Source organism: Odontesthes bonariensis, chromosome 1, assembly GCF_027942865.1.
Source record: "Odontesthes bonariensis isolate fOdoBon6 chromosome 1, fOdoBon6.hap1, whole genome shotgun sequence".
In the NCBI taxonomy this organism is placed as follows: domain Eukaryota; kingdom Metazoa; phylum Chordata; class Actinopteri; order Atheriniformes; family Atherinopsidae; genus Odontesthes; species Odontesthes bonariensis.
Window position 1 is genome coordinate 4519959 of NC_134506.1, and position 144179 is coordinate 4664137.

Consider the following 144179-nt stretch of genomic DNA (forward strand, 5'->3'; position numbering starts at 1 on the left):
ATGGAACAGAGCAGTGTGTTCTATTGCTCTTAAGCAATGTTTATTGAACGGTTTTACATTAAACTGCAACCAAACTTTTCCGTTCGTGGACTTATTGTAACTGAATTAAATAAGGGTGGGTTATTATTTTTAAAAATATTTCATAAGAACAATGTGGGCGTGAATGTGAGTATATATACAGACATCTTTGATGCAGTTCATTCTAAAAAATCTGCAGGAATAAAGGAAGAATTCAATTTGGGGAGACAGCCTCTGTCTCTCTCACTCTCATACACCAAAGTCTTCATTATTCTTTAATTTGGTTCAGAAGGATGCTTATACGCGTGCTGCTAACTCAGAACCTCTGGAGATTTAACCATGGTGATAAAACTCAACTTCATTAAACAGAAAATCCAGAATGTAACCTGAAGTTACCTTGCTACGCCATAAATTCTGCTTTGAAGTACAGCCCCCCGACTGATCCAATCCAGCTCAATGAGTAGAACTATCAATCAGTTTGAGCGGGTGGTGTAAACCTGTCATTAATCTGACCAAAAGAAAAATGGAACCATGTCAACGCTTAATATGATTGGACTGAACTCCTCTCTGTGTAAGTGGGTCCAAAGCTTCATAACCGGCAGACAACAGGTGGTACGCATGGGTTCCCATAATTCATCCCCCCTCACACTCAACACTGGATCCCGGCAAGGCTGCGTGCTGAGTTCTCTGTACTCCCTGTACACACATGACTGTGTGTCCACATCAGACAGCCATGTCATCATCACGTTTGCTGACCACACAGCCATTGTAGGGGTTGATCTCCCATATTAAGGAGGAGGCCTACAGGATGGAGGTCATCCATCTGGAGAGCTGGTGCCGGGAGAATAACCTCCTGCTGAACGCCAGCAGAACTAAGGAGCTGACTGTGGACTACAGAAGGAAGCAGCAGAGTGACATCCCTCCACTCTGCATCGGCAGGTCTGTGGTGGAGAGGGTGGACAGCTTCAAATACCTCGGTGTGACCATCACACAGGAGCTGTCCCGGTCACTGCACGTTAACAGGACTGTTAAAAAGGCCAGGCAGCATCTGTTCCACCTCAGAGACTTCGGGCTCCCCCTCAAGGTGCTCAGGAACTTTTACACCTGCACCATTGAGAGCATCTTGAGTGGGAGCATCACCACATGGATGGGCAGCTGCAAAAAACAGGACCTCTTGGCCCTTAGGAAAGAAGTCCGCTCAGAACATCCGTACCCGACCTGCAACACATTTATGTAAAACGATGCAGGTCGTGAGCTGATAAGATCCTCAGGCAGCCCCACCACCCCGGATACCCACTCCTCTCCCTGCTGCCTTCAGGCCGTCGGTTCCGCAGCCTGAGAACCAGCACTGAGAGGATGAGGAAAAGCTTCTTTCCCCAGGCCATCCGTCTGCCCAACAGTGAGCGTTAAACTGGACTCCACTTCCACTTCTGTCTGTTAATAATGTTAATTCTGTACATTTCAGATACCTTAGACATTTTTTTACATTTTACACTTTTACATTCTTTTATATTTTTTTATTCATATTTGATATTTAATTTTAAGTCTCTTTTTATTGGTAGCATGACACTGCACATTGTACTGTGTACGATTGTGTATGTGACAAATAAAACTATCTTGATCTTGAATCTTCATGCTACAACCGCCCCTTTTGATGGGATAAGTTTCCAGGTAGAAACGTGACCACAACAAAACAAAACCAGTCTGCAACTGACAAAAAGACTAAACCTCATCTGGTCCTTACTACAGAGCTGGCATTCATAAAATGTATGTTATACAAATGCTGAAGAAAAAGGCTTTAGAAAACCCTTTTCATTAGCATTTTAGAGCCTGTATGAAAGAAAATAAACTGTCAGTTTGAATAGTTTCCTATTTGGTCTTTATTAGGTACAAATAGCTTTACAAACAGTCATCTGAATACGGCAGAAACTTTCTCATATAGTTTGAAATAAATCTGCATAAATTATTGGATATTTTGACCAACGACCATCTCATTAATTTCATTCAGACCTGAGGAAATTATCGACTTGTTAAAAGGGACATGTGTCTCTTTTAAAGTCCCACCAAGGCTTTTCATGGGATTGAGGTCTGCACGTTAACTGGACCATTATACTACCTCGATTCTTTTTTTTTTTTTTAACCACAAAGTTGTAGATTTCTTGCTGTGTTTAGAATTATTGCCTTTGTCTGCGGGACAGATGGCCTCACATTTGTCTGTAGAATACATTTCTATCCAGATAAGTTTGTGTTCAATGCAATGATTGCAAGGTGTCCAGGGGTCCGTTTCACAAAGCAGGTTTAGTGAAAACTCTGAGTTTATTAACCCTGAAATGAGGGAAACTCTGAGTTTTCCGTTTCACAAAGGGAGGTAACTCAAACCAGAGAAAGAGGGGTAACTCCAGCCTGTTTCACGAAGAGAGGTAACTTGAGCTCTCGGTCAGTTACCAGTTTACTCAAGAAACCTCGAGTTTCTCTCTGTCTCTGCCCTCTTTCAGCCACACACACCATTTGATTTCCTCATTCATTCAGTCAGCAGTTCGAGTTTTGGTGTAGGCAAGGCAAGGCATCTTTATTTATACAGCATATTTCATACCACAGGCAATTCAATGTGCTTAACATAAAGACAAGGCATTTAAAAGAACAGCATAAAGCAGCAATTTAAAGAGAATAAAAATTAAAAACACAGTTAAAAGCAATCAAAGAGGGGAAAAAGAAAGATATAAACTCAACCATAAGCACACCGAAAGAGAAAAGTTTTTAATCTGTTATTTAAAAGTGCTTACAGTTGGGTCTGATTTCAGTTCTGCTGGTGGTTTGTTCCAGTTGTGTGCAGCATAACAGCTAAAAGCTGCTTCACCATGTCTAGTTTGAACTCTGGGCTCCACTATCTGACCTGAGTCAGCAGATCTCAGAGCTCTACTGGGTTTATACTCTGCTAGCATGTCATTCATGTATTCTGGACCTGAACCATTTTGTGATTTGTAGACGAGTAGCAGAACTTTAAAATCTATTCTGTATCTGACCAGGAGCCAATGTAAAGACTTGAGAACTGGGGTGATGTGATCTCTTTGTTCTGGTTAAAACTCGAGCTGCAGTGTTCTGAATGAGCTGCAGCTGTTTGAGACTCTTTTGGGGGAGCCCAGTCAGAAGGCCGTTACAGTAGTCAAGTCTGTTGGAGATGAAAGCATGAATCAGCTTCTCCTGATCTGTTTGAGACAGAAACCCTTAATTCTGGATATGTTCTTAAGTTGATAAAAGGCTGATTTGGTGACTGATTTGATATGATTGTTGAAGGTCAGGTCTGAGTCAATCAGCACGCCGAGGTTCCGGACTTGGTCTTTAGTTTCTAGAGACAGTGACTCAAGATGTTTACTGACAGCAAACCTCTTCTCTTTGTTGCCAAAACACTGTTAAAGTTGGCTTTGTTCTTAGACATTATGAATGAAATAGTCTCAGTACTTTTCCATTATGACCTAAAGTGATCCAGGAGTAGAAAGACAAAACAATTGGGAAAGCCTGGGAAAGCAAGGGCAGATTCACACACACACATTGTTTTGGGCTGATCCAGAGAATATGACGAAGCATGTTGAACCTACTCATGTCCAATCATACTCGGTCGAATGTGAGTCCAACCTATGAGGCTATAAATACACATGATACCCGGAAATCGGCGTGCAGTCTGACAGACTTCCTGCGGGAACTCTTTCCCACTGAGCCCAGCGCTGATATGCTTTGACGTGTGACTACAAATAAAGACTTCATTTTCACTTGAATTACTCCGGTCCGTTCTTGAGCTTCCAACTATAAGAACCGAATGTAACACACAATGACCTCAGTTTTTTCTTGATTTAACTGAAGGAAATTTTGGTTCATCCACTTTTTGACTTGCTCTAAGCAGTCGCACAATGACTCTATAGGACTGCAGTCATCTGGAGACAGTGCAAGATATATCTGTGTGTCATCTGCATAGCTGTGGTACACACGAACGTTCGCTGGAAAACAAAATGGACTACCTCAGACTGGATTTATCAACACAAAGAAAGGTGAGAGACTGCAACACATCATCCTCACAGAGACGTGGCTCAATAACACCGTTCCGGACAACGCCATTCAGGTGGACGGACTAACAACATTTCGGGCGGACAGGAATCATGCTCTCAGCGGTAAATCGCGGGGAGGAGGCGTATGTATCTATATCAATAACAATTGGTGTACAAACCCCAAAATTGCCTCAAGCCACTGTTCTGAGAACATTGAATTTCTTACACTTAAATGTCGACCATTCTACATGCCAAGAGAATTCACAGCCATCAACATCACAACTGTGTACATTCCACCCAGTGCAAACACTAAGGAAGCACTATCTATATTATATCAGTCGGTCAGCTCAATGCAGAACACTAACCTGGACACTGTCTACATAATCGCTGACGATTTCAATCAGGCCAAACTGAAGACAGTACTTCCACATTATCACAAACATGTGAACTTTGTGACCAGGGGAGAGAACACTCTTGACCAGGTCTACACCAACATCAAACAGGCATTCAGAGCAGTTCCCCACCCCCACCTGGGGAACTCGGACCATCTCTCTGTTATGCTAATCCCAGTTTACAAACCACTATTGACCAGGAACAAGCCGTCTGTGAAGCAGATCAGAGCATGGCCAGAGGGAGCCACCTCAGCTCTCCAAGACTGTTTTGACTGCACAGACTGGACTGTCTTTAGGGAAGCTGCCACTTCCAACAATCATGTCAACTTGACGGAGTACACAGAGTCTGTGACTGGATACATATCCAAATGCATGGAAGATGTGACCGTCATCAAAAACATCACCACGAGAGCCAACTACAAACCCTGGTTCACCAGGGCGGTACATGAGTTCCTGAGAGCACGGAATGCTCCCTTCAACTCTGGAGACAAAGACGCCCTTAGATCTGCCAGGGCTGACTTAAACAAAGGCGTGACAACAGCCAAACGTGCCTAAGGACAGAAATTCCAGGCACACTTCCCAGACAAAAAGGACCACAGGCGCATTCCTGTGGCAAGGCATTCAGTCAGTCTCTGACTACAGGCCAACACCCCCAACCTGTGAGGACAACACTGACTTCCTCAACACACTCAACACATTCTTCAGCCAGTTTGAGGAAAACAACACCTCCACACCAACAAAAATCCCTCCCTGCATGTTCAATGAAACACTACACCTGGACCCAGCAGACGTACAAAGGACCCTACTCAAGGTGAACCCCAGGAAAGCTGCAGGTCCTGACAACATACCGGGGCGGCTGCTCAGAGACTGTGCTTACCAACTCACAGATGTTCTCACGGACATCTACAACATTTCTCTGAGCCAAACCATCATACCAGCATGCTTCAAAGCAACCACCATCATACCGCTACGCAAGAAATCCCCAGTCTCATCACTGAATGACTACCAGCCCATAGCACTCACTTCCATCATGATGAAGTGCTTTCAAAGGTTGGTCAAGGCCCATATAACATCCAGTCTCCCCACTACGCTTGACCCATTCCAGTTTCCATACCGTCCCAAGCGTTCCACTGATGATGCCATAGCAACAGCACTTCACCTCAGCCTGACAGATCTGGAAAACAAAAACAGTTATGTGCGGATGCTGTTTATCGACTTCAGCTCCGCCTTCAACACTGTCATCCCTCAACACCTGGTGAATAAACTCAGCGCAATAGGCATCAGCACCCCATTATGCAATTGGTTACTGGACTTCCTTACAAACAGACCACAGACAGTAAGAGTTGGCAAAAACTCCTCAAAGACCACCTTCATGAACACCGGGGTCCCCCAAGGATGTGTTCTCAGCCCGTTATTTTTCATGCTGATGACTCATGACTGTTGTGCCAGATACAACTCGAACCACTTCATCAAGTTCGCAGATGACACAACAGTGGTGGGTCTCATCAGCGACAATGACGACTCAGCCTACAGAGAGGAGGTAAATCTACTCATCAACTGGTGCAACATCAATAATTTACAACTCAATGTAAATAAAACCAAAGAAATGACTGTGGACTTCAGGAAGACACACATGCCACACACCCCACTCATCATAAACGGCAGTGTTGTGGAATCTGTGAAAAAGCACCAAGTTCCTGGGGGTGCATATCACAGATGACCTGACCTGGTCTACCAACACCACCTCCCTGGTCAAAAAGGCCCAGGAACGCCTCCACTTCCTTCGCCGGATGAGGAGAGCGAACCTCCCCCCTTCTGCCCTCACCACCTTTTACAGGGGTGCTATTGAGAGCATTCTCACTAGCAGCCTCTCAGTCTGGTACGGCAGCTGCTCTGTTGCCGACCAAAAGGCCCTACAAAGAGTGGTAAGGACAGCAGAAAAGATCACCAGATCGGCCCAACCATCTATCCAGGAACTGTATCCGTCCCGCTGCCTCAAGAGAGCAAACAACATCACCAAAGACCCCACTCACCCTGCACACAAACTGTTCACCATCCTACCATCTGGTAAGCGCTACCGCAGCATGCGGTGCAGGACCTCCAGACTCTGCAATAGTTTTTTCCCACAGGCCATCAGACTACTCAACTCACTTAAGGAAAGTCTATGAACATGAAAATACACACCCACTGTATGCTGCTTTTGTCACTCTGCACTTTACTTACTGTACCTTTGCACATCACTATCTATCTCTGATTATTCACCCGTCCATTTGTCTGTACATGTGTCTTTATTTTGTCTTACCTGTGTGCATTATTGTATGTTGCATATTTTGTGTGTGTTATAATGTTGCTGCACATTGGAGTATGGGGGAACGCAATTTCGATCCTCTATGTAATTACTTGCACTGATTGCATGGTTGGATTGACAATAAAGTTCACTTTGACTTTGACTTTGACTTTCTACTTCTAGAAGTCCATTAGGCACAGTAGGAGACGACTTTTTTCATGAACATGGCATGTCCTTTTGACAACGATCCCGTGGATGAAGGTAGATAATTAAATTATTCATTGTGAGATGGTTATCAGACATAGATATACATAGATGTTTTAGCATTTCCAGACAATTATCTTTTTGAGCGGTACCATCAGAATCTGTTGGGACAAAAGAAATAAAAGACACATAAATATTTGTATGAATAGTCTTAAAAAAGATAGGCCTATTACATTTTATAAAGGCACTTGTGTCTTGGGGGTGGACTCCCTCCAGGCATTCCCTCAGCCACTGGCCTTCCAATATTCTGGCTAAGGGCCAACTCCTCTGCCTCCGTCAGAGGTGGTGGTGCTGGGCACCACCCGTTTTATGGGCATCTGCCTTCTTTCTGTTGGCTGAGTAGAAGTCTGTTTTAGTCTGTTAGTCTGTTTTAAAAGTCAGAGCTCACAATCACTTGGCACTATTTCTCTCTCCCTTCATATCACTGCGTTCAGCCACCTGCCGATAGCTGCACCTGTTACTGTTTTTACTGCTTTTACGGTCTGCACTTCGGTCTGCACGCTTTACATAGCCCGTAGTGATACGAAGGTAAGAGAGAAATAGCGCCAAGCGATTGTGAGGTCTGACTTTTTTGGGTGAACGATTTTGACGCAAATGTATTACTCTTTTGAACGCATATTGTTTTGAGAAGCAAGAGGCTTTATTTTTTAAGCCCCAGCCAACTAGCCGGACTACCTTAGTCAACACCAAAACGAGGCTAGAACTCGGCTCACAGGACGCAGCAGGGGGTAAGAAAATGTTCATAAATGATATTGCTAATATGGGATGTCATACAGCTTCATGTCAAAAGAAGTGAACTATCCCTTTAACTGATTACAGGTTTATCACTATATCTGTCAAAGTAGTGCCAATTAAAACAGTCATGCTAATGAAATTGCATTGTAAACAAGTTCCAGAAATGCTGCAGTTGTCTCTGAATACAAGCTCATTTAAAAAGGACTGAGATGAAGTGGAAACTGCCCTAAGAAATCAAAATGGATGATGGATGGTTTCAGTCAAAGAAGCGAGATGATCTGACTATTAGCACAGAGTTTAAAAGCCGGCATTTATTATTAAGCAACTTAAATCCTGTACAACCATAACGCACTTTTAAATGGTGTAAGTGGTCTCCTAAGTTCCTACACAGCTAAATGATTTGCATTTGTATAGAACATTTCATGTCTGGTTGACCACTCAAAGAGCTTTTACGCATCAAGTCACATTTAGCCATTCACACATGCAGACACATACTCACAAAGCACATCTTAGTCTTTACAGTCTTACAGTCGAAGCAGTACCGTTTTTTCCTCCATGATACACACAGTCATTGTGGGGTTCAGTTCAACCCCACAAGGACATTTCAGCTGGGGAAGCCGGTGATCGAACAACCAACCTTCCAATTGGCAGATGACTGCTCTTCCTTCTGAGGTACAGCCACCCCCCAGAAAAAGAGTTTTAAAAGAGCAGCAGAATGATAAACATTTTTTCCAAAACTACTACAATGCATCATTTTTAACCTCTGTGTGGTGTTCATAATCCACTGTATTACTAGGTCGTTAAATCAAAACACCAAAAAATTGATGTAAAAACAGCAATATTATCCCAATAATAGTACAAGTAATAAAGATTTTTAAGAATTTTAATGACACAATGTTAAGAAATGTTCACTTTCATGTCAGCATAAAAGCACCATCTTCATCAAACAGCTTATCTGCCCATATCGGTTTTAACAACACATCAGCCCTTTTGAACACATTGTAATTGTGTCACTTAAAACATCTGCGGGGGCAGACTTTCACTGATTGAGAGTTGAATGCACAACTCTCTGTAAATTACAATACTTGGGTCCACACATCTTGTAGCGCTTTGCTGTGTTGCTGCTAGCTTTCCTAAAAAAAAGTTCAACATTTAGAAAATAAATGAATGAAAAAATGGGAGGGAAAAGGAAAATCTTTACCACAACAACATATAAATGTTGTTTTTGTGTGTTAACTTTTTAAAAAAGATACAATAACTTGATGGCTGGATGATCAGCAGCACTAACCATAGCTATGATAAATTGTAATTAGAGCAATGAGGCAATTTGTGTTTCAGAATTAGATTTCTGTCTGACTGAACAATGTGTTCACCAAAATTGGTAAAGCTGTCTGTGCCTGTGAAGGTGAAGCCGTGACCGTAGCATATCCTCTAGGCATGTGTGCGTGTATGAGATCAGTACTCAACACTATGGCTCTATAGAATCTGCAGAGCACCACCCTCAGCCTCGGAAAGGTGAGGTCAAAACAGCCAGAACATTCTATATCCACTTTTTTGCAGGAGCCAGCCTCAGCCAATCCTGACAGCTTGCTGAGTGGGGTTGTACTAGTTAGGCTGGGCTCTGGTAAGTTATAAGAGAGGTTAGCACAGGCGAGATGGAGAAGCAAGTCGGTGTATTTTCATCTGATTGTTAAAAAAGCAGACGTGACACATTGTGTTTATGTCTGTGACAGTATCAAATCAGATTCGAAATGCCTTGGTGCTTTAGCCAACGATGTTGAACTACAGCTAAAGTGTCTTTTGCAACTGCATAATGTGTTCCAACCATTTATTCAAGAGACGTTCCAAGTAACAGGTATATCTGATAAGTCCATTTCTTTTCATGTGTTTTCCCAAGATCCTTGGACAGATAGCACCTATGGCGACCGAGGAATGCTGCTGCGACCACCAGTTCTGGCAGAAGCGACATGCAAGGTAGAGCTCTTACACAGGGCAGTGACCCCTCTCCCCTGCTCTCCAATTTGACTTAAAAAAGAGCTGGGTTTGCCACTAAATAAAAAATCCGAAGTTATCAACTCAATTGATCTGGGAGACACCATGAGTGTATGAGAGGGCATGGAGGCAAGTTTATTTTTTCTATTTTGCTTCTCAGCCACAAACTTGCTGTTTCTAGGCTCTGTTCTCAGTTTCCTCTGGAAAACACTGCATCAGTGGCATCCAGTTCAACAAGTGGAAGCAGGCTTTTCCCGGGGAGAGACGGCTGCACACAGTTGCAGACTTCTCACAGAGCCACCACATAAGTAATAAGGTCGGCACACACCTGTTCTCTTCCATGGGCAGACAAGCCCACATAGCTTTACCAGTGTATCCTGAAAAAAAAGTTCACTTGTTCAAAATGCACATATGCTGGTCTCTGTCTCACATTTGACGAAGGCCCATCACTTAGCTGATCCATCCAACCAAAACTCATTCCTCATTGATGTCAACTCCGACGTGGAAACATTTATATGTGATGCGTGTCCCTCATGTTGCTTGCAGAGGGTGGTACTTTACAGAATGGAATTATGAGTCATATTTAGGCTAAGAACAAGGAACATATGGCTGTTTCAGTTGGAGGACCTGTTGCCCATGACTCTTACGCTCAATGAGTGAGCCCTAATCATTATTTTATTGCTGTTTGTTCTTCACAATATGAGCCAAGCAGAGGTTTTTATTGCAGAGTTTGTGCTGAGAGGCACAGACGTAGGTGGAGCTCATTACCATATTCATAGATCCCCACTCACTGGATGAGGAAGAAGTTGTATCCATGCAGTATTAAGGCCATAAGAGCTTTTTTGTGGCAAAAACTTTAAATTATACAATTTCCAGGAAATTGGTTCCAGAAAGAGATGTTAGGGGATCTGGAACAACTGGAACAGGACTTTGAATGTTATCAAAAAATCATTACAAATCAAATATAAGACTTGTTTTCTATTTAATAAAAATAAAGCAAACATGGTGGTGAGGTCACATTGTTGAATTAGATCATTAACAAAACAACACATTGAATTTCAGTGATAGATTCTGTCACTCCAGATCTTCCACGTGAGTCTCGGTTTGGGTGTGGACAGTGTAAAACAACACCCAGGGCTATGAAAGTCTCCGTATTAGTGAGAAACACAATAGGTGGACACAGCTCATGCAAATGCACAAGTCCCTTCTATCAGACCAAACCTTGCTGCTCTGATTACCTGCAGAACCGGAAAAGCTTGAATTTCTTTTCCTATTTTTTATATCCATGCTGACACCCACCTGAGAAATATTTAGCAAAAGCTGCTTTTGAAAAGTGTGTGAAGCAGTAAACAGAGCAAACAGGCCAGCAGACTAGACTAAAATGGCACGTAGAGAGCACAGACATTTCCACTGATAGTGGGGATGGGGTTTAGTTGCTCTCTGAACTGCAGACTGACCCACACTACGTTTGTGAGTGTTTGCTCAGAATGCAGACAGTTAGGTAACAGAACACACCTATTCACACATGTTCACCCTCCCTTACAGAATCCCTTAGTTCCTTACATCTGACACTAAAATTCCACAGTCTACTGACACCCTCACACCAAGCAGCAACTGCCTCTGCTACAGGGAAATGAAAACAGTCAAAGCCCACACTTAGGGACACACAAACACGCACTTATAAGCAGAGCATGTTGTAAGATACAACATGCAACGTGTAGCTGCTGCTACAGTTTTTTCTTTGAGTTAACATTCAATCATTTAATATTAAACACACATTATCTTCTCATTGTGTGGTCAGTGGCCTGTTAACAGAAACATTGCGTAGTTATGATCCGGGATAGCAGTCATTTTAAAGTAAGGCCCATTTACTCCCTCCTTTTCCGTTATGAGGCCTATCTGAAAATTTGAAATTCGAAGATTTTCCACCGTTGCGAGGCTTTCAGTAAGCCTAGTTTGCTGTGAATTATTGTATTTTTGTCCCTTTGGATGAACTCACATTTGGTTTTGGATGAGGTGGGGGGTTCAGAGATGGAAAACTCTCTGGCTGTGTGCAAGCCCACACATGCCTGTTTAGGAATACTTGCATACTCTCGGTTTGTTTACCTGAAATCATGTTCGAGAGTTACATTTCACAAAGAAATCCAACAACGGCTAACTAACCAGTCAGCCTCAGTAAAGAACAAGTAACACCAATTTTGGAACTTACATGTTGTTTGAATGTTTTAGAGATGTTCTCTCCGGACTTCTGGGGCCCGTTGCACAAAAGTAGGATTTAGACATCCAGGATGAATTACTTAGCCAGGTTCAAGGAATCCAAAACATGGGCTCCCCCAGTGCCAGCTCTCATAGACTGGGACATTCCTGCCATCTTCCCGGATGACGACTGTGGTCGGCTGGTCAGAGACCAATATGTGTTAAATTATTTTAATTAATATTGCATGTTTATTTAAGTTGGGCCTGCAATGGCAGAGGAATTTTTGTTAGGTTTTTGTGCTGTATAGGCAAGGCAATTGTATTTGTATAGGCCATTTTTACAAACAGTTTGTCTCAAACTGCATGCTTTGATTCTGTGCTTTGTCTTGTAGAGCACTGTGTGACTTCAGTTTTGAAAGGAGCTGATGGTTTACTTGCTTTGATTCATCCTTGTTCAATAAAGGAACATCATGGTACTCTCTAATGTGTATTTATATTTATATGGTGATGTACTTTATGTGTAGTCTGTGGGAAACTAAATTATCTAGTGGTTCATCTAAAATCATCAGTTATCTATAATGATTGTAATTTATGGTCACAAATGTTTCAATAATGATAGCGGGTATAGTTAAATGTTTTAACAATATGTTCTAGGCAGTGGAATAAATATTGGTTTCCATTTGTGGCGACCGCTGACTGAGATAAGGAATGAGATTAAATAGATCCTGGAATTTAGCCTGGTCTGGAGCAGGCTAGCTTCACAGAATAAATCTCCATGGTAACTTAGGTCTGAACATATCCCACTTTTGTGCAACGGTCTTATAGCAGTCACATCTCTACACATTGTCACGTTGCACAACCCACCAATGACTTCACGTGCAGCTGCGGAATGGGAGGAGGGTCTTCACCTGGGGATACCTGAAGCACTTCCTTCTCCACCCTGGCAGAGAATAGGTTAATGGTGTTTACTGACCTGCAATCATTTTCAACCAAACGGCTGAACCTGAGAAGAAAAGGTAAATATCCGTCTGGCCCCATCCACACGTAGCCGGGTATCTGCTAAAACGAATATATTTTTCTACGTTTGGACCTGTCATCCACATGAAAACGCATCATAAACGAATATTTTTAAAAACTCCGGGCAAAGTGAAGATTTATGAAAACTCTGTTTATGCGTGTAGACAGAGATAACCGGAGTTTTGCATTTTCGAACGTCACAATACGCGCCAAAACAACAACAAATCTGCTTTAAAGTATAAAGTGCGACCTTTGTTTACTGAATAAGCATGGATGCCTTGAGAACTGTGGTGGTTATTATTGTGCAGGCGCTATTTACTGCCTTGATTTTACACGCCCAAGTCGTACTCCCAGAGGAATGGCGTGACAATTTCCGCATGTCCCGGTCCTCACTCCTGTCGCTGTCGGAATTATTACGTCCTCATATCAGTCCACTGTCATGCGATCACATGTAAGTCTGCTCAAAAAAGTTGCGTGCACACTTTATTATTTAACTGACGAGGGCAGATTACGCAAAACAGCAAATGCATTTGGGTTGTCAAGACAGGTGCAAACGCAGATGTTCGGTTATGTGTGGAAGGTGTTTTTTCGAAAACGAGGTAATGTGGATACAAATTATTTTAGAAACGGAGGGGGGGAAATATTCGGTTTTAAAAATACCCGGCTACGTGTGTACATAGCCCCTCCTCTTTTTAATTATCCTGCAAGCTACACATTTAAGTATCTCGTTCATTCTCGATTTAGTATTTGCTGCACTTTAGATAAAGCGCCTGTGATGGAGATTTCGATGAATAGGTCATTGTTAAAAACAACATTTTAACTCACTTAAACGCGACAGTGCGTCTCGACAGAGAGGGGTTATCCCCGTATAAGAGTGAAGTGTCCATGAGTTGCTCCACGATCTAGCCATGTGAACTGCTGTAGATAGGCAACCTCTCAGTAAACCGAGTTTAAAGGGGCACTAGGTAGCATTTTCACCTAAAATTATAGCCTTCAGGAGTTTAACAAAGGCTAAACAAGTCAATAGTAAGCGAATGAAGCCTGTCTCGCTCCCAACAGGGGTCTGTATGCTGAAAATCCCATATGTAACTTCGGCAGGAGCGACCCGCTTCTGAAGTGTCGTGATGCGCGAGAAGAGTCGTTTGTGTTTTCGGCACTTAGCTAGGTACTGAATGCTAGCTGTAGCTGTAGCTATGTGTTCGCTTGCGTTGAAGAGCCAACACCAAGCGTTTCATATTCTGCCTTTCACAGACTGAATATGAAACGTTCGATGTTGGCACTTCCCATCTTTGTGAAATTTCTCCAAGCGTGATCTTGTTCATCTACCATAGTGATCTGCGTTTTAGATCGTGAAGAGACAGGTGATGACGGTGCTCTAATTCCTCCTGAGTTCGAGACGTAGCCTAGCTTCAGAAATACACGGACTGACCTGATTAGAATAAGAATAGCGTTTTGATCCGAACAAGAATTGTTATCTACAAATGAAAATTGATTCATTTGTGATTGTAATCGGAATAGTGTAGAGCTAGTCTGCGTTTATTGCGGCGTGTGTTGGTAGTGCCTGGGCCATTTCAGAATTGCGGGTACATTTCGAGTTTTGACAAAAGTGAAAAAAAAGAAGGTTTTTTTCTGTATTTTTTTTTCAATTCTCAGAGAAAATACTTTATATTTTACACTTCCAGTATTTGCCAAGCTTAATCGTGTAAGATTTTTAATATTTTAACAGAGAATCACGGAACTAATCGTAAAATCGGTCAACTCTGTTATGGACAAAGTGGGTTGAATATTAATTATACTGAAATGCAATACATGTTAAAATGATCACTTCCCTGAGAGAACATTTGTCCCTATATCCATTAATTAAACCTTTAGCTTTCTAGGATAGATATTATTTTTTCAGAAGTCAAAACATTGAGACATTTCATTGAAAAGTTGCCAAGGGCGCTTACATTTTCTCATATTATAGCTTTAAAAATTAATCAAATGCTTAGAAATTTCATGTAATGAGAAAGTTAGGCATGACAAAGCTTCTGTTTTTTGTTGACAATAAAATGCATTTAATTGTCTTTTTTTTTTTTTTTTAAACCATTGGAGAAACAGAGTTGATGTGACTCGAACAGAGTTGACATAACAGAATTGACACATCTTGAACTTAGGTCCAAACACAGTAACATTGTAAATTTTAAAACTTGTCTTTCAAAAATGTGAAAACATCTTACATTAACTGGTCGACTGTATAAGAAAATCTATAAAGTTGTCAATTTCAAGTTGTTAATTTGTTTACTTTTTAAGTTGTCACTATCACAAAATCACAATATCATCCCCCTTCCCCCCCATTCCAAATAATCCTTAAAGTAATCCTTAAACCTAAAATGTACTGTATATTTTTTTCAGTGTAAAATCACTTGTAGGCCACCATCCTGTACATCTACAAATTCATTGTTTTGATCAATAATAACGCAAAAAAAGAACAAATGCACCCTCCCCTCAGTCCCTGGAAAAATTACTCAGCAATTTCAGACCATATTTCTTTGCCTATTTCAACATGGCGCGCTGTCACTTGGGTTGGTTGTGGGATGATTCTGAGGACATCATCAAAGGGATACCATAAAGTGTCCTCACGAATTGGCCAGTAGAACCTATTTTTCCCAGCCTTGTGCATGCATGTGACTTTTGCATGCGTCTCATTGACCTCAACAATGTTTCCAGGATAAACGTCATCGTCATATTTCATGACGCACCATTGTCCAATCATCATGTCTTTGCTCTCCCACTTGATTTCTGCTGTTTGCTGTTCTTCAGTGCAATCAGAGAGGACGGGCACGGGCCGTTCTTCAATGCTATCTGAGAGGACTGGCTGAACATGAAATTCAAATTTCTGCGAGTTGTAACATGTACACTCAAAAATCCCTCTAGTGGAGCAGGGACAGCTGACATCTCTGTAGATGACCTTTCCTGGTGATTCAGTGATCACTTGATGGAGGCGCATTGTGGATGGAACCACAGGGAGTTGTTTTGGCATCTTCTGCACTGCTTTGTTCACAGCCTCCTCCTCAATGTAGAACAGCTGTACAGAGGTCTGGGCCGTCGACAGACTGTCATACAGTTGCCTGGCATTTGGGATGTCTTTTCCTTCACTGACCAATCTGTCTGCTGTTCTTTTTAAGGCCCCACCCACTCCATCTGGAGCACCTTTCCCGTGCCCTGCTTCGAAGAAGCTCCACGTGCCCTTTTGGAAGCCCTGCTTGAACAGCTCTGTGCTAAACATATAAAAATTGCCCTTCTGGCGATATTGGGTGCATGGTCCATCACTAAAGAAATGAACCACATTGACTGATGGATAGTGTGTTTTCACATGATCTAACACAGGGGACATGTTGGAGCTATTTGTTATTTTGTATATTTGCCTCACTTATTAGTTAGTTATCTTTTGGGGGTTTAGTTTGGGGAATAAACCTTTTTTGGTTGTTTATGATATTTAGTATTGTTTGAGTTAATTTGGGTATTTAATTATGCTTTTATTCTGAAAGCACTGGGTAGCTGGGGCGCACTGGTGAGTTTACTTAGAAGAGCAGGCAATCACAGGTGAGCAGGCACCTGAGGGCAAATAGGTTTTTATCAGGGCAAGAGAGGCGGCAAAGGCCATTGTCATTTGTTTGTTTGCTTGTTTTGGAGAAATAAACCGAAAGAAACGTGGTTTTTTGCCTGGACAATGGATTCAATTACCTGCGTAAATTCACTCCCATGGTGTCTCAGTGGCCGTTTGATTTCATTTAGTTTATTATGGTTTTGACATCTTTTTTGTTTTTTTTGATTAACGACACAAGAGGACGAATAGCCACTACATAAAGTAAAAACCTACCCTAAAGTGAAGATTAGGAGGATGGAATCTCTGGAAGCTTGGATATTGGATTGATGGTAAATTAAAGAGGATTGCTGGATTGGAAAACGCGTCAGTTTTGGAAAGTCACTGGCCGACGGACATCGCACGAAACCACTCAACAGCATCGGTGAGCAACGGATTACAAGCAGGCTGTATTGGAAAACGGCTTAACTATTGGAGTGTTTGAATCATCGTTTCTTCTCACTGGATGTTTATTGGGATCTTTGGAAGTTTGGATGACGCGCGTGTGCTGAGCAATACTACTACTGTCACGGTAAACCACGCCTACTCTCATTCATAAAGTTATTTGATGCGGAGCCGTGTGTCACAAACGATATCCCTGTGTGTTATGAATAGTTCAACAAAGAGTGTGGAAATTAAAGAAGACTGAAAACTATTTGATGTGGAAAACATGTCTGAGGCTTCATCTAAAGCAAATGACGCTGTGTCCGTGCTCTCAAAACGGAGCGTCAAGTTTACCTCAAAAGGTCTGGAATTCTATGTAAAGACATGTCAAGAAAAAAGGTCTACGAAGTGCAAACAAGTAAAGAAGTGTATGGATAAAATACGCGATTTGATGGAATCCAATGACAATGTGAACTCAGTGCAAGCTCAGCTGAGCAAATGTATTAAGTGCTTTGAAGAAGCCAATGATATGCATGAAGCCATTTTGAATCTAAATTTGCCAGAGGATGAAGTTGAACGTCAAAATACGTATTTTCATGCAAAACGGTCTGTGTTTTCTGATTTCATTAAAAAGGTCAAATGTTGGTTGTCTGATGCTGGCCATCCATATGCTCAACCAAATGATGATGAACAACCTCCTGATAACTTAAGTGTGGCTTCTGATGAGATTAATCCCGAAGACAGTGTTTCAAACGTTTCAAGCCAAGAGGAGAAACGTTCCAGAGCACATTCTAAGTTATCCAAAGCATCATCTACATCATCTGCAAGAATAAAGACAGAAGCTGATAAAGCAGCACTTATAGAGCGCATGGCTGCATTAGACAGGAAACATGCATTGGAGGCAAAAGCGGAAAACCTCAGAAAGGAAAAAGAACTGTTCGCTCTGGAAACGGAACTTGCTGCCGCTAATGCAAAACTGAATGTGTTGGAAATCAATTCAAAATGTGGCTCTAAAGGATCGGACGCAATGAACTCATATTTCGACAGGAACTGGACTGATGCTCAGGGAACGCACCGGCTGAATCTACACGCAGATGACTTTGTTCCACAAAAGGATGCAGCAAATAACATTCAGAGGAAAGCTCACATTGAGGTTCAAGCTGTCACCGTCAGACCATCAATGACAACTAATACCCATGTGAATGTCAGACTCGGACGAGCAGCAACAACACAAACTGACACTGGCCCAATAATAAGTCAAACTCAAACAACACAAATGGTTCCTAACGCTCTGAATCGAGCCAGCAACAGGAACTCACGCAACGATATTATGGACATTATGCAAAGGCAGAATGACATCACTGCATTGTTGGTTCAGCAAAATTTGGCATCTGCTTTGCCAGTGAGAAATATTCCTGTTTTCGATGGTGACCCTCTTCAGTTCCAGTCTTTTATGAGATCCTTTGAAAACTGTGTAGAAGGAAAAACTAACAATTTCAGTGATTGCTTGTCATTTTTGGAACAGTACACCAGGGGGCAGCCAAGAGATCTTGTCAGGAGCTGTCAGCATCTACCCCCAAGCGTGGGTTATCAGAGAGCCAAATTCCTTCTTATGGAGCATTTTGGAAATGAGCATAAAATTTCTTCAGCCTACATTGAAAAAATTCTCAACTGGCCCCCCATTAAAGCAGAGGATGTACCAGCATTGCAATCATTTTCCCTGTTTCTTCGAGGTTGCTCCAATTTGACACAGCAGATAATCTACATGAAGGATTTGGACATGCCCTCCAATCTCAAACTTATTATGATGAAGCTTCCTTACAAGCTACGTGAGAAGTGGAGGAGTGTTGCATGTGATCTGCAGGAGCAAAATGGATGCAGAGTAATGTTCACTGACCTGGTGACTTTTGTGGAAAAACAAGCCAAAATAGTCTCTGATCCGCTCTTTGGTAATATTCAAGATCTGCCTCTTGTCAGCCGGAGCAAAGCCTCAAATGTCAGTTACACAAAGCAAAGAAGAAGTGGAAGCACTTTTGCCACCAGTGTCGCTACAGTGAAGGAAGGTGACAAAATCTACATGGACAGTAACATCAAGTCCTCCTCTGATCAAAGCCATCTCAAATGCTGTTTATTCTGCAAACTTAACAGTCACTCTCTGGATAAATGCTCACAGTTCAAGTTGAAGATGCATCGGGACAAGATAAATTTCATAAAGGAAAATGGAATTTGTTTTGGTTGCTTGAGAATTGGTCACACAAGCAAACATTGTAGAGGTCGTTTGGTTTGTATCGTGTGTGATCAGAAGCATCCATCAGTCCTTCACATTCAGGAAAAGGATAAAGCTACATCCTTTAAAGATGCACAAGCTACTGTGAGCCCCCCACAGAGTGTTTCTCCTGGGCTTTCGCAGACATGTGGAGCTATTGGGGCCGGTGATGAGGATGATGCTGTCTTCTCCATTGTCGCAGTACAGGTTAAATGCCACACAAGTGATGAGATTGTGCAAACATATGCTTTTCTGGATCCTGGGAGTTCAGGTACATTCTGCACCATCAGTCTGGCAAGGAGACTGGGCCTGAGAGGCAAACCAGCCAACATTTTATTGAGAACCATGGGTCAGAAGAAAATTGTGAGTACCACTGTATTGTCTGGTGTGGAAGTGTCTGGCATGGATGCAAATGATTTTATTGAGTTGCCAAGTGTTTTGACACAAGAGACCATGCCAGTGTCAAGATTGAACATTCCACAGCAAGAGGATATTGCAAAATGGTCTTATCTGAGGAGCATAAAACTTCACACCCTGGATGCAGAGGTTGATCTGCTCATTGGGACAGATGCTCCTAAGGTGATGGAACCCTGGGAACTGATTAACAGTCAGGAGGAAGGACCATACGCAGTCCGAACCAGAGTCGGCTGGGTAATCAATGGACCACTTCGTTGTGGAAACAGCTCTGTCGTCACGACTAATCATATCTCTGTGGAACATCTGGAGGAGATGCTTATTAGTCAATATAATCATGATTTCAGTGAAAAAACATCAGTGGAGCAATTGGAAATGTCAAGAGAGGACATTAAGTTCATGAAAACTATGGTAACTACAACAGAACTGGAAAAAAATGGCACAAACAGTCCTGCCTCGACAAGTGGAAATTATGATATTCCTGTTGGAGCTGGCAGCAAATACCAGCAGAAAAAAGCAAAGAAAAAGGCAAAGAAGCAAGCAAAGCATCAAAAAAGGCAGCAAAAGTTTGAGGGCAGAATGACTTTGGACAGTCTGACACCTCCAAGCAACAAAGATACTGAACATACAGATACTACTGCAGATACAAAGGACATGGAGAACACCAACAAGGAAACAGGAGCTGAAAATTCTCTTCAACAGAAACTTCAGAGCTTCAAAGCCACACTTCGAGGGAGGATTTTGACGCCAAAACTTGGAGAGCAGAAGATGGCAGATTTACCGGAGAAGATATTGTCATCAACGCTGATGCTACAGCTCCCAGAGGATCCTGGATGATGGGCCAAGTTCTGAGTACCAAGTCTGATGCCAGCGGCCTGTAACAAAGATCTGCCTGCTCCTGGAGGCCACAGTATAGGATCATGGACATTGGACATTATTCTTTCTTTCTCCCTGACTACTCTATCCTCTGTCTGTGTTTTTTGTTCACAGCATACCAGAAGAAGACAGAAGAATCCTCTTTGTAGAGTTTGGGAGAGATAAAGGGAATAGCTCCTTGTAAAAATTAATATAATTGTGAGTTTAAACTTTTCACAATTAGGGGCCGGAATGTTGGAGCTATTTGTTATTTTGTATATTTGCCTCACTTATTAGTTAGTTATCTTTTGGGGGTTTAGTTTGGGGAATAAACCTTTTTTGGTTGTTTATGATATTTAGTATTGTTTGAGTTAATTTGGGTATTTAATTATGCTTTTATTCTGAAAGCACTGGGTAGCTGGGGCGCACTGGTGAGTTTACTTAGAAGAGCAGGCAATCACAGGTGAGCAGGCACCTGAGGGCAAATAGGTTTTTATCAGGGCAAGAGAGGCGGCAAAGGCCATTGTCATTTGTTTGTTTGCTTGTTTTGGAGAAATAAACCGAAAGAAACGTGGTTTTTTGCCTGGACAATGGATTCAATTACCTGCGTAAATTCACTCCCATGGTGTCTCAGTGGCCGTTTGATTTCATTTAGTTTATTATGGTTTTGACATCTTTTTTGTTTTTTTGATTAACGACACAAGAGGACGAATAGCCACTACAGGACATGTGCGCCCATATGGCAGGTGGACTTTTCTCTTTAGATGCTGATATAGTGGTGAAGCACAAATGTTTCTCCTCTCCACCCACATGAAGGATTCCTGTATGCAGGGTTGCCTGCTGCTGAGAGGATGCAAAGTGAACAGCTTGTATCTCTGCAGACAATTTGCAAGCATAATTTTCGGAGAAATCGATGTGAATCAAACACTCCTCAGATGTCATACTTTTCTTGTGCTCACGGTAGTGGTTGTATTGCGTTTTTATATTGAACTGATGCCTTGTGAAGACTCTCAGCTGACTTTGGAACATGTCGATCATCTCTCCAAGAGAACTCTCAATCTCTTTTTTCACAGTCATTCGGACTGGTTGTGATTCTTTCTGACCTTCTTTCTCATTTTCTTTGTTTTTCTTCCTCCTTTCTCCCAGTTCAGTCTTCCACTGAACAAATTTTACTGAAGACTCAGCATCATAGCCTTGCTTGATGGGATAGGCGTTGTTTCTGCAGTTTGCACATTCACCGTACATGCATTCTTTGCCAAGTGGATTACAGCATACAGAGTTGGCAATGACTTCCAAGTCAGTCGTTTCCAGCAGTTTGAGTGTGTAAAGCTTTTCCACAAGAAAGGATAGGTTTTCATGCACTTTGCAGAGACAGGTTTCTCTGTCCGAAATGGACGGGTGCACAACCCAAAAAGGACGCATGCAGCAGAAAAGCATGTACGACAGCTGACTTGATTGGCATTCAAGAAGAAATTTGCGATGAAGATTTTTTAAGGTATCATTTAGAAACCTTTTTTGCATTTTCACTTTCTTTCTTGTTATTGTTTGCTTCTTTCCTGCAGTTAGGCGGCTGTTATCATCTCTCAAGAAAAACTTCTTCACCTCTGCTTGGAGCTTGCTTTGAGATGTCTGGTACCTACTTCTGTGAAATGACAATCCATGTTTGCTGATGTGACCACACTGCTTTCTTGAGAAACCAAACACGACCTGTGTAGTTTTCTGTAGCTTGTAGCGTTTGATTATCTTCCCTGACACAATTTGTGCTATGATCTGACGCTCTCTCTCCTTTTTGGTACTTTGGTAGTTTTGTCGGATAGTGCTGGTCAATGCATTATGAAACAATAGAGTTTTTCGAATCTCTACAGCGACTCTCCGATTTCCTATCTGTTTCCGAGTTTTGGCACAAGGGGATTCAGTTGCCTGTGATAATCTCTGGATGCGCTTCTTGTATTTTTGGACAGCAGTCGTTTTCTGTTCCAGTAAAATCTTCAATCTTTTGATTTCTCTGTATAATTTGGAGTTCTCTCGTCTTGTTCTTTTCCGTCCTGACGTCCTTTGTCTGTAATGATAACAAATACAATACATTATTTACCAAGTGAATTTAACTGCAAGTATATTTTATTATATTACATACTGCATCATATTGACACTTCTAATAATGAAAGAACAACACTTCTCTAAATCTATAGCAACCTACTGTACTGTAATATTACACTCATCGACTTGCTGTCACCTAACCATCCTAACCTGGATGTCCCTGGTTGAGGGTCTGGCTCAGGACTCTGCGGTGGTGTTTCTAATGGTCTCTGGTGTTGTTTCAAATTTCTTCCTTTTCTGCATCTTTGCTGAGCCTGTCTCCAATACTTTCTCTTCTGCCTCTTTTCCCTTTCAGTCAGAGTAGTCACTGTGCTGGTTGACCCTTCATCCCTCTTCTTCTTCCATCTCTCCCTGTCGTTTTTCAAATTCGCTGCCTTTCTAACAGGGTCAGCGTCTCTCCGTGCCCTGTACTGTCGTTGTCTTTCTGCTGCTGACACCATCTTGACTTACAACATTTTCATGACCTGGAAAGCGACATCACAAATCTTACCTTTACAGAAAAAATACCCAGAACTCTTGTATAAACTAAAGCAAAATGGTTACAAGTGACTGAAAACATGTGACTGTTATTCATTGTCAAACTCTGTTATCATTAAAATCTTGGCACATGCAACAGAGTTGACGATAACAGAGTTGACATTTAACACCATTTTGTATCTAACTCCATGTGCCATCTTAAAACCAGAAAACTCATGCCATGACTAAATCCACAATTTTATGAATTTCCATCATATATGTATATTTTTTTAAATGAAGAACAGATTCACTACAACATCATAGCAACAGATTTGACGGATAATTAATATACTCTTGGTGTATTCTCAACATTTAGCACAAATTATTGAGAGAGAAAGTTAAACATACCTTAGTTCCCTCCAAGGAAGTGAAGAAAAGGAAGTGACATCACTTGGTGCAGGTCACATGGTTTTATTTGAATGCTGTAGGTTTTTTTTATGCAGTTTTATGACAGACATAACAGAGTTGACAGAGCTTGGGGACAGGTAAATCATTTATTTTAAAAAATATCAAGATCAGCTCTATTAGAGGAAAATAACATTATGTGCAAGTGATTATATAAATATGTATAGATTTAGCATAAAAAAAATCAGCAAATTTTACTGAATTATTTAATGTTTATTGAAGTTGAACATGTGAATCTCTACCCGGGGACATGCATAATTGATGGTCTGGGAATCATTTAATGAATGTTTAACATATAAATTGTGCATAAAATGTACAACAAACATTGTTATTGGTGAACATAATGTTTATTTAGTTATAATATTGAGGGTAGATTCTGAAAAGATTTTTTTTTGAGAAAATAATGAAAGTTCTTTTGTTGGGACACCAAATGTACCCGCAATTCTGAAATGACCCGCCTGCGCGCATCTGTCTAAGATGTAACTTTTGTAAGTGTCTGCTAATACAAAGGAATCACTCCACGAATACACCATGATGAGGGAAGAATCCCATTCAAGATCAGCAACAGTCCATCCATACATCCATACATCCATCATCTGCCGCTTGTCCGGGGATCGGGTCGCGGGGACAGCAGCCTGAGCAGAGAAACCCAGACGAGCTGTCCCCGGCCACTTCCTCCAGCAACAGGATTATAGCATATTATCTTGAGTTCTCTCTACAGAAAATCTCTGATTATAGTATCTTACGTGGGCAGTCTACACTTGTGAATCAGATGACCTAACTGTACTGACTAAATAACACAACGGCAGCATTCGCCACGATGGTTAGTTAGTGGGTGTGTACAGGTGGGCATTTTTACGACAGTGTAGAATTTCAGTTTGACCAATAGAGATCGCTATACTGCCGCTAAACTACCTTGTATCCCTTTAAAGGTGGGGTAGGGGTTCTTTTTCTGGAGCATTTTTTTACATATTGCTTGAAATACTCTTCACAGCCCCATTGCAACCAATTAATTAAAAGTTTTGACACAAATATGAAAAGTTTTAGTGGCCTCTAGAACGTACAATCTAGGAAAAACACTATCCAATCATTGTGAACGGACCGTTCACAATGATTGGATTCTGATGCCGTCTATCAAACTGCAATCTGCTTGTTGTCAGAACAGCGCTCGTGCACCTTCGTGCTCGTGCGCGTTCATGTACTCTAGAGGCGTGCCTTCGGGGGGAAAGTGAAGAAAAGGGTTGGGACTTTTTACCTGTGTATTTTCAAAATGCAGCTTCGCTGGACTCAAAATCCAGGATCTCCTACCCTACCTTTAATCGTCTTTATTTATGTTTGGAAGATACATATCTTAAAAGCCCTTCTGAGAAATAGTGTTTTTTGTTTATTTGTTTTTTTTGGAAATAAGCAGATGCGAGGAATGATGTGATGCGTCAATTCAAGTCTCTCTGTCAAAGCATCTGGCGCGATTCATACAATACAGCTTGCGTAGTCTCTCCTGCGCGCTCCGGCATTTAGGCCAACCTCCCCGCCTGTAACAGCGCGCAGGCGGCGGTGGGAAGGGAATGATACCGCGTAGTGAGGAAAACATTTCTGTTTGTCATCGCGGTATTATGACGGTAGAATCGGAAAATGATGATTGGGATGCCAAACAATTCTCTAAAGCAGCCTTTTTAAAATCAGACAAGTGCTTCAGCCAAATGGCTCGCGCCCGTGCAAATTCGTCCGATGACGCTCGAGGTGTCACAGCTACGATGTGATCCGTCTCTGAAGTGGACCACCACCACGACAACATTGGCTTGTGTGCTCTAATCATCTCGCGCCTGTTAAGACCCCAGCGCGAGTGGGCGACACCAGCTGCCAGAGATGCTGTGCTGCGTTCAGGTCCCGTAGAAATTAAAACGCTTACAGGGCCCAGGCTCAGACGTTCATGCCTACTTCCAAAATGTTCCCCTTACATTACCCTAATGTTGTCCATTTTAAATGTTTGAACTGCAGTCTAATAGCTCTACAAAAAAGTCTTATCAATCTGCCAACAAGGGGAAGTGGCCTATGTACACATGTCTACTGATGGCCCAGCATTGCTGTGGACCACGGAACAACATTCCTTTATTTTATATTAATGCGTATCATGTCTTACAATTAGACATTGGAGTCAGCATAAATATTACAAATAGGGCTGTCATAAGGAGATGTAATTATGCCTATATCTTTTTTAAAAGAACCTTGAAACTGGTTAAACAACACTGTAGACTGTTATTTCCCAAATCTTTGCAGAAACACTTGTCTACTTCTGCATGAAAAACATCCCTCTGAAGATCCTCTTTAATGAACTATTACTCACAACCATCATTTTGTAGGTAAAATGATGCTTCATATGGCAAGGTCTTCAACTACATTTGACTTAAAAGTAGCTCTGCATGATGTGCAGTCGTCTAATTGCTGTATAGCCAGGGTCAGGAAAGGCAAATAACTCAAATGCATTATTCTAAAACTTTTTTGCTGCTTGATTAAAAAGGAAAACAGATCTTAATTTCCAAAATTAAACTATTCTCTCATGTCTTTAAAATGTATCCATATAACACAAAGCTGGTAGATAGTAGGCGTCGAGCAAATTCTGCATGTGCACAACGACATCAGTTACATGGCAACAAATGGTAATGGGCATTTCTGGGCAGTGCCTTGCAATTGATGCCACAACAAGATGCAATATGAATAATTTCTTAGATCACTTAAATCAGCAGCTAATGCAACATTAGCATCCAAGGCCCCAACAGTGACAAAATCAATAGAATAATAATAGTAATAGAAATAATAGATGACCATGACATGTTAGATCATTCATTTAAGCATGGATTGAAGTGTATAATCCATGAAAAACAACGCCATGGTCGTTGCATTAAAGTAGCTCACTCCCCTCTAAAATGAGTTCAGAAGAACGGTCGCATCTTCCACCACATGCCTCTGTATGCGGTGCACTTGCCAAAGAAAGCTATTCAAGTGTTATCAAGTTATTTTTTAATTTTTTTTCTAAAATGACCTTCTGGGAACCATGTGTTGCTGTCTGATCAATTTGGGGGCTGTATTCAAAAGCATTACTTTTACTCTTCTCTACAATGGATTTGTCAAGAATCAAGAGCGTTTTCAAATCGAAAAGAGTGAAAGAAGAATCTTTCAATTCGGGTGGGACCAGTGGGAGAAATTAGCAGGCAGCTATGAATAGTCTGAACGCGGAGTTAAGACGTTAGTAGGTAAACAGCCCACTCTCCCTTGTTTTCCCGTGAGTATTGAACGCAACACATTTCCAGACTCATTTCGGCACGATTCTCTCGGAGCTTCCCCGCGCGTTAACTTTACGCTGTGCTTAAGAGGATCGTGTCATTTTGACAGAAAGTGTCCACATACACGGACGACAGTTTTTTTTCTGGCTTATAGTTGCAGTCTATAATGCAGTCTAGTCGTGATTCACTGAGACCTCCAGGGGCTTCATAAGAGATAAACAGACGCTTCTATTGGAAAATTATTTGTTTTGAACCAATTCGACAGGAAACGGTTCCTCAGTGATCCACTTGTTTTCTGAAAGATGGAAAGCTCTCTGTCCAGCGTTTCCATGCAACAGCGCAGGCGGCTGTGAGGGTAGATGCTGCCGCAGGGAGCGACGGCTCTGTAGATCTGCCACGGGTCTCTGTAGGAACCCTCAGCGCCCTCGTAAACCCAATGGAGCGACAAGATGAGCCGGTCAGGGGCTTAGCCCAGCATGATCACGCTGAGGAGCTCGGTAAGACATTTGTTTCTAGTTGTTGCATGAAATGCAGGAACATGATGGGAATGATGTGCAGGTGCTGATGTGTTGAGGAGTAAAACAAAACAACAACTTACTTTTCTGTCAGACAGAGATGTCCTTAAAGCCCCTCTGGATGATTTAGGCACATGTGAACTGATGTAGTAGTAGTTTGGAGCCTTCACATCAGTAAGTATTTATGTATAACTATTTATAACACTAATGCTGAAGGTGTGTCTTCTTGGTTGTATACTTTTAATATATATGTATGATATGATACAGAATGCAATGAATGTACAATATCATAAATGATTCACCATTCAGTTCACTTGCTGGTGCTGAAATTATTTACTAGCTCACAACCTTAGTTTAAAGCATGTGTATACACAGTAGTACAGCATTACATTTTCAACAGGTTCGATTAAAAAAAAATGTGATTATATGAATAACATCTTTTAACTGAAGATTATCTACACAGATTCCCTCTAATATATTTATATATATTCGCCACTGGAGGGCTGCAGAATCAAGAATGGCACATGAAAGCCTCATCAACTCGTCAAGATGAATGAGCTTCACTCACTTGACAAATTTAGCTCCTTGTTTTGGTGGAAGCTCTGAAACTGTAGTGATTATTTTTTACTCTTATTGTAGTGGATCCATGATGCAAGTATTTCAGTAAATGGTAAATGGGCTATACTTGTAAAGTGCTTTTCTAGTTCAGATGACCACTCAAAATGCTTTTACACTACAACTACACACACACACACTCATAAAGCACGTCTTGGTCTACACAGGTTACACAGTACCTTTTTTCTGTATCATACACATACACACAGCATGCAAAGTGGGGTTCAGTGTCTTACCCAAGGACACCTTGACATTTAATCCGGGGAAGCCAGGATCAAACCACCAACTTTCTGATTGGCGGATGACCACTCTTCCTCCTGAGCTCACTGCCCCAAGTGCAGCTTGAAACATAAAGTACTCTTTAATCTTTTTCAGTTATAAATGGAACCCATGCAAAGAAAATGATTTGATAATTATTGCAGCAATGTGCTGATAGATTTAACGCAGACATTGTCTACTTTGTATATGGTGTACCATGCAGATGCTATCTCGAAGAAATGCAGAGGCAGTGATACTGAGCACACTCTTCTCTTATAAAACAAAAAAAACAAACATTTCTTTTTTTAACCAAAAACAAACACTTCTAGGCATTATTACAAATTGATATTTGTGAAGTTGATGGTTGATAAAATACACCTTTCAATCTGCTCTCAGAGGCATCACTGTTGCCATCACATCCAGACCAATGTTATTTCTTTAGTCTGTCTGCACTGTGTTCCTGCCCCTGCACATTGATGTCTGTTACATAGGCAACTTCAGCTTGCCAATGGAAAGTTTCAGCAGGTTGTGCAATTTCTGTCATTAGTGTGTGTTCCCAGTTCTCAAAGCAAAAAGCAGATTACACTTCCACCGTTTCGCATACTGGAGATGTTCTGTCTCTTTACTGGATTTCTCCGTCTAATTTTTGCTCATTACAGCTGGCTCTATAGAAACAGCCAGATAGATGTCAAAAAGACAGCCTTGTGTTGAAATGATTGGAAACAGGTACTGTGTGTATATGTTGATTTTGCAATAAAAAGTTTTAAATGTGTTCAAGACACATGCTGGGCACTGCCAAGACATTTGGCAGATGATGTCAAGTCTTGGGCTGGGTTCCATTGCTTTGGATAAAATACCTTTGCATACATGCAATGGACCCACCACCACCAATGTTGCTTCCCAGATTAGGGTAATGTTGAGGCAATGTCATCTGTTTACCTGAGAGGGAATGTGAAGTGCAGAGAAAGCAACTGATCAAACATTAAAGAAAAAGCACCGGTGGGGTTTGGGTGTCTGACCACATATTATACCAGTCACTCTTCCTTTGGTCCACACACAACGAAAGAAAAGATACAGACTAATGGACATGGTATAAACTACACACAGCACGTTGGTGCCACCTTTGCGAGTGGCTTGTTTGTAGCAGCAGGGTTTAGCACTGTACTTCAGGTTCTGTGATTCTGGGTTTGCACCTGCCGGTTTTTCTGGGTCCTTTCGATATGGAGCTTGCAGGTTCTGCTTGTGCTTGCTCTGGATATACTGGCTGAAAATCTGATGATTTTTTTTTTGGTTGGCTGTAGCTGTTGTGTGATTTATTTATTTATTTTTTTTTGTGCCCTGTAATGGAATAGACTGCTGTTAAGGATGTGCTGCACCCTTTGCTTAATTCCATTTGTGGTAGACCAAGCAAATGGGGAAAGTCACTTTCCTTGTGATTTAGTACTGTACACTTAAAACATGCTTTGATGATGCATTTTGATGCTCTACATCCATTCTTTTGTTGAACTGATAACATGGAGTAGCCTTCTTTCACTGCAAATCTTGCTGTTTTTTAAGGCATTAAGTTGAATATAATCTCAGTCCAATTTTTTTTTTATTTCATGTTCATATATTTTACAGTAAGTTGATGATGTTGTTACTGTGATAGTAAATTTGAAATAAGTTCTGCTGCAGATCTAACAGCCTATCTATTTTAAAGTCGCAAAAGACACAAGTCTTCAGTGGAATATGATATTTGCTTTGCAACTCATTGTGATACTAGACTGTGATCAGCATATTGCTGCCTCTTGACTCATGATTTTTTTGTATACGCTTCATTACAGGCATACCTTTTTTTACCTGTAGAGAATACCAACTTTTAGCTTATTAATCTTTTTGTAGATGATAGTCAGCTGAAACTTTGCAAGAAATGACTTCTTTGACCTTCCAAACACACTAAATGTACTCCTGACTGTGCACAACGGACCACATAAAAACAATATCCCTAACAGTTCACAATCACAGTAGTTAAGTGAACGAGGCATCTATCAGTATCCATGGCGACAGCTGTTTCCCGTCCTCCACCACAGCTGCGAGTGTCTTCAAAGAAGGACTCTGCCATGTTTACTGGGTTAATCCACACATTCAGCTGTCAGCTAATAACATTCTCATTCGTCACCACTCATTTGAGTCACGCTTAACAGCTAATTTGTTTCCTGGAGTTGAATTAATCCCAAAGATTTTTTTTGTCTGTGATTATCAGTCACTGCATATACTGTAAACGAAAAGCGTCATTTTACATGTACAGTTGAACGAGTTCTGCTTCATTTAAGAATGTATCGACACAATGTAACACTACCACCTTCTGGTTTCTGGAGAGCTAGGATTTTTTTTTCTATTTATTAGGAATCAACTATAAAACAAACGCACAAAATGAAGAAACACAATGTATTAAGCCAAATTTCAAATCAGTCTTTGTGTTCCTCTGCCAGGTTCCCAACCTTTCTCTTCTTGTGAGCATCCAGGCATCCCACTGCAACAGGACCCCACAATGATGAGGAGGAGCGATGACTACCTGCCCGTCCCTGGTGGGGAGAAGACCCTGGATAGGGACTTTGACAGGCGCAAGGGCACAAACAATGAGTCCATAGTAAGATGTTACATCCTTATTATTCCGTTAGGTTATAGTGTGGTGTAGAGAAGAGAGTGTCAAAGTTCTCCAGGAACGCTCTGAGATAAAATAAGAATAGACGGTGTGTGATAAAGTAGCAGAGTAAGTAAGTAATTTTTATTTGTACAGCGCCTTTCACAGACCAGGGTCACAAAGCGCTTTACAGTTACAACAGAAACACACAGTTAGGAAGTACATAAAAGTATAAGTTTAAAAGGCCAAGGCAACTCAGTGACAATCATAGCAGCCCAAGACAATAAAGCCAAAACCTGAACAAATAAATAGGTCTTAAGTTGCTTTTTGAAGGCGTCAACAGACTCCATCGAACGCAGAGAGAGCAGAAGATCGTTCCAAAGCCTGGGAGCAGCAGCCTGGAAGGATCGGTCTCCTCTGGTCATCAGTAGATTCTGATCCACAGACCTCAGATCCCGAGCTGGGGTGTAAGGCTGATCAGATCTCTGATGTAAGATGGAGCCTGACCAGGCAATGCTCTGAAAGTTAAAATCAACATTTTAAAATTGATTCTAGTGGAAACTGGCAGCCAATGAAGAGCTTTAAGAATAGGGCTTAAGTGAGTTATGTAGGCAGTGGAAAATGCTCTTGGTGTTTCCTCATCATTCAAAGCATATTTGAAGTGGTTGGTGTATTCCTGGCGTATTGATAGAGCATAATCAGCCCTGCTGTACATCATGATAAAGTTATCTGTTAATAAGCCCTAATTATGGTTATGAACAGAGAACCTAGTTGTACTCATTGCCACTGAAGAGACAGAAACCTATTGATTGTGGCAGCCTCTGATCATGTATGGGATAACCTGTTAAGATTAGCAGTTGGAGGGTTTTGTGCTCCCACCTCTGGTTCAGAGGGCTGCAGTTAGGACTATAAAACAAGTGCACATGTAGTTCATCCCACTAACAGTCCGGTAGTAGTGTCCCATGTGTGGAAAAGCAGGTGGTAAACTAAATCCATTTCTGTGCTTTGGCTGGTAGTCATATTGTGTATGTAAGAGGCTGTTGGGATAAAAGGGAGATTTTTAATGTAGACATGGTTGATTAGAATTGTATTGATACAAATGCTGCAATCACATTCTGTGTGTGGTTGTAACATTTATTTAAACAATGAAGAAATGAAAATGGACAGTTGACAGCAACAGAGTGTCATCGTATACTGTTACGAATATTTCTGCCTTGCTATTTCAATAGCCTATGTTTATGGCATTCATTCATATCTGTTGATTGACTGTGTTTTACAACTTCTTTTATTTACTTATGAGTGGTTTTCTTTGGAATGATAAACCAGTTTTCTGTTGTGTAATGTGCTCTACAGATTATTGCATCACTCCAATTTAAAAAAAACAAAACATCAACCGAGGTCAGTTTCCATACATAGTAGGTAGGGTTTAAAAGTTATTTTGTGTAATTCAGTATTTAATGTGGTCACTGGTGCAAGGCAGCAATTACGCCGAAGGAATTACAAGCTTCACGGAATGTAGGCTCAGATGAAGGTTTGATCCCTGATGTAATCCTGCTTGGTGGCTAAATGAAGGGAACTCTCTTTTTCTGCTCGTTAGTTAGTCAGTACCTTTTTTAGTATCTAGCCATGAAGAAATGTTTAGTTCTTTTTTTTTTTATCTCCATATCCAGTAAGATATTTGTCTGATGAAAACATTTTTCGTTGATACTCTGCTAAAGAATCGGTCCACATAAATATATCTGTCTCTAATCTCACTTGCCTCTCTATATACGGACAAACATACCTTATTTTTTGTTATTTTCAGTTTGCAAATACCAAAGAACTAAATGGGTTTAATTATGCAAACCTGCGTCAGCCAACAAACACACTGCTAAGTACAGTACAGAAAGTGGTCTGTTACCTTCAGTTATCCTCAAGTCAATCCAGACTCACCCCGACTCGTTGATAAAGGTCCTGCAATGTGACCCGAGATCAGACATAAGTGCCTTTATTTTCACAAGATTAGTAAACATCCTTAAGCAAAACATATGACATATAGACAACAGCCACAGGATCTATCTGGTTAGGGACTGTTAAAAGCTTTTTTTTCTTTGTTTTACTGATAGAGGGAGCCTCCTTTGAGTAGACTGTCCCTCAGTCAGTTCCAGAACACATTTGTGCTCTCAAAGCTAAAAGAATGTGGCCATGAGCAGCTCACACTACCTTCTAGTAGGGCCTGAGCAATCAAATGTCTGTACATTCTGGTGATTTTACAATTTACACTTGTTTTAATTATAAGTGGATAGTTCTATGCCCCATCATTGTTTGCATGTTTGGACTTTAGAGTGGTTTGCCAGATTTATGATGCCAACCTGAATTCTAAAATAAAAATATAGAAACTTTGTAGGATTTTATCTTACAATATTGAAAAATTCCCAGTTCCAGCTTCTGTATGCAGCTCAGTACTGCCTAGAAAACTGCTGGACTGACTCATTTTGAGCTTATTATGGGTCAAAGGTGTGTGTGTGTGTGTGTGTGTGTGCGTGTGTGTGTGCGTGTGTGTGTGCGCGTGCGTAAGCATGTGTATATATGCATATGTGGGGGCGGCTGTGTGCATGTGGAAGCCCAGAGGAGAGGAGAACCTCATTTCCTGGTGGCTTGGTGAGAAAAGAGTTCCTATTGGTGAGTGACGCATACACCACAACATCCTCATCTGCCCTCTGAGAAGTGAGCTCTGACCTTTGCAGCTATGAATACTTCCTGTTTAGAGAAGGCTGAACATGCATGTGAATCTGTGTATGTAATATACACACTTGTATGCACATACACTCACATGACCCTCTCATGGTGCTTGCTATCACAGACATAGCGAGGAACACACAGAGTTGTTGTGCTGTTGCTTTGGAGCTCTAAAGGGGAGAAGCTTTTTTTCAGCTGAGGGGCTGCTGTATCAATATTAGTTTTCTGAGTCATTATTGATCTGCTGGCTCGAAGGAAAATCACTGTTTTCAGCTTAGTTTCTGAGTCTTTTATTGGTAGCAGACTCTTTGATGTGTCTGTATTGGTATGTAATTTCTTCAGTATCAGCATTTTAAAGATAGCAGATATCAACTGTTTCAATTGCTGTCATAAATTCACAATACAACACAAAATGTGCTGTTAAATTCCATACGTTTCTCACTGGAACATACTGCAAACTCACTGGCACACCTATTTGATGTTGAGAAATAAGGCAAGGCAAGTTTATTTGTAGAGCACAATTCGTACACAAGGCAATTCAAAGTGCTTTACAGCTACATAAAATCACAAGACTGCAAATAAAATTATTCCAAAATTTTTTTAATAATCATTAATTAATTAAATTAAAAGCGAATAGTGCAGATAAAATACTTTCAGGTGTCATATGCACAGCTAAACAGAACTGTTTTCAGCCTGGATTTAAACATTGTCAGAGTTGAGGCCTGTCTCACATCTTCTGGAAGACTGTTCCACATGTTAGGAGCATAAAACTGAAACGCAGCCTCACCTTGTCTAGTCCTGACTCTGGGCCCCAGCAGGAGATCCCTCCCTGATGCAGGGGACCCCTGCCTGAGGTTCTCAGAGTCCCAGTTGGTTCATATGGCTTTAACATGTCAGAGATGTACTTTGGTGCTGGACCATGAAGAGACTTGTACACAAGCAGAGCTGTTTTTAAGTCTATTCTCTGAGCGACAGGAAGCCAGTGCAGAGACCTGAGCACTGGACTAATATGGTTGTATTTCCTGGTTCTAGTCAGGAGTCAAGCAGCAGCGTTCTGGATGTACTGCAGCTGTCTTACAAGCAACTTTTGATGGAGTCATATGATGCTGTTTTTTTCAAAAGCTAAAATCATTGTCTGAGGTCTTACTGAAATGTCTGTGGCATGCTTCTGTCAAAATATCCCGGAGAGACAGTACAGCAGCAAATCATTTTAGTGACATGGAGTGACACACTCAACTTCCCTCTGCCTCTGTTCCTTGGGGTTTGACTCTTTTGAGATCTGTTATACTTAATAACCCATTATTGTAGTATGAGAGTGCATACAGTGAACAGCCTGAGAGCTCAGAACATACAAATTAAAAAATACTCGTCTGGCAATTTTATTCTAAAATACTTGGATTTCCCGAATCTGCAGCTGGACCATGGACAGCTACTGATCCCTCTCTCAGGCACAGTATCATCATGCTTCATGTGTCGAACTGGCCAGGTTGATAAAGTATGCATTGCAGAATGTAACAGCCATTGGCTGGTAATAACACTAGTGAAAATTGAAGTTGTGATTCTATAAGTCACATATCAGGCTCATAAAACTCTGGAGTTCACTGTCATCCATTCCTCCTTGTTTTTATCAGCTAACATGAACTTTTTCTTATATGGGAAATATTCCACCAGTGTTTGTTTTTGCAGCGACTGTTGTTGGTCCTGTATTGAAAGTACATTGAAATACAAATGGGAAATTGGAATTTCCAACTTTCAACTGGTTAAAAATATTAAAGAATGCCATTTAGAGGTCAGATTTCCTTGCCGGGATATGAAACATCAAAAAAAGTAGTTGGTAGTGGGATATTGGCATATTTATTTCCTATGTTAAGTTAAATAAAATTTAATGATGAGATCTAATGTGAAAAGACAGAAAAAAAGAAAAGGTTTCTTTATGAGCATCATAGCCTCCACGGAGCAAAATTCTATCCGAGGCTAAATGTAGTGTACATTTTATTTTTACATTTGTGTTTTTGTGAACTTACTCTTCTATTTGGTCCTTGTTGTGTCACCTGATGATATAATGAAGTATAATCTTACTTATGACGTAATTAAAACAAAGATTCATCTATTAGATAAACAGCTCACTTCTTCTGGTTATGTCAACCTGCAATATGTATGTGTGTATGTGTGAGTTTCTGACTGCTGTAAGCCTCAGTGTTTCAATTCATGGCCTACAGAAATAACCTCAGCTGTCACACACAGATACATATGCAGACATGCATGTATTGTAATCCCTTCAGACAACATTACATAGACTTGCATTCATTTCCTGGAGACGCAGTGTCATCCTAACCAAAATCGTAGCTTTATAAACCAAGTCTTCCCCTTAAAAATGTACGATTTACATCAGGATTTTGTAAGTCCCGTTTAAATGGATTGTTCCCTAAGCACGAGTAACACAAACACGAAAATAGCTTTACCTCAAGCCTTCAGACTGCCTGCAGTTTAGTTCATCAAGTGTCAGAGTGGTAGACCCTGATGGATCCAGATAAGACTGGATGAGGTCAGAGTATCTTGTTGTTGATGCTCATTTTTAAGCTGTGTGCATTGTCACAATCTACACTGTTCTGTCAGCTTGGTTCTCACATCACAGCTCAAACCTCCAGACTATTCAGTGTACCACATAAGCAAAGATAAACATATAATTTAAAATTTGTGAAAACAATAGTGAGAACTATTGGATTGCAATGTCAGTGTTAGTGCCCTGTGTACTCAAAGACATTTCCTCTTCATAATTCACACCAGCTCCCTAATTTCTTGTGAGAAGTTATTAACATGTTTCAACACGAAACAATTATCCTCTTTAAAACAGTTTTCACTAAAAGTAACACATTACTTTTCATTTTTAGTCCTTTACACAGTTAAGATCAATGAAAAAGCAGCTCACTCAGAAAGTTACTTTTTCTCTTTACACCACACATAATTCGTACCTTTTAGGTAAGGAGCTTTCCTTCAGAAAAAAATTACGCATGTTCTGTCGTGTGTTTCATTGAAAACATGACCTTTTTTCTGCCAGCATGTATTTTATTTATCACTTATCATTATGTACATCTGAAGTGTATGCTTATTCTAGATGTTCTCGATTTGTAAAGCAATACTTTGAGATTTACTTTTTTTTTTATTGATAAATTGCTGTCACAAAACTTCTTTAGGACATTAAAGAAACTTTTGAAATTGGTAAGTGGGCAAGTTGAAATGAAATGTTACTTGGGCACCAATCTAGTGGTTCATATGGAAGACTTACTTTTTCTTTTTGGTTGCTCTCAAATAATTTTCTGAAAAAAGCTACTTGACTGTTTGAGTCCATTTAGGGACAATTTTAAACATTGATAACTAACTACAGATCTGTCTGATCTTTTTATCCCGCAGGTCAACAAAAGACTGAGTCACAATCACTTACATTGTTAATAACAGTCAACATATTACCTTGTGTATCCCATTTATATATTTATAAAAGCTTTAAGAAAACAACAGAGCTCTTTGGTAGAAAGGAAGAAGATTTGATTATAAGGCATAAGCAGCTACATTCACTGATGGTACACAGAATTCCCTCTTATTTTCATCTATAAGAACATATATCTGAACATATATCATATATGTGAATATACAACCAAATTAGGTTGCTCAATTTCCTGAAAAGCAAATTAAAGGTGTTAATTGTTTCTACATCTTTTCAGTAATCTGTGATTAACTCTTTCTCTCTCTTGCTTTAGCCTATGAAAAAAAATTATGCAGATGATGGCTCGCTACTGCATCAACACCTAGGCCCATACTTCTCTGATGGACGGCGGCGTGTGGACTATGTACTCGCATACAACATCCAAAAGCCCAGTAGCATCCGGCGGCGATCGTCCAGATTTGGTGACAACAACTTCTTTCAGCAGCTTCGACGCAGTATGAGCATGAGAAGCAGTCGAGCCCCTCTGCAACCAAAGGAAGACCCAGAGTTTGCTGCCAAGGAGCAACGGGCTGATTATCATGAGGATGACAAGCGTTTCAGACGGGAGGAGTTTGAGGAAAACCTCAGAGCAACGGGACTCGAGCTCGAAAAGGATGAAGGGGTAAAGTGGTTTGAGGGTTCATATTAGGATAAGAGTGTGAAGTATATTTTGCTGTCTAAGCTTTTGCTTCAGTCATATTCCTTTCTTTTATCTTAAGCCTCCTGGATAATGGGGGGCCTGGAGCCTATCCCAGCTGTTATTGTGCGAGAGGCAGGGTACCCCTTGGACGGGTCGCTAGTCCAGGGGCTGGTGCCAGTATGTCACCACATAGAGACAAACAACACAAACAACCATCCACGCTCACTCCTAGGGACACTTTAGAGTCACCAATTAACCTGAGATGCATGTTTTTGGCCAATGGGAGGAAGCTGGAGTACCCCGAGAGAAACCACGCGTACACGGGCAGAACATGCAAACTCCACACAGAAAGGCTCCAGCCAGGATTGCTGCGAGGCAATAGTGCTAACCACCACAACACTGTGCAGCCCAAGATAGCAGTTAGGATGAAAAATTAATCAATGTATAGCTCGACACACACACAAAAGTCAATATGTGCTAGTTTTACATTGAACCATTTCACCCTATAACTAACAGCTAACGTAAATAAGTGATGAGATGCTTCTCACATAGTTGAAGTAAGCTTTACATGCTAATTCTGGTAGATGAGAGGCAAACACTGTGTTTAATGTGGTTAATGTTCTAGCTTTTTTTAAAATAACTTTTGGGGCTTTTTATGCCTTTATTGCATAGGACAGTGGAGAGAGACAGGAAGCAGGGGGCATAGAGAGGGGGAATAACACGCAGCAAAGGGCTGTCCGATGCGGGATTCGAACCGGGGCCAGCTGCAGCAGAGGACTATAGCCTCTGTACATGGGGCGTCTGCTGTACCCACTACGCCACAGACCGCCCCATGTTCTAGCTTTTATCTAAAACCCACCTTCGAGGTCACATTCTGGACCTGGTCATTTCTAAAGGTGTTGATATTTCTTCTGTTGTTGTTATTGATTTGGCCTTGTCTGACCATTTTTGTATTTTATTTGATTTACATATTACTCAGAATGTTCAAACAACCAGCTTCTCAGTTAAGAAGAGGTACATTAATGAGAACACAAGAGCTCAGTTTAGGGAGGCCATAGCTATGTTACCAACAATGAGCGCAGAGTCGGTTGAAGGAATGCTGGATCATTTTAACTTGAAAATTTTTAATGTAATGGAAGCTGTTGCACCGATAAGAATCAAGAGCACCTTGATCAAACAGAAAACTCCATGGAGAAACACCACTACGGTCAAAAACCTGAAAAGAGAATGCAGGAAAGCTGAATGTAAGTGGAGGAAAACAAAGCTTCAGATTCACTATGAGCTGTACAAAGAAAGCCTGCGTAGTTATAACAATGAGCTGTGCAAGGCCAGACAGCTGCATTTATCTGAAATGATTAATAAGAATGTCAACAATTCTCGAACTCTGTTTGCTATGGTTGAAAAACTCACAAATCCTCCTAAACAGTCAAACCCAGACCTCCTCTCCACTGCCAACTTTTTTAGCCAAAAAATCAAAACAATTAGACAAAACATTCACGCAACACAGAAAAACAAGAAAACTAATCTGTGTCTAAAACCTAGAAATAACTCTGACGTTATGTCACAATTTAATATTGTTAATTTAAAAATCCTAGAGGAAACAGTTCGGCAGCTGAAATCAACAACTTGTTCTCTGGACATAATACCATCCGACTTTTTAAAAACTGTTTTTACCCCAGTAGAAAGTGATCTCCTACGAATAGTTAACAGCTCACTGGCATCAGGCATTTTTCCCAAGTATCTAAAGACAGCTGCCATTAAGCCACTCCTAAAGAAGAGAACTCTAGATGCCTCTATGATGAACAACTACAGACCTGTCTCTAATCTCTCTTTTATATCTAAGATTATTGAGAAAGTTGTATTTAACCAGCTCAACGACTTTCTGAATGAAAGTGGAAGTCTTGATAAGTTTCAATCAGGCTTCAGACGTCATCACAGCACTGAAACAGCTCTGGTCAAAGTGTTAAACGACATTAGGTTGAATACTGATTCTGGTAATGTTTCAGTCCTGGTTCTGTTGGACCTCAGCGCTGCGTTTGATACTGCAGATCACAGAATCCTGTTGCACAGGCTGGAAAACTGGGTTGGACTTTCTGGAGCGGTCCTTAACTGGTTCAGGTCCTACTTAGAAGGCCGGAGTTAATTTGTTACAATTGGCAGCTATGAATCTGAGCGAGTGGCCATGACTTGTGGAGTCCCTCAGGGGTCAATTCTTGGAGCTCTTCTGTTTAACTTGTATATGCTCCCTTTGGGTCAGATATTGCAGAATTTTAACATCAATTATCACAGTTATGCAGACGATACACAACTTTATGTGTCTCTGTCACCGGACGACTGCAGCCCAGCAGACGTACTGTGTCAGTGTCTGGAGGAAGTAAACACCTGGATGAGAGAGAATTTTCTACAATTAAATGAAGACAAAACTGAGATCATTCTGTTTGGTAGCAAAGAGAAGAGGGTCAGCGTTGGTAAATATCTTGAGACTCGGGACCTTACAATCACTGACCAGGTTGGTAACCTCGGAGTGTTGATAGACTCAGATCTGACTTTCAGCAGCCACATCAAAGCTGTCACCAAGGCAGCTTTTTACCATCTCAGAAACATCAACAGAATTAAAGGTTTCCTCTCCCAAACAGACCAGGAGAAACTCATCCATGCATTCACCTCCAGTAGACTCGATTACTGTAATGCTCTTTTAACTGGACTTCCCAAAAAGAGCATTAAACATCTGCAGCTCATCCAGAACGCTGCTGCTAGAGTTTTAACACATCACAGCAGCTTTAAAATCTTTACTCTGGCTTCCAGTCAGTCACAGAATAGATTTTAAAAGCCTGCTGATGGTTTACAAATCCCAGAACGGTTTAGGCCCAAAATACATCTGTGATATGTTCAGAGAATATAAAGCCAGCAGAGCTCTTAGATCCAAGGACTCAGGTCAGCTGGTCCAGTCCAGAGTCCAGACTAAACATGGAGAAGCAGCATTTAGCTGTTATGCTGCAAACAAGTGGAACAAACTGCCAGTGGAGATTAAACTTTCACCAAATGGAGACATTTTTAAATCCAGGTTAAAAACATTTATTTTCTCATGTGTCTATGCATGAAATCTGCACAATATCTTTTAACTTATCTAGACTGTTGCTTGCTTTTAAATTCATTTAAATTATTTTATTTGTTTCTCTTTATATTCTTTTATGTATTTTTAATGCTTCTTGCACTCCCTGCTGCAATGCTTTTATTTTATGTAAAGCACTTAGAACTGTTTGTACATGAAATGTGCTATATAAATAAATTTGATTTGATTTTTGATTTGATAAAAAAAAATTATATTACCCCTCAATTTTTTTTTAACTACCATTGATGGTTCCTAACACAACCCCATGTTCTGGATGTAGTGAACTCAGGGCTCCGGGTTCTTAACACTTCATAGGCATGCTGGACCCAGTTGGTAGCACAGATATGATTGACATTCAGTTCAAGATTTATTTAAGATAATGGAAAGAGGCCACAGAGTCTGAACATGGTGTCGATTATCGTCTGTGCACATGCCTCAGATACTTTAAGATCACAGACAGAGAAGAGTGTCAACTAATTACAAAAACCTTAATTTAGTATTCTGTTATTGAAAGGGATTTGAATGTATTAAGTGTTAAGTCGACACTTAAGAGTTAAGTGTTAAATCAACATATAATAGATTAGGGTTAAGCAGTGTCAATGAATGTGAGGATAGATGACTTATGTTGTACACATGCAGCTGCCAACATGAACATCATGGTAATGCTAGCATAAAGATGTTTTGCATATATTGGTTCTACTGTGATTGCCAACATGGCTCCTCCTTTAGCAATGGGACTAATATAGTAGCTGTAGCTGAAAGGCCAACTCAACATGGTGACATTTTATTAATGAAGGGTAGTTCAATGTCTGTATTCCTTTGCCAGATTTGAGTTAATCCTCCTTTTTTAACCCATTTAGGCCTAAAGCCTGATTTATACTCGGAAACCAGGTCGTCTGCGTGTGTGTCGCAGTTAACGCAGACACTACGCAGACACTCTGGTGCACCTCCTCAAAATTGTAACTCACCGCAGACAGTGCCGCAGACATCGCCGCAGGGAGGAGAGAAAGGAGGCCTCTGATTGGTCAACTCTACATCCGCTCTACACTATGCGTATTTCCGGTTTGCTAACCGTGACGATTCTTTCCCTCTCTGCCAGCTCCAGTAGTAGCAATATTTCTTCTATTTTTAGATCGATCAGCTGCATCTCAATCAAAGTGCGCATTCGTCCAGTCGCCATTGTTGTTGAATGACCTCCGTAACCGTAACACCCACAATCCTAGCTTGTTCGTGATTTTCCCTCTTGCGTTGTGGCGTGGGATTAACATAGCACAGACAGCGCGTCAAGGCATAAATCAAAAATAACTGCGTCGTGTCTGCGACAAGCTCACTGCGACACACTGCTGCGAAGTATACACGAGCCTTAAGACGCCTGGAAAAGAATGCCTGTAAAACTATTGGCGATTTCAGAAAGACCTCCTAAAACCTGAAGTTTTCTGGAAATTCAGCAATTACTAAATTATTGATTTCTCAGCCTCTGTAGCAGATAGAAACAAAATTCAAAAAGTATTTGAGAGCTTACACCTGTGGCTTTCTTTGGAAATTGAGTTTATTTACATATACCTTCACGAAAATAGAAAATGTAAAAAGTAAAGTGCAGGAACAGCACCATTTTCAATTAGAAAACAGTAATAAAATAAAATTTTATATTTAAATTATTTATTTATCTATTTATTTTATCGCCAGTAATCTCTTCGTACTGGCAGCACAAGGAGCCCATACACATTCCAATAAACGTTTTCATCTCCGGCACAGTTACGTGTGACCACCTTGCCATCTTTGCTCGAGCTGTAGTCTGATGTACTTGGTCACTGTATCTATTCGTCTCGGAACCGAGATGCGACCAAAGCTCCTCAGTAAAAATATGATTAAATGCCTGCAAAGGTGTGACATCTGCAGGTAAATCGACTTTCACCGCTGGTGTGTGGACTGAAAGTCCTCCATGCTTGTTCGATGAAACTTAACTTTTTTTTTTTTCGATGTAACTTAACTTCAAAACAATGACACGAGGAACATGACGACACTCTCACGTGTCTATTATAATGCATTTAATTGGCCCAGAGGTCAATAATTGGTGCAAAACAACCTTATACATGAAAAAAGACGTGTACGCTTTCCCGGCTTTAAAGGTAGAAATGCGGCAACGCTTTCCCGGCCTCAATGGGTTAAGGGATTTTTTTTCCCAAAAAGACTTGTAGCGACTGACAGTGTAGTAACCGATACTCAGCAAGTCCTCCAGTGTCACTCTAAATGGCTTGAATTTCTAAGGTCAAACCTTGCTATGGAAGAGCCCATGGCATGGGGACTTGAATGAAGATAATATACAAATATTATATATGTAATTTAGTTTCCTTTGCTGATTCTGTTAGTTCCCTCTTTCAGTACTGCTTGGTATGTTTTAGCATAAGATGCATTGGCCATCCACCAACAGAAAGCAAGATGATGTGTTTTCAAGTTGCACTGTAATGGCTGAGAATGTGAAACATTCATTAAAGAGATGCTGAAGTGGTCTTCGGTGGGTTTGATGTAGTGTAGACTTTACCATCTATTGGCATCACTAAATCACTAACACAAATATTATTCAGCACATTCTGTATGTCAGGTAAAACAACCTAAACTATAAATGAGTAATCATATGGACATGGAAGCATTGCAATATAATGAGAGAAAAGATTAAACATTTGTAAATGTGCCTGTCAGCTCACAACTGCTATGATTCTCGTAATTGAAATATAGTAATATCATTACAATTCAATTGGTCACTGCTTTAAATCAACAAACAGGACGAGCGTTTCCCATTAAAGTGGACCTGACCTGATCATTTCCAGTTTTTCATTCTAAATATTGGGTGGCTCTAGATTAGCTTTGCACCAATCATAATTTTGGAAAAAAGGGAGAAGCATCCTTCTGTGAACAAGAGGATGTGGCCATAATGTCTTCTGATTGGTCGAGTTCCTGGAGACTAACTGACGGAGTGGGTGAGGGTGTGTGACTTGTGACAGTGCACAGCTCTTGTAGCTAGTCAGGAAGCTACGACAACTCAAACATCAACAACAAAAAAACTTTGACAAACACACCACATTTTCAAGAATGTTGTTACCCAAGGCTAAGTTGCTAATTGCTTTTCTTTGTACATAATATATGAAGTGCATTGGGAGCTGGTAAAGCAAACTATGAATGCTTGTGTGAGTAACTCCATGTTTCGGAGTGGTTGTAAAAACAACTAATGGATACTATAAATTGCTCAGTGAACAAATTTTTGAACACAAAGTACTGTTAGCCAGTTGACTTTTGACACCCATGATGTTTTTTCCAAAATGCATTCATATGGAGCTGGGATAGGCTCCAGCCCCCCGCGACCCAACCGATGGATTAAGCAGATATAGAAAGTGGATGTATGGATGGCATTCAAATGGGTTATTCTAACACCACAATAGATATTTAAAAGGCCTGACCCATACCCTTTCTTATGTTGGAAAAGCCTTGATTTTCAGCTTCAGTCTCCAGCAAAGCTAGCGTTGTGCTGAGCCTTGTTCAGTAATCTATGACTTTTGACTATGCTGCTGGACAGGAATAATAAACTGCTTCTATTGATCCAAGATCGCTTGGTCTTTAGGAAAACTGAAAATATTTTGTCCAAGCAACCAAAAACACATTTTCTTGGACAAATCTCTGAAACAATGAAATAATACCCTGAGAAGTAGCAATAGATCACTCATTACCTGCTGTGTAAATATTTCACTTTTATATTGCTGACATGCATGCTCTAGCTCTCATGTGCACCCACTGCCTGCAGAATATGGCCATACAAGAAATCCAGGAACTATGAAGCGATAGTGGCCATTGTTGCTAAAAAGAATTCTGAAAGAAATTCAGAATTCTGAGAATTGGAGACTACTGGATCAATTGAATTCCTGTTGCAAAAAAAGTACTATTACATATGTATGCATCTTTTTTTGTTTGTTTGTTTTAAGTGACATTTGAGGTGATAATGCATCATTTTAACACTACAGATAAGCCAGAAAACATGGAAAAACATAGTCAATTATATATATTAAAAACAGTAAGTCAGCTTGTTTCGATTTGTTAGGCATTGCTTTGTCCACACAGGTCAGTTTGCAGAGCCGTGGAGCTTGAAACAAGTCTGGCAGCGTATGAGTGGTTTTACATAACATTAGAGGCTGCAGACACATTGACATTTGCAACAAGAAAGATTCTTACATAATAGTAATAAATGTATATGTTGCTCTGCTGTATTTGCTGTTCATTGGTTTACTTTGGCAGTTCATGAACTGCTCTGTGTTTCTGCTGCAGTTTCATAAAGGAAACTATTCAAGTGTTAAAAGACTATTCTGTTGTAATAATTAAACCTTCACATTGTGTTGAAGGTAAAAGCGGTAGCTGTAGCCTTTAATCCGATGGTTGTTGATTCCGTTTACTTGTCATTGTGTCTTTGGGAAAGATGATGAACCCCCACATTGCCCGCAATATATTCCTCATTTGTGAGTCGCTTGGAATAAAAATGTCAAAAAACGTGTTCCTTTGTTTTTCAGAGTAAAATTCTTGGAATTGGCTTCTTGAAGATTCATGCTCCTTGGAACGTTTTGTGTCGAGAGGCTGAGTTCATGAAACTCAAGATGCCAACAAAAAAGGTATTCCAGCCTACGGACCATTTGCATATTGTGATTTTTTTTTTTTTTTCCTTTGTGCTTAGTGATGAAAATTGATGGAAGTTAACTGTTGCTCCCCCATTTGCAATCCTGTAACATTGAAAGCCTCTTACAAGGCCATTTCTTGCTTTAAAATGCCTTTTCATCTAGAATGTAAAATACAACAGTGGCAGCAGACCATCAAACATCCTGCTCAAAGATTCAGTCTTTTATGTTTTGTCTGACTAGGCAGCACATGGCCAACTTTACCGCATTACAATTTATAGCAAGATTCATAGATATCTGATATTTGCACAAAAGACTAATTATTTACCCAAATATTCCAGCTCTATCTCTTCCTTCATGTTTCTAGAGACAAATACTATCACAACCCCATCAGTGATGATTAAGACTGTCGTTCAATTCAATTAAATTCATTTTTATTTATATAGCGCCAAATACAACAAATGTCATCTCAAGGCACTTAGATAATAAAGTCCAATTCAAGCCAATTGGAATTCAATTAATTGTAATCATAATTATTCATAAAATAATCCAATTCGTTCATATAGAGCCAATTCAAAAACAATTTCCTAGCTAAGGAAACCAACAGATTGCACTGAAACATTGTAGACTATTTTTTAAATGAATACTATCGTAGATGTATAAGTAAGATATATTTATCGTTTTTAAAGTTAGTACAAGTATTTTTTTTTTTAAAAAGGCGAAATCTTAGTCCCTCTCCCAGAATGCGCTCCTACCATGAATGTCTGTTACAACTGTTTTTTTTGTTTGTTTTTTTTTTAAAAACTGTGATGATCATTTTAGCAGGTGGTTTCTCTGAGTTCAAGTTGCAGATCTATTGTTTCTTCTGCAGGATTATAAGGTTAAACACGGCAGCAATCTGGTGGAGAAGATTCGATTCTTCATTCACAAAGTCACCACTCCTCTCCACCCAAAAGTGGATGCCAACCAACCAGAAAGTGTCAAATTCCTCTCTCATCCTTTTTCTAGAGAAAAGCAGCATCTGTGAGTAAAATCTCTGACCTTCATTAAGGTATAGAGACAGTCAAGTTGACAGTAATATTTCTCACGTGCATCATTGTACACCTTTTCCTAGTCATGCTTAGTAGAATTTGCTTGTCCCTTCTCTGTGCTCTCTGTGTGTAGTTAAAATCCGGAAGTTTATTTCTAAATCCTTTCTATGTATTTAGGAAAAAAAGCTCCATGTACCCTGGACTGACAGAATCATATTTAGCAATCGGCCATAACCAATGATATCTGAACTGAAAAACTCTAGTTGTCTTTTTACCATGGCACGAGCCAGTAAGTGGAATACAGTGCATCCGGAAAGTATTCACAGCGCTCCCTCTTTTTCCACAATATCCTATGTTTCAGCGTTATTCCCAGGTTAAATTCATCTTTTACCTAAAACTCTACACACAATACCCCATCATGACAAAATGAAACAAGTTTTTTAAAAACCTGCAAATTTATTAAAAATAAAGAACTGAAATAAAACATTTACGTAAGTATTCACAGCATTTGCTCAATACTTTGTTGAAGCACATTCGCCAGCTATAAGCTTGGCACCTATTTTTGGGCAGTTTCCCACATTCTTCTTTGCAGAACTTCTCAAGCTCCATCAGGTTGGATGTGGAGTGTCTGTGCACAGCGTGCCATTTTCAGAGCTCTTCAGAGATGTTCAATCAGATTCAAATCTGGGCTCTGGCTGGGCCAATCAAGGACATTCACAGAGTTGTCCTGAAGCCACTGCTTTGTTATCTTGGTTGTGTGCTTCGGGTCATTGTCCTGTTGGAAGATGAACCTTTGCCCCAGTCTGAGGTCCAGAGCGTTCTGCAGCAGGTTATCATTAAGGACGTCTCTGTACATTGCTGCATTCACCTTTCCCCTCGACCCTGACGAGTCTCCCAGTTCCTGCTGCTGAAAAACATCCCCACAGCATGATGCTGCCACCACTATGCTTCGCTATAGGGATGGTATTAACCAGGTGATGACCAGTGCCTGGTTTCCTCCAAACTCCAGATGGGGTGTCATGAGCCTTTTACTGAGAAGGTGTTTCTGTCTGGCCACTCTACCATACAGGCCTGATCGGTGGAGTGCTGCAGAAATGCTTCTCCTTCTGGAAGGTTCTCCTCTCTCCACAGAGCAAAGCTGAAGCTTTGTCAGAGGGTTCTTGGTCACCTCCCTGACTCAGGCCCTTCTACCCCGATCGCTCAGAGTGGACAGGCGGCCAGCTCTAGGAATAGTCCTGGTGGTTCCAAACTTCTTCCATTTACGGATGATGGAGGCCACTGTGCTCATTGGGATCTTCAATGCAATTTTTCTGTAGCCTTCCCCAGATCTATGCCTCGATACAATCCTGTCTCGGAGGTCTACAGACAATTCCTTTGTGCTCTGACATGCACTGTCAACTATGGGACCTTTAGAAAAGTGTGTGTTTCCAAATCATGATCAATCAGCTGAATGTACCACAGGTGGACTGCAATCAGTTTGTACAAACTTCTGAAGAATGATCAGTGGAAACACGATGCACATGAGCTCACTTTTGAGGGTAATTGCAAACGCTGCGAATACTTGTTTTTTTTTGTGTAGAATTTTGAGATAAAAGATGAATTTAATCTATTCGGGAATAATCATCTCGGGTATTGTGGAAAAAGCGGAGCGCTGTGAATACTTTCTGGATGCTCTGTATATTAGGCAGCAAGTATCCTTAAAGTTTATGTGTTGAGAGCAGAAAAAGCTGGGCATGCATAAAGATTTGAATAACATTAACTGAAGAAATTGTGATGGTTAGACAAATGGGTCATAGCATCTCCACAACCTGTAACCGAACCAATAAGCCGGCCAACTGACTGAGACAGCTAAGGCTAGTGTTGAGATGGTCTGTTGTAAATACAAATGATAGCTGAAAGATACACACATTTTCATAACTTACCTGGTAGTTCTGCAGCCTAACACACTTTTTTCAGGTCTGTCTTGATAGATGACAGCTGCAATCATTGAGCTTTGGGATCCCACTAGCTGCTACATTAACTTCATCCTCCAATGTTCATCAGATCATTGTGATTCATTTACAAATAAATACGTGACTCTTATTCCTGGTGACGTCCCAAAAATCTTAATGCTGATAGTCTGTTGTGACAAAGCATCACAAGAGTAATTCCTTCAAGTTGAAAGATTTTTACTCCTGCGGGGATGTCTGGTCGCATCCACTCACTTTGCATGAATTGACTCATGTCTATTTGCTTCTTTCCATTGACTATTTATAATTGCCTTGCCCATACAGTTCATTTTGTGTTTGGTCGGAATGCAATGTTAAATAAATGATCCTCCAGACCATGATCAAAAATTAGGAATACTTTCACTTTGATAGACCTTTATAGGCTCTTTTTTGACCAGCGTGTTGGCTTTCCTGAGTAGAAACCATGTTACCACAATAAATAACCACTGGCAGCAGACATGCTTTCAAATCCACTGGTGAACATTCCGTTTTCATTTTTATCAGGAGTCACTGAAGATGAAAAGCAGAAATCAAACAATGTACTCGATTAAGCCCTTGAAATTAAGACTTATATGCTAATGTTGCACATTATTAGCTTTGTAGACATTAAATGTTGCTTTAAATTTAGGTGAACAAAGAAAGGACCCAGGATCGTGGTGCACACAACTGAGATAAAATTAGATGTACAAAACTAAATTATTCAAATCTATTGCAAATGGGAAAGAAATGGTATCTTTTCATAGATGTGGAGATTTTCGTAGTAATGTATGGCCAAACACATTTGGTGTTGCTCAGAGCACTGAGCACTGTGTATGCTCAGAGACTGATCATTAAAAGGGGTAGGGCGGGGGTGCAGAGCAGTGGCTGCACTACAAAGATGCCATGTGACAACTTAAATTCAAGATTCTGCATTTTCAAGTAAGGGCTTCCGCATACTTCTATAGTATCCGATACGTTTCAAACACACATCAACATGTTATTACAGACTGCTTCCGCCTGCGGGCAGTGCCAGAAATATGTTGAATGTCTGAGGTGTGAGCTACTCTTGATTGCACTGGCGGAGTCGATGGTGTCAAACTAAGTGTGAGAATAATACATATTTTCCATTGTAGCTGTTGATTGTGCATTTTTTATCAATTTTGATAAATTGCTTTTTGTTGACCTACTCTCACCTCCCCCTCCTGGGTCAAGCAGGAGCATTCAATCAATGGGCATTCAACATATACAAGGCATCATCTCGGAGGATGATGCAGCACTGGGTTTTTGGAGGTCTGCATCCCTGTCCATCTGCATTAATTGAATACCTAAAACCCTTCATCAACGCAGGTTTATACCAATGTGTTACCATAGCCAAGACCTAAGATCCTCCCCTTAATACTTTAAAATTACACTTTTCAAGTTGGTATTGTGAGTCCCTCTCGACTTGCAAAAAGCTAGTAACATGTGAATTTGGAATATTAAAGAGAAAAACTTGTCCCCTTAGTATTTGGGTATTTGAATAGGCACCTTTGACCAAACAATATCTATTTTTATTGAGACAACACGAAGGAGTGACAGCCATATAAATATAAACTTGACTTTAAAGTAACCCCATGATTTTGAATAAAATGATTTAGAATGAAAAATTCTGGATAGAAGTTATGACTTGATAGATACGTCCTGTTCATCCCAGCAAGTGAAAACTGCTTTCACATATAGTGTTCAGAGAAGAAGAATGTCTTACTCTCCACATGCTGACATGTAAGGAGAGAGTGGGCAGTAAGCTGCTATATTTACAGCTCTGACTAACAGCCAGGAGGAGAGATCCCTCCACATCACTTCATCAACTGAAAACACTCCAGGCCAGTTTCCTGAGATTAATCTCAGTTATAGATTACAGTCTAATGTGGCTATTAAACCACAATAACATAATCAAACTTTGTCTTTGTGCTATATTATACAACGTTGTTACAATTCTGTCAGTACCATATCGTACACATTCAAGGGCTTTTTTTTAATCAATGCTTTTATGAACAGTCTCGGATATAACTAGGGATGTTGAATCAATCTGGAGTTGCAGACTATTGTCATCCTGTCAGGTTTAGGACATCACAGTGTGATTTGTAGTGGTACAGACGAGTATCCAGTTCATTCCTTTATTTTATTGGTTTCTTTGCACATTCATTGTTAGCTCAATTATTTCTGAAGATTATATTCTATTAGTTCAGATATGCAAACATTCCACTTAACATGACACTTGACTGACTGCAGAAGCATAAGTCAACATATAAAATCACCTCTTCAAAGGTTGCGGGACACCTTGATCTTTGGTTTAATAGATTTAACATGACATGGAAATATAACTTAGAAACATTTTTAATAAATTTAGTCACTAGGTGAACAGTAGGCTACTCCTTAATGCTAAATTGGTTTCAAACCTAAAATAATGTACAATGTCAAAATTGTGTCAAGAGGTAAATAAAAGAACTCAAAAGCTGACCAAAACCAGTTAAAGGAATACATGGAAGTTCACTCAAATGCAGTGAAGGAGATAATCTGTTCCCGGGACATTGAACTGCTAGCTGTGAGTTTATATCCATCTTATCTACCGAGAGTTCACCTGTGTTATTCTAGTAGTGGTGTATGTTGTACTTGGCGCCACTGGCAACACTGACGGTGACGTTATCAGCTCAGTATTGCCAGGCTACAAATACAACATCCGAGTGTGGTGATTATTGGGGATTTCTGGACAACCACATCTCCCTCCTTGCTACACTTCCAGCCTTGCAATGGTTTGTCAACTGCTCCAAAGAAAATAAGAAGTTGGACTTATTCTATGCTAATGTAAAAGATGCCTACAGCTCCTGTGACTACAGCCCCTTGTCCTCATTTAGGAAACTCTGACCACAGTCTGATTAAACCCTGGACCTGACCAGCAAACTAAAAAAATCTGCTGAACATGAACTTTTGGAAAACAGCTGAACAAGAAGATGAAAGAAAGCAAGGATGTGTATAGAAAAAAGCTAGCTACCAAGCTATGGCAAAACGATGTGCGAGATGTGTGGTCAGGGATGAAAGAGACCACAGCCTTTAAGGTGAAGGGGGATAGGACTGATGGAGGACTGGACAGAGCCAATGAGCAAAACATGTTTTTCAATTAGTTCATTTGAGAACAACACTCCTGCTCCTCACCTGCCTCCTGCTACACAGACCTCACCCCCTATCTGTACCCAAAGCATTCCTGTCACACCTCCATAATGTCACCATGCACCTCAGTCGAGACCTAAACTGCCGCCTCCTCCTCCTGCTTGTATAGTTCCAGACTGAACTGGAACAAGGCTGTCGGGTCTCAAGGCTTTAGCATGGTTGCCGCGTCTGCTAGCGCGAGCGGTGTTGATGACGTCACGATTTCGTGCCGGCTATATATAGTGGCGCAAGTCGATGCGCCAGTAGTTGCAATTTTCTCCGTCACAGAGGTGGTGCTACTACGTGAAGGTTAACGCTACTCTACAACCACGAAAGTCAAGAAGAAAACAATGCCACAGTCAAGAGCAGGATTAGTCATTAATAATACTGCTGCAGTATTCGGATCATTTTAATTTTTTAATTCAGTTAAAAGAGGTGAAGGTCTGAAGCCCCCGGCATCACCACTTGGAGTCTCTGCCCTCTTCTTTGCCTTCACGTATATGTCCCGTAGCTTCTTCCACACATTCTTACAGAACTCTCCCTCTTTCCCCAAAGTTCTGCCAATCTCTGTCCACGAGTTTTGGGAGTTTAGGTGGTCCCTGTGCTGTTTCACTGCAGTTTCGTACAGGTGCACAAACGCACCTCCTGACTGAGCCTGGTCTCAAAATGGTCCATCCGGTCTGTCGTTGTTGGCGCCGCCAGGTTACAAAAAATCGACTGGTGCATAACACCGCGCTTAGCCGTCTTTCGAAGGGAAGCGCCAGGCCTGAAACGTCATTTTGACGTCACGGTCCGCCACCGCCGTGAGCGACGCGTCAACTGTAACTCCAGCTTCAGGGTCTTGTAGGCCTGTGCAGAACAACTATGTTGAATTCTACAGTTCCACCTCAACCTTAGCCTGAGTCAGGGAACAGATCTAGTGTTGTGGAAGGACATACTGTCTTGTTCTGGTACCTAAAAAACAAAAAAACTCTTGCAGTGTCTTCTCTCTGTACACCTCAGACTTCCACTACAACTCATCTCCTGTCGTCCCCAGAAATGCTCAGATGACTCTGCAGGAGTCTAACTACAAAGGTGCCCCATGAGCGTGTAGCTCAGGACGAGGAACGCTTGTCTGCCAATCAGTTCCATTCCAGGTTTCCAGAATCTTTCATCTGATGACAGACTGTAGCGTCCCTCGAAATGTCGACACTTCATAATACTGAACATTAAATTGCCACCAATGTGTTCATTGATGTGGAAATTTGTGTGAGAAAGGAAAAAAGCACTGTGCAGCCTGTATCACCTCTATCACCATGAGTTTATGAGTATCACTGTATGAGTGTTCATATAATTGGGTGAATGTAGCTTGTGTAAAAGCATCTTGAGTGGTCAAAGACTAGAAAAGCTTTATGTAAATACAGCGCATTTACCATTTAACTAGTTGACCACAAGGGTGTCCATATGTGCACTTGGCACCAGGACACCCTAGGCCGCAGCTCGATGATCGACTTTGTGGTTGTATCGTCGGACTTGCGGCCGTATGTCCTGGACACTCGGGTGAAGAGAGGGGCGGAGCTGTCAACTGATCACCACCTGGTGGTGAGTTGGCTCCGCTGGTGGGGGAGGAAGCCGGTCAGACCTGGCAGGCCCAAACGTATTGTGAGGGTCTGTTGGGAACGGCTGGCGGAATCCCCTGTAAGGAGGAGTTTCAACTCCCACCTCCGGCAGAGCTTCAACCATGTCCCGGGGGAGGTGGGGGACATTGAGCCCGAATGGGCCATGTTCCGTGCCTCCATTGTTGAGGCGGCCGACCGGAGCTGTGGCCGTAAGGTGGTCGGTGCCTGTCGTGGCGGCAATCCCCGAACCCGCTGGTGGACATCAGTGGTGAGGGAAGCCGTCAAGCTGAAGAAGGAGTCCTATCGGGCCTTTTTGGCCAGTGGGACTCTGGAAGCAGCTGATGGGTACCGACAGGCCAAGCGGAACGCAGCCTCGGCGGTTGCTGAGGCAAAAACTCGGGCTTGGGAGGAGTTTGGGGAGGCCATGGAGAACGACTTCCGGACGGCCTTGAGGAGATTCTGGTCCACCATCCGGCGGCTCAGGGGGGGAAAGCGGTGCACCGTCAACACCGTGTATGGTGAGGGCGGGGCTCTGCTGACTTCAACTATGGACGTCGTGAGTCTGTGGGGGGAATACTTCGAGGGCCTCCTCAATCCTACCGACACGCCTTCCGATGAGGAAGCAGAGTTGGGGAGCTCGGACGTGGGACCTCCCATTTCTGGGGCTGAGGTTGCCGAGGTGGTCAAAAAACTCCTCGGTGGCAAGGCCCCGGGGGTGGATGAGGTCCGTCCTGAGTTCCTCAAGGCTCTGGATGTTGTGGGGCTGTCTTGGTTGACACGCCTCTGCAGCTTCGCGTGGACATCGGGGGCAGTGCCTCTGGACTGGCAGATTGGGGTGGTGGTCCCCCTCTTTAAAAAGGGGGACCGGAGGGTGTGTTCCAACTATAGGGGGATCACACTCCTCAGCCTCCCTGGTAAGGTCTTTTCGGGGGTACTGGAGAGGAGGATCCGCCGGATAGTCGAATCTCGGATTCAGGAGGTGCAGTGTGGTTTTCGTCCTGGCCGTGGAACAGAGGACCAGCTCTATACCCTCGGCAGGATCCTGGAGGGAGCATGGGAGTTAGCCCAACCGGTCTACATGTGTTTTGTGGACTTGGAGAAGGCGTTCGACCGTGTCCCTCGGGGACTCTTGTGGGGGGTGCTCCGGGAGTATGGAGTGCCGGACTCCTTGATATGGGCTGTTCGGTCTCTGTATGACCGGTGTCAGAGTTTGGTCCGCATTGCCGGCAGTAAGTCGGACATGTTTCCTGTGAGGGTTGGACTCCGTCAGGGCTGCCCTTTGTCACCGATTCTGTTCATAATTTTTATGGACGGAATTTCTAGGCGCAGCCAGGGCGTTGAGGGGGTCCGGTTTGGCGACCTCAGAACCGGGTCTCTGCTTTTTGCGGATGATTTGGTTCTGTTGGCGTCGTCAGGCCGTGATCTTCAGCTCTCACTGGAGCGGTTCGCAGCCGAGTGTGAAGCGGCTGGGATGACCATCAGCACCTCCAAATCTGAGACCATGGTCTTCGGCCGGAAAAGGTGGAATGCCCTCTCCGGGTCGGGAATGAGATCCTTCCCCAAGTGGAGGAGTTCAAGTATCTTGGGGTCTTGTTCACGAGTGAGGGACGAATGGAACAGGAGATTGACAGACGGATCGGTGCGGCGTCTGCAGTGATGCGGGCTCTACACCGGCCCGTCGTGGTGAAGAAGGAGCTGAGCCAGAAGGCGAAGCTCTCGATTTACCGGTCAATCTATGTTCCTATCCTCACCTATGGTCACGAGCTGTGGGTAGTGACCGAAAGAACGAGATCGCGACTACAAGCGGCCGAAATGAGTTTCCTCCGCAGGGTGTCTGGGCTCTCTCTTAGAGATAGGGTGAGAAGCTCGGTCATCCGAGAGGGGCTCGGAGTAGAACCGCTGCTCCTCCGCATCGAGAGGAGCCAGATGAGGTGGCTCGGGCATCTGGTGAGAATGCCTCCTGGACGCCTCCCCGTTGAGGTGTTCCGGGCCCGTCCCACTGGGAGGAGGCCCCGGGGAAGACCCAGGACACGTTGGAGAGACTATGTTTCTCGGCTGGCCTGGGAACGCCTCGGGGTCCCCCCAGAAGAGCTGGAGGAAGTGGCCGGGGACAGGGACGTCTGGGTCTCTTTGCTCAAGCTGCTGCCCCCGTGACCCGATCCCCGGACCAGCGGAAGATGATGGATGGATGGATGGATGGATGGATGGATGGATGGATAGTTGACCACTTTGTGGCATGGTGTGTACACAATGACCTGATCTGGAAAACAGAATGAACTAGAAATGCAACACTGAGGCTGTCTACAAAAAGGGACAGAACATACTGTAGTGTTTAAGGAAACGTAGGTCTTTCAATGTTCACACCAAGATGTTGTGCATCATCTATAAAACTCTGGTGGAGAGTGCAATCTGCTTTGTAGATCTGTTAGGGCAACAGCATTAAAGCTAGTGACTCAAAGAGACTGAACAAACTTAAAATGTGTGCTGGGGACTGCTGTGGAGCCACTGGAGCTGATTGTGCAGCCGCGGCCGCTGTATTTGGGCAGGATGGGCAGAGCCCCGCCTTCCACACCCCAACCTTTCTTTTATAGATAAAATATAGATAATTATAAATTATAGATAAAATATTTATTTCAACTTCAATCACAGTGGGAATCGTATTACACCATATTGTGGCTTGTGACGGACTTTGCCAGTGGAATCTGTTTTTATTTTCGCTGAAATATAGCCTACCTCCAGTGTGGCTGCTTAACGTTAGATCTATGGCCACTGGCCAGGGCAGATTCCTGGTCTGCTCTCAGCTAAGCCCGGCCCCGCCGAACTCTCGAGCACATTCTACCAATCAGAATCACTGTAGGCCCGTGCGTAGCATAATATCATGTAACATTTAGCGCGCCTGTATAGATGCTATTGGGGCAGGTGTATGATCTGTCCTGGACATGGAAAGGACTCAAAGGGTTTAAGAAATATTACTCCGCCCATCTAGCCAGTGGGAACTTCAGTGCCGCCAAATTCCCCTACAAACTTGTTGGATAAAACGGATAACTATGTCGGATTTGATGAAGGATATTGGCAGTTTAATCCGGATTCACGTTTGTGGTAGGTAAATATTTTACTTTATAGTTGCTATCTTACAAAGTTTAAGTGATTGTGAACGAAGTCTTTGCAAAATGGGAAACTGGGAGTGATTTAATGAAATATCTTAGCTTGATGAGCAAAGCAATGTTGAGACAGTAAACAATGTGTTGACAGCTTACATGTACAGTAGGTTACTTGTCTGCTAGCTTATGTTGGAGCACTGTCGCTCATTTTCACGTGGCTTTTGTGTTTGTTGTATGGCAGACTTTTATGCGAGTGCGCGCACCCCCCCCCCGCGTATGGTTGCATAGACTATTTGCCTATTGCGTATGCTCCATAAAAGCTTGCATTTTGATAACGCAGATCATCTGCCCCGCCTATTTTCCAGACCACGAGCCGCTACTGTGATTGTGCTGCTCATCCTTTACATGATGTAGTGTTGACATAACTAAGTGTGTTCAGACAGAAGCTTCTTCTGCTCTGCTGCAAGATAGAATAGTACAAGAGGTCATTGCCACCAACAGCAATAACTGTACGCAATGACCACTTAAGATGATTAAAGGAAAAAAAGGCTGCAACATTATTTCCCTTTGGGATTAATACAGTTTTTTTTGTTCCATTTCATTTAACTATTAATTACAGTAACATTTTTGCTAAATATATTCAAAATTTATTTTGTAGGTGCAGCTCTAATTTCAGTTCATTGTAGGCTAGGTCGACAGCAAAAAACTAGCATCACAATCTGCAACTCTGCAAAGGGTGGATTTTATTCCTCTTATCTCATTCGTATCTTCCCTTTTTTCTGATACATGTGCACTGTGGAAAGCAGTTTATTCTTTTTCTACATCTGAATCTGAAACAAAGTCTGTCTTTGTTCTTCTTTACCAGATTCGATCTGTCCGATAGGGACAAGTTCTTTGACACTAAGACCAGGAGCTCAATAGTAAGTATTTGTTATATCCTTTCATATAGACACACCATTGTTCTCTAATCAGATCTCTTGCTTTGTAACCAAAAGAGTGGCTGCCATATTCTTCTTGTGTGTTACTAAGTTGGCATACTCTCAAACATACAGACACCGACACAGAAGTTTCCAAAGCTTTGCTAATGACTAGATGATGTGATTGACCTTGCCGTATTAGATGGAACTCCTCAATCACAGCAGTTCTTGGCTTTCGGCTGCATTTCAGCCTTCATAAATCAAATTCTATAGAGTTGTCTATATTTCAAACCCTCTCTGAAGACATATGTCTGATGTCATACGTCAGCACTTTACATGCTGCATTTACCACTCAGCTTTAATTTTACTTGTGTTATGAACCAAGAAAATGATAAACTCTTGCTTTTCACCAATGTGCTCCTGTTTTTAAAAATGAAACTGTTCAGTTTTAATGTATTTTGTTTTATTGCTACAGGTCTATGAGGTACTGAAGAGGACAAGATGCACGAGAGAAAAATATGCCATGGGTAATACATCTGACATATTTTTAAGGAATTCATTAATTTGCAATTGATTATGCAAATAAGCCCTTAATTTATTCCTTCAATAAGTTCTTAATTTGTTATGTTCAAGTGTAATTTAGCTACTATCAAAGAAGGCAGCAGGTTTGAGGATGTCATAGTATTTGCTGTTCTCTATACAACACATCTCCAAAACTTACTATTGAAAGTCATAAAAACCTATAGTGACTGTAAGGAGGGTTTCCTGGGCAGCCATTCTATTGTCATCAGCACCAAGAGTCAAAGTAGTTGAGGCTGGAATCAATGAGACTGGAGGCAAGGGTCTTTAGTTGAGAATATTCTTTAATACAGTATATCATTCAGCTCGCATGCATCAGAGGTAAGACCTCGAACAAAGGTACATGCAAAAAAACATGTGTGTCTTAAGATGTTATCTTCCTCATGATTTTTATAAGGAAGGTCCAGACGTCTTGGTTCCATCTTGACATGTCATAGGTTTTCTCTAAACCTCTTTGTACCATATATCTCAAGACTGACACTTCCAAGGTCCTGCAGTTTCAATCCGGCCTGGCGTCTCCCAAAACACACTATCAGTGACCATCCAAGCTCTTCTCCAAAAAGTTCAAATTGAAGTTCCTCCTTAATCTTCAGTTTACCAGAGTCATTGTCCTGACAGAAATAAGCCTATCAACTACAGTCCTTATGACCTCAAAGACAAGGTGTTTAAAATGAAAGAAAATCCAAGAACAATATCAAAACAGCAAGGCTTTACCTGTTTACTCGAGATAGCGCACGGCCACCAAAAGCTGCTGTGTAATGGATGAAATGACAGAAAATACATTGAGCCTAAAAGAGTCGATGTTATCTCCTCTTAAACTGAGGACACTCACTGTGGTGTCCTTACCCATGTTATCTTCATCTCCTTCACTTTTTATCTAAGTTTTATTATTTAACAGTTCCATATATTGCACTGGGCAAGTTAATGGCTGAGATGTTGGAACATGGCTACATTGCCAGCAAAGCATCTGACATGGCGAGACCATTGATGATACAGATTTAAAATAATCTGTTTTGGTGAGAGAATAAAGAAAATCAGAAAGAATTACCCAAATGTCTAACATAAACTCCTGTTTAGAGACCATCCCCATGGTTCACTAACTAGCCATACCTGGTTTCATTTTCCTGTGAGACGTACTCCATGTGAAAGTTTTTAGAATCTGTCTCACTCTTGGTGATCGTGGTTGATGTGTTGCCATGTTCTTCTTTGTCAGCAATCACTTTGAGCATGTTTTTGTCATAGCCAGTCAGAGTGGTGGCCAGTACAAGTCACAATTATTCTTCGGACGGCATTTCTTGATTACATGTTACCATCATAAAAACTTAAAAATCCAATATTTCATGTATCTCAGAGTTTTAAGTCAGCCACTGTAAATCTATTTTCAGATTAGCTCTCTTGATTGCTTGGATGTTGCTTGGGTGCTGGTTCTGCTGCTATGTGTGTGTGTGTGTGTGTGTGTGTGTGTGTGTGTTCATATGTGTCAGTCTATCTTCTCCTTGATTTTATACTGTTGAATATGCTTTATAGGGATTACCAGTCTGCTAGCCAATGGTGTCTACACATCTGCTTATCCTCTGCATGACGTGAGTATCACCATCACATTTCATGTACAACTCTGTCTTGCCGGCCTAACAGCAGCTTAAAATGATAGTTTTGCAATTATGTGTGTTTTCCATCTAAAAATCTTTCCAACTTTTATTTTGCTTGTACAATAAACATTTTTACAACTAGACTTCCTCTAAGGTCTCACAAATAAGGACTCAGAAAGTTGTATTGATCAAACCCATAAGATCCCGCTGTTCTGATCTTTGTTTGTCATAGTAACATATTGTGAGGTCTAAATGTGGAATAAAATGAGTGCACATAGATGACAAGAGCTTTCAGCTTCATTATGTGATTAAACAGCTCATCAGTTGTGGCTACTGTTAGATAAATCTTCTTTACTACAATCTCTGACAAGTCCTAACCTGCAAGATGCTGCAAGATAATGAGACTTGTTCATGAAGGCTGTTGTGTAAGAAACCTTTAACACAGGCTCATGAGTCAGTCATTTAAAATGGTCAGCCACAGAGTTGTGTGGAAAAAAACACATGGACATGTATACGCAGTTAAAAATGGGATTTTCTCAGGTCTTTCACAAACAGAGTGTGTATATGTTTTACAGGGAGACATAGAGGGGGTGGATTCAGAACCTAACGACAGAAAGGTAAGTGGTGCAGGACTAAATCGAATACATGGTACAACACAAACACTTTTAGTCTTTAAAGAGTGGCTGTGGTTCAGGAGGAAAAGCAGTCACCTCCCAATCGGTTTGTTTCCCGGCTTCTCCGGGCCACATCACATTTCAACACATGTAGTGTGAAAGTGCTGTATCTCGCCCAATGACAGCTGGGATAGGCTCCAGCGACCCACGACCCTAAATAGGATTAAGCTGGTATATAAAATGGATGGATGAATACATTTACATTTTTGAGCCATTGCCCCCTATTGTATAGTTCAGTTCAGTTTTATTTGCAATAATGCAATTAATTCCGCAATTGTTAAGAGCAGCTAATGAGTCTGAAGTCGCCTACTCTCATGCTAATACTCTCCATAATTATATTGTAGGCTGTGTCTCTAAGGAAACAGCCCAGTAATTCCTCTTTGGTTCTTCTCAAGCATCAGAAAAGCTTTAGCTTGGTTCCAAAACAACAATCTTATTTCATAATTCCATGTCTACATACAGGACTGGCTTCCTCTATGATGTGGGAATAAGAGTGATGAGATTTCATGTTAAATGTGAAGTGTTATTTTCCCTCTGAATACTCCACTGGGCTGCTCCCCTGTGATTAAAAGCCTTTATTTGTTGCTTTGTGGCTTGTTGCTCTGCCTGTGAATTAAGTGTGAAATTATGTGTGAAAATGTTCTACGAGCAAACAGGGATTTATGTGAGATTTGCCTAATAGTACTAGCATCAGAACATGTACAGAGAGCACGAATGCAGTCAGCTCTTTGATGGTTTTTGTAAATAAGATCAAACAGTAGTAATTTGCATATAACTATGTTTCACTACAAGGTGCTACACACACACACACACACACACACACATACACACACACATGTATGGCTCTATTTCCCATGCTTTTTTTGGTCAGGCATAATCATATATCCTTACATTTACTGCATAACATTATAAATGACGGTATCTATCCAGGATTAAGACACAATAAATGACCTCATTTGAAAAAAGTTAAAGCAACAAACCCATTATTATACAAACAGAAACTCAGATGAGTATTTTCTGATATTCGTGGTTATTCAAGGTTAGAATAAAATCTTGGGGAAAATAAAGTGTTTTTTGTTTGATTACAGTTTTTATTTTAAGAAAAGTAGCTATTTCCTCTGAGGATTGCGAGTTTACTCCCCTTCTCATCTAGTTTAAGTTTACACTTTGATCTAGAAGCAAATACAAATATTACATGATTAAAACATGATCAAAACATTTTTTTCATTATTGTACTGATTAATAAGTTGCCATGACAAATATAAATGCTCCTTTGAATTTCCAGTGGGCAAAAGTCTGTCCAGATACATTTGATTCCTCAAAAAAAAAGAGATCAACTCACAGAAATAGAATGTGATTAAATGTAATGATACATTTTAAGCTCATTACTAAGCTGTTTTGTAAACCTGGTATAATGTTGTCTGCTGAATTTTTCACAATAATTGTGAAGATAAAAAATAGCAGGAGTCAGATCGGTCCTAATACAAACAAACGCCAGTAAATGCTAGTTGCTAATACATTTTTCAGCAAGCCTGATGACCAACTGTTTCAGCAACAGAACCATATTGTATGCAGCATTCTAATTATAAATTCTGTTATAAATTCCTCTCCTTTTTCTCTAAATGTTTTTTTTACATTACTGATTGGCTCTAGCTTCTCTTCACAGCTGCTGTACGAGGAGTGGGCCAGCTACAGCGTCTTCTACAAGTACCAACCCATTGGACTCGTCAGGTCAGTTCCTCAGTAGTTCTCTTGTCAAACCAATCAGACAAACTCCAAATACATTTGGCTTTGTGCCCAAGTTTACAGTTGAAACTCTAACAGCAGAATTAGTGGCCTTTCCAGCCAGCAAGCCAGAAAGGCAGATACACTGTCACAGACATATGGGCTCCCATAAAAGCAATACTACTGAGAGAAGAGGCATGGTGTGTGAACTTGTGGCATAGGTTCTCACCCAACCTTCTGAGTGTAGCACTGGTCTCACAGTGAGATGTAATGTGATCAAAGTCAGGTTTATAACAGCTGTCAAAGGGAGTGGCTTCCAGCTGGAAGGGACGGTTCTTTAAAATATTACTTTTATTTTGTTAAATATGATGTAGTCACATGAGCCATGGTGTAATTTGTTAAGGATAGGTATTACAGTGATGTGTTGACCACATATCTCCAACAGGAAGTATTTTGGGGAGAAGGTCGGCCTTTACTTCGCCTGGTTAGGGGTCTATACACAGATGCTTATCCCTGCTGCCATCGTTGGAGTCATCGTATTCCTCTACGGCTGTGCCACTGTTGATGATAATATACCGAGGTACACCAAACAAATGTATCTTCTGATAATCTGAAGGTTATTCTTTTGTTTTTTTTCTTTTTCTTTCTGTTTTTTTTCTCTGTCCTCACAAGTTTTCCTTAATGTTGGTTTCACTTTTCAGTCTGAAGTCAACATCACCACTTAACCTGCATAGGACCATTGTGCTAGCATGTTGCTCGGCAAGCAAAGGCTATTTATTTGAAAAGATTTGCTAAAGGGCTGTTTAGAATGTGGCTTTAACATTTTTTATGTCTCATTTTGGCCCCATGGATGAAGTTTTTATTGTTTGTGATGTTTTGATTTTGAAATATTCTATTTACTGTAAACTGCAAGAAATTTTATTTGCAGTTTAAATGCAAACCAGCTTTTATTTTTCTGTAAATGTGATTTTAGGGTTACTCACCAACTTTTTGTTAATTTTTTTTCCCTATGAACAACTGTTTTATGTCTAAGACTTTACAATGTAAATAGTGTGAATGAATTTTTAGGCATGACTCAACAAATTAAGGGAGATGTCTTACGGCTTGCATCAAAATACATGCAAAATCTCTTTCGTGATTTGAAAAATACCTTTTTTTTCTCTAAAACGGAATTTAATTCTTCATTCTTTATGCCTCCACTTTTTGCTATTTAAACCCCATTGAAAAAAATAATCTCTTTCATCTACACCTGCTTTGTTAGTATGGAGATTTGTGATCCCAGGAACAACATCACCATGTGTCCGTTGTGCGACCGTGCCTGCAGTTACTGGAAGCTAGTGACAGCATGTGGTACTGCTCGAGCCAGCCACCTGTTCGACAACCCAGCAACAGTCTTCTTCTCCATCTTCATGGCCCTCTGGGGTAAGGATACATTCACATTCAGGCATAACACCACAATCAGGTCACTCCATGCAGACCAGGATACATGTAGAACCTTTTTAATTACTGTATGTGCAGCTAAGCATTGCTTGATCTGTCTCTGTTAATATAGTGTCATTTAACCTATTCACTGGGCCTTTGATGCAAACCTGGATTCTGATCAGAACAGTTACATGGAATATACAACACAGATTTGTGAAGCTAACAGCTAACAGCCCTCCTCTGATGTCCTTCCAAAGCGCGCTGCCATCTGTTAGGAGCAGCAGGGCTTCAGACCAGAGAAGAGCTCTGTGTTTAGATGAAGCTGATGTCTGACAGAGTCACAGCATGTCAGCCGTCTGGATTCCTCTGCTGTTGACCTGAGCAGGCAGAATAGCACAAAAAGGCTTATTTCTAAGTCTGAGTAAAGCAGAAATAAAGGGCCGTGTATACTCTCGCAGCAGTGTGTCGCAGTGAGCTTGGCGCAGACACGACGCAGTTATTTTTGATTTATACTTTTGAAGCGCTGTCTGCGCTATGTTAATCCCACCCGCCACAACGCAAGAGGGACAATCACGAACAAGCTAGGATTGTGGGTGTTACAGTTACGGAGGTCATTCAACAACAATGGCGACTGGGCGAATGCGCACTTTGATTGAGATGCAGCTGATCGATCTAGAAATAGAAGAAATATACTGGAGAAATACTGGAGCTGGCAGAGAGGTGAAAGAATCAGCACGGTTAGCGTCACCATTAGCCGGTTAGCAAACCGGAAATACGTATAGTGTAGAGCAGATGTAGAGTTGACCAATCAGAGGCCTCCTTTCTCTCCTCCCTGCGGCGATGTCTACAGCACTGTCTGCGGTGAGTTACAATTTTGGGGAGGTGCACCAGAATGTCTGGGGGGGGGGGGGGGCATGTCTGCGTTATGGCCCTGTCACACTGTTGCGTATGGCACTAGCGTATGAAAATTATCACTCATACGCTGGTATACGCTGACATACGCCAGGGGAACGTTAGGCATAGGTTGTATACGTTTCAAGCACGCTGGCATACGTTGGCATAAGTTGGCATACGCTGAGGCAGAAATACATTTTTGAACATGCTCAAAACTTTTGTGCGTATGGTTAATACGCTAAGCATACGATAGGCATACGCTGAATACGCTAGAGGTACGATATAGGTACGTTACTGATAGGTCGAGAACGCTGGACATAAATTGCCATATGTTGGCATGAAGGTGTACCGTACAGCTAGCGTATTTATAGCCTGCGGCAGGCAACCGACGATTCACGGGAGCGGTCAGGAGGAGGAGTTGGGGATCTTGATCGCTCAGAAGCATGTAACTCATCAGCCGCAGGTGCATCAGGCATTTCAGCAGGTTTGGGTGAGAATGATTCTTGTGTTTTTTTGCCTTTTCCTCGGCCCAGGGCCCGGGCAAACGACGATTGCTTCTTGGGAGGCATGATCGAGATGAATGTCTCGAGAGATGTTGATAGCGCGTCGTCTACTGCAATAATGGAGCAATGTGGAAAGGCTGCTGAGTTAATGGCGTTGCCCCTGGCAACCAATAGCGTCTTCTGCCAACATGGCCGACCGGCCGACCGGAGTCACGTGACTCCTCATTCTCAATAGGCGCGTTGAAACGTACGCTGGGCATGCGCAGTTCATATGCTACTCATACACTAGTCATTCTTTATTTTCAAGGACTTTTCGTGCGTATGATTAATTTTCATACGCAACTCATACGCTTCTCTCATACGCAACAGTGTGACAGGGCCTTTAACTGCGACACACACGCAGACAACCTGGTTTCCGACCATAAATCAGCATTAAATCTACATTCGGAGTTCATCACCACTCAGCCAATCAGGAATGTTTAATTCATTATCAAATTAATACAAGCTTAGGTTCATGAAGAATGCTATGTGTTATTTAACCATTTATAGGAATGTGTATATGAAAATATTTATTCTTAATTTTCTATTTTGTAAGCTCTTAATTTCATGTAAATATTTTGTGATTGTCGTGTAGTCTAGTCCCACCTCAATGAGCTGTTCCAGTGGATGAGCTGCAGCAGGAGGGTATAAGAGCACTAAGTTGCTCTCAGTAGCGTGATTGTGTTGGTTTAGCTCAGAAAGTATTGTAAATAAATGTAGCTGTTCATACAATGTAAGTTGACAGCCCAAGTTCTATAAAGTTTGGCATCCAGGGAAGATGCATTTCCACGATGAAAGCAGGATATTTAACTACCTAGTTGCTATGCAAAGTCTCTCGCATCTACGAGGCCTTTTTATAGCTTTTAAGTTAGTGCGTAAGTGTTACATACCATAGCAAAACAATAATTCATTTTCTTTATTTTTTTCAGTTATATACTTTGAAAATAAAGTAATATTACATATTATGTTTAATATGATATATATTACATAATTTTCATGTAACAATGTAATAAGATGGCAGTAGATTAAGTATCTTAAGCACTTTTTGTTGAAAATTGATTCAACATTTGTAGTTTCAGTGATGCAGACCATCACAGCTGAGTGCAAGTGTGGTCAAATTCTCATTGCAGCCTGGTTGTCTTTTTCTATGTCCTTAAGAATTTTTTCTACCACCTTCCTTTTTTCACAAGGTCAAGGAAACGAGCTTAGAAAAGATGACAGGAGTTTTTTTTTAACTATGTGTATGTGCACATTAGTACACTTGTTGTCAGCATATACTGTAGTTTCTTTTGATTTGAACAGTTTTCATTCAAGCGCTTGAGTCCCGAAATGTTCTGGATCTGTTTCAGAGCAGTGTCATGTGTGAACGCAAATGTCCATATCATTCACTCTAGACTTCTTGTAGAGATTTTCCACCCAGTCCTCAAGTAAGATCTCAGAAAAACAGTTGAGATAGTGTGCAAATATTTCAGAACATTTACTGACTGTGCGCAAGTGAAAGTGCGTGCATGCTGTGCAAGCCCATGTCCGAGCAGCATCAACAGAAGAAGTCCAGACCAAAGTGTCCACACTTACTCCTGAAAATGTCAAGTGATATATGTGAAAACATCTGACACGTACTGCTCTGTTGCTACAGATACTCAAAAGGATTCATTCATTGCTTGTGTTAGATTATTAGACAATTGTGAAATCAAATACTATTTGCCTGACCTTTATGTTCAGTTTTTCTTCTAGAATAAACAAACTTAGATAAACAAACACAATTATTTTGTCAGTCAGGAAATCATTCTGATGAATGGTCATAAGTGCTATCAAAATAATCCTCTGTTATTTTAGATTTATCATATAAGTGGGAAGAGGATCAAAGTTACATAGTTTACATGCAGTAAATAACTAAACAAGTGACTTTAGAGTGTACCTCATCAAAAGATATAACCTTCAAATATATTGTAACTTCTCAGCTGTTGATTGCTCCTAGTATGTACAGAATGTGTCTATTTGTACTTAATCTCGTGGAAACAGACAACCTGAAATGTTCAGTTCTTACCTGTTTTCATTCATAGAGGAGAGAGGTAGGGACATGCATACAGGGTTAAGAGTTCAGAGACCAGAAGCAATCTGAGTTTAAGTCTGTATTCAGTTTTCTCTTTGTACGTGCTTATGTAGCCGTTCTCTTCATGGAGCACTGGAAGAGGCGACAGATGCGGCTCAACTATGCCTGGGACCTGACAGGCTTCGGAGAGGAGGAGGAGGTGAGATAAACCCACAAATGCACAAGTATTTAAATACCTTTTCCCTATTCGAAATGTTAGGTGACAATTGGTGTTGAGCTTGAATCAAAATGCTCCAAGCAACTCTCCATTGTGTGTCAGAACAGATGTGTTTTGGCATGTCTTGTTTGGAAAAAAGTCAGAGGTAGATCTACCATATAAGCCTGCATGCATAGAAACTTGTGAAGTACCACTTACAGTTTGACCTCTTCTTCGTGTGCCTCAGGCATATATGCCATATATTCAGTCCTGTGTGTCTGAAGAACATAATACTGAAGCTATCAATAGATTACAGGTTAGAAAAGGCAATGCAGAAAGGGTTCAACCATATTTTCACCCCTCAGCAATCACTTGGAACAATAGATTCATTATTCTGTACAATGTTTCTTTTTGCTCTTGACTTAAGAATACTTACATAGTGTAAAAAGGCTTGCTAACCTAAAGGCACAAGTCATAATATGAATATGCATGTACCTCCATTGTCTTTGCTGTGTACTGAGTGGTGAGTCAGCCCTCAACAAAGAGGTTCCCACACATTCTGTACATCTAAGAGTGCCATCAGCACTGGATGTTCTGTCTCTAATCAAAATGAAATAGAACGGTGCAGTCCTTTTTTTGTATAATCTCGTCTCTGTAAGTCTAAAAGTGACATGTTTTTATCCTAAGATACTGGCTGCACACTGACATCTTCTCCCTATGTTTTTATGTGTGTGATGTATTTTACAGGAGGAGCATAAGGTTTGGATTCGACTTGCTTCATTTTCTGTTTCTCAAACTCAAGCTGACACTCTTTTTGACTCACTGTTTAGATATGTGCTGTGCCTGCTGTTACCTAACACCTCTATCCCTCAAGGTGCCTAACAATCTGTCGCAGATCTTTTTACTTGACATCCTCCTTGTTGCTTTGGTAGTGTATGATATTTTTCCTGTAGCTCCTCTCTGCTGCTCCAAGGTTCATCCTGATGCTGTGGTCTCTTCTTAGTGCAGTCATTCAGCAGTCTTGCTGACATAGTTTTTGCCTATTGACGACTTACAGCCTGATGGGACACTTTTGAGTCATTGCTCTTGTCTTTGTTTTTCCTTGGCATTGTTTCTTTTATTCATTTTTTTAAATGTTTTAAAGAGAGCAAGTCTCTCGGTATGGAAAGTGGCACATTCTACCAATAAGCAACTCTGGCATCTTGCATTGCAAATGGCTTGATATAATTCATCTGAAAATGTTTTGGTACTCATGATCAATTGAAAAAAAAACTTTACCGCCCAAAGAGTGTGATATTAAAATATGGGCTGTATTGAAAGCTCCTAGCACATTCCTCAGTTTACTATTAGCCTGATGGTGTATCGTTGGTCATGTTGACTGGGGAGACTTTGATGTGTCAGATACATGTATTTCTCAGTTTTCCCAGAATCCATACAACCCGGAATGGAACCAAAATATAATTTTCTCATTTGAAAGTTGTGTTTGGGAAAATTTCTAAGCTCACAGCAGCATTAAGCATTTAACAGCAGACCAGAGATAGGAAAACTGTTTATTTAAAGGTAGGGTAGGAGATCCTGGATTTTGAGTCCAGCGAAGCTGCATTTTGAAAATACACCGGTAAAAAGTCCCAACCCTTTTCTTCACTTTTCCCCCGAAGGCACGCCTCTAGAGTACATGAACGCGCACAAGCACGAAGGTGCACGAGCGCTGTTCTGACAGCAAGCATCGATCGTTGCCGTATTTAGTATTTGCTAACTATACGTTTAATAATGCTAGGTGCTAGACAAGCTGGCTCTAGTTTAGCTTCCTGCCAAGCTTCTGGACACGTAATTCGTTCACGGAGCAGGGTACGCACACAGTGGGAAGGAGGGGGAGGGAGGAGCAGGTGGCAGTTTGATAGACGGCATCATTATCCAATCATTGTGAATGGTCCGTTCACAATGATTGGATACTGTTTTTCCTAGATTGTACGTTCTAGAGACCACTAAAACTTTTCATATTTGTGTCAAAACTTTTAATTAATTGGTTGCAATGGGGGTGTGAAGAGTATTTCAAGCAATATGTAAAAAAATGTTCCAGAAGAAAAAAACCCTACCCCACCTTTAATGAAATTGACAGCCCTAAATCATTCCTGGGGTTCAGGTGAATAGTCATTTTTGCTTAGGAAGGATTCTAAATTAGTAAAAGGATTATGAATTACAGAAAATAATGGTAGCCATGATGATGAAAGCTGGTTGAAGTCTTAAGAAAGTCTTAAAAGAAAAGGAAAAAACTGTCCAACAATTCCTTGGTGCTGCAGAACTCAAAGCAATGCTCATTTATTTTTATCCAACAGTAATAACTCTGATTTCAGTAAATAACCAACTTTGTGGCTTTTTGTTTACAGTTAAAAGCTTTTCAGTTTTGATAATAAAGTAATATTTTTTTGTTATAGCTGTACATCTAATAGCTATGTTATAAGCTATGTTATAGCTTATTTTCATATAAATGTATAATTTATTCTGCTTGCCATCATGGTGTTCATGTCAGCGAAATAGGGAAATCTAACAGGACATCCATAAAAAATGCATGCTACAAAACTGTGAATGAGCATTTTAAATGGCTGAAAATATCAGACTCCTCATAAAGTTTGAACATGAAAGATCATTATTTGCTCTGTCTAGGCAGCTTGAACTGCATTTAAGTCTTTTTGTAAGCTATCGTAGGCTTTTTTTTTCACTTTGTCTGCCTGTAAATTAGCTTGACATTTAGGCCAAAAGTGTTGATCTAACCCTCAGCCTTATCCCTCTTGAAATGCACCACCTTCTCCTTTCTCTGGGTTCACTGCAAACTGTAATACTGATACATGGGCACCCACCCATTTACTTCTGCCTGCATATTCCATGATGGTAACTATATTCCTCACCCTGAAAGGATTATTTGACAGAAAAACCAATTACTCCAAACATCCTGTGGAAATTGATCTATGAAATATTTAACTATTAGATGGAAGGAAGACTCATATCAAAATTAATTCAAATGTAACCCAACATACATTGCTTCTACTAACTGTAATTAAATGGATATCAGCCTCTTTTTGGTATTTTGGTCACATCTGCTAACATTGCTATCATTCTTCATAACCTCACACAAAAAAAGCCCCCCCCCCCACTTCACATTGTTAACAGATTATCAGCACTTATGTTGTGATCTCAGTCAGCATCATATTTCAACTTTTGTGCTAGTCTTTAAACCCATTAAGACCTGATGAAACATATACAGTATGTCTGTGCCCATGTTTGGAGAGTACTAAAGTTCTTAAAGAAAAATCTTTACTGAAAAAAATTTAACTTGTTTAACACACCTAGTAGACACACCTTTTCTGATTTGAGATTCCATTAGCTGAATTTTTATTCTGGCTGGGTACTATTTCAACACAATACTACAGCTTGGTTTTGAATTGCTCCACTTAATCCTTTCATGGTGAGTAAATGATATCCATCAATCATTTTATTCCTTTATTGCTTTATTCTGCATTCTGAGATCCAGTGAGATCTTCTCTGTTGGCTTATGTCTTACCCACTGCTGAAAGATAGAACAGCAGTGTCTGTAAATGTAATAAGGAAAATGGTTTCTTTTGCAGGATCACAACCGAGCAGAGTATGAGCTCCGGGTTATGCAAAAGACTACGAGACAGGATCAATCAGCCCCGATGGTAAGACTGATGTGATGATACCCTTTTAGCTGTTTTTAATTCAGAATTGCTTGGTCCTGTGATGGGGCTTGAGTGAGTGGTCACTCTATCTGAGAAAATTAGACTTTGAAAGTTACCGTAACAACTTTTTAGAACCAACTTTTGTGACTTACTTCCATTGTTTGTGTATTTAATAATATTTTGAAAAATATTTCCCTTTTGATCTTGGTTCATATTCACACACAGAAAGCTGCCAAAAACAGCAGTTTCCAGCTTGTTAAAGGATAAGACCGGTTTTTTGACATTGGGCCCTTGATTTCACATTATAACATGATGTTCTACTCACCCCTGCTTGTTGTTGAACATTTGGAGCTGTTCCGAAGATATTCGCGAGGCGTCTGGCTGCTCTCTTGAGATATTCGGCCATGAAACGGTTTCCTATGGGCAAGCTTATACAGGCACAAACTATGCTGTTTATAATTTATTAATTACTGTACACTAGCACTGATAACGTGGAGGTGCGTCGCTTACTTAAAAAAATCCGGGTTACTAATTTTGAATTTTAGCCGAATGAAAAAGGAGGCAGCAGGTCTGTGGGCTGCCTGTGGCAGTAGCACGACGAGGACGTCAGTAACACCCACTTTACGACGAAAAAAACAAAATTACAATAACCCGGATTTTTTTAAGTAAGCGACCTACCTCCACGTTATCAGTGCTAGTGTACAGTAATTAATAAATTATAAACAGCATAGTTTGTGCCTGTATAAGCTTGCCCATAGGAAACCGTTTCATGGCCGAATATCTCAAGAGAGCAGCCAGACGCCTCTCGAATATCTTCGGAACAGCTCCAAATGTTCAACAACAAGCAGGGGTGAGTAGAACATCATGTTATAATGTGAAATCAAGGGCCCAATGTCAAAAAACCGGTCTTATCCTTTAAGAGAGCATGCAAAACTTTCTGAAAAATGTTTAGTTAACTTTTGATGAATTTCAAAATGATCACACATTTAATATATGTTCTAAATGAGTTGTTTAATACTCATCAATATGGGAGCAGACAAATATGCTTGCCTATGCAAAAGCATATTATATTTATTCTTGCAACAATCCAAAACTAATTCTCATGACGAATACTGTCCAGAACATTTTTCAGCATTCTCAAAAAAAAATCCTGAAAGCTTAGCATCACAAACTCAAGCCCAACAAGCAAAAACAGAAGGACATGATAACTTGAATAAGATTCTTTCACATGTGTAACATTTACTCTTTAAGAAAATAACCGTACACATTGTACGATAGAGTTGTCCAAACTACTCAGCGTGGTCTGCATGGAGAGAGGGAGTGGGGATCTCTGCATCAGCCATGTGTTTTGCTACTGTAGACAGCAGTGCTGTTTCGTTATTGGACTGTTCAGATTAATGTATCGCGAGATTAGCTCGCGAGCTCTCGTTGTATTGTACCGGCTGTAGCTGAAGCAACGTATTGTATGCGAGTCATCGGATTAATTAATAAACAACCACTTTGATTCAACTCTTCATCTATTCGTGACTCACAAGAATAGAGACAAACTACATGGTGTCAGAAGTGGGATATCTGATATGAACACACATCGCTATCAAAGACTTGTTTTGGATCCAAGACATCAGGACGGTAGGCTACCCAGCTACTTAGCAATAACAAGCTACCATGGCGGACGGCTTCAGACGCCCGGACCCCCTTATCTTTGATGGGAACGTAGCAGTGCACTGGCGCAGGTTTGAACGCGAATATGACATCTTCATTGCTGCTGCTCATAGCGACAAACCAGCCAGGACCAGAGCCTACATACTCCTTAATCTCGCGGGACCCGAGGCTATAGAGAGGGAGCGGACATTCACGTATGCACCCGCAATCCACGGTGAAGGGGATGCGGTGTTAAGACCAGCGGAGTCCAGGGAGGATCCCGAATGTCTTAAAAGAAAATTCAAAGAAATATGCAACCCTGAAACAAACGTGATAATGGAGAGACACAATTTCAACACCAGGAATCAAAAGCCAGGCGAGACGGTCGAGGCATACGTGAGTACATTGAGAAATCAAGCAAAAAACTGTAACTTTGGTGCATTAGAAGACGAGCTAATACGTGACAGACTGGTCTGCGGAATCAGTAGTGACACCGTCAGACGTACATTGTTAAAGGAGACCGACCTCACGCTTTCCAAAGCTGTACGCCTCTGTCACATCAGTGAGCTCACAGAAAAGCACACCAAAACCCTCTCTGCCCATAAAACAGCGGCAACTGCCAGTGTCGATGTCATACAAGTAAAACAAAGGGGATTCAACAGACTGACAAAACGCTCAATAAAGCAAGATAACTCAACAATTACCAACTGCAGAAATTGTGGTGGAACACATCAAGCTAAGCGTGATCAGTGTCCGGCTCTAGGTCAGCAATGCCACCACTGTGGCAAACTGAACCACTTCAAAAGTGTATGTAAATCTGCTAAGTCAAGCACAGCAAATAAACAGGTGCATCAGCTCTGTGCTGAATCAGATTCTGAGGCTGACAACGAGGAGACATTCACCATTGATGGCTTGTCCTTACACAGTGAGCAAGGCAAAAACAGTGATGCTCATGACAAGGAAGGACATTGTTTCCTCTCAGTAAATGACAAAAACCTGAAACTAAAAGTTGATACAGGGGCAAAATGCAACGTCATGTCTTTGCGCACATACAATCTGATAAAACGAAATGAAGAACTGTGTAAACCAATCAAACAAATCAAACTTGTAGCATTCGGTGGTTCTCTGATTAAACCAATTGGTGCAGTGACACTACAGTGCAGACTGAACAGAGAACAATACAGTCTCCAATTCCAGATAGTGAGTGAAAATGTGAAGTCCATTTTGGGCTTGGAAGACAGCCTGAAAATGAAACTTGTCACTTTCAGCAGTGAAGTGTATCACATTGAGACTGTTCAGGATCAGACAATGTCAGAGAAAATATTTCAAGATTATGCAGATCTGTTTACAGATGAACTGGGTGACTTACCTGTAACCTACTCAATGAAAGTGGATCCAAATGTGACACCAGTTGTCAGCCCTCCGCGCCGTGTTCCAGCAGCAATGCAGAAAAAAGTAGAACAAGAGCTCCAAAGGATGCAAAAATTAAAGGTAATCAAACCTGTGGATGAGCCCACAGAATGGGTGTCCAACATGGTGGCTACACATAAGAAGGAAACGGGGGACGTTCGCATTTGCATTGATCCCAGGAACCTGAACCAGGCCCTCATGCGTCCACACCATCCAATGCGCACAGTGGAGGAGGTTGCAGCCCAGATGTCAGGTGCCACCATCTTCTCCGTTCTGGATGCAAAGAGCTCATTCTGGCAAGTCAGATTGGATGAGGCCTCATCGCTTCGCACCACGTTCACGACTCCTCATGGCAGATTCAAGTTCCTGAAAATGCCATTTGGCATCAGCACAGCATCAGAAGTTTTTCAAAGGGCTATGGAACAAATATTTGCTGGATATCCATGTGCCATCATCGTGGACGACATCATAGTAGGCGGCAAAGGACCTGAAGAGCACTATGCGAACCTCCGAAAGGTGATGGATCGTGCCAGACACGTGAAACTCAGACTCAAGGAGGTGAACTACGTTGGTCACACATTCACTGACAAAGGCCTCAAAGCAGATCCCAAAAAAATCAAAGCGATCAGTGACATGCCACCTCCGGAAGACAAAATGGCTCTTCAACGCTTCCTAGGAATGATTAACTACCTAGGAAAATTCATTCCAAATCTGAGCGAACTGACATCACCTCTGCGACAACTGCTACACAAGGACGTGCTGTGGAGCTGGACAGAGCATCAGCAGAACGCATTCACCAAACTGAAGGCATGCATCACCAGCCCACCTGTGCTTCACTACTACAACGTGGAAAAGCCGGTAACGCTCACCTGTGATGCCTCCCAGCATGGCCTAGGAGCTGCATGCCTCCAGGACGGAAATCCGATAGCATACGCATCACGCACATTGACACAGACGGAGACAAGATATGCGCAAATCGAAAAGGAACTACTCGCTGTAGTGTTCGCCTGTCACCGTTTCTATGACTACATCTATGGCAAGCCTGTCTTGATTGAGACTGACCATCAGCCTCTTGTCACCATCCACAACAAACCATTCCACACGGTCCCAGCACGTTTGCAGCGCATGATGTTGCAGTTACAAAAGTTCAGCCTGACATTCACCTACAAAAAAGGCAAACACCTGTACCTGGCTGACACCCTCTCTCGTGCACCACAGTGCAATGTCGGCCCGCAAGATACTGAAAATGCAGAGTTCGAGGTAATGGCCCTACAACTGATATCTACACGGCGCCTTGAAGAACTTCGGCAGCACACTGCGTCAGACAGTGTCCTTCAGAAAGTCACCAATTACATTCGTAATGGCTGGCCTAGACATGCAAGCAGTGTACCCATCAAGGTAAAACCATTCTTCAACTTCCGTGATGAGCTGCTGCTGGAGAATGAAATCGTCATGAAAGGAAACAGAGCAGTTGTGCCTGACTCTCTGCAGTCCGAATACCTCCGCGTGCTACACACAGGACACCCAGGGACAGAGTCAACAAAGAAAAGAGCAAGAGAGAGTGTCTTCTGGCCATCAGTGAACAGTGACATAGAAACTGTCATCTCATCATGCAGTGTGTGTAACAGCCTGAAACCACACCAACAAAAGGAACCATTAAAACTGCACACAGTCCCTGACCTACCGTGGTCCATTGTTGCCACCGACATCTTTGAATGGAAAAGCCATCATTACCTGGTGCTCGTGGACTCATACTCTGGGTGGTTTGAAATTGACCAGCTCAACAGCTTATCTTCCAAGACTATCATACAGAAGCTAAAGCGCCACTTTTCTGTACATGGCATACCACTGAAATTATACTCTGACAATGGCACCCAGTTCACTAGCCAAGCACTTCAGGAATTCGCAGAAGCATGGGACTTTCAGCTGGTGACAAGTAGCCCAGAGTACCCGCAGTCTAATGGGCTCAGTGAGAGAGCTGTGAGGAGTGCAAAGAAGCTGCTAGAGACCACAGAGCGTGATGGAACTGATTTCTATCTGAACTTGTTAGGGATGCGCAACACGCCCCGCGACACGGTCCTGGGATCACCAGCACAAAGATTACTGTCCCGACGCACCAGAACAACTTTACCCATCTGCAAAAAGCTACTGAGACCAACAGCAAAAGCCACCACCAAGGTCAGGCTGCAGCTAAAAAAGAGGCGCACAACACAGAAACACTACTATGACAGAACCAGCAAGCCACTGACACCCCTCGCACCGGACCAGGTGATTAGACTACAAACCACAAAGGGGTATGACAAACTGGGGATCGTAAGGAAAAAGTGCAATGAACCACGTTCATACATCGTTGAGTCTGAAGGAAAGGAGTACCGACGAAACAGACGCCACATCTTGCCTGTTAAAGAGCCACAACCTTCACACACAGAGGAACTGGATACATCACAGCACGCATCTGAGCCGCTTATCAACAAAACAACACTGTCTGAGAACTCTGTAACGACAGCACCAGAGTCATGCCACAATGAACTTAATCAAGAAAAGACTCCCAGCAAGGTGGTGGAGCACCACACGAAGGTGCATGCAGAAGGCCCAACTCAACCCACCCCTTCCGGGTATCTCACCAGGTTTGGCAGGGTATCTAGACCTAACAAAAAGTACATGAGTTAGATGAAATGTGAAAAGAAAAATGCCTGAAAGATATCTAAATGTTTTATATTAGTATGTTATTACAAGATATCTGAATACAAGCTTTTTATTTTGTATCTGTTGCGTTACTAATTTTGGAGCTGTCCAAGTTGTGGGTTCAGATGGACACACCATGCAATGTATCTTATTCACGTGGAAGCAGGTGAATTTCATTCAACATGGTATGTATGTTTTTATTTTATTTGTTGTAATGGATATTAATTCACTCCGGTTGGAGGCACAGCTAAAGAAGAAGGATGTAGACAGCAGTGCTGTTTCGTTATTGGACTGTTCAGATTAATGTATCGCGAGATTAGCTCGCGAGCTCTCGTTGTATTGTACCGGCTGTAGCTGAAGCAACGTGTTGGATGCGAGTCATCGGATTAATTAATAAACAACCACTTTGATTCAACTCTTCATCTATTCGTGACTCACAAGAATAGAGACAAACTACAGCTACCAAAAGATATTTAAGACTCGACGTACTCCAGTGATAACGTAATTGACCTCAGCAGTAACGGCAGATAACTTTGGTCTTGTCGAGAGAACCATCTGGGTTTTGAAGATAAACTTGCCATTCAAAAAACCTTTTCTTGATCCATTTTAGCTTGTCATCCACACGATTAAGCTACATCCCTCCTTGATTTCCTTCACCACTGGGTGGACGAAGGGTCACATTACAGAATGTGCCTATGGTAATCTTGCATCAGTAAAATTATTGCTGTTACAATTTTCAATTTCATTTAACTCATTACTGATACATTCGTTTTGACGGGATCCATGATAACGCCACAAAGTACCCAAAGGTTCACATAAAAATGACACAGGGCACATAAAAAACCGGTCGCGACCAACTAAAGCAACTATACCAAGTACAGAACAGGCTATAACACTTACCAGTAAGTGAAGTGGTAAACTGTTCAAGCCAAAGTATTGTTTAATATTTTCCTCCTTCCGAAACATACACATACAGTTACACACAAACAGCCACCATGAAACATACACGGTCTACCAGGAACTGACAGCTCTCAGGAACAGCAGCTTTAACTTGTGTAGAATCAAAATCAATTGCAGATTAATCAGCATCTTGAAGAGAAAGTGTTAATGAAACACTGAGACATGTTTTTGTAAATCGAAAGGCACTGAGGATGAAGAGACCATATTCAGTGTGACATTCTGAGAAGTTTCAGAGTTGTGCTTGTTAATGCTGATGATTAATGCAGCCTGTTTATGTTGTCTTAATCCAAGGTCGTATCTCCTTTTTCATCAAATAAACACACATATTTCCCTGACCTAATTTTCCGTTGACTTGAATGTAACATGACGGCTCAGGGCAGCCTTAGCTGTGCTCCACTGGAGCTGTAGTGTATGTATATATTGTGTGATGTGTGATACTGTGCACCCATAAAGAGAAGTTACTGACAGATATGAGGCTGTGGGATATGAAAAGCAAATTCTTTTCTACACAGCTCTAGCACACAGTGGAAGATGTTTTAAATATCCTCATTTCCTAATGTGTGTGTCCGTGTGTCCTCATCTGTGTGTGTGCACACATGTGTCTTTGTCTTTTAGGATGAGAAGGTGAAGCTGACATGTACAGACAGAATGCCAGCCTACCTAACTACTGTGGTAGTTATGCTCTTCATGGTGAGTTCCAACAGTCTCCCAGCAGAGTACTGTCATCAGCTCATAGATAGATAGATATATAGATAGATAGAACCTTATTGATCCCTCGAGAGGTTCCCTCTGGGAAATTAAGGCTCCAGCAGCAGTGCAGCACCTACCCAAATACACCAATAGTAAAAAAGACAGTAAAAAAGAATAGTGAATAGAAATTAGCAAGCATCTTATGGTATTGTTGTAGTATATACTATATAAACGTACAGGTGGCATTTTGAACAGTCCAACAGAATTGCTGTTATTTGCACGCTAAAGAAAAAAGTCATTGTATGGTATTGCACGGTTAAGTTCTTATTGCACAGAATTGTTCGGTTGCTAACTGATGGCTCCTCCCTATCCTGTGTGCTTCCGTTTTTCTGTTCCCCTTCCTCCCCCCAATGCCGAGTTGAACAGTTTGATGGTCTGGGGGACAAAGGAGTTTTTCAGTCTGTTGGTCCTGTTGGGAGGAAAAGCCTGTCGCTGAACAGGATGACAGTGCTGATGACAGTGAATACAATCTGCTCTGGGCCTTCTTATACAGCTGCTTTGTGCTGCTTATCCACTCCAGCTTGTTGCCCAGCCACAGCCTGAGGTATTTGTCTCCACTACCTTCACCTCCTCTCCCTCAATCAGAACTGGTCTAGGACTTGGTTTGGCCCTCATGTTAAAGGCAATCCAAGAAGAGGATCCTGACTGTGCCACTTCCCTTGTCCTTGGCTCGGTGTAGGATGTAAGGGATGGTATCCTCCACACTGACCTCTGCCCAATAGGCAAATTGTAAGGTGTCCTGAGCATGTTGTACTTGAGGAGGTTGAGGAAGAGCCGCTCCAGAGTCTTCAGAATGTGTGATGTGGTGTGTGGGGAAGGGCTGTGGTGCCGTGGAAGGGGAGGGAGTGTGGTTGGGGCCGACGAGGGGGCTGCATTGAGGGTGGGAGGGTTGTGGAGTGGTTGAACTGGCTGAAGAATTGGTTCAGTCTGTTTGCTTTCTCCACATCTGGTATTATGTCCGTTAATCACTTCCCATAAGGATGAACAAGCTGAACTCCCGGTAAATCCGCTGCTTTTCCAAAGCGGACAGCTCGTCCATCTTATTTGGCAGCGAGTTCACATTTCCTATTATTATGGAGGGAACTGAAGGTTTAAAATGCTTCCGGTTTTCCACTAGCAGAGCCTTTAACCTAGTACCAACCTTGCAGCCTCGATATCTCCTCTTCAGCTCTGCCAGTATGCTGTGTCTTCTGGATTAGAGGTAATGCTGGGTTTGGAATTAGAAAAAATTAGGTATACAATAGGAGGGTTAGAGGATAAATATGATAAAACCTGGTAACATATTAGAAGCCTGCGTTTTGCGTAACAAATCATTCTCTTTTCTCTTTTTCTTGGCAAGGGGTCAAACTTATTTACAGTGCGCTTTGGAGTCCACCAGGGCTAACCCTGTGACCAATCCTGTTTTGATTTTCATGGACAGGATCTCGAGGTGTAGTCCTTCTGTTGGCTTCTTCAAACAAAGAGCTTCAGCACACACTGACGCAGTTCGCAGCTGAATGTGAAAAGGCTGGGATGAAAATCAGCTCTTTCAATTGCGAGGTCATGGTTTTCAACCAGAAGAAGGTGAATGCTCTCTCCGGGTCAGGGATGAGTCCCTGCCTCAGGCAGAGGAATCTAAGTTTCTTTGGATTTTGTTCACGGGTGATGGCAGGTTGGAATGAGAGATGGACAGACAGATTGGGGCTTCATCAGCTGTAATGCTGCTGCTCCAGTCCATTGTGGTAGAGAGGGAGCTTAGCTGGAAGGCGAAGCTTTCAATTTACTTGTTCATCTTTGTTCCCACCCCCACCTATGGTCACGAGATCTGGGTAGTGACTGAAAGAACGAGATTGCAGATACAAGCGGCTTAAATGGGTTTGCTTCAGAGGGTGGCTGGGCTCAGCCTTAAAGATCGGGTGAGCAGCTCGGAGGACAGCTGCTGCTCCTCCACAGCCAAAGGACTCAGCTCAAGTTAGGGGTGGGCGATATGTATCGTTTGCGAAATTATCGTGAATGTTGTTTTGACGATGAGTAATTTTGCAATATCGAGATATAGGCTATATATATATATATTTTTTTTTTTTTTTAATTTTTTTTCAATCGTCAAAAATTTAATAAAGTGTGGTGCCAGTGGTCCTCTGCCCTTACCACGGCGCCACGCCCTGCTTTGAACACTCTAATTTTTTCAAAGTAAACGCTTCGGACCCCGCGGGACACTCAGCTAAGAGCATCGAGGGGGCCGCCGAGAGGCAGGGGCTGGGACAGACGGTAGCTCGCCTCGCGGCGGACCGTCAGCTCGATCCCGAGATCCAACTACGAGCCAGTCGCAGTTTCACTGTACCGGCCGTGTGTGCTTAGACTTGCATGCTTGTGTTCATTTTATTGTGATCTTAACTTAAGTTTTAATTTTTTTTTTTAAATATCGTCAAAATATCTTTATCGTGAAAATCCTAAAAAATATCGATATTTTTTTTTCCCATATCGCCCACCCCTAGCTCAGGTGGGCCAGGCATCTTGTTAGGATGCCCCCCGGTCACCTCTCTTTGGAGGTTTTCCAGGTATGTCCAACTGGGAGAGGCCCCAAGGCAGACCCAGGACTCGCTGGAGGGAGTAAACATTCCTTCTGGCCTGGGAACGCCTTGGGATCCCCCATGAGGAGCTGGAGAGTGTTGCTGTGGAGAGGAATGTTTGGATCTCTCCTGACCCTCCAAGACAATGGATGGATGATTGAACGTGGATGAGTTAATCACAAAGACATAAATGCAACCAAAAGGAATTCAAAATGATTCAGATTTGATCTAAAGTTAACTGATTTTCAAATACGCTTAAATACTTTTTAAACCCGGCCCAGTTGCATGTAGCCATACGTAAAGAGAACGTTTTGTTGCAAAAACAGCAATTAAAAACATCTTTCTGGATAAGAATACTCATATACCATCTTGTTAAATGACTTGTAGACGTAAACCTATTAATATTTAATAGGTTCACACCCACATACTTTGGCCTTCTTCGTATCACACTTATTACTTTATCAAAATTTTATCTGCAAAATGCATGATGTCTCAGTTGTTATGATTTTTGAGTTGTCTTTCTAGTATTGCTTTGTCAGAAGTTCAACAGATTGTGGGTCTTCTCTATGCTCTCCTTTCCTTTAGGTAACTGTGACATTTGTCATGGTCTTCGGTGTCATCCTGTATCGAATCAGCATTAAGGCAGCACTGCACATCAGCAACTACCCTGCAGCACGGTCCAACATCCGAGCCACTGTCAAAGGCACTGCTGCTGTCATAAACCTCATCATCATCATCATCTTAGATGAAATCTATGCCATCATTGCCCGCTGGCTCACCACACTGGGTAAGGCATACAGAGTCGTTAACCTTTTAAAGGACAGCATTGATCCTTTCACTAAACATTACTTTTGCACTGCAGATTGACGAGGAGTGAATGGGAAATAAAGCTTGTATGCTTATTTGGTGTCTTTTGCATTGTGTGATGTTTGATCTTTCCAGCAAAGACTGAAGTTCATGGTGCTTTGTGTCATTTTTAAGGTGAAGATGTAATTTATTTAAAAATGCTTAGAACCGTAGTGAAATTAACTTTTTTTATGGAATAAAAACAAAACATTTTCAAAAGGCTACAATAAATGTTTGGCGACCCGCATGTGTCAAGCTTTCAAGCGCCTCATACAGTATATGCTTCAACAGATGAGCAGTGATCATTTAAATCTTGGCAATTACTCCTATGGTGTCATGTACTTTATTAAAAAATAATTAAGTAGAACTACTGGGTGAATTTGTGGGCATGCAAGATAACAGTAGCATATTTTGTCTCTTTCAGAGGTTCCAAAGACGGACAAGAGTTTTGAAGAGCGTCTCATTTTTAAAACTTTCATCTTGAAGTTCGTCAATGCCTTTACACCAATTGTCTACTTGGCCTTTTTCAGGGGCAGGTAAAGCAGTAACCTAATATGGCATGATGTTTATGTTAACTCTGAACGTTATTGTTATGTCCTCTTATACAAATTTGACATTTATTAGAAACTTCATCTGAAAAAGTGCATCTAGTGTACATATATGGGCAGCTGTCGCTCAGTGATTAGAGTCGGTCATCCAATAAACGGAAGGTTGGCGGTTCAATTCCCACTCTCGCTTGGTGGAACTGATAGCTGGAGGGGTGTCAGTCCACCTCCTTGTCACGGCTGAGGTGCCCTTGAGCAAGGCACCGTACCCCCCATGCTCCCCGGGCGCTTTCATGGCTGCCCACCGCTCCAGGTTGGCATCTGTCTCTGAGTGTGTGACCCTGTGTGTGTGTGTCAACAGGTGCCAACATGGATGGGTTAAAAGCGGAGGACAAATCTACCTTCGGGTATAAATAAAGTCACTTAACTTAACTAACTTAACTTAACTTAACTTATATATGTTTAACTGTGTACGTTAAAAGGGTCATGACCATATTCTATACTTCCACATGTCCTCCTCTGACTAAAAGCATATGATTGATATATGTCTGTGTTTACAGGCTTGTTGGAAGACCTGGGAAGTACTTGTATGTTGTTGGCTCCTACAGAATGGAAGAGGTAATTCACAGTTTTACTAACAAGTTCTGCTTCTCAGAATGCAATTTTAGATTGAATGAATGCCTCAGTAAATAAATACTAGTCAACAGTGCAACACTGTGACTGGTTGTATGAAAACAGGTCATTCAGTCAGGAAAGGTCACAGTGGCAGATCACAGTGGTTATGAATCTTCTTTAGGATGCATCCACTTATTTGTAAAGGATTTTTATTCATTCTTTGCATTGAAGACACATTATTCTTGTGACATATACTCTCACACATCAAATAATGTATGTGTGTATGGAGTAATCTTGTTCAAAGACAATTAGGAATGGTGCTGCTGCTGTCTGACTCAGATACTTATGCTTCTTTATTTTAATACAAGAAATCAAAATGACATGGTCTGGGAAATAAATATGCTATTAGAAAACAAGTCCCCTGACATATGTTTTCTATTGAACTTTTTTTTTTAAGATCAATTTAGTTTATTTCAAGGCTGCACGGTGTTGTGGTGGTTAGCACTGTCGCCTCACAGCAAGAGGGTTCCAAGTTCGAATCACAGCTGGGATTTTGCATGCTCTCCACATACTCCGGCTTCCTCCTATCTTCTGAAAACATGCATGTTAGGTTAATTGGCGACTCTAAATTGTCCCTATGGGTGAGTGTGAGCGCACCCTGCCTCTTGCCCAATGACAGCTGGGATAGTCTCCAGCCCCCCATTACTCTAATTTGGATTAAGCGGGCATAGAAAATAGATGGATGGATGGATATTTCATTATATCAGTTCTACATAGTCACTTTGAAAAAGAAAAAAATATTTTCTAAGGTTTTACATATCAGGTTAAGAAAAAAAAACTTTGCTCTGGAGTTCCATAATGGAGAAAGAAAATGGCCCTTGGTAACATGGTCCCTCATATTTCAGTTAGTTGAAGATAGCAACACTGTCTGTCTTGAGGATCAGATTGACCTGCAGTCCATAGACAGCATCTCCCAGTCGCTGTTACAGACTTGACTTTCACTTTTCCTTTTGTCACAATTGTAGATTTTATGAGCACACTCGTGCTCTGAAAATAATTTAGAACATGTAAATGAAAGGATATTTAATTATTTTTTAATTCTCTTTTTTTATTCAACTTGTTCAGCTTTCAACACTTGCACTTTTTTGTGGTCAACTTTATTATTTGTAGAAAACACACAAATAAACAAACAACAACAGAGCGGCACATCAACAGCAAAGATAAAGGAAAAAAAACTTCACTTTCCACTCCCCACTGTTTAACTGCTCATTTGCTTGTGCTCCTGCTGCAGTGTTATCGCCCCTTCTCTTTTCAATATTTTCCTTTATTCTCTTTCCTGTTCTCTTTCCTCCAGTGTGCCCATGCAGGCTGCCTCATGGAACTGTGTATCCAGTTGTGCATCACCATGCTAGGCAAGCAGCTGATCCAGAACAACCTGTTTGAGATTGGCGTTCCGTGAGTACAAACCAGAGATTGTATAACATGCTCAATCCTACATGCACCCAGGACACAGCAGAAGAGCTGAACAACACATCCTTATAGGTCACAATATGTGGGTTTAGTAAGTCACAAAATGCATCATGCACACCTACTCAGTTGAACTTGCATATGAGAAGGATCATTTACAAGCCTGTCTGGTTTTCAGAACACACTTACCTGGTAACCAGACAGTACTTGACTGAACTCTTACAGTCAATTATAGACAATTTTCTCTGACTTTCTCATAGTGTACGCAGTATGAGAGATGTACTCTACGGTTTGTCATCATATAATATCCCAAAAGCATAGTTCTGAATTCCATCATGGTTATGCATACAGTAATGAGTCCAAAAATATTAGATATTCAAATTAATGTATTATGACTTTGGTTCCAACAATCAACATATTAGAAAATATATAACCATTTAAAAAAAATAGTGCAAAACCTTAATGAATGAATAAAGTAAAGTTTGACCACATTTACCAAAACTGTTTCTGAATGCTATTGTAAGAGCAGATCTGCTAATTGTTGTCGGATTGTGATTGGCGGGTCAGCCTATATATATTGTATGTATGTTTGGGGGCTCGTCAGGTGTTTCCAGCAACATATGTGCTCCGTACGGATGTAATCATGAGGGGCAAATAAACGGAGTTGTTTGTATAAACTCAAAGGCAACAGGGTACTCATTCATCCGTGATGGTTTGGTCCAAGCGCGTCAATTAGGTTTTAACAAGCGAAACACCTCAGTGGCTTAAAGCATTGGCTTAGCTTCTACAATTCAAGTCAAAAACTGTCTGAATAGTCGACAACTGCTGGAGATTTGAAGTTGGACTTTGTTGCGTTTGGTGGTGGACGGAAGGAGGAGATAGCCGAGGAAATAGCCAAGGAGCAGGCTTGGTGTCGTGATTGGGATCAGCTGAGCGTCAGCTGCTCACCTGCAGACAGGACACGCCGGTGAGGACACAGGATCGCGAGGAGGAGCGAGCGAGTGAGCAGAGGCCGGTGAGGAGGCGTACGGGTACGGGAGAGCCACTAGGAGAGACGTCGGTGAGAGCCCCTCAGAACTTCACCACAGGCCACAACTTTCAGAATAGGTAAGGTAGCGTTACCACTCATAAAGATGGCCATCTAAATCTAAAAGGTGTGCACACGTAGGGGCGTAATTCCAGTGCATTGGTTGCTGAAGTGGAAAAACATTTGACTGTTTGATTGACATATTGTGACTGTCGGACTTTGAATGGAGGACTTGGGGATTAATGTGGACACATCGTCGGGTGTTTGTGCACCAGTTGCTGCTGGCAAACCGGACTCTGTGGCCGCCGGCAGTAGCGACACACGGACAAGCCAACGAGTGGTCAAACTTTCCGTTAAAGGGCTCGCAGACAAGCTCGACCGACTACAAAATGTTAGAAAGATGAAGCTAAACAAAGCAAGTGCTTTAAAGAAATCGATTCAAGAGTTTATGCAAAGTATTAAAATGTCTGAGGTAAAAAAATCTCTACATGGCTTTATTGAACTGTGTGATGAAATAAGATGTGTGCATGATTCTTTGATGATTTTGTTGCCCCAGGAGGAAAAAGAAAGGCATGAAACATGGTTCAAGGCTAAAATGATGTTTAATGATGAATTTATTGATGAAGTTGAAATGTGGGTGAAATCAAATGAAAACCAGCTGTCTGAAACTAAGAATAATGGTGATAAATGTGTTGAAAATGATAATATAAATCCAAATGACAGTGTCTCTAATGTGGGTAAAGCCACAACCACAACCAAAACTCAACAGGTCAAGCACTGCTTCCTCTGTAAAAATAAAGGCAGCAGAAGAAAAGGCTGCAGTCATGGCTCGTATGGCAGCCTTAAAGGAACGACATGTACTGGAGGAACAAGAACAAAAAATAAAAAGGAGAAAGGAACAGCTCGAATTGGAGACGGAACTTGCTGCATCTGATGCTATATTGGCAGTTTTGCAAGCTATGGATGGACAAAGGCTCTCTCAGGCACCAACAGGTGGTATGAACTCTTATCTTGAAAAGGAAAAAAGGAAACTGGCACCACAAATACTCAACACAATGGCCAAGGAGCATGAGCCTGCAGCCTGTAAAACACAAAAGCAAGTGGATTGGTCAATGCCGCAAAATCAAACGCACTCAATGGATATGCAAACAAACAACAATAAAAAATTGTCATCTGTGGAAACATCACAAAGGTTGCTGCATGATCAAACAACTGCTTGGGTGACACAAACCAGGAGACAACCATTGAATCATGGACAAAACGATCAGACTCAACTTGGTGATATTGTTAGTATTATGTGCAAACAAAATGAAATCACAGCCTCTTTGGTGAACCAACAACGCCTGCTTTCTCTGCCACCACGTGACATACCTGTCTTTGAGGGAGATCCGTTCCAATACAGAGCCTTCACAAAATCATTTGAACAAGGTGTGGAGGACAAAGCAAGTAAGGCTGACTGCTTGTATTACTTGGAACAGTTCACCAGAGGGCAACCAAGGGAACTGGTGCAAAGTTGTCAACACATGGATCCTGAACGTGGCTTCATTGTAGCCAAAGCTTTGCTCCAGGAACATTTCGGTAATGACTACAAGATTGCTAATGCATATATTGAAAAGGCTTTAACCTGGCCAGCAATAAAGTCAGAGGATGTTAAATCTTTGCAAGCCTATGGTTTGTTTCTACGTGGGTGCTGTAATGTGATGGAGGAGCTTCCCCATATGCAGGAAATGGACATGCCAAGCAATATGAAAACAGTGATTTGTTAATTGCCATATAAATATCGTGAAAGGTGGAGAGCTGTTGCCCATGATATAATGGAAAACTACAATCGAAGGGCACATTTTGTTGATCTTGTTGCATTCTTGGAGAAACAAGTGAGGACCCTTTCTGATCCAATTTTTGGAAATATTGAACTACCTGTACCACAGAATGTAACGGCTTCAAAACCCTGTAACACATTCAAAATGCAAACAAAGTCATTCAGAGGGAAAGGAAGTAGTTTTGCCACTACAGTAATGCCTGTCAACGCATCTGAAGAAAATGCTCACACAAGCAATGCAAAGAGACAGGACGTTTTGTATTGTTCTTGGTGTACATGTACTCATCTCTTGGAGAAATGCCAACAGTTCCAATGTAAAAAACACAGAGAAAAAATCCGGTTCTTAAAGGAAAAGGGAATATGCTTTGGTTGTTTAAAGGTTGGACACATAAGCCGTGACTGTGGTAAACGTCTGGTCTGTGAGGTTTGTGATCAACAGCATCCCACTGCCCTTCATATTCCAAAGACTAATGTTGAGTTGCAACGTACATGGGAGCCACCCAAAGGAAATCCATCAACTTCGTCCCAGCTATGTGGACGCACAGGGGCCGGTAATGACCATTGCATTCTCTCCATTGTCCCAGTGCAGGTCAAATCTACAAAAGGAAATGAAGTGATTCAGACATATGCATTTTTGGATCCTGGGAGCACAGCTACATTTTGCTCTGAACACCTTATGGAGCAATTGAGCATCACAAGAAAAAGAACAAATTTCCTTTTGAAAACCATGGGACAAGAAAAGGTTGTTCCCACTTTTGCTGTGTCTGGAATGGAGGTCGCTGATCTTGCAGGAAAAAGTTTTTACCCTTTGCCTGAAGTTCTCACACAGAGAGAGATGCCAGTCACTCCAGACAACATGGTCACTGCTGCTGATTTGGAAAGGTGGCCTTATTTGTCCAAGGTTCACATCTCCTCAATACAGGCCAAAGTGGACCTACTGATAGGAACCAATGCTCCCAGGTTATTGGAACCATGGGAAGTGGTGAACAGTTGTGAAAACGGCCCATATGCTATAAGAACAGTGTTGGGCTGGGTTATCAATGGGCCTTTAAATGGAAACTGCAGTAATGATGAAATGAAGCTTTCCTCTGTTGTGGTGAATCGAATTTCAGTGACTAATTTGGAGCTCATGCTGAACAATCAGTATTAGCATGATTTTAATGAACGGCCTTCAGAGAACAAAGAGATGTCTAGAGAAGACATAAAGTTTATGGAGATTATGGAATCCTCTGCAACACTACAGGAAGAGAGATACTGCCTTAAAGGGGAACTCCGTGGCATTTGAAGCGCATTCCCATTGCTAGAGGTTGTCAAATACTGACAGTAGGACACAGACTGGTGCAAATCGGCGCTCCCTGTGTGGAGATAGCGCTGTTTGCGCAGCCTGTCATGCTAACCAAATACGTGGTGGCTAAGGGGCAAGAGCTAAACCTTCCACGTAAAACAACAACTTGCACACTGCAGAAACGTCACACCACTTTATAAACCATCCGACAATAAAGTCACAAGCCTTACCATCAAAACCATATGCATGGTTCTCACATTACTGGCATGGGGACGTTACAAAACAACTTTATAAACAGCATGTCACTTACCTCTTGTCGGTAGGCTCGCGCATGTGAAAGCCCAAAAGAGTCAATGGACGATAATCCCTTATACAAAACAATTATCTTCTCTAGAAAAACTGCGTTCAAGTATTTAAAACATTACAACAATACATGCCCAGTAATATTGTTGTATATCCCAGTGCAGTTATTGCAGACGCCTTAATGGCAGGGCCATGGAGCAGAAGATGGCGGATCTTCCTAAGGAGAGAATTGTTCCAGATCTGCCTCCGTTCACAAATGTTGGAGTTGACTATTTTGGACCTGTGGGGATAAAAAGAGGGAGAGCGACTTGCAAGAGGTATGGAGTGTTATTTACCTGTATGGCCAGCCGGGCAGTTCATCTAGAAGTGGCAAACTCGTTGGAAACGGATGCTTGCATTAATGCAATACGACGCTTTATCAGCAGGAGAGGTCAGGTCCTTCATATCAGATCGGATAATGGAACAAATTTTATTGGAGCTGAGAGAGAACTACTTGAGGCTGTTGGTGAGCTAAACCATGAGCGTATTCAAGGAGCTTTAATTTCAGCAGGAGTTAAATGGAGCTTCAATCCACCGGCCGGGTCTCATCATGGCGGAGTTTGGGAACGCATGATACGCATAGTCAGGCGTGTTCTTAACTCAGTTTTACACCAGCAGACACTTGATGACGGGTTTAACATGGTCATGTGCGAGGTTGAAGCTATTTTGAATGATCGTCCTATTACACAGCTGTCTGACGACCCAAATGATTTGGAAGCGCTCACTCCCAACCATCTTCTTCTTCTGAAGAGAAAACCAGCCTTGCCACTGGGACTTTTCAGATCTTCTGATATGTATGTGAAGCGACGCTGGAGGCAAGCTCAATACATCTCGGATTTGTTTTGGAAGCGTTGGATCCGGGAATATCTGCCCCTACTGCAAGAAAGACAGAAGTGGAATCAGAGGAAACAGAGTCTGACAGTTGGAGATGTTGTTGTCATTATGGACTCCTCAGCTCCTTGTGGTTCCTGGCTTCTTGGGAAAGTGTTGGATATTTTTCCTGATTCAAAGGGCATGGTGCGTTCTGTCAAGCTACAGACTAAAAATAGTGTCATTGAGAGATCTGTGACCAAACTTTGCCTGGTACAGGAAGTGTAAATTTTGCATTTCCATGTTCTTCATATCATGCTCTTATTAATGTCTGTATTGAATTGCCATGTCTGCCGGCCATGACAATTAGGGGCCGGAGTGTAAGAGCAGATCTGTTAATTCTTGTCTAATTGTTGTCAGATTGTGATTGGCGGGTCAGCCTATATATATTGTATGTATGTTTGGGGGCTCGTCAGGTGTTTCCGGACGACAAAACAGTTTTTGACCGCTGTCCAGCAACATATGTGCTCCGTACGGCTGTAACCATGAGAGGCAAATAAACGGAGTTGTTTGTAAAAACTCAAAGGCAACAGGGTACTCATTCATCCGTGATGGTTTGGTCCAAGCGCGTCAATTAGGTTTTAACAAGTGAAACACCTCAGTGGCTTAAAGCATTGGCTTAGCTTCTACAGCTATGTTAACTAAGAATTTTACAAATTTTTTACAAAGCTGAAAATAGCATTTCTGTCATTTCTGTGCTGTTGGTATGTGCAGGAAGCTTAAGAAACTACTCCGGAAAAGAAAGTCAGATATGGACTCCAGAGAAGAGGAGTTAAACAAAACTCTGCAGCGCCATGAGAAAGATCACTTCTTGTGTCCTTTTGCTGGCATCAACTCTGACTACATGGAGATGAGTAAGTCTTCCCAACTTGCCTTAGCAAAAGTCTTATATCAATTCCTTCTATGAGTCTATTGGCTTCATCCAAAGGTGATGCTTGAGAAAGCTTGAGTGGTAATGTTAAGGTGAAAGCAAGCAATAATAATGGAGGTGACTTTGAACTAATCACCAATGCACACCATCTATGCACCAGTAGTACAACAATAGGTTTGATTAGTTGACCCAACCCAACCTTAGAGATGAGAAAAGCTACTTTACCCAAACGCCAGTGTTCTGTCATGCAATTTATGAACTTGTTTTTTCTGCAGCTGCATGTAAAATGTCTGAGCTTTGGTAAAAGTGACTGTTGGGTCATGTAAAGTACATTATTGTTTGAAATGGAAGTTTCCAGTGTAGTTTACAAAGAACCTTCCAGAACTAAAACACTCCATAACTTGTGCAGCCAGATTTCTATTTGCTGTTTTTGATGTAGAAAGAAAAAGGTGTCAAGAAAAAGGCGAATAAAAAAAGGAAAAATGAGAAAATCTTCCACTAAAGCTCAAAAAATAAATAAATAGATAAACAACCTTCATAAGGTCACTTGAGGTGGTTTTTGCCAGTTCAAAGAAGATTTTGATACACATTAGGGGGAATGAAAACAAATCCTGTCTGACCTGGCAAACAGTAAAATGACATGCCAATACAATTACGTGACATACTGGCATCTTCTTAGATAGGACCAGAGAGTAAAGTAATTCCCGAAGAAGGGATTTCTCTGTTTTCCTCTTGTGGATCTCCACCACAGTTATTATTCACTTCAAAACAGTGGAAATGTGCCTGAATCACACTTTATTTTCAAAATCTTTTCAGACTCTTTTCAAAATGCAATTGATAATTTTGTCTCTAAACACTGTTGTCCCCATTTAAAGCATTGGTAAATGGCAGAATAAATACATTCATAGATGCTATACATAATGTGATTCTGCGACTGGCTCCATAACTGGCTGTTGACTCTTCAAGGCACTAATTGTGCAGTCCTGCCATAATCTAGATAAATGAATAAGTGAATGAAAATAGAAAAAATGAATAAGTAAATAAGTATTCATTTTTATTAATATTAACTAAATTCCTTAAACAATTTTTTATTTGCTTCATTTGCATGTTGCAAATTGCACAAAGACTGAATAGTATCTGGAACCAACAGTTACAATACAAAATAAATCCCTTTTAATTGCTCTGTAAAGTCACTCAGGTGTCACCAAGTATTTGAACACTGAGCATCAGAGTCATTTGTTTCAGAGCTGGCACTTAACTTTTAAGATTATTGATTAGTTAAGCTTTTAAAGTAAGGAGTATTGACTAAAGCTTTTGCATTACTTCAGTCAATGATTGGATGTCAAAGTCGACATGTCCAGTTTGTACATTACATACATAGTGACTTTGAAGCTGTGCCAGTCAATGTTTTTTTTTTTATTAAGAATGTCAGCAGCAGGCACCTTTTTCTGATAAATCGCCTGTCCAGTGCTACTCTGCAGGCACGGGATGAGACAAAGATGACCATTGAACACAAAGAGCAAACTTTAACATGCCATATTTTTTTCTCAAAACAGATGGAGACTAAATGTTGCTGAGGAGACAGAATGAAAAATAGACTTAGTCTAAAATCAATCATTCAGAAAAGACTTGGGTCAATGCTCAATATCCAAAAGTTTATATGTATCTCACAACTTATATGTTTACTTGTCTGGAGCATTTTCCCTAAATATCTGAGGATGGTTATTATTTGATTGGAGTTTTTGAATTATTAAAACGGTGTGATACCCCAGGGTATTGGTTTGTGGTACTAAGCCAAATGAAGGAGACTCTTATATTATAAATATCCCAAAAAATATTTTAAATATTTTATCTGTACTGTCAATGGATGTGTGGAAGGTCACCAGTCTGTCACAGGCTCAAATCCAATGAAGTGAAATCTTTCAAAGAAGCTGTCTCAGGGGAAAAATGGACTGGATTTCAAAGCTCAACCTAAGCACACCTGAGGCACCGAATGATAGTTTTAGTGTTTTTTCTTTAAAACAGAGAAGTATGGAGTAATACATGAAACCTTTTTTTTTTATATATTTCAATATCATGGGACCATTTAAGCCGTTCTCCTGCTAGTTCCTGTAAGAAGATGACATGACCTCCATTTTATTTCATGTCCTGATCATGTTTTTGTCATGGCTAGAATAAATAGGGGAAATTGAAATTAGTCATCCTTGTCCTGACGTGTTGTATGTGTCCACCTAACTGCTGTTAGATAGTCATATTCTGGATTCGGTTTAGATTCACAACATAAAGCTGTACAACATCTAACATTTCATCTAAAACTATTTTAAATTGTTATACATATCAAATATATTTTTTGCTTGTTGTGATGTTTCCAAGGGAATGAATGCAACTTCAACACATCTACCTCTCGCTTAGCTCTCAGCTCTAGTTGGAAAACCTCTTTGGCAGACCTCTGATTTCTCCGATAGATCATTTATAAAACATCACTCAGCCAAATATGGACACAGCAGAAATTAGCGAGTTCTATGCATCTGACTGTTTCAGATTATCTACTGGCGGACTATAGGTTAGTGTATGAGATAAGAGTGGTACTTTTAAGCTGCTTTTTGCATTGCAGTGATTTTGTGTTCAGGCAGAGGTAGATTAGAGTGGAGTAATTCTGGGGATGTGTAAGTTGGTTTCAACTTTGGTTATCCCAAAAAAAGACACAGGGTTTAAAAGCAGATGGTTATCTCAGCTATGTCTAGGTTTATTTGGCCTTCTAATGGAATTTATGTATCTATAAAACACAGACAACCTTACCCCAGAATATCTTTTGTCTGTTTTGCACTACATTACTTGCTGCTATTTCCACATGATAGCATCTGGTAACAAACAAATCCTATTGTACATATGAAAGGAATGAGGAGTAAATATTCTATAGCTTGGATTGTCCTTATTCATCCTTATGCTTAAGGATTTACACTCATCTTAGAGCAGAAAAAGCATCTGGTAAAAGGTCTTTAAAGTGCATTCTGCTTCACTGTGCTTGACTGTTCACTGTGAGTCTCTTATAAAGTTAAGACTGTGTGCTTCTTCTAATTGATTTCTCTTGTCATCTCTTATCAGTCATCCAATTTGGCATGGTGACTCTTTTTGTGGCTTCCTTTCCTCTGGCTCCACTCTTTGCGCTTCTGAATAACATCATCGAAATTCGCCTCGATGCCAAGAAGTTTGTTATGGAGCTGCGTAGGCCAATTGCAGCCAAAGCCAAAGACATTGGTATGTTTCCATCAATGACGTTTGATGTAATGACATTAAAGGCAGTGGCACTATGACATCAGAGCACCTTTAAGGTTCCAATGTGTTACATTTATGGAAGATTTACTGGCAGAAATTAAACATGATATGAAAAAACATATATTTCACAAATGTCGAATAACACATATTTTGTTACCTCACCATCTTACCATAGTAGCACAGAACATGCCTCAAAAGACGGCCTCTGTAATTTCTCCACAGACATTTGGAATTAGAGGATGAGGTTAAAGGTATTCATTTTGTGGCAGGTTGCAAGTTAACAGATTCATTTGTCTACATCATCCTACACACTGCTGCTTTCCTGCACTGAACATGCATGCAATTTAGTATAAAATAGTCTTCACTTGCCGCTGCATGTTCTTGCCAATGTTCCTGCTCCAGCACACCTGATTCAAGTGAATGGGTCATTGCTCGGCTTCTGCAGAGCTTGATGAATGTTTGATGAGTTGCCCAATTTATCTGGATCAGGTGTGGGGTTAGAACATGCTACCACAACATACAGAACAGAGCCCCACCCCGTACCATCCACCCATTTTCCCTAATGGGGAGAGTGCTGCTGCCATCTAGTGGTTGATATCATTTACTGGCCCTTTACAGTATCTGCATATTGGAATTGCTGTTACAGCTGAATGACAATTATTCTGATTCTCAGGTATCTGGTACAACCTCTTGAGGGGTCTCAGCAAGGTAGCGGTCATCGTTAATGTAAGTCTTATTATCTTTTCAGTCTTCACAATTGGACTTTGAAAACATGTCAGATCTCGAAAAAAGCTCTGCAGTGACAAGGGTGTCCGTGATTTATAAAAAAGTGAATTATCAGCACAAATCTGGAGCGGCTGATAGCCACTGCCTGTTATATTTCTGTAAGCACCGGCATCACATCCTCCTGTACTAATTCCACATAAGCAAGAGGAAGTTTTTAAATAGTTCAGTATGCAGATCAGTAGCAGCAAGTCTTTGAAGTTTTAGTTGGTCTGTGTGATCTGAACTGAGCCACATTTTCACAAAAATGTTAGTGTTTGGGAAAGTGTACTGCAGGGAATATAAGACTGTAAGCATATATAATGTTTCCCACCATAACAAGACTCCATAAAACTATGCTGATGAAGAACAGGTTTGAGTGTGTTGTACACATGAAAATGAAACCATCCTAGGTAAAATTTGTTGATGTCCTGAGTCTTGTCCTGAGGGAAGATCTGGACTTCAGTGTAAATTGCCATGCAATACATCATGAATTTTACAATGACGAATGGCTAACAGCTGTTATTGATTATTTATGCTGCAAAATATTTCCTCATTCTAGAATTATTCAAGTATTATTAGATTCAATTCAATGCATCATGAGAAGACATAGTTTAGCCTGAAGTTACCTCACTAAACCCCTGATCGTGCTTTGAAGGGCCACTTGCCCACTAAAAAAAATCAGAGAGAAGCAGTCTTAGTTTTCTCCGGTCATAAAGACTGTAAACTGATGAGCACTTATCCTCCCCAGGCTTTTGTCATTGCCTTCACCTCTGACTTCATCCCTCGGCTGGTTTATCAGTACACATACAGTCCCGATGGCACGCTGCACGGCTTTGTCAATCACACTCTGTCATATTTCAACATCAGTGACTTTGAGCCAGGGACAGACCCTCTGCAGCCAAAGCACCTTGGCTACGAGGTTGAAATCTGCAGGTAAGATTTCACTTTACAAGATTAACTGAGTAGGTTTACTATAAACTAAGTCAAAGAAGCATGTTGATTTTCAATAAGTGTTGATGACTTTCATTTTCATGTGAAGCGTCACATGAAATCTTAATTATATCAAGGCTCTGTTGTTTCTGTATCTAGATTTAAGGACTACAGAGAGCCTCCCTGGTCCAGCTCACCTTATGAACTATCCAAGGAATTCTGGGCCATTCTAGCTGTTCGCCTCTGCTTTGTTATTGTTTTTCAGGTTTGGAACAACACACAGATATTAATATCAAAGAACACATGCATGCTATCACACAGGCACGCTTTTATCATTTGTATTTGATGTTAGCAAAGCAAACAAGTCACTCATATTTAATAACTTTATATCCTTTAAGTGAAAAATAACTTGAAAATATTAGAAAGGACTTTCTGGATTTGACTGTGACGAGATTTTTTAGAGGAACAACTTTAATAAGGCTTTTATCTGCCTGAATTTTCATTTGAATTCATTGATTTATTCTGAGGCTACAGGCTAACTATCCGTTTCTATGTAGGTTTTGTTTTTAACTAAATATGAGGATCTCATACCCTTTTTTTAGGGGTGGGGGGGTACATAGGTTTGAGCTATCACTTCATGTTTCATCTAGTGTAGAATTATCATGAAATGAACTGGAAACAGAAAATTGGTCAGTTTGCAGCCCTGATTCATGGTTATTACGTCGAAACTAATTTGAACAGGTAACAGGTTGCATTAACAACTATCCAATTTTTATAACTTTGGAATGTTTGTCCATAAGGAATTCTTTTCAGTTCTATAATATGGAAACCCTCAGTTTGAACATCTTTCATACTAAACATTGCTGATTGTAACCCAAAATATTTTTAAAACATCATCTGATATTAGTTATTAAGTCATTAGCTCATCCATGTGGCCATGCTACCAGTTTCATCAAAATATTTCACTGATTTAACCGTCTTATTAATACTAAATAGTTACTATACAATTAGAATTGTTTTGCCTTGTGATCTTTGTTTCCACATTATTACAATAGGGTCTTTGGTCCTGATTATCTTGAAACTTTAAATCTCTGACTGTTACCCCTAATGGACCTATTGTTACTACTAGGCATGACAATTAGAATATTTAAATTACCAGACTATTACCATCTTATTACAGACCTGCAATGTAAACTGCTATCTAAAACTTTTTTTTATATATATATATATATATATATATATATTTTGGGCTTTTTATGCCTTTAATGATAGGACAGTGTGAGAGAGACAGGAAGCAGGGGGCAGAGAGAGGGGGGAGACATGCAGCAAAGAGCCGTCCGGTGCGGGACTCGAACCGGGGCCAGCTGCAGTGAGGACTATAGCCTCTGTGCATGGGGCGGCTGCTTAACCCACTACGCCACCGATCGCCCCTAAAAACATTTTTAAGCAATAAAACACACTGTTGCTCAGTCTTACCCACTCCAATGTAAAAACGCTGCAGTGTTATTTGGTCTGATTGATGGTATTTGTGAAAGAGGGGGATTTTGCCACTCTAAAAACTTGTGGGTAAAAGCTAGAGCTAGAAACAGTAAATTAAGACCTGATTTAATAGAAATGCCTCTCTTTGAGAAACAATATATTGAGAAGATGTTCAGAAAGACCATGTGTACAATGAGCGGAAGAAGTGAGCTTAGCTAATGACTTGTGGGATCAATTTAATTTTACTTTTGTCATTTTCAAGAAAAGTTTACACTGTTTTCAATTCAATCTTATCTATGTTGCACCAAATCACAATAAATGTCATCTCAATGCTCTTCAGTTCACTTCAAGTCAATTATAATCTAATTGTACTCACTGTACAGTTAAACTGCAATCATAATCCAATCACATTCATTAAAATCTGAATTGCTCCAATTCATGCCACTTAAAAAAAAAAGAAAAGAAAAAGTATTGTCTTAAATATTGGTTAACAAAACCAACAGATTGCATTGAAACTTCTCTTAGATTTAATCCCCCATCCTGAGTATGCACAAGGCAACAATGAGAAAGAAAAACACCCTTTTAACTGGAAGAAACCTTTTGCTCAATTTTTCAGAGCTGTTTCCATCTTTTACACACAGTAGGTTATGATGGTTAACACTGGCTGCTCTTTAGCAAAAGCTTTTTTCCATTGATAAGCAATCAGTTAACTCTGTCCCATACAGAACGTGGTGATGCTTATGAGTGACTTTGTGGATTGGCTGATACCCGACATTCCCAAGGACATCAGTCTCCAGATCCACAAAGAGAAGATCCTCATGGTGGAGCTCTTTATGAAGGAGGAGCAGGGTAAAAGGATAGCAGCACGGGACAACCACAGCCAAGACAACTGCGTTAACCCCTCATCAGCACCTCATCAGAGCCCACAACAGCCCTGTTCACGTCCTTTTACCCATGCTAGAGCTGGCTGGTGAAGGCTTAAATATTGGTCAGTATCTAATCTTTAGCAAAGCTTTTACTGTGTTAAAAGTCATTTTAGAATATTTGCAGGACTTTTGACATATTCATATTAGAAGTTGTTTGCCTCTTGTCCAAACTTGAGATGGTACAGACAATTTATGTCCTTAGCCATTAACCAAAAATTTAACAAGTACATGGACAGTTTCCTGACATTGAATAATTATATCATATCACTATTTATTTGATGTATTTGAAAGAACAAAACAATTAGCTTTATAGAAGGATCAAGTTCAAAATTGTGGAAGGAAGCTATGCCAAACTCCGCCTGCACCCTCACATGAATTATATTTTACCTGCTACTTCTCCCAAGAGACTTTAATGCAGCTTTTGTCATAAAGCCAACCTTCATGAATCCATCCAAATGCTCCTCCTAACTCAAGGGGAGACTTACTTACATCAATGTATTGAGCTTTAAAAGGCCTTTTTATTTTTTGCACAATTATGTACAGTTGTGGGAATTATTGATGTTTTTTTTCTATATAATATGCAACATGGCCTGATACGTGTGCTTTGTTTTGGGGATAAACAGCAGGTTTTGGAAGACCTTTTGTGTCAAATTTCCTGTTTATTTGTAAAATGAACACTATATTACTCTTTGTCCCATTTTATACATTTTAAGTACAATCAAACAGCCTAACAGTGCTCAGTAGTATCATTTCTGGAAGCACAAGTCACATTATTCATTCTAATGAACTGGAATCCTTAAAGCTGCAAGATTTAAGATTCAAGTATTATCATTTCATGTTGTCTTGTTCCATGTCACCTTGCTGATGAAATGTGGATACCTTGTTTACCCTTTCTAAACTCAGGTATGGGGTATGGGCGACATTTTGAAAATGAGACATTGAAAAATGATAATTATTTTTCAAAAGCTTAATTACCTTTTCATTGTTCCATTTGGGAGAGCAGAAGAGCAAGTTTGTAGTATCTACTGTACATAGAACTATCATGAACATTTTTGCAGTTGTTGAACTACATTACGACATGGGCAGTCATCATGAGCACCTCAGACCTGTTCTGTGACTCAGACAAGAAACAACAAATAGATATCTGGTTCATTCATTTTTAAAGAGCTAATTGCTAACTTTAATAGAGTACTTTTAAAGGTTTAATTTAGCCGTTTTATTTTAACATCACTCCATTTTCTCTTTTATATGTTGACCAAGTAACTAGTTTTGTTTCCTCTTCTTCAATGTTTTGTTTTCAGTTCATGACCTCTACTTCCTTAACTTTATCACAACAATGCATAATGTGTACACCGCCACCTTCTGGTGAGGCTACACAACATAGTTTACTGGGTCTGGCCAACTTTATGTACATTTGCTAATAATGTTCTTAATTGATTTTTATAATACTTCTATATTTAGCTCCATACTTGCTTGTCAACTATATGAAAATCCTGTTATTGTGGTCCGTTGTTAATTCTTGGAAAATGTTGAACAACATGACACTGCATGAATGCTAAAGTTACTCATTCTTGTGAATATATGAGCATCTTATTTTCAGTTGGGGGCCACTGCCTCTGGTAATGCAGGTTGATGCTCTTTATTCACACAAACAATTTTTCCATGTAGTGTCTTCTGAATAATCAAAAGACTCAGTGCATTCTCAGTGAATTTGACCTTTCTTTTCTTGGGATTCCTGTAACGGAGCAAATTCTTTAACCCACCGATGGAAAATATTGTCTTATGCAGCTTTAAAGAGCCCAGACGAACTGGAATTCAGTACAGCAGTTCAGAGGTGCCGAGATACTCAGCTTTACAGATCAGAATATTACTGCACGCTGATCACATGTAATGGTGAGTGAATTCATTGTGTCTTGTTATGTTCAACATCAAAAAAGCTGTTAGAATGATTGTGACACATGAATCTTTCCTCTCAATGCCACTTTCTAATATTAAGGGTAGGAATTTCTTGATGTCTCCGAAATAGTGTTGCAACAATATATAATTTGATGTATCAGTATGAAAAGTGATAATTGTCATACCTTTTATTGTTTTGTCCATGATATTGGTTAAGATTAATACAAACAGGCCCATTGTTCCACAAGATAATCATACCCTGGCAACCCTACTTTGAAAAGCCCTAGTGTGGTACTCGATGGCCTGTAGGTTATTGAGACAACAGCATTACTGACTCTCTGCCTTATACTCTCCCTGCCGTACCAGGGGATCACACAATAAATGATTATCATCTAAACTATGACTGACTTTTCAGAAGTGTCCATCTACTAGTTTTCTTTCAAAGAAACACCAGTAAATCCTGGCAAAGCAGCACTTTTTCAGCAGTATGTATTTGGCCTGTAAAAAACTAACATTTTCATATAGATACATTTATTTGCCTATTCGCCCTCAAAGACTGAATAATATTTTCTTTTTTATATTTAAAAACTGCAAGAATATACATGGGAGTGACTGGATATCACACTAAAGAATTAAAGTGTAATATAGACAGAAATGTACAGTCTACGGTGTCTGATCAACCCCTGCTGATAGATTCAATCACTCCCAATTTAAGCCCTTGGTTCAGACTGACAGAATGTATAATTCCATTTAAGTTCATTTTGGTGATGTATGCTAACTTTGAGGACAAAATGTTGTAAATGTTTTTTTTTTTTTACTTAAATGACAATATCATATTAATGGGACTCACGGGGCTCCAGTGATGTACCACCCAGAAACATTTACAAAGACCATAATAAATCAGAATATATAGTGATTATTTTTAAATCAATATTTGATCAATTCGAAACAATCAAATGGACCTTCTTTGCTGCATTTGAAAAGACTCCTGGGCTGTGACAAAAAAAAACAAAACTGCACATTCATTTTACTAAATAAGTTTCCTGTTGATACTGCCCGTGTATATTACATGTCGCCTCAGAGCCTGTTTAAGCACAAAATACTTTTTTCTCCAAATCTCTTATAACCTGCTGTTATATGTGAAGACCTTTGTAAGACGTCCTTCTCTAGTTGTCTTTTACCATTGTGTATTTTCAACTTTAATGAGATACTTGTGACATGCATCTAACTATTGTAATGTTTGTCAAAGCACATTTTGCAACATGAGTGAGTGTATCTGCATGTATAATCAATTAGTCTGTTTCTGATATTGTCTTTTTTATGTTCTTATATTATCTGCAAATAAACCAGAGGTGAATTGCCAGAGGCGGAGATTTTTGGGAAAATTCTTGCTTCTCAGTTTGTTTTGGTCCTTTAAATAACTGCATGATGTTTCAGGGATTTAGAATAGATAGACTCTACAGAGAATACAGTTTTGGTGATTTTCCTGAAGGTCCAAATATGATCTTGTAATTCATCTCTTGACAGTCTTCTGTTCCTGTGAAGTTGAACATGTCCATCAATTCAACTCAATTCATTTTTATTTATATAGCGCCAAATACAACAAATGTCATCTCAAGGCACTTAGTAAGTCCAATTCAAGCCAATTGGAATTCAATTAATTGTAATCATAATTATTTATAAAAAAATCCAATTCATTCATATAGAGCCAAATCAAAAACAATTTCCTAGCTAAGGAAACCAACAGATTGCACCGAAACTTGTCTTCAGTCCAATCTCCCGTCCTGAGCGTGCCTGAGGCGACTGTGGAAAGGAACGACTCCCTTTTAACAGGAAGAAACCTCTGGCAGAACCAGAACCAGGAAGGGTGGCCATCCGCCTCGACCAGCTGGGGTTTGAGAGGACAGAAAAGAGGTGGAAAAAAAACACCGTAACACCATTCAAAGGATATCTGTTGGAACAGGGAAACACGAGTTAATGACGCATTCGGACAGAGCAGTTCTAAGAACGGTCCTCCTCGAATTTCGTTCTGATAACTGTCCTTCCCCAGCGGAACTGTTTCAGTCTGCATTCGCACATGAGTCAGGACCAGGTCGGGACTGATGCACCGCGCACAGCCGTCTGCGACAGCGACGTGTTCCTTAGCGCCACATTCAACAACAAAACAAAACAAAACCCGGTAAAAGTAATGAGAAAGAAAAAAACACCACAAAGAAGCTAACATGAGAGCGTGGAGGCCACCGTGTTCATGGTCTGCATGATGGTGTTATTAATCATGGACGATCACATCGGGCTTCTAACATCGAGGCTGGAAGAGCTCACAGAGAGAGTCAGGAGACGAAGGATGGAGCGCAGGCCATACTTCTTCATTTCATGAAGGAAGGAGAGCAGAGCGCCGCAGACAAAGGAGACCACGTGTTAGTTTAACTTCTTAAACACGTGCAGGGGCCCGTTGCACAAAAGTAGGATAAGGGATTAAGCCGGGATATGTTGGCTATCCTGGATCAACTTATCCGTGATCTGGTTGCACAAAAGTGGGATAGAGGGAAGTGGGATATGTTCAGACGTAAGTTGCCATGGAGATTTATTCTGTGAAGCTAGCCTGCTCCAGACCAGGCTAAATTCCAGGATCTATTTAATCTCATTCCTTATCTCAGTCAGCGGTCGCCACATATGGAAACCAATATTTATTCCACTGCCTAGAACATATTGTTAAAACATTTAACTATACCCACTATCATTATTGAAACATTTGTGATCATTAATTGAAATAATTTTAGATAACTGATGATTTTAGATGAACCACTAGATAATTTAGTTTCCCACAGACTACACATAAAGTACATCACCATATAAATATAAATACACATTAGAGAGTACCATGATGTTCCTTTATTGAACAAGGATGAATCAAAGCAAGTAAACCATCAGCTCCTTTCAAAACTGAAGTCACACAGTGCTCTACAAGACAAAAAGCACAGAATCAAAGCATGCAGTTTGAGACAAACTGTTTGCAAAAAATGGGCTATACAAATAAAATTGCCTTGCCTATACAGCACAAAAACCTAACAAAAATTCCTCTGCCATTGCAGGCCCAACTTAAATAAACATGCAATATTAATTAAAATAATTTAACACATATTGGTCTCTGACCAGCCGACCACAGTCGTCATCCGGGAAGATGGCAGGATTGTCCCAGTCTATGAGAGCTGGCACTCTGGGGGCCCTCTCCTTTCTCAGGCAGGCCACATTGTGGAGGACAGCACAGGCCACAATGATATCACATGCCCTGTCTGGGCTGACTCTCAGGTGGGTCAGACACAGAAAGCGTGCCTTCAGTAGGCCAAATGTCATTTCGATCCGGGCCCTTGTTCTGGCTTGGGCGTATTCCAGTTGTGCCTCCAGAGGGTCTGCAAATGGAGTGAGCAGAAAAGGCTGGCAGGCATACCCTCTGTCACCCAGCAATACACCCAGGAATTCACCTGTGAATACAAAATGTTACCATCACAACCTCATAAGTAGTGACATTCTTAACACAGCCATTGTGTTAAAAGTGGTTATCAATAGAGGTTCTGTGGCTCACCTTGTGATGGGCGCCGATAGATCTCTGAGTTCCGAAACACTCAGGAGTCGTGGACCGAGCCGGGCCACTTTGCCACAACATTACTGATCAAATAGTTAGCATTGCAGACCATCTGAAATGATAAGATGTTAAACCAATTAATGCACATCACAGGCAATGTACAGTGTTCATTAATTAAAGGGACACTATGTAATTTCTTCCCCCATCTATTGGTGCAATTTTATTTTGCAAAGTTGAATGAATTTGCTCTCTAGCGCCTCACGTTTTCAAATGTGCGCTGCAACTTCTTGAACTACGGCAAGTGGAATGTGTCAAGATTCAAAAAGCTATAGCTTCAGACTCAAGGTCCATACAAACAAAAAGAAATCAAGACACACAGTACAAAGGATTACATAACACACATACAACAACACTATAAATACAGATGACAGATAACATGTCAGATAACATAACATCTCCTTTGGTGTGCAAGCAATGCAATTAGTCCTATTCCGGGAGTTACCGGAAGTGACGTCGACGCAGCCTTAGCATTAGCCTGCGTTAGCAATAGGAGCATTAGCAGCGGTAAATAAACTCCCGGTAAACTTACAAACTTTCTAATGCCTCGTTTTGTGAATTAAGAGCATATGTGTACTACGGCAGAAGTTTGGTAACAATCAGTGCATTATTACTGGGATCATTTACGAGATAAAATCTATTTAGCATTTTTTTTTTTTTAAACTTTATTAGTAAATCAACAAAATAACAGTTTACAAATGTGAGCATAACGCCAAAAAGAAGATATCCAGGGGGAGCATAGGAATAATAATAAAAAGAAGAAGATGATGCACTTACAAAAAGAAAGCTAATGACCACAAAGACATATGTGCCAAGGAATAAAATCTATTTAGCATTAGTGGCTGTAATAAGCCATTTGGCGGAAATGACGTCACAATGACGCCATTTCTGCTTGTAGACCTGGTGGGGAAATCGCGATTCGAAGTGCTTTATGTCCCTCTCGGCACTTCGTCATTTTTCATAGACCGGAAGGACATGGCAGCCTCCATAGAGCTTACCTGCTCTATGTAGATACAGACAAGTTATTCTTCACTCAGGAGGATAAGTGAGATTTTTGACAGAGATCATTTTACACCAATGAGGACTAACTTATGAATGATTATGTTGATTTGAGCTAATAAATGACTTAATTTATTACATAGTGTCCCTTTAACTTTATCAAAAGTCATGTTCACCTGTACATTGATGCTGTGGAAGTTTTTCCTCTTCACAAAATCCCCCTCATGGCCACCTGAGGGGGGTTTTATTTTGATGTGTGTGCAGTCCACTGCACCAATGACATTGGGGAAACCTGTAATACGATGCAATGAGTATCTTACTCTGAATGTTAAAATTGTAATTGTAACTGTAATTTAAAAAAAAAAAATTCTTACCTGCAATCCTATAGAACTCCTCCTTGATGTCACAGAGTCTTCTATGCCCAGGGAAGGAGATGAAGATGCTTGCAAGTCCTTTAATTGCGTTTTTTTTTCACTGCTAAAACAGTACAGGCATTGTGTGGGCAGGCACATTCTTAATAAAAAGTTGCTACCATGTCCATTTTGGTTGCTTGCTTGCGCTTGACTCAGAGCGCGGATCTCGAAAACACATGAGAAGCTATACAGAATCATACGCGGCGGACAGCACAGCTTTATGCCAATTACGCACACAGGCTCCACACGCATCGCGTCTGCAATCATAACTCATCAGGGGAAATCACATTTTGCCAATATTTTAGAGACCCCCCAACATTTCCCAAATCATGTTTTCGGGGGGGTCTCATGTCAGTTTCAGGGGGTCTCGGATCCCCCGAGTCCCCCGTAGTTCGAACACTGCCTAATTGTGATAATTTCAGTGGAGTGGTGAGTGTGTATTTGTGCACTACTTACGCATTCAGGCGGTCAGCAATGGTTTGCCACGCTTGCTCCCTTTGTTTTTTAACTGTGGCAGTATTTCCTTTTTGTTTTATTTTCTCCGTCACCTCTTCATATGCTTCCATTAATAATTATTGCTCCGCTGGGGAGAAACACGCCGCCCTTGTTGCCATGGTGAATCAGTGAATCTATGATCGATCGTGGGGTCTATTTAAGAAAGCCGTGTGCAGCACTTATCCGGGATCGGTTTCACCTGGCTTAATGAGTCCGTGTCTGCTCATCCTGGATTGGCCTTTGTGCAACCAACTAAGCCCGGGCGCCCATGTTTTGGATTCCTTGAACCTGGCTTAGTAACTCATCCTGGATGTCTAAATCCTACTTTTGTGCAACGGGCCCCAGGTTGTGTCCGTGTCGTATGAGTAAACATTTCAGCCGTGACAACATGACATGGGGCGGAGCTACCGACCACCAAACACCTCCGTCAGATGTGTTCCTATAGAACCCAGAACAGACCCAGCTGAGGAGAAGGAGCTAAAATGGTTCCTGTATGTGCGAATGCCGGAAAAAACGGCCCCGTTCCTGAAAAGGTTGTTAGAACTGCCAAAGATTCCTACAGTGCGAATATGGCTTTAGACCACAATAATGTCACATGTACATAATGTCATTTGAGAAATTAAACGGGGATCACCTGAGCCATCCCTATGTCAGGTTTTTGGGGTTGAGGGTGAAGGTGGGGAAGGTAGGACACAAATGCGGACTTTCAAAGATAACTGAATTTAATTTCACAAAAACAAAAATAACAAAGTTCAAACTAAAAGCGCGGCTGAGCCGGATTCAAAAACAAAAGATTTTCATGGCATGGAATAATTAAATACTTAGCTTAAAACGAGGAACAAGGGTACAACGGATAACAAGGCGGGCAGGTCAGGTTGGGACAACAGACAGGTCATGAATCACTAACAAAGAACCACCAAACAGACAGGGGAGACAACAGACTAAATAGAGGGCTGGGAGTAATTGGAGAGTGAGTGCAGCTGGAGACAATGACAGACAGGTGAGGGGAATAAACTAATTACCTGAGTGAGGGAAGTGAGGAGAAAAACAATGGCAAAACTAAAAACTCAAAACCAAGACATGAACTGAACTGAACACAAAAAAGTAACTTAAAACATGATATTAATCGGCGTGACACCCTAACTATAAGCTTTAAAAAAAAAAGGAAAGTTTTAAGCCTGGTCTTAAAAGTGGAAAGGATGTCTGCTTCTCGGACATCAGTCTTAGTATCTAATCACTCTGTCCTTACTACCTTTTTTGTCAACTATACAAAGGATGTTGTAGAGTTTTTTCGAAAAAACTTTGTTTTCTAATTTATTGGTTGGTATTGGTGCATCATCATCCCACCACGTATGAATAAAGTGCCCTTGTGGTAACAACAGTGCACGGTCCAAGCAGCACGCTTTCTGAATGTGCTGTCTGAAGTTAAGACTGCTTAAAAACTCACAGGTGAGGGGACACCCTTATGGAAGTTTTTATGTGCCATCTGGAGAGTTTGTATACGAATTTCTAATATCGAATTTTTACAGCATCAAAACCAGACTTCGAATTTGAAAAACCAACAGTGGAAAAAAATACAACTTCAAAAAATTCAGTGGAAAAAGAACCAGACTCAACATCCGGGTAAACAGGGAGAAGCAATCGATCCCTGTCTCAATTCATCAGATCGGCTCAATAGATATTGAGTAATATCTATTACTCAATTTTATTAACACAAATGCCAAATAAAGTAAACTCACTCACCGAAGCACCATCACCCGCGTTGATGGACATGGCTGATCTGTCCAATGGAGCGGAACTTGATTGGCTGCCGTTGGTTGAATTGAGACAGAGATCGATTGCTTCTCCCTGTTTACCCCGATGTTGAGTCTGGTTCTTTTTCCACTGAATTTTTTGAAGTTGAATTTTTTTCCACTGAATTTTTTTTTTTTCCACTGTTGGTTTTTCAAATTCAAAGTCTGATTTTGATGCTGTAAAAAATCGATATTAGAAATTCATATTCAAACTCTGATGGCACAGAAAAACTTCCATACACCCTGCAGACCAAAGGGCGGAAGTGAAAGTAAAAGGGAAGTGTGTTTTTATTGAACATCGTTAGCGTCTCAGTGGATGTTTGCTCGGTATGAGCCATGAGCGCCCAGCAGTTTAACGCTGTTCTGTTGGACATTTCTACTCAGCTGAACGCTGATAATCTGGACAAAATCAAGTTCCTGGTTCGAGGGGTGATCGGGAAAAGAGAGCTAGAAAAGATCGAAAGTGGGCTCAAACTGTTTCTGGCTCTGACGGAGAGAGGCAAATTAGCCGCCGACGACACGGACTATTTGTCTGACCTTCTCAGACAAATTCAACGGCACGATCTTTCGGATAAATTACAGCGCTTTGGAAGCCAGTTTGGACCTGTCGACAATGACCTGGACGACACGGAGAAAGGTAACAGCCTAACTGAGACTGCGGTCAAATGAGCCGCCGTTCCGTTCGTCTTCGCGTAGTCAAGCCAGCCGTTCAAACATTTTATCTGCGCCCGTAACATGGAGCTTACGGAAATGCTCCAAGTCCACTGAGAAAGATAGTGCTAGTTTAGTTTCCGATTTTCAAAATAAGAGGGTAGAAGCAATAAATCAAGCGCGCGCGTGTGTGTGTATGCACATGTGCCCTCTTTTTAACCGAAAACGCTGTAATATTCCATTTTTACTGGACTGTAAGATAACTTTCGTCCATAAGTTTTCACAATTGTGTTTGAGGCTTAATTAATCCAAAATGATACAGTAAAAATGATTTGATAATGACTGAATATGTCAGGATGATTTTGGAGTCAAACCATTATCAGTACTTATAGACGAAATTTATATCAAAGTCCAGTAAAAATGGAATATTACACAATTTTTGGGGTAAAAAAAAAAAGGGACACACGCTTGATTTATTGCCTTTATCGTCTCCTTTTGAAAACCGGAAGTAATTTTACGTGGTTCTAAACTAGCGCTAGCTTTCTCATTGGACTTGGAGCATTTCCCGTAAGCTCCATGGTACTGGCGCAGATAAAATGTTTGTGCGGCTGCCTTGACTACGCGAAGACGAACGGCGGCTCATTTGACCGCAGTTAACTGAGGGCCCACTTCAGACAGCAGCCTAAAATTCTCTTTGCGTTCCTCGTTTTTCTTTCAACTTAAAACTATTAAATCGAACTAGAACCACATAAGTAGTCACAGAAAATAAGTATACAATGTTAAGCGGAAGCTCATGTCCAGTAAATTCTTAAACCACGTTCTATAAGCGTGGAAACAGCAGCTGGAAATGCTTCTGAGCACCAGGTAGGTATGTAGAATGATTCTTTAAAACCCGACTTCTACTCCCTGTTTTGTTATCTTTATTTTTCACATGGAAATCCTGTGACGAAAGACTGAATATGTTGATGAAGATTCTCAGTCATCCAGGTCATGGTAATCATAAGAGCTGGAATAAGGGCAGCTGAACTTCTTCTTCTTCGGTCTTGAAGACGTTTTAGCTGTCATCCAAAAGGCTTCTTCAGTTCTGAACTGTATGGTGGGTCCAGTAGCTACGGAGCCCCTAAAGGGACATGGAGGGATTTTATTTATTTTATTTTATTTATTTATTTATTTATTTTTTGCGAGATCTCGCAAAAGTTTTTTCCCACGTCAGTGAACCGGAAGTAAAATAGACACAGCGATGGAGGAGCCTACCCATCATCCGTGGGAGAAGTTTATTGATTTCTATTTTAGTATTGGCCTAACATATAAAGACATCAAATCCATTCTTGCACGTAGACATGGCTTTGACATAAGTGAGAGACATCTGAAAAGAAAACTCAGGGCGAGGGGGCTTTCTCGTCGTAATGGGTACTGTGATCTTGCGGTCCTGGTTGAATACTTCCGGTTCACTGATGTGGGAAAAAAACTTTTGCGAGATCTCGCAAAAAAAAAAAATCAGCTGATAAGCAGATCAGTGAGCTGTCACCTTACCGTGGTGGGGGGGTTTGCGTGCCCCAATGAGTCTGGGAGCTATGTTGTCTGGGGCTTTAAGCCCCTGGTAGGGTCACCCATGGCAAACAGATCCTAGATGAGGGACCAGACAAAGAACAGCTCACAAAACCCCTATGATGAACACTATGTTTGGACACCGTGTTCCCTTGCCCGGACGCGGGTCACCGGGGCCCCCCCCTGGAGCCAGGCCCAGGGGTGGGGCCCGCCGGCGAGCGCCTGGTGGCCGGGTCTGTGCCCGTGGGGCTCGGTCGGGCACAGCCCGAAGAAAGGACATGGATCCCCCTTCCGACAGGCTCACCACCCGTGGGAGGGGCCATGGGGGTCGGGTGCAGTGTGAGCTGGGTGGCAGCCGAAGGCGGGGACCTTGGCGGTCTGATCCTCGGCTACTGAAGCTGGCTCTTGGGACGTGGAACGTCACCTCTCTGCTGGGGAAGGAGCCTGAGCTGGTGCGCGAGGCTGAGCGGTTCCGGCTAGATATAGTCGGACTCACCTCGACACATGGCTTTGGCTCCGGAACCAGCCTCCTCGAGAGGGGTTGGACTCTCTTCCACTCTGGAGTTGCCCGCGGTGAGAGGCGTAGAGCAGGTGTGGGCATACTTATTGCCCCCCGGCTGTGCGCCTGTACATTGGGGTTCACCCCGGTAGACGAGAGGGTAGCCTCCCTCCGCCTTAGGGTGGGGGGACGGGTCCTGACCGTTGTTTGTGCTTATGCACCGAACGGCAGTTCAGAGTACCCACCCTTTTTGGAGTCCCTGGAGGAGGCACTGGAGAGTGCTCCTCCGGGAGACTCCCTCGTCCTGCTGGGAGACTTCAATGCTCACGTGGGCAATGACAGTGAGACCTGGAGGGGCGTGATTGGGAGGAACGGCCCCCCCGATCTGAATCAGTGGTGTTTTGTTGTTGGACTTCTGTGCTCGTCACGGACTGTCCATAACGAACTCCATGTTCAGGCATAAGGGTGTCCATATGTGCACTTGGCACCAGGACACCCTAGGCCGCAGCTCGATGATCGACTTTGTGGTTGTATCGTCTGACTTGCGGCCGTATGTCCTGGACACTCGGGTGAAGAGAGGGGGCGGAGCTGTCAACTGATCACCACCTGGTGGTGAGTTGGCTCCGCTGGTGGGGGAGGAAGCCAGTCAGACCTGGCAGGCCCAAACGTATTGTGAGGGTCTGTTGGGAACGGCTGGCGGAATCCCCTGTAAGGAGGAGTTTCAACTCCCACCTCCGGCAGAGCTTCAACCATGTCCCGAGGGAGGTGGGGGACATTGAGCCCGAATGGGCCATGTTCCGGGCCTCCATTGTTGAGGCGGCCGACCGGAGCTGTGGCCGTAAGGTGGTCGGTGCCTGTCGTGGCGGCAATCCCCGAACCCGCTGGTGGACACCAGTGGTGAGGGAAGCCGTCAAGCTGAAGAAGGAGTCCTATCGGGCCTTTTTGGCCAGTGGGACTCTGGAAGCAGCTGATGGGTACCGACAGGCCAAGCGGAACGCGGCCTCGGCGGTTGCTGAGGCAAAAACTCGGGCTTGGGAGGAGTTCGGGGAGGCCATGGAGAACGACTTCCGGACGGCCTCGAGGAGATTCTGGTCCGCCATCCGGCGGCTCAGGGGGGGGAAGCGGTGCACCGTCAACACCGTGTATGGTGAGGGCGGGGCTCTGCTGACTTCTACTAGGGACGTCGTGAGTCGGTGGGGGGAATACTTCGAGGGCCTCCTCAATCCTACCGACACGCCTTCAGATGAGGAAGCAGAGTTGGGGAGCTCGGACGTGGGACCTCCCATCTCTGGGGCTGAGGTCGCCGAGGTGGTCAAAAAACTCCTCGGTGGCAAGGCCCCGGGGGTGGATGAGGTCCGTCCTGAGTTCCTCAAGGCTCTGGATGTTGTGGGGCTGTCTTGGTTGACACGCCTCTGCAGCATCGCGTGGACATCGGGGGCAGTGCCTCTGGACTGGCAGATTGGGGTGGTGGTCCCCCTCTTTAAAAAGGGGGACCGGAGGGTGTGTTCCAACTATAGGGGGATCACACTCCTCAGCCTCCCTGGTAAGGTCTTTTCGGGGGTACTGGAGAGGAGGATCCGACGGATAGTCGAATCTCGGATTCAGGAGGTGCAGTGTGGTTTTCGTCCTGGCCGTGGAACAGTGGACCAGCTCTATACCCTCCGCAGGATCCTGGAGGGTGCATGGGAGTTCGCCCAACCGGTCTACATGTGTTTTGTGGACTTGGAGAAGGCGTTCGACCGTGTCCCTCGGGGACTCTTGTGGGGGGTGCTCCGGGAGTATGGAGTGCCGGACTCCTTGATACAGGCTGTTCGGTCCCTGTATGACCGGTGTCAGAGTTTGGTCCGCATTGCCGGCAGTAAGTCGGACATGTTTCCTGTGAGGGTTGGACTCCGTCAGGGCTGCCCTTTGTCACCGATTCTGTTCATAATTTTTATGGACAGAATTTCTAGGTGCATCCAGGTCGTTGAGGGGGTCCGGTTTGGCGACCTCAGAATCGGGTCTCTGCTTTTTGCGGACGATTTGGTTCTGTTGGCGTCGTCAGGCTGTGACCTTCAGCTCTCACTGGAGCAGTTTGCAGCCGAGTGTGAAGCGGCTGGGATGAGAATCAGCACCTCCAAATCTGAGACCATGGTCCTCGGCCGGAAAAGGGTGGAATGCTCTCTCCGGGTCGGGAATGAGATCCTTCCCCAAGTGGAGGAGTTCAAGTATCTCGGGGTCTTGTTCACGAGTGAGGGACGAATGGAGCAGGAGATTGACAGACGGATCGGTGCGGCGTCTGCAGTGATGCGGGCTCTGCACCGGCCCGTCGTGGTGAAGAAGGAGCTGAGCCAGAAGGCGAAGCTCTCGATTTACCGGTCAATCTATGTTCCTATCCTCACCTATGGTCACGAGCTGTGGGTAGTGACCGAAAGAACGAGATCGCGAATACAAGCGGCCGAAATGAGTTTCCTCCGCAGGGTGTCTGGGCTCTCCCTTAGAGATAGGGTGAGAAGCTCGGTCATCCGGGAGGGGCTCGGAGTAGAACCGCTGCTCCTCCGCATCGAGAGGAGTCAGATGAGGTGGCTCGGGCATCTAGTGAGAATGCCTCCTGGACGCCTCCCCGGTGAGGTGTTCCGGGCCCGTCCCACTGGGAGGAGGCCCCGGGGAAGACCCAGGACACATTGGAGAGACTATGTTTCTCGGCTGGCCTGGGAACGCCTCGGGGTCCCCCCGGAAGAGCTGGAGGAAGTGGCCGGGGACAGGGACGTCTGGGTCTCTTTGCTCAAGCTGCTGCCCCCGCGACCCGATCCCCGGACCAGCGGAAGATGATGGATGGATGGATGGAGCAGAGGGTCCTTACGGTGCTGCATAGGTGCTGGCAAGGTGATATCTGAGACCAACTCCTCTGTTCAAAGATGGTTTTTCCAGTTTAACACATGGCTTCCTTGAGTCCTCTCTCAAGCCATCTGTCTTCTCTGTTCAGAATCTGTTCAGTACAGTTCCCCTGGGGAAGGACAGTTATCAGAACGAAATTCGAGGAGGACCATTCTTTGAACTGCGTTCTTTGAACTGCTCTGTCCGAATGCGGCTAATGACTCAACATGCAGATTGGTTCAGTGGCACATGTGATGTAACACCCTCTGCTTATCAGCTGATACTCCCCACCATCCAGTTCAGAACTGAAGAAGCCTTTAGGATGAGAGGTGAAACGTCTTCAATATTCAAGAAGTCCAGTTGCTTTTATTCAAGCTCTTATGAAAGACCGTATAGTTGCTGCAGCGTCTGTGTCAGTCAAATCCACACAACTTTGGAGCACCCGGGGCCCTCAGAGATGCTCATTGGTGATATCATCTACACACTATAGCCGCTTTCGGACAGACAGTTCTAAGGAAGTAGTTATCAGAACTACCCTCCTCGAATTTCGTTCTGATAACTGTCCTTCCCCAGCGGAACTGTTTCAGTCTGCATTCGCACATGAGTCGGGACCTGATAGGGACTGATGCGCCGCGCGCAGCCGTCTGCTTCAGTGACGTGTTAGCCGTTTAGCTACATTCAAACACAAAACAAAACGGTAAAAGTAAGGAGAGTAGAAAAAACACCACCAAGAAGCTAATATGGAGAGCGGGGAGGCCACTGTGTTTATGGTCTGCATGATGGTGATATTAATCATGGACAATCACATCAGGTGTCTAATATCGAGGCTGGAAGAGCTCACAGAGAGAGTCAGGAGATACTTTTTTATTTCATGAAGGAAGAAAGGAGAGCAGAGCGCTGCAGACTAATGAGACCAGTGTAAGTTTAACTTATTAAACACCCGCCGGTTGTGTCTGTGTCATATGAGGAGACATTTCAGCCGTGATAGCATGACATGGGGCGTAGCTACCGACCACCACACACCTCCGTTAGATTAGTTCTATAGAACTATGAAAAGACCCGACCTCGGAGAAGGAGCTAAATAGTTATAGGAACTAAGGGAGAAAGCCCCGAGTTCCTGTATGTCCGAACACGGGAGAAAACGGCCCCGCGGATTAAAAGGTTATTAGAACTGCCAAAGGTTCCTACAGTCCGAAAGCGGCTTATGTAGGGCCCCCGGGGGTTGAAGCCTTTAAGTGGAAGTATATTAAACAGTAATTTTATTTTTCTATCATTTTTATTTGATATTATAAAACCAACAAACATTGATGTGATCTTACAAAATTCAGTTAAAGGCGCGGTAGGGGATCTTTTTCTGGAACATTTTTTTACATATTGCTTGAAATACTCTTCACACCCCCATTGCAACCAATTAATTAAAAGTTTTGACACAAATATGAAAAGTTTTAGTGGCCTCTAGAACGTACAATCTAGGAAAAACAGTATCCAATCATTGTGAACGGACCGTTCACAATGATTGGATACTGATGCCGTCTATCAAACTGCAATCTGCCCCCCCCCGCCCTCCCTCCTTCCCCCTGTGCGCGTACCCTGCTCCGTGAACGGATTACGCGTCCAGAAGCTTGGCAGGAAGCTAAACTAGAGCCAGCTTGGCTAGCACCTAGCATTATTAAACGTATAGTTAGCATATACTAAATACTAAATACGGCAACGATCGATGCTTGCTGTCAGAACAGCGCTCGTGCACCTTCGTGCTCGTGCACGTTCATGTACTCTAGAGGCGTGCCTTCGGGGGGAAAGTGAAGAAAAGGGTTGGGACTTTTTACCTGTGTATTTTCAAAATGCAGCTTCGCTGGACTCAAAATCCAGGATCTCCTACCCTACCTTTAAGTCACTTCTACTCTATCAGCTCCACTTGGTGATTTCACAGGACAGGCCTCAAGTCCCCACCAATATACTGACCTCTGAGTCGGTGATAACGGGGAGTTTTTAGAAAACCCAACCCACGATGTGTAAAGAAAACACATCTGTCTGAATGTGCCACAACATGCACACGGTGGCAGAATTCTCTGACAAATGCTTGCAGTCTAACTGCGACAGATCTACTTCAAGGAGAGGTGCAAACTTTCAAGCCAGGACAGAGGGCATGCTTGACAAGGCTTTGTGTTTTCTATACAGTCTGTTTTTAAGAAAGCTGTGACTAATAAAAATGTTCATTTAAAACAAGAAGCAAGGATTTGCTAATAATTTAGATCCTATTAAATTAAATCTTTAATTTAATTTATTTAAAAAAAAAATTAGATTAAAAGATTAAAAAAATGTAATCTTTAATTTAAGGGCACTTTGAATTATCTTGTACCTGTACGAATTGTGCTCTATAAATAAAATTGCCTTGCCTTAAATTGAATAGCTAATAGTACAAAGACAACGTATCGCACTGTGACGTCATTGTTTCAACACTCAGTGAAATACTGTGGGCAGGTAGTTCGGAAAATTAGAATAAAAGTCAAAGAGTTTAGTTTCACGGCCTGTGGTACAAAGTATCAATGAAATGATATTGAATAACTATGATCTTCAGGCTCTCTGGTATGATTCGAATAAAAACAAACAAGATTGTGAGGATCTGTTATCATGGTTACCATGATAGAGCAAAAAGGTCCCTGTAAAAACTGTTGACTCACTGAGGGAGCAATAATAAGAAACATTTATTTTTCATTACCACAGTAACATGTCTCCTCTCCTCAGTGAGTGTGCTGTCATTTTCAATAGGATTTGAATGGTTTGCTCTTTACTTTTTACCCACTGATGCTTTTTTAAAATCTAGTTTGTATTTGCGCTCAAAGCCTTTTTAAAATGTATTTATATAGTGTCAATTCACATCAAAAGTTCAATGCAAGTCCAGTTCAACCCAGTTCACTGTCATCCTGTTATAGTTTAATTTCTCTCCAATAAGTGAAATCCAATTATAATCTATCCATAAACACAGTGTTGTTGTCCACACTGTTACGCAGCAAATACATCGCTAATGTATATTTACTGTTCCCTTCCACTGTCCCCTTTATATAGTGTTTAATGGTGCTGCACTGCTGCTGTAGCCCTAATTTCCCAGAGGGAACCTCCCGAGGGATCAATAAAGTTCTATCTATCTATAACACCTGTGCCACAACCACTGTATATAGTTTTTTAATATAAATTAAATACATTTTTAGCTGTCCTATCTGTTTGGATCAGAATCTCTTTATTTGCCAAATGTACAACGTACACAGGAATTTGACCGGATGTAACAGCGCCACAGAACATTAAATAAAAGTTGACATAGCAGGACAAGTAAAAAAGAAGTTGTGCTTTTAAAAAAATTATATATATTGCTGCAAATATCCACACATTACACAAGATGGCCGCAGGCACGGCCGTGAAGTCTGACGTCAGTCAAGTTTCATTCAATTTATTCAAGATTCTTTCAATATATTTTATATATAGAGTTTTATTCCATATATTCAAAGATTAATTTACTGAACGACATGCCATAGTATATATATATTTATGTATATATTTATATATATATATATTATGAATCAAATGTTTTAAAATTGTCTCAGAAAATGTGGAATTTTGTGCCTTAATTCTTAATTCCTGTTTCTCCCTCAGCCAAACTGGACAATGCAACGGAGGTGATTGCAGCGAATTTGGGAAAGAACTGGCGCAAACTGGGCCGCAAGCTACATGTGAGCGATGTCAAGCTTGAATCCATCTCCAAAAGACATCCTACGGATCTAGAGGAAACGGCAGTGGAGCTATTAAAGGAGTGGAGAAAAAGTCGAGGAGCTGGGGCTCAAACAGAAGAGCTGATAAATGCTCTGAGGCTCTGTCAGTTCAATCTGACTGCTGACAAAGTGGAGGAAAGACTAAAAAATTTGAGCTATTGATACAGATTTCCAAATCAGATTAGACTGAGAATAATCATGAAAATAAAAATCACAGCTGCAATGTTATTAAATCACCAATCAAGAAGGTTATTCATAGCTGTAGCCTACATGATGATGCAGAAAATCGTCTTGGTTGTGCTGAAGAAATGACTGCAATAAAACATGCACCTTGAAACTCCTGCATGTCAGCTAATGATCACCATGATTCATGATTTAATCTAAAATATGTTTTTGCCTGTACTTGTACTTTAAACATTATTAGAAACGTATTTGTTTTAAAGTCTCCATTAAAATCCAAATAAGTATTTTTATGTGAAGCTGACTTGCTTTTTTATATCAAACTTGTATGATTTTAAAAAAGTAGTATTGGGGGTATTCGCAATTGTATTTTTAAGTTTATAATGTTGATGTGTCGCCCTGTGCTTGGGGGTGTATACTATGGATGTCCCGATCAGGTTTTTGTTGCCTCCGAGTCATTTGATTTTGAGTATCTGCCGATACCGAGTCCCGATCCGATACTTCTACAGTACATTAAAAAAATGAAGAATGGCGAAGAAAAAGATCCAGGATGTCCCTGATGTTTCATTTTACTCATTTATTTAATCATTTAACACTTATAAACAGAGCACTTCTGTGAGGTCGCTTGAACAAAAAAAGTAATCAAGTAATAAACAAATTCTTCACATTGTAGTTTAGTGCAACAATGTCTAATGTAAAAACAAGCAGCTCAACTTGAAATACCTGCAGGCATGTAAACAAATAAGCAAATAAAAGTGCCACAGTGTTATAAAGTATGCCTGTAATGTGCTTTTCGGAACTGCTGCACTCAATTCAATTCATTTTTATTTATGTAGCGCCAAATACAACAATGTCATCTCAAGGCACTTAGATAATAAAGTCCAATTCAAGCCAATTGGAATTCAATTAATTGTAATCATCCATCCATCCATCATCTTCCGCTTGTCCGGGAATCGGGTCGCGGGGGCAGCAGCTTGAGCAAAGAGACCCAGACGTCCCTGTCCCCGGCCACTTCCTCCAGCTCTTCTGGGGGGACCCCGAGGCGTTCCCAGGCCAGCCGAGAAACATAGTCACTCCAACGTGTCCTGGGTCTTCCCCGGGGCCTCCTCCCAGTGGGACGGGCCCGGAACACCTCACCGGGGAGGCGTCCAGGAGGCATCCTAACCAGATGCCCGAGCCACCTCATCTGACTCCTCTCGATGCGGAGGAGCAGCGGTTCTACTCCGAGCCCCTCCGTTTCTAAAATAATTTGTATCCACATTACCTCGTTTTCGAAAAAAAAACTTCCACACATAACCGAACATCTGCGTTTTCACCTGTCTTGACAACCCAAATGCATATGCTGTTTTGCGCAATCTGCCCTCGTCAGCTAAATAATAAAGTGTGCACGCAACTTTTTTGAGCACACTGACAGGTGATCGCATGACAGTGGATGCCCCTCGATATGAGGACGTAATAATTCCGACAGCGACAGGAGTGAGGACCGGGACATGCGAAATTGTCACGCCATTCCTCTGGGAGTACGACTTGGGCGTGTAAAATCAAGGCAGTAAACAGCGCCTGCACAATAATAACCACCACAGTTCTCAAGGCATCCATGCTTATTCAGTGAACAAAGGTCGCACTTTAGACTTTAAAGCAGATTTGTTGTTGTTTTGGCGCATATTGTGACGTTCCAAAAACGCAAAACTCCGGTTTTCTCTGTCTACACGCATAAACAGAGTTTTCATAAATCTTCACTTTGCCCGGAGTTTTTAAAAACATTCGTTTACGTTGCGTTTTTATGCGTTTTCATGTGGATGATAGGTCCAAACGTAAAAAAATATATTCGTTTTAGCAGATACCCGGCTACGTGTGGATGGGGCCTCAGGAAGGGTGGCCATCCGCCTCCACCAGCTGGGGTTTGAGAAGACAGAAAGGGGTGGGGGGGGGCACTGTAACACCATTCAAAGGATATCTGTTGGAACAGGGAAACACGAGTTAATGACCACAATAATGTCACATATACATAAAGAGAGTAAAGTGAAGAAAGGTGTGACAGATGAGGCCCCCCAGCAGTCTGGGCCTATAGCAGCTTAACTATGGGATGTTTCAGGATCACCTGAGCCATCCCTAACTATAAGCTTTATCAAAAAGGAAAGTTTTAAGCCTGGTCTTAAAAGTGGAAAGGGTGTCTGCTTCCCGGACATTTACTGGCAGCTTACTCTAACTCCTAATTCTTACTTACCTCTGGCTTCACAGAAGGAAATTTACGTTTTTTTTTTATGAAAACCAACATCTCTACCTTGTCAGGTTTGCGCCAGTATTGTTTGTGGTTGTTATTGTCTCAGTAGTTATAGTAACCGTGCGTCACTTCCTTTCTTATTTGTTGTGTCTGCACCTGTTCTCACTGAACGGCTGCTGCCGCACTGCTCCATCTGCGTTGTGTGATTCATGTATCTGGCGTGGTGGCAGCTCTTTCCGAACATACAACCCGAGGATATTATCGACCGCCGAAGTCACAGCGGTAATTACCCTGTTAGGGGAATCACAGTGTAGTAACGTCTACAACCGGACGCAGTTCAGCTAGCTTAAGCTAAGTGGGCAGCATGGCTAATTTACACAGGGCACCGAAGCAATGGTGTCTAACATAAGCAAGATTGAAACTTGCTTATTACACGTTATTACACCTACTGTACACACTGTCACTGGATGGTGAGTTTGCCCCATTTCTGCTCAATGGTGCAAAATGGGAGAAGAAATCCAAAACGTCCCCATACCGAGGATTTACAGAGGACGCCGACCCAATTCCCGCTGCTCAACGTCGCAATAATGAACGTGATGCTGCATGTACACCAAGAGCGACCTACGCTACCTGAGCGCCGGAAATCATTATTTCTCTATGGAGGGTGAGCTACCTGGGCTACCAGAGCGGATTCGCCAGTGGCGAAGAGAACTGGGCGACCAGAGCGGATTCCAGCGATTAAACTCAAGCTAACTTTATGGTAATGAGCTATGACGCGGTTCGGCGAAAACCAATGACAATCCACAGATTGTAGGGGTCCGACAATCTGCGGGGTTCGCGGAAACAGACATGTAAACTTTGTTTCCTATCCAAACAATAGTCGTTTAATCCTGAGATTGTTGCAATTGCTGTGTCGAGTGCTTCAATACAATAGTGTAGTAACCCCACGCATACCTTTCTCACTGCAATTAAGTTTTATTTTGGATTTATTTTGGATTTTATTTCGAATTTAGTTTATTTTTCACAGCTGCCTCTGCTATTCCTGCTCTTCTCAGGTGTACCTAATGTAGTTTTACATAATTTGTAATCTGATGTTTATCTTGTATAACAAATTGTAAATAACAACACGTTTATTCATGTCCCTGCCCTCTCTTTCCTCATGTTTTTTTTCGCGGGGGTGCTGCACAGCCGCGGGGCCTTTAAAGACTGAACATTCTAAATGTGACGTCACGAGCTACCAAAGCTACCAAAGCAAATTCTCAAGCGAAGCTTCTCCAGCTCCTCCGCTACCAGGTAGCGTAGGTCGCTATTGGTGTACACGCAGCATAAGGTGGCCATGCTAGAGCTCATGCAATTATTGTCCTGTTATCTCTCGTCACAGCATTGTCAGAAACTCCACGTCCATTGACAGCATATGGCAAGCTATTAGCCTACATTATGGCTTTCAGTGCACTGGAGCCCACTTCATTGACTTTGCAGCTATCAAAAGAGAACCTGATGAGAGGCCAGAGGATTTATATCAACGTCTGATGGCCTTTACTGATGACAACCTACTGCGTAAGGATTCTGGCATCAGTCACATTGGAGATGTTGTAACTGAGGATGAGGAGTTGTGGCCCTCGCTTGGGGCTTTGTTGTCCTCACATGGCTTCGCCTACACGCTGATCTGCCGAAGCTCGTCAAACAAAGGTATGGCACCGAACTGCGGTCACGCACGTTGGCATCCATTAAACCAGAAATATCTCAAGCCCTTGATTCCCTACTGGATGAGTTGCAGGCCTCAGAGGATGGCCGAGCTATGCGTGTGGCCGTGTCTGAGCTCCCCAGGTTAAAGCAAACCCTGCCTGCCCGCTCGAGGAGGTCCTGTCCATTATGCAAAAGTGCTGGCAGGCCTGATAATCACTTCCTTAGCAAATGCACGTTCCTTCCCCCTAGGATAGAATGCTCATGGCTAAATCGCACCAAGTGATGGGCGAGCAGGTTGAGACTGATGATGAGGTGGTTGAGTGCATTAGTGGCGTAGTGGTTGAGCACCAACTAGTGGCGTAAAACGTGTACTCATCAAACAGTCCCCCTACATGGATGCATTCCATGGTCACTGCCCTGTGCGCCTCACCGTTGACTGTGGAGCTACAGGCAAAATGATCAAGGCCTCATGCGCAACCCGGCTGGGTGTTACTGTCACAGGAAGTACACAGTCTGCGTTCGTAGCAGATGGCTCATCCCTTTTGAAGATTGTGGGAGAGACACGGGCACACTTCCAGAGAGACGGCCACAGCTTCTACTTCGAGGGTCTCGTCGTTGAAAATCTTGACTCTGACATCCTAGCTGGGATTCCCTTCATGGAAAAGAATATCCGTCTCCATTTGACCGGCCAAACATCAAATATGTTTAGGTGAGGATATATACAGCTACGGCACCCTCCGGACACCAATTGATAGGGACGCTGTGCGACGTGCACACATGCTTCGTGCTCCTGATAAATCTACTGTGTGGCCGGGGGTGTACATCGAGCTTGAGCTGCCGCCTGAACTGTGCTATATGGGCTGTGAACTGGCTGTTGAACCACATGTGGACGTCTCGCGTGACCAGTCAAGCTCACGCCAATGGCCTAATCCTACCTTACTGCTGGATGGTTAGACAAACAATTTATTGGACCGTAACAACCAGAAATCACACTGTGATCCTACCTCATTGTCAGCCCAACAGTGGGCAGACAACAGCACCAAAGTCAGAGCAAAGAACCTGGTAACGGACATGAGAGCCATAGAGCAAACCTGCAGGACACAAAGAATCAGCTACAACCTCCAGTCAGAATTCAAATAAAGAGTCTGAAGAAAATAAAGACGAATATGTCTTCAGATACTAAAAGGAAGTACACCCTGGATCCTATGTGGTGAACGTTGAACTCCTGGATTGTACTTATACATGTTCAGCTGCAGTGAGCTGCAGTGAGATGGATAATAAGAGAACCAAGAAAAAGCAAAGTCAGCTAAATTGACGGCCAATCAGAAACAGGCAAATTTTCACAGAAGGTGGGAAGTGGACAGTTGTCGACTGTTGTAGGTATGTGGGTCGTGTGTGTTATCAAGGCAAGATGGGGTCACAAAGACATCTACTATAACAGGAATAACACCTCAACTCAAATGTCAACTCAAATGTCAACTCAATACATTTATGTTAAACAAACATATTTCTATTCAGCCATTCTGCATTAGTTTTACATATATATATGTAAAACACACGCACATATACATATTATTATATATAAAAATATTCTATTATTCTATTTTTTTTGTGAAGTACTTTTGAAATGTTTAAAGGCTTGCCCGTGTATGGTCAGATTTTGTTAACACAATAATAGGATTAAACAATTTAAATGATTAGCTCTGTGAGACAACAGCCATACTACAGTCAGTGTTGGTTTTTGTTTGATTTGACTCCAGGAGAGTGTCCCGGTTTCCATTTTCTGGGCAAGGTGACTTCCTTAATCTGGTGCCACTCCATTGTGGTCTTTGAATCACCCTCGTCTGACTCATCCCCTGAGACTAATTTGCCATGGGAGACCCTACCAGGGGCTAATGTCTCCAACATTACAACTCTCAGGGTCATAGGTATACTCTATCTCCTCCAACACATTAAGGTTGAAAGCCTTGCATCCAGGAGGAGCAGTACGCCGAAATTTGTAACTGTAACAAGTGCGACTTTCTCACAGGTGTTTGTGAGAGGAAACTGGTAGTGCACAATAAGTGCTGAGCCTGACATTCAGAGCAGGTCAGGTGGAGGACTTATCAAAAGTTTGATCAGCTGTGTTTGTAAAGCTGCTGCACTGGACCTCATTCATGAAGGTCAAAAACATAAAAATCATACAGCATGTGAATAAGATTCATTATGTGTATAGAATTGCACTTATCTATTTTTATACTCAAAGTTTGTGTGTGTGTGTGTGTGTGTGTGTGTGTTTGTGTCCATCCACAGATCAGCAAATCTCTATCCTTGTGTTCTAATAAATACTGGAAAGAGGCATCACAGATATTTACAGGATAAGTCATACTTGGGTGGTAGTAAATAGAAACAAGCACACAAGAGTTGGTTGAATGTATATACTTTTATTCATTTTAGTACTGCATCAAGCTGGCAAGCAGTTATTCCAAGTAAATATGTGATAACATAAATAGACACTTCAGCTGTCTACCCTGTTCATATCTTATTTGGTCAGCACAAAAGCAAATTTAAACAAATTCAGAATTTGATTGAAGCACATTCAGAGAGCACCAGATGTATTTATTGGGGTTGCATATAGATAAAAGGCTGCATTACTCCATTATTTTCTTCTGATCTCCTGTTGATAAGAGAATAAAAGGTTAAAATTGTGATTGAATAAGTTTAGAAATTAAGAAGCTGTAGTGCACAAAGAGACACCTAAAACTTGCAGTTTCTGACAGAAAATACAGAATGATTAAAAAGTATGTAACTGAATTTAATTAGATGATGGTGTGCGCAGAGCTTTCCTAGAAATTATATTTTTATACAGTTAGATTCCAAGGGAGATTACTTTGGGCCTACATGTAAATGTGAAAATCATTTCATTGTACAGCAACATGATTTATAGAAAGCAGGGTTAAGCTTTAAAAAAACATGTAAACCTACTTACTTTTAAACCTTCTTCAAAACAAACTTGTTTCTTGGCACATATTTTCTCTCATTCATTGGTGCACTCATATCTGCAACAGTTTAGAAACAAAGAAAATAAAAGGCTGCTTGATTCCTTAACGAAATTCCTTAATGGTACAGAACGGGAACATTGAAAAGGATTGCTCTCTGTGTGTTTGTGTTAATTATCCTGCAGGAAGTTAATATGGGAGTTCATACTAAGTAATGAGGGCTTGAGGGCAGCCAAATTAATTGAAAGATGTAAAAACGTCAGAATACACTGGAAGCACAGAAACATGTTGGTCATGATACAGTCATCGTGGCCCTATTACCCTATTATATTACTACTGTCTAAAGGGAGGACAAACATATCTTCCTCGAGGCCAGGAGTCTTGTGCACATTTGGATGCAGAAATAAACCCATGCGTAAAGCACTTTTCACTCATCTGGATTTTAAGCACATATGAAATCCTGTGTTACTGCTGGAATTAAGGGCATAGGAATGAGTTAAACATTGTGGAGGACACATATCGGAAATCTGACAGATATAAAATTATTTTTTGGGCGCCTCCCAGCCAGCATGTTCATGTGGGCCCCACAAGGGTTAAATACGGTCTAGGTGGGTACTGAGTGGGCATGGGCTTGAACTGGGCAAATTTTGGAGGTCCCATGTGGTTTAAATTACATGGGCCCCACATGTGAAGCCCATGTGGGCTGGCTGTATGAGCCCCATAAGGGATGTTAGTGGGCTAAGTGGGCATGGGCATAAAAAGGGCAAATTTTAAGGGCCCCATATTTTTTCAGAAACATGGGCCCCACATGTGAGGCCCACGTACGCTGGCTAAATGGGCCCCATGAAGTATACATGTGGGCTAAATTAGTCTGGGCTAGAACTGGGTAACATGGACATGGGCCCTATATGGAATATAAGTGGGCTAAGTGGGCATGGCATGGGACTGAGAAACTCTGTGGGACCCATTTGGTGCGATGCTGACTTTGGTAGCCAAGATGCTGAGAAGACTTTCCAGATAATGGGAAAAGTAGAATGGGATCTAAACTGGGTTACTATTTTAAACAGTCTTGTGGTTTATTAAAGCTATTTACAGTCATTGTCTAATATACAGTATCAGTCAAAAGTTTGGATCATCTAACCCATTCTTTTTGAATGAGTAGGTGAGTCCAAACCTTTGACTGGTATCGTATGGAGCTTTGGAAATACTGTCAATATGAGGTGCTGGTTAGAGGGGCCCCTGTGGATTTTTGCAGAGGGCTTCAAGAGACTCTAGAACTGCCTCTGGGTATTACCATTGAGATAATGGGCTAGTTTGGAAAAAAGGTACCTACTGCATTGATAAAGACGATTCACACGAAGGATGTCGGTGGGACTCATCTGGGTGGCTCTGCCAATGGGTACATTCTCGTCGGGAATGGGAATGATAGTTGGCTCTCTGTTTCTTGAGAAGGCAAACCTGTGGTACAAACAAACAATAGTGATGATAACTTTAAGTCCTGCTTCATCTTCAAAGGCGGCTGAATTAAGAAAATTACAAATTTGTCAAGAACTTGTTGGTAACTGTCATCAGCAGCAAATATAAATGAGCTGATTAACCTAGTGGCGCACTATGCACGACTGACCAGCCAGAAACTTCCCTCCGAAGTTAGCAAATACCAAAACTGGATGAAATTAAGTAAGTATTGGATATTCTCTTCTTATTACTTCTGCCCAAACTAGCCATGAGATAGTTGTTAATTATCATGGATTTCAAATTCTTTGCACAAAGGTAGTCATTTCAGATTCTTGTTTTTTCATGAAACGTTTGTCCTATCTCAGCAGCTCCACTTTGATCTTCAGATCAGCAAAGGGTCCATCAAGATGAATACTTTTCCAAATATTATAACTGTTTTATCTAGTTTCATCTGTTGGCCCTTTTTAAATCATTAGCAAACATGGACAAACATACCTCCATTTCTTTACTGATCAAGAAACATACCTGACATTAAAAAAGCCAAAGGAGTTCAAGGCATAGCATTACCACACATGAGGGATAATTATCCACAGTATCTGTGAAACACATGATAGTACTGTAGTGTGGTTTAATCTATAAAGCTAAGTTTAAAGATTTAAAACTGTTTTATGGAGACACTTTGATAAAACTGGTGTTGGGTTGGCTTGGTAGGGTGAGAGAAATAAATTATTAAATAATCAATATCCTTGAGTGCCCATAGAGGGGGTTTAAAATATTGTCAAGGAATGCTGAAAGTACAAATTTGGCCAGCGTATACATACAATATGCAAGATGTTACTTCAATGAACAAATGATATAAAGATGAGGATGGGGATAATTCAATCTTCCAATTGGTATTCAATTGCACAAGCATTGTTTTGAGACAGATCTAAAATAATTACAACCAGTTTTTAAAACATATTGGTTTGGCTATTTATATTTATGAACTGAGACATTACCTTCCGTAATGCATCACAGAGTTGTAGTCATATGGAGTGCCAAGGTTTCTTGTATTTATCATCCTGAAGTTATTCTCCATACCTGCATCACACAACCTTGTCAGTCTTTCTTTAATGGCAGGTTCCCTGTCAAAGGTTAATTTAGTGAAAAGAGTGACTCGTGAAATCTCTAGGTTGGTAAGTAAATTTTTAATCATTACTAAACCAGTAAGTGTAGAAATAAGAAAAAGTCAAGGCTTGTAGCTTACATTTTGTATCTCTGTGTAAGTGATAATGGTCAGTTAAATGTAATACATCATTTTGTTTGCTTACAGTTTTTCAAAAACAAGAATAAAGCTCAATAACCTGCAAACTGAATCCATTTTCAAATTGTAAGTGAGGACTATGTCAGCAATAAAAACCCAACGCACCAGGAATCACGTTCTGCAGAAGGATGCGAACATTATTGTCCCTGTCAGATCGGGTCTGTTCATGGTTGAAGCCCAGAGCATGGAGCAACTCATGTTGGATGATTTGCCTGAAAACACAGCCTTCGCGGCTCAATGACACAACCTGGCCACCACCACGACGTCCAACAAATGAGAAACACCTGAAACAGAATAGTTAATAAAACCACATGACAGTGAACTTGTCTTTCACATTCTGTGTTTGGTAACAAGCCTGCCAGTCGATACTTTATTAAATAGAACTATGGTGCATTCTTCTCTGCAGTTTGTGTGGTCCTCACCCAGATCTCGACTCGATGTCCACAAAGTCCCCCTGTCTCTGTTGGGGCGTGAAGCGGATGCAGGTAGATGCTGCAAATGACTGCAGACCTTCAACAATGGTGTTTCTTTCTCTTTGCGCTTGACAGGAAAAAAAGGAAATAGAAAATGTAAGCAATGACCATTTGCTACTTTACCAGCCTAACACTCCTGCTTATCCCAATAATGTGCACAAAAATCTAATTTATCTATTTGAGAAAAGTGTCTGGAAAGCAGCACTGTGCTGCAGTGTGTGTAATGGCTCTTGTGCAGAGTTTCATGAGTCATGCACTGTTGTGGAGACTGTTGACAACATGAGGTATCAGGTAATCAAAAAGTAAATTGTGTTCACTCAACAGAGTGCCAAAACAAAGTTTTGGTGGAACTTACAGTACTGGTCGGAGATACGGAAAGGCACGTAGACATTGCCATCAGTGCTTTTAGGCCACAGGCAGCCTCGTGCTGTGCAGGGATCAGCATTCATTAGACCTGTTGGCACTGCTATATCTCCAAACATCACCAGAGGTTCATCCAAGTTCTTTCCTGCAAAATGTTAAACAGAAATTGTCATCTTTTTGTGTATGTGTGATTTCATAATTATGTATCACACAAATACAGCTGTAGTTCAGGATGAAGAGCCAATCAGAAGGTCGGTGGTTGACTTTTGGCATGTTCAAGTCGCCTTGGTCAAGACACTGAACCATCGGCGGAGTTTGCGGGAGGGCATTGCCCCCCGTCAAAAGAGTTAATTACTGCGTTCATAAATTAATTAGAAAAAATACAATATAATGAAAAAAAATATATAAATATCTATAAGTGACATAAAGCACTCACAGTGACAGTAAATATATCAGACCATGATGGTATATGAATTGTAATGCACTGCCATATATGCATCACAGTGTGTGGTTGGCTCAGATCTCGAGACTGTCTATTAGACGTTTTTTTTGTTGTTGTTTTTTTTGCCCTCCCTTGCAAGAATCTCAACCTCCGCCTATGCAGTGAACCCTATATTGCCTCTGATGTGAGTAGCCTGTAACATCGTTTAAGACAGTGGTCTTAAACTGATCTGTGAAAGGGCCGGTGTGGCTGCAGGTGAACTGGTTAAGACGTTCAGTGCAGACAGTTCAGTTGATTGAATGACACAAGTCAGCTGTGCTGCTGCAGGGTTGGAACAAAAACCTGCAGTCACACCGGCCCTTTCACAGATCAGTTTGAGACCACTGTCTAAGACGTGCTGTATAAGTGTTTGTGTGTTTCTGAATGGGTGAATGTGGCTTGCAAAAGTGCTTTGAGTGGTCAACTAGACTAGAAAAGTGGTATATAATCACAGTCCATTTACCATGTATCAGCTTTGCTTTCAAGATTAGGATATGTTTGTTTTAGTACCATTCTCTGTATATGAACAACTTGAATTATAATTTCACTAAGAGAATGAAGAAGCTACTCTAAAGGACATGAACATACCAAGGTTAGCATTGGCCTTTTCCAGCAGTGTGGAGATACTGAACTCATCATCGTCAATGGTGTTGCCTGCAAAACATTAAACAGTGTATTTCCATGGTAAAAAAAGAGAAAAAAATCCCAATATCATGGGATATCTCAGTATTTGTCCATACATTCTTGCAAAAGGGTCTGACTGTGCAACTTAGAGGGGACTTTTAGAGAATTATATGTGTGGACAGTGGTAATTTTCATATACACAATAGAAAAAAAACTAAAGCGTTAATGAAAATGAATAACAGTATTACATACAGTGTGATTATATATATATGAAAATCTTTCAAGAAATATCAAGTCTTACCAGATGTTTCATCAGTCTTTTCAATGAAATCCTGTAATAAAACAAGCTGGTTAACTATAACTTGAGGTACAAAAAACAATGTAATATTCTAATTGACCATGTTCATCTTTTAATGTTGTGAAAACAAAATGCTTGAAAATTACAACATAAAATAAAAGCAATCTCAGATTTGATCAATTTCTTCAAACTTTTGAAAAAAGTTCCTAAATGTCTAAAATAACAATGTCAGTTTATGTTCTTTCACTGGTATATGATTTGAAAAAATGCATTCTATTTAAAATAGTTTCAACTTATGTCTTAAATGAATCATTAACAGAGCAAAGGAAGTTTCTGTCCATATAAATGCAAAGTGTCGGGCTTTACCTGAAAGTCGGAGCCGCGGACCGAACAGAGAAGCCCACTCAGCAAAGCAGTCAGGAGGATCATAGTTGATTGCTAGACCAAGACCAACAAAAGACTCAAAGGAAACACAATTGCTTAAACTTATATAGGTGGTAGAGCCAACTGACTCTCATCCTAATATGGCATTCTGCTTTACAAAGAGTTTAAAGTTTGAGGTGAAGAGTTGCAAAAAGCAAAAGCTGTTGAAGAGTTGCAAAAGCTTGTGTTCAAATTACTTCTCCAAATTGTGGGCATGTTTCCAGTTTGGATTTGGTTAACACATAATCTCGCAAATTCTTGCAAAAAAGTACATGCAAGACAAAAAGATTGCAAGTCAATTCTTTGCAGTAAGATTTTTTTGCATAAAACATTAAGTATCAAAGTTATATCTATTATTTAACAGCACTGGAACATACAATTTGTAGGTTGCTCTGTATAGAACTGTTTATCTAGGAATATTTTTCTAGAGAGGAAACTTAAAATGGATTTATTTGTAAATTGATTTAATTAAACTTGTTTATTCTTTGTTTAAAGTACCAGGAGATGACACATGTTGTTAAGTGGAGCAACGTAGATGAACTGAATTGAATTGAATTGAAATGTATTTCTGTGTCATTTCAGCTCAGAGGGACAAACTGGCTCCCATAATTATGAAATGTGCAAATATTTCTTGTTTTTCAATCGTTTAAAGCACTGCTGAGAATGAGGAGGTGGGGGAGTTAAACCCCAGTGTAAACCTCAGTCCATTTGCCAGCTCTGAGGACACACACACACATCTGTGAGCTTAAGGCCATCTTGCTAATCAATAGAAAGTCAAGCCGGTTTTCAACTGGAAAAAGGTGGAGTGCTTCCAGGTCTGGGATGAGTTTCTGCCTCAGGAGGAGGAGTTTAGGTATCTTGTTCAAGGGATGGAAAGTTGGAGTGAGAGATGGTGTAGTGAATTCTGAGAGAGGCCGCCTCAAAAACCGGTACAGAAAATGAGTGATGAAGAAAGCTGCTGAAACGGACGTAGTCGAACATAAGAAATCTTTATTTCTGTCGTCAGGTCCTTCTCAATTACAGAAAATGCATCTTCTGGGAGAGCCTGTTGTCAAATGGAAAAACTCTCTGCTCTTGGAGAGAAAGTCCCTACGTTTTAAAGAAGATTCAAGGCCACTGGTCCAGGCGTAAAGCCAAGAGATATGGTTTGACTGTAAGGATGTCTCCCGTCAAATCTACCTTATTTGGTAATGTTAAGTGCTTATTTTTCAGGGTATCTCAGTGCCTTGCACGGAGACGCGCACAACAATTATGCACTTGATGAAACTAACCAGCTGTGGACTCAATGAACTCAATAAGGCCTGTTCCTCCATTTTGTCTGTGGACTCAATGAACTCAATAAGGCCTGTTCCTCCATTTTGTCTGTGGACTCAATGAACTCAATAAGGCCTGTTCCTCCATTTTGTCTGTGGGTCCATACACCTCATTCCCCCCTTCGGGACTACTTAGAGTCCCGAAACACAAAATGGCCTCTACAATATGTGTCATGGTAAATGGTCAAACCCCTGAACCGGCATCAACAAAGACCTCACTTGTTCAACATTATTGATTGCCCAATCTCTTAATATATCATAAGCCCTCAATTTCTGAGTCAACTGATTAGTTAAACTCCTATTTACATGTCTATGCGCACATTATTTTAACTATTTGAGACTAGGTAAGCTAAATCTATCATATAATTAGTCCAAATTCGGCTACAGTAAACCAGCCTACCGGTCTCCCTCCAGTCACACAGCTCATCAGTCTCCTGAGATGACTAAACATTCATGTCCTGCTCTCCCATACAATCTGTGCATCTCTGTGGGGAACCTGCAGGTCAGTTGTCATCCAGTCGATAAAAAACCACCCTTCCTAAAAAGTGGGGAAAAAGATTGGATGACCTAAGGGAATGTCACTCTGATGCCAATCTAAGCAAGCAATCCCTGTTTCATATTAACAATTACCTTTACCATTAACGTCTAATTTCAGGACCTTTATGGTCAATTTGGTCCAATTTCGTCCTATTATGTCCACAAAGCGTGGCTCCTACTGTATTACAGAGAATAGGCTATATCAAAAGCATAATGACAACAATATCACAAGTAACATATAAGTTCACACTCCATTATGGCATACAATGCAGATTGAAATGGTTCATAACAGCAACCAAGATTATAACATCAACGATTACATTTTTCATGATTATAACTCAATCCACACAATTCTAGAGTGTTAGCAAACTAGTACCACTGAAAAATATCAATGCATTTGCAGTGGAGTAGCCATGCAGTTTAGTTTCCATCTTTTGTTATCCAACGTCCATTTTCCTTTATCGTATTCTCCTGTCCAGGGTCCCACAGTCCATTTGTATCACCCCATCTCAAGTCTCTGAGTCCATTCCGTGGGGGTCCCTGGACAGCCAGTGTCTCTCAGTTCGTTTCCCATTTCCCAGAATGTCATCCTGAGAAGAAAGAAAAGAAAACACCCACTGGAAAATTAACTTATGCTACAGTATATTGCATGATTACATAATTGTCGCACGCTGTGTCCAAACTCCGCTTCCAGAGTCCTACTTACTATACCTGTATATGTTGTTTACTAATTCCCCTAATTTCTATATTAGTGCATATGTGACATGTATCTACTTGTGTCTACCCATCTTATCCTGTTAGCCTCAGCATAGTCATTCCCCCCTTACATCTGTTAAAACTCCCGTACAGAGTTGGAACACCTCGGCGTCTGGCCACACCACTGCAGTAGCAGATTGTTAAGTAAAACACTGTATCATAAATGTAGACAAGGTTAATAAGACTGCACACTGTCAGAAATAAGTGATAAACCATGTAAAAACGTCACACTCAGTATAAAACTATAAAATATGTTTGTGGTAATAACGCCAAGCTTTCCATCCCAGGAGTGGCTCCTGCATGGTGCTAGAAACAGAACCTCTTTTCTAGTCTGGTTTCAACCTTTCCTCACTCAACTGGCAACTCCGCAATGAGCACATTTCTTAGGAACACGAGTTGGAGTGGACCCTCCCTCGAGTAATATAAACAGGAGAAAACTGGGTTAACAAAATGGCCGTCCACTCCTACTGCATGATTGTCTTAGTTGTATCTTTAAAGTGGATACATATCCATGATATCATCCTCTGCTTGCACCTCTTCCGTGTCTTCATTCCACATACCCCTTTCCAATAATGGCATTTGTGTTTGGTTCTCCTCTTTTTCCTGTTCGCCGAACTGTCAATGGGGTCAATCTCTTCTGCTGGTGGTTCTTGTTGGATTGTAACGACCCAGTATGGCAGTTTTAGATTAGCCATAAAACAACAACCTGTCCATCCATATGGTAAAAATAGATATACTTTATTATCACACACCCACCATATGTCTTTAAAGGTAGGGTAGGAGATCCTGGATTTTGAGTCCAGCGAAGCTGCATTTTGAAAATACACAGGTAAAAAGTCCCAACCCTTTTCTTCACTTTCCCCCCGAAGGCACGCCTCTAGAGTACATGAACGCGCACGAGCACGGAGGTGCACGAGCGCTGTTCTGACAGCAAGCATCGATCGTTGCCGTATTTAGTATTTAGTTTATGCTAACTATACGTTTAATAATGCTAGGTGCTAGACAAGCTGGCTCTAGTTTAGATTCCTGCCAAGCTTCTGGACGTGTAATTCATTCACGGAGCAGGGTACGCGCACAGGGGGGGGAGGAGGGGGAGGGAGGAGCAGATTGCAGTTTGATAGACGGCATCAGAATCCAATCATTGTGAACGGTCCGTTCACAATGATTGGATAGTGTTTTTCCTAGATTGTACGTTCTAGAGGCCACTAAAACTTTTCATATTTGTGTCAAAACTTTTAATTAATTGGTTGCAATGGGGGTGTGAAGAGTATTTCAAGCAATATGTAAAAAAATGTTCCAGAAAACGATCCCCTACCCCGCCTTTAACGGTTCCAATGGTCACATTTACAGGGATTAGTTCATGTTTAACCCACAGGGTCCTACTCTCTCGTTTATCCGGGGCATGGAAAGTTACCCTTGTCTGGCCTTCAATCTTTTTGTTTGCTTCTCTTCTGACTTGCATCTTATAGCTATCGCACTCTGATATTCCTACGAAAATCCCTGGCTACCGCACCGTGAGTGTCGTTTGACCAAAAACAGACTTTGGCCATAACGGCCACTACTTCCCTTGGATCGGGCCGTGCTTCTGCCCCCTTCTCCTGTTGATGTTGTAAATTAAGATATGGAAAATCGCTTAACCATGTACATTCCTTTTTGGGTGTAAATAGATGTTTTGACAGAGCCAACCACCTATCCGTTGGTGCTCGTTGATTATATAACAACCAAGATAACGCATACTCCTGACACAAGGGACTAAGTGGCTCAGGTATTGTCTCCAGAATTGACAGCCACGTGTTTGGTGCTGGAACCTTTACAAAGCAGGGGCAGTTATCAAGTGTGGCTCGCCGTACGGAATGAGTCAGTTGTTGGAACCACATGTTCTTATTAGCCCATGGGTCAGTAATTTGCAATACCGAAGAATCAAACCCAAACGCCCTCCATTTATTTTCTCTTTTATAAATTGTCTTTTCATCCTCAGCTGCGTCATTTTCTTGCTGTTCAAAATCTAGTGTCTCTTTGTCTAATTTCCTATTGACATGGTAAATGGTGTCCGATGGTACCACCTTTTTCTCCTCCACGCTTGTTGGCGGAGCAGATTTTGCTATGGTATTCCCTATCCTGTTATTGTTATTGGAGGTAGTGTTAATTTTCGCTACAGTCCCCCGAGCAATACTAGTGGTTGCAGGTTCTATTGTTTCTCCTTTGGATGTGTGTACGAGTGGAGGGAGTTGTGTTGCGATGTTTGAGACAGGTGTTGCTTCAGGAATTATCGTCTTTGTGTCCGCCCCTCCATTTCTTAACCTTAACCTTACATATTTGACTTCAGGTTCAGCTCTATTACATCCTTCTTTCCCCTGGGTTGGGTTCGCAAAAAGGGCGTGGGCATTCGTCTGCCTGTCACCAACTCATGTGGTGTCATTTGCAAATCGCGAAATGCGCCTGAACGGCATGCCATTAGAGCAAGTGGAAGCGCTGCCACCCAATTCAGTCCCGTATGTTGACAGATTTTTACAAGACGGTTTTTCAACACGCCGTTCATTTTCTCACACATGCCTTGGCTCTGTGGATGATAAACCGCTCCAAGACATTGTTTGATTCCTAGTTTCTGTAGGATCAGTTTTACAGTTCTATCAACAAATTCCCGCCCGTTATCTGATGATATTCTATCTGGAAGCCCCCATCTGGGTATGACTTCACGACACAGGAACTTAGCAACAGATTGAGCGTCTTTTCGCCTAGTTGGGCAGGCCTCTGGCCATCGTGAGAACCTGTCCACTATCACCAACATGTACCTTTTGCCGTCCACTGATTTTATCATGTCAACAAAATCCATGACCAACTCCCGCATAGGGCCTTTTGGAGTCGGAATGTGCCCTGGAGGAATTGTCATACCACTCCTAACATTATTTTTCAAACAAATGGCACGTGATCAGCCTGTTCGAGCAAGTACGGTGCCCAAAAACCCCGTATTCTTGTGTGATCTTTCTCTTAACTTCCCCCCTTGCAACATGGGCTTGCCCATGTGCTTCCTGAATGAGCAGACCTAACAAATCTGGGGGTGCCACCATCAAACCCTCATGGTTTCTCCAAAGACCCGTAGGGTCTTGACTGGCAACCCTCTCAGCCCAACGCTGCTTGTCCATCGTACACGCTGCTTCCTGCATTAAATTCACATCTTTAAGTGTGATTTTGTCATTTAGGTCTAGCTTTTTCAACGACAGAATCCGTTCCGTGCGCTTTACTATCGTGTAGCCGGCTACCAACTCACTGCCTATCTGATAGCAGGATCCATTTAAAGCCTGCTGATGGTTTACAAATCCCAGAACGGTTTAGGGTCAAAATACATCTGTGATATGTTCAGAGAATATAACCTATCAGAGTTCTCAGATCCAAGGACTCAGGTTAGCTGGTCCAGTCCAGAGTCCAGACTAAACATGGAGAAGCAGCATTTAGCTGTTACGCTGCAACAAGTGGAACAAACTGCCAGTGGAGATTAAACTTTCACCAGATGGAGACATTTTTAAATCCAGGTTAAAAACATTTCTTTTCTCATGTGTCTATGCATGAAATCTGCACGCAATCTTTGAACTTATCTGGACTGTTGCTTGTTTCTAAATTAATTTAAATGATTTTATTTGTTTCTCTTTATATTCTTTTTTGCATTTTAAATGCTTCTTCCACCCCCTGCTGCAATGCTTTTATTTTATGTAAAGCACCTTGAATTGCTTGTACATGAAATGTGCTATATAAATAAATCTGATTTGATTTGATTTAATTATATAACTGGGCCGTACAGTGATCTACCCTGTGCTTGGTCACAAAGCTACTTATCTGTGGTAAACCATACTTCAGAAAGGCATTCTTCAATTGCTTTCAATAATTTTGTGTACCTGCTGATAATTATGGGCCCAAGCCAGTATGACAGTCAAGTTTTTGACCGAAAAATGTCACGTTTATCCACTCGTTGACCAATTAAAGTTTAAACAAACCTGATTGATCGTCAGACCCGTCGCTTTGCAGAAATGTTTGTATGCTAGTCGCCTACAACTGCAGCTGTTACTGGATTACCCAAAGCTACACCTGACGAAGTATACATAGATAAACACCCGTACACTCATTCAGATGTAATAGAAGATGTAATACAGTACAAAGACCTTAACAGGTCATCTTTGAGTCATCAATTGCGACCAGGTAAGATAAACAGCTAGCTAGCCCTCTCCATAGCACTTGCCTGAAACGTAGGTTATATGTTATAAAGTTAGCACGAATAGCTAAACCTATCAACTATCGTCTGTGACAGGCACTGATGAAAACTGTGGTTTAGATTGGCGTATTTATTTAAAATGATTAGGGAAAGTGAGTAAAATGTAACAAATGATATCGCTGGTGTTTAACATTTTAGTGGAACAGATAGGTTTTACTGGGTAGGTAGATGTAAAATAACGAGTGACTTCAGACGAACCCCGCTCCCGTCGCGGACACTGATATAACTCATAAGAAAACGAAATTATCCCAAATTATTTCAATACAAATATATGGTTGTAATAATCGTGAATATAGGTTGACAAAAGCCAAATAAATGTTCCCCTGAAATGCAGAAATAGTAACGCACAATGTTTTAGATAAGTAACTTCAATCTGACTACTAGTTTTGAAATAGTAGTTGCGTTAGACTACTCGTTACTGAAAAAAGTAGTCCGACTACAGTAACGCGTTACCGGCATCACTGCTCATCACTAGAATATATATACAATCTTAATAACCATCAATACACCCAGAGTAAACATAATAAACACACACGTATATTTTACCACAGTTAAATACATATTTATAGCACATGAGACTCCCCTATATATATATTTATATTTTATGTAGTCTTTATTTCCTTCTGCCGCTATTGGCTTATCAATCAACGTTCATCTCATTCACCAGGTGAACTACGAGGTGCGTCATCCCCGTGTCCCTCCCGTGACATGATTGTTCCTGGAGCGAGTGACGGCGGCACGTCGTCACATTACCTCTCCCCCTCTCCCAAGAGTACAGCAACTCAATCCTCATGTACTCTGGAAAGACAGTCTGCCACCAAGTTGGCTTTCCCTGCTTTTCACTTGACTGTGAAGTCATAGGGTTGCAGGGACAGGTACCACCCTGTAAGGCGTGTGTTGGAGTCCTTCATCCGGTTCAACCACTGCAAAGCGCGATGATCAGTCTCCAGGACGAAGTGACGTCCCAGTAAGTAGTACCTCAGCGACTCAATAGCCCACTTCATCGCCAGGCACTCCTTCTCCACTGTAGAGTATCTCATCTGTCATCTGGACAAAGCAGGCAGCTCTGTGAGGATCATGTTCTTTGATTTCTCCAGTGCATTTAACACAATCCAGCCTGATCTGCTTCGTCTGAAACTCCAGAAGACTCAGGTGGAGGCCTCAACAATCACCTGGATTAATGACTACCTGACAAACAGATCACAGTTTGTCAGAGTGAAGAATTGTGTGTCTAACCAGGTGATCAGCAGCACAGGAGCACCACAGGGGACTGTACTCTCACCATTCCTTTTCACTCTGTACACTTCAGACTTCCAGTACAAGTCAGACTCCTGTCATCTACAGAAATATTCAGATGACTCTGCAGTTGTCGGGCGTATCAGAGATGGACAAGAAGCTGAGTACAGAGAGCTGGTGGACCGCTTCATGGGAGAAGAAGTGGAGGTGGTTGAGGGATATAAATACCTTGGTGTTCATGTGGACAACAGACTGGACTGGAGACACAAAAGTGAAGCCATCTACAAGAAAGGACAGAGCAGACTGTACTTCTTGAGGAAGCTAAGGTCCTTCAAGGTTTGCAACAAGATGTTGCAGATATTCTACAAGTCTGTTGTTGAGAGCGTCATTTCCTCTTGCGTCATCTGTTGGGGTAGCAGCATCAGAACCAGGGACCTAAAAAGACTCAACAACCTGATAAAGAAGGCTGGTTCTGGGGACGACTGTGGAACCTCTGGAGACAATAATGCAAAGAAGGATTTTGCATTAAATCAAGAGAATTATGGACAACCCTGAACATCCTCTCCATGAGACTGTTATCGGAAAACAGAGTCTCTTCAGTCAAAGGCTTCTTCAGTTTGGATGCAAAACGGACCGCTACAGGAAATCATTCCTGCCCACAGCCATCAGCATCTATAATAACTCTTTGATTTAATTGAGCTACATCAACATTTCATTTCCCTCTGGGATAAATAAAGTATTTTTGAATTTGAATTTGAATTGAATTGAATTTGAATCTCCCGTTCCAGGAGCTTGCGGCTCAAAAACAGCACCGGATGGCTTTCTCCTTCCGTCTCCTGAAAAAGTACTGCTCCAATGCCGACCCCTGACGGATCCGTCTGCAGTACGAAGGGTTGAGAAAAGTCTGAACTATGGAGAAGAGACTCACTTGTGATAGCTCTCTTGAGATCAACAAAAGCTCTGCCGCATTGTTCATTCCATCTCACTTTGTTTGGGACTGAGGCCTTGGTGAGGTCAGTGAGGACGGCGGCCCTCTCCGCAAAGTGGGGGATGAACCTGCTGTACCATCCCACCAGCCCAACAAAGGGACGCACCTTCTTCTTTGAGGTGGGCACCGGATATGAGTGGATGGCGTCCACTTTCCCCACTCGAGGCTTCACCACCCCTGTCCAACAACATGACCCAGGTACTCCACCTGCCTCTGAGCGAAAGCACACTTTGCAGGATTGATGGTAAGCCCAGCATTCTCGATCAGGCGGCGGACTCGTCGCAGATGAGCCACATGTTCTCCCCAGGTCTGGCTGAAGATGACGACATCATCCAAGTAGGCAGCTGCAAACTGCGGCACTTCTCTCGACACTTGGTCCATGAGTCGTTGGAACGTTGCTGGTGCCCCCTGGAGACCAAATGGCATCACCTTGAACTGGAACATGCCATAGGGTGTTTTAAATGCTGTCAGCTCCTTGGTCTCAGGTGCCAGTGCCAGCTGCCAGTACCCCTTGCTCAGGTCAAGTGTGGTGATGAATTTTACATTACATTACATTACATTACATTACGGTCATTTTGCAGGCGCTTTTAACCAAATCGACTTACAATGAGTGCGTTCAACATTGGTAGGCAAAAGAACTTCAGGTCACAAGAAATCATAAGTGCATTTCCTTCCAAAACCAAACAGCTAACAGCAAGACTAGTGCTAGAGTAAGTGTGATAAGTCAGGTACCTAGACAGATGGGAAGACAATTTAGAAAACAAAGACAATTTAGGAAACAATAAGTGCGTAATGAACTACGACGGAGCAGGTGATGTCCTAAGAGGGCGGATCTGGGTAGTGTTTCCTGAAGAGGTGGGTTTTCATCCTGCGACGAAAGATGGGCAGCGACTCAGTTGTCCTGATATCAGTCGGGAGATTGTTCCACCATCGGGGTGCCAGAACAGAGAAAAGCCGTGACCGTGTCGATCGTGCGCAGGGACCCCTGAGTGACGGGGCAGCCAGGCGCCTGGTGGCCGCAGAGCGAAGTGGTCGGGCGGGGGTGTAGGGCTTGACCATAGCCTGGAGGTATGAAGCAGCTGTTCCTTCCACTGCCCTGTAGGCCAGCACCAGAGTCTTAAACTGGATGCGAGCAGCTACAGGGAGCCAGTGTAGAGAGCGGAGAAGGGGAGTCGTGTGGTAGAACTTGGGGAGGTTGAACAACAGACGAGCAGCACCTTTCTGAACCAGCTCCAAAGGTCTGATGGCAGAAGCCGGGGTGCCAGCAAGGAGGGAGTTGCAGTAGTCCAGGCGGGAGATGACAAGAGCCTGGCTGAGCACCTGTGCTGCCTTGTCGGTGGGGAAGGGGCGAATCCTCCAGATGTTGTAGAGGAGGCATCGGCAGGAACGGGTCACTGATGCGATGTTTGGCGAGAACAACAGTTGGTCGTCCAGGGTCACACCCAGATTCCTCGCGGTCCGGGTTGATGTCACCACAGAGTCAACCATGGTGATGGCCAGATCTCGGAATGGGCAGCCCTTCCCCGGGAGAAACACCAGCTCAGTCTTGTCCAGGTTGAGCTTAAGGTGGTGCATCGACATCCACCCCGAGATGTCTGCCAGGCACGCAGCAATGCTTGCTTCCACTTGGGTGTCAGAAGGGGGAAAAGACAGAATGAGCTGGGTGTCGTCTGCATAGCAGTAGTAGGAAAAGTTATGGGAGTGGATGACAGAACCAAGAGATGATGTGTAGAGGGAGAAAAGAAGAGGACCCAAGACCGAACCTTGGGGAACCTTAGTGGTGAGCCTACGTGGCTTCGACACAGACCCTCTCAGTGTGACCTGGCAGGAGCGATCTGTCAGGTAGGATGAGAACATGGAGAGTGCAGAGCCAGAAACCCCCATTCCCTCCAAGGTAGAGAGAAGGATGTTGTGGTTCACTGTGTCAAATGCTGCAGACAGGTCCAGGAGAATCAAGACAGAGGAGAGAGAGTTAGCTTGAGCAGTTTGGAGTGACTCAGTTACTGCTAGGAGGGCCGTCTCACTTGAGTGGTCCACCTTGAACCCGGACTGGTAGGGATCCAAGAGGTTGTTCTGGTTGAGGTAAGAGGACAGTTGTTTAAAGACAGCACGTTCATGAGTTTTGGACTGAAAAGGTAGAAGGGATACCGGTCTGTAATTCTTGATCTCTGAAGGGTCAAGAGCTGGTTTCTTTAGAAGAGGAGTGACTCTGGCAGTCCTGAAAGCAGAAGGAAAAGAGCCAATGTCAAAGACGTGTTAATGAGGTGGGTCAGGTAAGGAAGAAGATCAGGTGCAGCAGAATGAAGGAGAGGGGAAGGGACTGGGTCAAGGGAACATGTGGTGGGGCGGCTGGATGTTACAAGGTGAAGGACCTCATTTGCAGAGAGGGTAGAGAAGTGGGACAGAGAGGGAGGTGAGGGAGAAGGTGGTAGAGAGGGAGGAGTGGGAGAGCGACAGGTGTGGGTGGTGTGGACAGCTGGGAGGTGAGGGAAGGAAGATCGGATATCATTAACCTTCATTAACCCAACTCTCTCTAGTAGCTCATCGATGCACGGCATTTGGTAGGATTCAAACTTTGACACCGCGTTGAGGTACCTGAAGTCAATACAAAACCTCAGTGAACCATCTTTCTTCGGGACCAACACGATGGGACTGCACCACTCACTGGTTGAAGTTTCAATGATCCCCAGCTGCAACATCAGCTCAACCCCTTTCTTGAGCTTTGGCACCAAACGTTCAGGGATCCTGTAGCACTTCCGGCGGGGAGAGGCATCGTCTTTCAGGTAGACCTTGTGCTGAACCAGCGTTGTGAAGCCAGGTTTTTCTTGGAAAAGCTCTGGATCCAACAATGCTCTTATCTCCCCCTGCTGAACAGGCTGGAGATGGGACACATCCATTAAACTGGGCTCCGAGATGTTGGTGGGGAATGACTGCTCCCTCTCTTGCTCCCTGTCAGGGACCCGGATGAGGAGGTGCTGCCTGACAGGCTGTTGGCTCGGCAGTGAAGGTATCTGGAACTCCTTCAGCAGGTTCACATGGAAACACTAATGTTTCTTTATCCTGTCCGGCATGCATAGTTCATAGGTTACCTTACCCAGTCACTTGGTGATTTGGTAAGGCCCCTGCCATCTGGCTAACAGCTTGCTGTCACTGGTTGGGAGAAATAGCAACACCTGCTGACCCGGCTGAAAAGTCCTGTCCCTGGCCTTCTTGTCATACCAGGTCTTCTGGTTGGCCTGTGCAGTCCGCATGTGCTCTTGTGCTAGAGCTGTCATCTGCTCCAGTCTCTCTCTCATCTTAATCACATAGCTGGCAACATTATCCTGGTCTGGGATTGGATTCTCCCAATGCTTTGTCAGGAGGTCAAGTGGCCCCCTCACCTGGCGACCGTAGAGAAGCTCGAAACGTGAGAATCCTGTTGACGCCTGTGGTACCTCCCGATATGCGAATAGCAGGTATGGCAGCCATTGGTCCCAATCCGAGCCTGTGTGGGAAACAAATTTCCGCAGCATGTTCTTGAGAGTCTGATTAAACCTCTCTACCAGTCCGTCCGTTTGGGGGTGGTATGGGGTGGTCTTTATACCTTTCACTCCTAGCAACTGATACACTTGTTGCAACAGTTTGGACAGGAAGTTTGTCCCACAGTCTGTCAGGACTTCTCTCGTCACCCCTACCCTCGAAAACAATTGGAGAAGGCAGTTTGCCACCTGTCTGGCCTTAATGGATCTGAGGGGAAAGGCTTCTGGATAACGGGTAGCATAATCACAGATTACCAAGATGTACCGATTTCCTGATGAGCTTCTCTCAAGGGGCCCCACTATATCCATGCCTATTCTGTGAAATGGAGTCTCTATAGCGCCTTTCACACTGAGGAATAAGCAGCGTTTAATTCGCGAATTTAGCGTGTCCGCTGTTCCTTTCACACTGACGACCCGGGCTGGCGTGTCAACTCGACTCGCCTTTCGACCCGCGTTGGACCCTAGTCTTTTAGCCCAGCCGAGTTTGGTGGGAAAGCAATTGACGCGAGTCGGACGTGGCATGACGTGAGGAGTTTAAAAGACAGAATGGACAGCTGATTCAGAACAACAGCAATCTTAATAACCATCAATACACCCAAAGTAAACATAATAAACACACACATATATTTTACCACAGTTAAATACATATTTATACCACATGAGACTCCCCTCTACCTTTTTCCCACTTGTCCTCCTCCCATCTAATAAAGTGCGCGTGCCCCCGGGGAATTGTTTTGCCCGAACACCTCGGGAGACAGGACGACGAGCAGAGGTAAGTTTGTGCTCATACAAGTAAATGCTCAATATAACTCCTATGTGTTGTCTTTATTTATATTTTATGTAGTCTTTATTTCCTTCTGCCACAATCGGCTTATCAATCAACGTTCTTCTCAGACCCGGTGGCAGAGACAAGCTATTGGATGAGCATTTAAATGAGTAGGGGGGGCCCCCTAGCGGGGGGGTCTGTGGGTCCTCCCCCAGAAAATTTGGTATTTCTTAGATGCAATTTCCTGCATTTTAACCAAATTGTGGGCGCCATTTCGGCCCAATAAGGAACTGTCCTTTTGTTACTGAATACGTGACGATTCCATTATTTCAAGGCACGGTTGGCAACTCGTTTAGGCAGCCCTGGCAAACACATCACGCTTCCTTTAAAGTAGGCATTCGGAGACATCTCGAATAGCCTGCACAGTTTCATCCACTCTGTATAATCATCGGTGCATAAATTGAACGTAAAGCCCAGATCACGTTTGCCCCTTTCTAGTCGCCATTAATACTAATACACACAACGAGCAAACAGGAGCGCAACAACAACAGCAACGCCCATGCACGGCCACAGTGAATTCAGACATCAGAACGCATTTGAATATGTAGTTCAGGGTCGGACTGGGAAAAAAAATCGGCCCTGGCAATTTTCCCCAGGACCAGCCCCCTCTCAGTATTAATTAGTATCCCCAATCTAATTAAATAAAAAAAAAAAACGAGCACAGACCGCTCAGTCAATGGCATGTACCCATAGAAAAAATACACACACATCACACAACCTGACTATCGACTGCTAACAACCATGATCAGTAACCTACACAAACCCAGACACATAATGGCTCGGCGGCCAGCAATCGGATAAACCAATGAAGTGAATCAATCCTGTGAAAGAATGAAAACAAGTGACTGAAACCTGCACTCACCCATTATGAAGTTAACTCTGCCAGCCCCTCCATAACCTGCTCAGCCAACTCCTTGACGTCAGGTATGGTTGGTAACGTTACGGCGGCTAGCATTAGCAACGAGGCTGCGAGGCATGCTAAATCGGTAAGCATTAGGCTACTGAAGAAAGCTAGTCTTTTTAGCTACGTTATATTATCATCTTTCTTCTCGGCTATAACCTTTGTTTACGGCCACTGGCCCTAACCTGACGCCCTAGCTGTCAAATCACCGGAAGTACTGGCGCACACACAAAAGCTCTCTCCAGACATATCTTTCTTTCATTCCGCCCAGATGAAATTTAATGCCACTCTTTGAAAATCGGCAATGGGCAGGGGGCGCAATCGTAACACTCACCTGCTTCTGAACTTGTCCTGAAGAGGCAAGGTCTGTGCAGCCCCCCCCAAAAAAATGTATACAATACATTACGAGCCACATGGCCATTAACGGGCTGCTAGCAAATGTAGACTAGATAAATACATTTAAAAATCGTTTAAAAAAAAATAAAATAAAAAATTGGAGGCCAATAGGCCACCGGGCACCAGGGGGGGCACCAGGGGGGGCACACCGGCGTGGATGGGGGGGCAATGCCCGCGAGTGCCCCCCTGTGGCGCCGGCGCTGGTTCTTCTCATTCACCAGGTGAACTACGTGGTGCGTCAGCCTCATGTCCCTCCCGAGACATGATTGTGCCTGGAGCGAGTGACCGTGGCGCATCATCACACGGTCGATCAGAGTATCTTATTACAGAGACTTGAACATGTCATTGGGGTTTTGTGCTTGGACCGATTCTTTTCACTTTATACATGCTTCCATTAGGTAACATTGTTAGACAGCATGGCATAAATTTCCATTGCTATGCTGATGATACTCAGCTGTACTTATCTATGAAACCAGATGAAACTAATAGGTTGGTCAGACTACAAGCATGTCTTAAAGACATAAAGACCTGGATGACTCAGAACTGTCTGCTTCTAAATTCAGACAAAACTGAAGTCGTTTTCTTTGGATCTGTGCGCTTCAGGGAGAAATTGTCTAGCTATATAGTTACTCTCAATGGTATTTATTTGGCTTCTAGTACTACAATGAGGAACCTTGGAGTTATTTTTGACCAGAATTTATCATTTGACTCGCATATAAAACAGGTTTCTAGGACTGCCTTCTTTCATCTTCGTAATATTGTTAAAATCAGGAA

At 41.9% G+C, this 144179-nt stretch overlaps 3 protein-coding genes and 1 long non-coding RNA gene across 8 annotated transcripts; 2 read left to right on the forward strand and 2 right to left on the reverse strand.

The window, feature by feature from the left end:
- The first annotated feature begins 12830 nt into the window (after positions 1 to 12830).
- Positions 12831 to 100897, forward strand: ano1a (anoctamin 1, calcium activated chloride channel a). Of its 5 annotated transcripts, none has more exons than XM_075464726.1 (26): positions 12831 to 12940; positions 30644 to 30801; positions 37269 to 37616; positions 45300 to 45398; positions 46273 to 46424; positions 57150 to 57204; positions 57677 to 57728; positions 59308 to 59363; positions 59945 to 59986; positions 61710 to 61774; positions 62214 to 62348; positions 63030 to 63190; positions 66793 to 66878; positions 67623 to 67634; positions 70499 to 70570; positions 77882 to 77956; positions 81151 to 81352; positions 81836 to 81947; positions 82517 to 82574; positions 83926 to 84026; positions 90096 to 90235; positions 93358 to 93510; positions 94202 to 94254; positions 95042 to 95226; positions 95383 to 95488; positions 97428 to 100897. In XM_075464726.1, exons 1-26 carry the CDS (start codon positions 12883 to 12885, stop codon positions 97674 to 97676), a joined length of 2985 nt encoding a protein of 994 aa, XP_075320841.1. In that variant the 5' UTR covers positions 12831 to 12882; the 3' UTR covers positions 97677 to 100897. The 5 variants fall into 5 exon arrangements, with proteins under 5 accessions (XP_075320841.1, XP_075321113.1, XP_075321021.1 ...); XM_075464998.1 differs by lacking the exon at positions 12831 to 12940 and adding an exon at positions 13280 to 13392; XM_075464906.1 differs by lacking the exon at positions 12831 to 12940 and adding an exon at positions 13461 to 13540.
- Positions 100898 to 102330: 1433 nt separating this feature from the next.
- LOC142379458 (uncharacterized) lies at positions 102331 to 107615 on the reverse strand. The gene is made up of 5 exons (XR_012769722.1): positions 105033 to 107615; positions 104538 to 104640; positions 104340 to 104455; positions 103108 to 103219; positions 102331 to 103006 (listed from the first exon to the last, which is right to left on the reverse strand). It is a non-coding gene; the product is annotated as an uncharacterized LOC142379458 (long non-coding RNA).
- fadd (Fas (tnfrsf6)-associated via death domain) lies at positions 107106 to 116906 on the forward strand. The gene is made up of 2 exons (XM_075464547.1): positions 107106 to 107501; positions 116067 to 116906. Exons 1-2 carry the CDS (start codon positions 107201 to 107203, stop codon positions 116342 to 116344), a joined length of 579 nt encoding a protein of 192 aa, XP_075320662.1. The 5' UTR covers positions 107106 to 107200; the 3' UTR covers positions 116345 to 116906.
- A 5769-nt stretch (positions 116907 to 122675) lies between these two features.
- LOC142379804 (hatching enzyme 1.2-like) lies at positions 122676 to 128720 on the reverse strand. The gene is made up of 10 exons (XM_075465126.1): positions 128614 to 128720; positions 128251 to 128281; positions 127914 to 127979; positions 126837 to 126989; positions 126431 to 126548; positions 126114 to 126292; positions 125704 to 125785; positions 124584 to 124708; positions 123241 to 123310; positions 122676 to 122928 (listed from the first exon to the last, which is right to left on the reverse strand). Exons 1-9 carry the CDS (start codon positions 128674 to 128676, stop codon positions 123243 to 123245), a joined length of 885 nt encoding a protein of 294 aa, XP_075321241.1. The 5' UTR covers positions 128677 to 128720; the 3' UTR covers positions 122676 to 122928; positions 123241 to 123242.
- Positions 128721 to 144179: the final 15459 nt, after the last annotated feature.

Coding starts and splice junctions, on each gene's coding strand:
- ano1a (XM_075464648.1), top strand. CDS start 27,221: ATGGAGCGACAAGATGAGCCGGTCAGGGGCTTAGCCCAGCATGATCAC. Junction 63,191..66,792: donor CATCTTCATGGCCCTCTGGG/GTAAGGATACAT, acceptor GTGCTTATGTAG/CCGTTCTCTTCATGGAGCAC. Junction 77,957..81,150: donor TGGTAGTTATGCTCTTCATG/GTGAGTTCCAAC, acceptor CCTTTCCTTTAG/GTAACTGTGACATTTGTCAT.
- fadd (XM_075464547.1), top strand. CDS start 107,201: ATGAGCGCCCAGCAGTTTAACGCTGTTCTGTTGGACATTTCTACTCAG. Junction 107,502..116,066: donor CCTGGACGACACGGAGAAAG/GTAACAGCCTAA, acceptor TTTCTCCCTCAG/CCAAACTGGACAATGCAACG.
- LOC142379804 (XM_075465126.1), bottom strand. CDS start 128,676: ATGATCCTCCTGACTGCTTTGCTGAGTGGGCTTCTCTGTTCGGTCCGC. Junction 126,549..126,836: donor CCGTATCTCCGACCAGTACT/GTAAGTTCCACC, acceptor TTTCCTGTCAAG/CGCAAAGAGAAAGAAACACC. Junction 123,311..124,583: donor GAATCGTCTTTATCAATGCA/GTAGGTACCTTT, acceptor AAACTGTTGCAG/ATATGAGTGCACCAATGAAT.